General features: G+C 35.7%; 2 protein-coding genes, 1 non-coding gene and 1 pseudogene across 3 annotated transcripts; 1 reads left to right on the top strand and 3 right to left on the bottom strand.

Annotated features, from left to right (window-relative positions):
• Positions 1 to 776: 776 nt before the first annotated feature.
• On the bottom strand, positions 777 to 884 carry LOC123810247. Its single transcript, XR_006784211.1, has one exon. It is a non-coding gene; the product is annotated as a U6 spliceosomal RNA (small nuclear RNA).
• Positions 885 to 7,338: 6,454 nt separating this feature from the next.
• On the bottom strand, positions 7,339 to 18,944 carry LOC123809924 (annotated as a pseudogene).
• A 24,788-nt stretch (positions 18,945 to 43,732) lies between these two features.
• CCDC73 (coiled-coil domain containing 73) lies at positions 43,733 to 121,907 on the top strand. The gene is made up of 17 exons (XM_045825542.1): positions 43,733 to 43,870; positions 59,137 to 59,208; positions 60,569 to 60,640; positions 62,663 to 62,698; positions 64,226 to 64,300; positions 74,076 to 74,114; positions 81,624 to 81,759; positions 82,007 to 82,086; positions 96,150 to 96,278; positions 96,741 to 96,800; positions 98,605 to 98,709; positions 105,866 to 105,976; positions 110,463 to 110,594; positions 112,437 to 112,620; positions 113,496 to 114,974; positions 116,871 to 117,004; positions 121,435 to 121,907. Exons 1-17 carry the CDS (start codon positions 43,733 to 43,735, stop codon positions 121,648 to 121,650), a joined length of 3,198 nt encoding a protein of 1,065 aa, XP_045681498.1. The 3' UTR covers positions 121,651 to 121,907.
• A 137-nt stretch (positions 121,908 to 122,044) lies between these two features.
• Positions 122,045 to 143,360, bottom strand: EIF3M (eukaryotic translation initiation factor 3 subunit M). The gene is made up of 11 exons (XM_045825543.1): positions 143,204 to 143,360; positions 140,678 to 140,810; positions 139,615 to 139,753; positions 139,207 to 139,330; positions 138,764 to 138,858; positions 130,459 to 130,542; positions 129,505 to 129,604; positions 128,298 to 128,379; positions 123,895 to 124,038; positions 122,695 to 122,755; positions 122,045 to 122,237 (listed from the first exon to the last, which is right to left on the bottom strand). The coding sequence occupies exons 1-11, from the start codon at positions 143,243 to 143,245 to the stop codon at positions 122,117 to 122,119; spliced, it is 1,125 nt and encodes a 374-aa protein (XP_045681499.1). The 5' UTR covers positions 143,246 to 143,360; the 3' UTR covers positions 122,045 to 122,116.
• Positions 143,361 to 144,179: the final 819 nt, after the last annotated feature.

Below are 144,179 nucleotides of genomic sequence, written 5' to 3'. Positions count from 1 at the left end.
TCTACTGAAGGCACCATATTTTAATTACTGAATTGTCCTTGCATACTTATGATGTTTAAGTTTTGCATTATTTTAAAAGGTTCTCCAACAAATTAATTGAAGCGTAGCTTCGAAATCATAATAAGCCTGTGTGTGTGGACTGAGGATGATTTTAATACCTGTTTTTTTAGTGGACTTAAGTGAAAATGGAATTAGAGAGTAAAAACATTTCCATTTTATCAAGTGAGGAAAGCAAGATAAAAAGCAGTATGTGTAAAATAATCTCAATTTGGTAAACACATATATGGTTAGGGAAGAAGTACGAGAAGCCTAAGGGATGAAAACATTGACGGGGTAATGTCTGGGTCGTGGGATGATAGGTTTTCGATTTCTTCTATCGATGTCTAAACCTATAGAGAATTTTTATGAATTTATTTTAGCCAAACTGATGACAATTGCTAGGAAGCAAAATCTCAATGGATGGAGAAAAGGCTCCAGAGAATGGCAGTTTTGCAGCTCATTTTATACATTAGAATGAGAGGGGGAGACTTAAGGGGGGTTATATAAAATTCACTAGTGGTAGATTATGGAGGTGAGAGAAAAAGTGGTTAAGTCTCTGAGCTTGGATAAAGAGTAAAATGGAGAGACACATACTTTTTCTACATTGGTGCAGGATAGTTAACATGCAACATTTACAACACATAGAGATGGTGTTTGGGTAGCTTGTCAGATTTAGTGTGTGGCCCTTTTTTTGTCCACGCTCCTTTGTGCTTAAAATTTTTTAAGTATTATTTTTTAAAAAATATAAATGCTTCACAAATTTGTGTGTCATCTTTGTGCAGGGGGCATGCTAACCTTCTCTGGATCATTACAATTTTAGTCTGTGTGTTAGTGGACAGTAACCCGGCCTGGAGCGCGTCTGCCTCAGGTCGGCTTGTGGTGTATGGGTTCTTGACTTTGTGCAGGAGAAATTTCACAATATGAGTCCAGGTGATTTTGAGAGTACGTTTATTAAAGCTGGGGACAGTGAAACAAAAGCCTAGGACGCAAGAAGCAACAGGAGAGAGCCTAGGTGGGGCCGCTTTGGCTTACTGGAGAATCAGAGAAAAGGGGGTCCTGGGGACAGGTTCAGGGGGGTCTCCTGGGATGAGCTGCCTCTTCCCATTTTTCCTCTGCTTGTGAGTCTCACAGGGTCCGTTAGAGTTTTTGTGATGCATGCGTGTTGGGGAAGGAGAGGGGGAAAGGAAAAGGGGTGGATGTGATCTCAAGAGGGAGAGTGAGCGCTGGGTGCTTCCGTCTTGAGAGTATTAAAGGCTGGGATTTTGGAGAGGCCTTAGGGGAGGATCTCAATAGAATATTCATCAGCCTTTCCGGTGTATCATTTCAGGGTCTTGATCTCCACTGATTAGTTGGCTCCGGGATAGGGGGTCATTAGTGCAGCCGGTCTTGGCATCACCCGCCTGGTTTTGCCGCTTTTCTGGGCCTGGAGCTAAAATACAACTGAGGCCTAGATGTTATCTGTAGAGAGGAAAGGTAAGGGACTCTAAAGCGCATGACCAGCAATATCCCAGCGGAGGAAAGGCCACTCCGGGGCAGCGGGGAGTTGTGGGGGCGGGGGGGGGGCGGGGGCGGTGGTGGTGGTGAGGTCTGGCGCCAGTTTTGCCTGTTGCTGGGCTCCCCAGGGCTTTCTGCCTTGGCGATCCTCTGCATCAGGCTGTGAATTGCTCAGCCAGTTTGTTCAGTTCTGGCTCAGTTTCCCCATTCCACGCGCCAAGGAATTTTCCTAGCTTCTTACTATCCTGCCTCATATGTACTGCTGAAGTGATCACTGTACTTTATTTTGATAATAAAAAATTAACATGTATTATGTCATTATTATGAAAAATCCATAACTTAAAATTCTGTTTCTTATGGAAATATACAAAAATACAACAAATAGTTCCCATCTTAGAAATGTAGAAAGAATAGTAATCCTTCAGCTTCAACAGTTATCAACACATGGCCTACTTTCTTTCATCTGGTATGTGCTCTCTTCCCCACCCACACTAAATTATCAGTTCGGAGAGGTTTTTTTTTCCATTTAATTGATTATTCCTTCTTTTCCATAAGTTACTTTTCCTTTTAGAAATTCTTATCAACATCACTTTCTTTTATGCATCTATTCCTTATTCTCATATTTTTTTCCCTTGTATCTTTTATCGCTTTATTTTGGTTAAATTGCTAAGTTTGCTTCTAATCTACCAATTCTGCTTCCAACTTTGTTGTGTACTGCCTTCAGTGCAATTTTAAATTTGGTAATCATATTTTAAATCCAATCTTTTTTTTAAAGATTTTATTTATTTTTAGAGAGGGAAGGGAGGGAGAAAGAGAGAGACATCAATGTGTGGTTGCTGGGGGCTGTGGCTTGCAACCTAGGCATGTGCCCTGACTGGGAATCGAACCTGCGATGCTTTGGTTCGCAGCCTGCGCTCAGTCCACTGAGCTACGCCAGCCAGGGCCCAATCTTTTTTTTTTTTTAAGACTTTATTTATTTATTTTTAGAAAGAGGGGAAGGGAGGGAGAATGAGAGGGAGAGAAACATCAATATGTGGTGGCCTCTGAAGCGCCCCCTACTGGGGACCTGGCCTGCAACCCAGGCATGTGCTCTGACTGGGTACTGAACTAGCAACCCTTTGGTTTGCAGCCCCACACTCAATCCACTGAGCTATACCAGCCAGGGCTAAATCCAATCTTATGTTCCCAAATTGTTTGATTTTTATGAATGTTTATTTTGTTCTCCTAAATGCTATATATTCTTGGATCTTCTTGTGAATAAGAATCAGAAAATTTTCTAAACTTTGGTTTCTATAGTGAATTTATTTTAGAGGGACCAATTCCTCTGATTATTCCAGGTCAGGGATAGGCAAATTGCAGCTCTTCAGCTGCCTGTTTTTGTAAATAAAGTTGTATTGTAATGCAACTATGGCCTTTCATTTGCATATTGTGGGTGGCTGTTTTTGCACTATAAAGGCTGTGCATGATTGCTGTTTTCCTGTTACAACGGAACTCTGTCTCGTGGCCACAGACTACATGGCCTGCAAACCCCAAGATATTTACCATCTGCCCCTCTACAAGGAAGTTTCTTGAGCTTTCCTTTCTAGGTGGTTTCTTACTTTTGATTTTTGCAATGTTTTTAGAGACAGAGATTTCTCTTTATTTGGATGTCAAAGGGTTATGAACAAGGGGTTAATACCAGAATCAAACGAAGCCCTTTTCAAATTTCGCCTGCCTGGGGCCCCACATTAGGCCTACCAAATTAGAGTTCTTTGTTGAAGTAAACTTCTTACTCATACTATCCAGGATCCGCTGTTTGTACTGTCCAGAAGTTGCCCCCACCGTTCTACCTTGATGGGTAGCTCTGCGAGTTGTACCTGGAGAGGGTAACAGCCTGGCAAAAGTCTACTTGGAAGACTAGTTTCTTGTTTTTTAAATTTTAATTTTGTATTTTTTAATTACAGTTTATATGTAGTCAATATTATTTTGTATTAGTTTGAGGTACACAGCATAGTGGTTAGACAATCATATACTTTACAAAATGTTCCCCCTGATATTTCCATATGTAGTTATTACAATATTATTGACTAGCTCCCCTGTGCTGTACTTTATTTACATCCCCATGACTGTCATGCAACCAATTTGTATTTCTTAATCCCTTCACCTTTTTCACCCAGTTCCCCAACTCCCACCCCTCTGGCAACCATCAGTTTGCTCTCTGTATCTATGAGTCTGTTTTGGTTTTGTTTGTTTGTTTATATTTTTCTTTATATTCCACATACAGGTGAAATGATATGGTACTTGTCTTTCTCTTGCTGTCTTATTTCACATAGCTTAATACTCTCTAAGTCCATCCATGCTGTCTCAAATGGTAAGATTTTATTTTTTTGTGGCCAAGTAATATTCCATTGTGTATATATAACACGGCTTTTTTATCCACTGGTCTATTGATGGGCACTTGGGTGGCTTCTGTATCTTGGATATTGTAAATAATACTGCAATGAACATGGGTCTGCACATATTCTTTCAAATTAGTATTTTTGGTTTCTTTCCATGTATATATCAAAATATATGTGTGTATATATATATATATATTTCTCTGTATCTCAGTGTCTATGAGTCTGAAATTATATATATATTGAAATATATATATACACACACATCAAAAGAAACAAAAATACTAACATATATATATATATACACACAATATATACATAGAAAGAAACCAAAAATTTTAATGATCTGTATGCTAGATCATAAGGCAGTTCCATTTTAAATTTTTTGAGGACCCTCCGAACTGTTTTCCACAGTGGCTGCACCAGTCTATATTCCCACCAACAGTGCACGAGGGTCCCCTTTTCTCCACATCCTTCACAACGACTGTTGTTTGTGGATTTATTGATGACAGTCATTCTGATGGGTATGAGGTGATATCTCATTGTGGCTTTCATTTGCATTTTTCTGATGATTGGTGGTATTGAGCATTTTTCATATGTCTATTTGCCATCTGTATGTCTTTTTTGGATAAGTGTCTGTTCAGGTCTTTTTCCCATTTTTTAGTTAGTTTTTTTTTGGTTTTGAGTTGTATGAGTTCTTTATAAATTTTGAATATCAACCCCTTATCAGATGTATCACTGGTTAATATCTTATCCCATTCAGCATGTTATCTTTTCATTTTGTTGGTAGTGCAACAAAACTTTGCTGTACAAAAAACTTTTAGTCTGATGTAGTCCCCTTCATTTATTTTTTCTTTTGTTTCCCTTGCCTGAAGACATGTATCAGGAAAAATATTGCTATGAGATATGTTTGAGATTTTTACTGCCTATGTTTTCTTCTAGGATTTTTATGGTTTTGAGTCTAACACTTAAGTCTTTAATCCATTTTTAGTTTAATCTTGTATACAGTATAAGAAGATGGTCTAGGTTCTTTTTTTTTAACGTGTCTAATTTTCCCAACACCATTTATTTTATAAACTGTCTTTATCCCATGGTATGTTCTTGCTTCCTTTGTCAAATATTAATTAGCATAAAGGTATATGTTTATTTCTGGGCTCTCTATTCTGTTTCATTGATTTATATGTCTGTTTTTATGTCAGTACCATGTTATTTTGATTACTATGGCCTTGTAGTATAATTTGAGATCAGGTAGTGTGATACCTCCAACGTTTTGTTCTTCTGTCTCAGGATTGCTGTGGCTATTGTTTTTTGGGTTTTTTTTTGTAGTCCCATATACATTTTTAAATTATTTATTGTAGTTCTGTGAAAAACACCATTGGTATTTTGGTAGGAATTGCATTGAATCTACAGATTGCTTTGAGTAGTACGCATGTTTTAGTGATGTAATTCTTTCTATCCATGAGCACAATATATGTTTCCATTTATTTGTATCTTCACTTTCTTTCTTCAGTGTCTTATAATTTTTCAAGTACAAGTCTTATCTTCTTGGTTAAATTTATTCCCAGTTAGTTTTTTTTGGATGCAATTTTAAGTGTGACTGTTTTCTTAGTTTCCCTTCCTGATATTTCCTTATTGGTGTATAAAAATGTAACTGATTTCTGAATATTTATTTTGTGTCCTGCTAGTTTACTGAATCATTGATCATTTCTAGTTTTTGTGGGTTTTTTTGGTGGAATATTTGAGTTCTGTATATATAGCATTATGTCATTTGCAAATAATGACAGTTTTACTTCTTCCTTTCCAATTTGGATGCCTTTTATTTTTTCTTCTTGTCTGATTGCCATAGCTAGGTCTTCCAGTACTATATTGAATAAGATTGGTGAAAGTAGACATCTTTTGTCTTGTTCCTGATCTTAAGTGAAATGCTTTAATTTTTCCCCCATTGAGTATGATGTTAGCTGTGGGTTTGCCATATATGGTCTTTATTAATTTGAGATGTGGTTCCTCTATTCCCACTTTGCTGAGAGTTTTTATCATAAATGGGTGTTGGATTTTGTCATATGCTTTTTCTGCATATATTGGTATGATCGTATGATTTTTATCCTTCATTTTGTTTATGTGATATATTATGTTAACTGATTTGCAGATATTTTATCAACCTTGCATCCCAGAAATAAATCCCACTTGATCTTTTTTTTTTTAATTAGAAAGATGGGAGGGAAGGGGGAGGGAGAGGGAGAGGAAGAGGGAGAGAAACCCAAAGTGAGAGAGAAACATCAGTTGGCTGCCTCTCACATGCTTCCAACCAGGGACCTGGCCCACAACCCAGATATGTGCGTTGACCAGAAATAAACCTGCAACCCTTCAGTTTACAGGATGATGCTCCAAGCAACTGAGCTGCACTGGGCTTTATCTTTTAAGGGCTTTATCTTTTTAATGTATTAATGAATTTGGTTTGCTAATATTTTGTGGAGGATTTTTGCATCTATGTTCCTCAGGTAAATTGGCCTATAATTTCCTTTCTTTGTAGTTTAGAAGACTAGTTTTTTTTCTCTACGCTTTTTCCTGATTCTCCTCTATGTTAACAGAAACTGATAGGAATCAAAGTGTTATTTTGAGCTGTTTTGGTTTGACATAAATAGCTACAATCAGCAACTGAAATAAACTTGCGTTTTAACCTCCTGTAGTTGGTTTCTTGCTCTTAGCATAGATTCTACACATACTAGAAAGTTCACATACAGAGATATTAAACACCATCCTTATCTGGGGTGAAATTAGTTTGCTACCTCATAACAAAAAAGGACTTTCCAAAAATGAGTCCTAGACTCAGTAGGCCAAAAAATGAACCACAGTTTTGGAATCAGTGTTAGTTTATTTAACTTTGGGAAAAGTATTTGAATTTTCTGGCCTTCTGATTCTTCAACCTTCAGAACTGTAGTTGGAGTTGAAAATTTTATTTCCTTCTGGCTCTAAAATTCTTAATGTCATGCCTGAGTATAGTCCTACAGCCTGTCATAGTGGTCGGCTCCAGGGAGTCTCTACAGAGGAGCCCTTGATGATTCAGAAGGCTGGTTTGGAGCAGGAAGAAAGGCATAAAGATATAGAAATTAACCGAGAAATAATAACATAGTTTTTCCCAAGACTGTCCAGGACTTACTAGGTCTTGTGAAATAGTTTTCTTTTTTCATTGTCTGCCAGGTTTTATCTGTAGATTCTAGTGAACTTGAACAAGAGAAAGCTGCAAAACGTGGTTTGGAGAGTAACAGGGAAGGGATGCTAGAAGCATGTCCCTTCACCAGACACTGAGGGACTCCTTCTGGTGGAGGACAAATGACACTAGAGGCAGAGGTGGCTGGGGGCAAGTCCAGACAGGCTCTGACAAGGCTGCAACTGGGCAAGCTGAGACTTGAAAGGTAGGGCCCTGCAAGTCTCAGGCCCTGGGGTCATACACCCACCCCAGGAAGATAGGGGATCTGTACTGATGGTCCCAGAGCAGGAAGAGGAAGGGCTGCTGCACTTCAGAGATCAGCAAAGTGCTGGCCACAGAGGTAGCCATAGACTGCAGCCAGCTCCTCCTAGTTCTCTGTCAGCTCCAGTACTGTCTGGCAGCCGCACTGCACAAGTCTGAAGATCCAGGTCCTCTGTCAGCCTGCACAGGTTGAGTTGGTAAGAAAAGACCAAAAAAATTCTAGTTTGTCTATGACTGCTAGCATGTCCTGGTTGCACCTGACTTTGATGTAAGGCCTCATTGGGAGAGTGGGCTGGAATTTGGCCATCTCTGTCTTCCTCATGGTGGCCTCAAAGACAGAAGGGCTGAGAGCCTGCTCCACATCTTCAAGACTTTATTTCGTGTTTGGGGGTACCAGGATCACCATACTCAGATTACGAGACTGCTACAGCTACCCTATCTTGGCCTTTAATGCTGGATCAGTGAAATGGGCCACCAGGCACTTCTTGCTGATCACCAAGGACACGTTTATCACAGAGAATTTGAAATGGAAGTGCTCCCTCTTGGTTTTTGTGTGATCAAATGTGGTCTTCCACTTGGCACTCAGGTTGATTGTGTTGAGGAGGACAAGGTGAGAGTCAGAGGGCAGGCTGTCTAGCAGCTGCTGATCTTATGGTTGATCTCTACCACCCTGATGTTTATGAACTCCAAGTTAACATTACTGTCATTTCCCAGGACTCTGGGGCTGCCATACAGGTTCTGACAGGAATTCACAAAGGGGTCCCATATGGCCAGGTCTGGGTTGTGGAAGATCTGAGAGGCTGTGGTGAAGCCTTTGGATATGAAGGCCCTCAGGGCCTGGTGGGTATGGGCAGAGTCCTTGGAGGAGAGGAAGACAGTCTCTAGGTTTTTCTTGGTGCTGTCCTTGGCCCCAAGCAAGGACCCGAGTGAGCAGACTGGTGATGCCGAAAGGAGAGAAAGCCATGTTGGTCTTGGTGATCTTCACTGCAGACAAGATGTGGGAGAGCTTTGTGGAGAAATCTTTCAAAGCCTCCTGCAACGTGGTCTTTGCTGAAGGACTCTAAAGTCAAGGCAGTAAGTGACAAGCCCTGGGCTGAGGGGCCCAGCAGTGGACTGGGGAGTTGGTTGCGTGAGTTGAGTAATTTAGTGGATGCAGGGCTGGGAGGTAGGTTATAAAATGCTATTGGCTCTTAGGATGCTTTAGTTGGTTGTCATCATGGTGGAAGAGCCCACCACGATGACAAAGAGGTGGTATGTTGAATGGATTGATTTCAGGGATCTCTTTTTCTTAGATGTTTCCTTCACTTTTCCCAGGCAGTTGACTCTGGATTGGTGAGGCTATGGCTGATGCCATTTGGATTTGAGGAGACTCTATCTCCAGCTAGCAGCAGCAGCAAGAGAGTCAGCAGGGTCAGCCTAGAGGCCTTCTGGGCAGCAGTGTCAGCCTGGACCTGTGGAGCCAGCCAGCCTTGGGGCCAGCTTTGGAGCCAGCTTTGAGCCCTGGGGCCCAGGAGGGCCCCACCCGCAGGGTCCACGCCTATCCCGTTGTGAATTTTTTTAAAACTGACTTAATAAAGATGTTTCAAACCACATTTGGCCAGAATATGAATTTGTTGGATAAATCTGATTTTAAGAATTTTCCTCAGAAAATTGCCTCAAGTTGGCCTTGTGTTTTATATTTTTATTTAACTTAGATTTACATTTTGGATAGTCTCTTACACTTGATTTGACTTACTGAACTCTGTGAATAAAGGGGCCCAATGAGCATTGGAGTATATTTTACAGCAGTATAAGTTTTAAGAGCTCTTTCATCCTTTTCCTACTCATGCAAAAGTCCTATTAATGTCAGAGGGATTTACTGTGATTGAAATGAAGGGAGTCTGCGTACTTGAAAAGTTTGTAAGCAGGCTTTAGGTTCGTAAGTGGTATTACATATTTATGAACATCATATAAAAGTTTCAATAGCACGAACATGAACAGAATAAAATAAGATGTTGAAGATAAGTCTATGTTAACAATTGAAGAGCGTCAGAGGGAAAATTGAACCAATTTCCTGAGTAGCTGTCTCGTTTTCTAACTTTAAAGTTGGGACGGAGTTTTGGAGAAGCTCACCACTCTGGTTGAATAACGGAAGTGCCTTCTCTCAGATCTAGGGTTCTGTACGTTTGAGTTAGTATGTCAAGGATTACAAGGATAGACTATTTTCTTCCTGATTAATTTTTTCTTCTGTTCTCTTAAGTGTTTTTTTTCTGCATCCACTCCTTTATCCTTTAATTTGAGTCAGGGAACAATGGGTAAGTGCTGTATCTCTATTGTACAACTGATAAAAATTTAAAAAAAGTAAACTGTATTTGGCGTATGATAGTATATTAGTTGCAGGTGTATGACATAGTGATTCAACACTTACACACTTTACAAGGTAATCACCACGACAAGCCTACTAACTATCACCATGCAAAGTCATCACAATGTAAGTGACTGTGTTCATTGTGTTGCACACCACATCCTTATGGCTTACTTATTTTAAAACTAGAAGTTTGTATGTCTTCTACCCCTTCACCGTTTTCCCCCTTCCCCACCCCCTCTACATCTAATTTTGGAGGACGAAGGATATAAAACACAGTGATGAACATTCCATTACACACTTTAGCATTATAAGTGGGGTCTCTTTTTTTTATCTCAATGTAAATACTTGGTGAGGAATATGCCTGCTTCATTCTTCAAAGGTATTTAATACAGATAAGTCTTAAGCAAATCTTTCTTTTGAGGTTACTACTAAATCTTTAACCATAGTGTGGCAGGAATAAGAGGGAAGAGAATGGAAGGTTCAGGGCGGCCCGTCCCATGTACCCATCCAAGTATCTGGGAAAATGCTTGGTCTATTGAACAGAGGAATAAATAGTTCAGTATCTGAGGCCCAAGACAAAACGTAACTCCAACATGAGGCAATTGGCTGTTCATGTGAAAATAGAGTTAATCCTAATCCCCTGATCCTTTCTGGTGTTTTAAGCAGTTCTAGTTATAAAAGAAAACTCATAACCATGAAGAGAAGAGATACTAGAAATGATATCTTCAATTTGATAAGATAGGGTATTACCTGCAAAATGGTCACATACTGGACTTTAATGTTATACTTGAAGAGAGTCAGTCATAATTGGAAGTCTAATCTTCCTATGTAAAAAAAAATCTGTGGCATTATGTCACAATATAATATCTAGGATAACCCATTAATGGACAGCATTTCTTGCATGACAACATGCTCTATGCAATTTGATGGCAATGTACAAAGTTTGATATTTAGTTTTAAGTTAAGCATGTAAAAATTCAATACTATCTATGCCCTTAAGAAATTGATTTGAAAAATAATTTCTTCATATGGTTTAAAATGTTTGAGAACTGGTTGTGCATATGATGTTAGATATGATTGATAATGTGCATTAATTAGACATTCCATATAACCATTATATCAGAGAAAGAACAATAAATGTTATCATAGTAGGCAATCATCCATGGATTTGGGAGGCCTGCATTGTGGAAAATAATCTTTTCTATTGTGATGTTAATGTGACTGAAATTTGGCCATCAGAGATATTGGTTAACATATGACTAATAGACAACGTGTATTTACTGTGTATCCAGTGCTTTATACCCATTACCTCAATCGACTCTCATAATAACCCACAAAGATAGGTAATGCTATTATCTCTGCTTTAAAGATGATCATTTTAAGGACTTGTTCTCTACAGTCTCATCCTACATGATCTAACCTATCCCCAAGGATTAAACACTTTCTTTATGCTGTTAATTCCCAAATTTATATCTCCAGCTAGGAGCCTTCTCTGAACTTTAAAAAAATTCATTTATTATTTTTATTTTTAAAAGGTTTTATCTATTTATTTTTAGAGAGAGGAAGGGAGGGAGAAAGAGAGGGAGAGAAATATCTGTGTGAGAAAGATGTGGATTGCTTGCCCCTCATATGTGCCTCAACCAGGAGCTCAAGGGGCAGCCCAGGCATATGCCCTGAACCGGAATCAAACCAGTGACCCTTCACTTTGTGGGATAACAACCAATCAACTGAGCTAAACCAGTCAGGGCCTGTCCTGAACTCTAACTCATATTTCTAGTCTCCTTCTTGACCTTTCACAATGGTCTCACAAATATCTTAAACTTAACCTTTGCAAAAACAGAACCATTGATTTTTGTTAGCGGGTGCTGTGTGTTGATTGCCTATTCAACTTCATTTTCTCCTTCTTAAGGGCAGGGCCTTGATTTGTTAGGTCTTCCACATCCCCCATCACCATATGGCTCAGGAGAAGATGACCCTGTCCCTAGCTCCAGGAGTAGATCTTGATTGATCTAAGCTAATCATGATCATCTAGTTCCTCTCATCAGTGATTGGTTAAAGATACATATATGAATGAATTTGAGGCAATGAAAGCTGTCTGCTGGGAGGCTTCTAGAAAATATTTTCCTCTCTTCTAAGTAGTTGCTAGGCAATATGGCCCATTTCTTCCTCTTTATGTTGTTGTGTCTGGATGTGATGCTCAGATCTGAAAGCTATCTTGCTATCAATGGGAAGACCCAACACCAGAGGAGGCCAAGACAAAGAGAATCACTGAAGGTAGAGCAGAAGACTCAATAAACCACATCTGGAATTTTCCATCTCTTGACCTCCTGTTATACGAAGTAATATTTTTCCTTGTTAACTCAATCTGAGTTCAAGTTTCTGTTATTTGCAGCCAAAGTGATCCTGATAACAATTTGCACCCCGAGAGTATTGGCCCTTCTCTTTTCTCTTTGCCATTTACCCAGCTGCTCGAGTAGGAACCTCAGGATTTGTTATTTCACTTTCCTTCACCTACTTTATGTGAAATGCCTACGTCCTTCAACTTGGAGCAGAGTAACAGAGAAGGAAAGAGAAAAGCACTGTTACTTTTTCTATCCTGAAATTGAGAGAAAAATATAATAATAGCATAAAATAAGTAAAGGGGTCAGGAAGAGGATCTGACTGAGGAGGCAAAGAAGGTAAATTTCATGAACCTGCTGAATTTGTCTTCTTGTTTTTCATTAAGATTTGAATTGAAAGTTAAAAGAAAAATCCCATGTATTAGAGAAAAAGAAATCTTAGAAAGAATATGCTTACTGCAAATTTTCTAATATGAGTAAGTTTTTATTTTTCTCCTATATAGTGTATATGAAACAACATTAAATAAAATCAACAAATCATAAGTTCACAATAAAACCTCTTGCACAGAGTATGTACTAAATGTAGTATAAATCCTAGATAATGTTTGGCAGTTGATTAGTCCATCATCCTGATACTGCCACCTAAAATTCATAGTTAATTGACATGTTACATTCTTATATGTCAAACTGAAAAGCCACAGTGAAAACCAAACATACCCAGTAAATTTTAGAGAGATTCCCACAGTAATTTTTGGCAGTATCAACTATTATATGAAGTTCTTTGTTATATGCAACTTTGACTTTAAATTTAAGTATATATCTATAAATATTTAGTTAATATATATCATGTGCCAAGCCCTGTGCTGAGACTGCAGATACAAAGATGAATAAGATCCAATGCCTCCTCAGAAGCATGGAAACAAATAACTGTAGTGAAATGGGATAAGCGCTGTGACCGTAACAAGTTTTAAGTGCTTGTTTTCACCATAGCATTTACGTAGGCTGTGGAAACCTGTTCATTTACTTTATACATAAAACATTACTCTTCGATGTAGATATTATCTCCTGTTATTCTCCTAGGGAGTCACTGTGCTTATTCATGACAAACTCTAAGTAGCTCCAGGCCTGTTAATATAGGATGTGAGAACTGTGATTACAGGGAACCTAGTTTAGGAGACATGTAAATAATAAGCTCACTCCCTTAACCACAGCAAGTAAAAATGACATAGTTTCACTCTCTGACAATTATGGCTAGAGTTGGATTAAGACATCCTAAGAATTTAAGCTACATCAAATGTAAAAATGATTCCACTCTATAATAAAGATTTACAATCTATTCATAAAAAAGAATACACACTTCATAGTGAGGAAAGCCTGTACTTTGCATATAGTTACACCAGATTAGCTAAGAGGAGGCAATGAGGACAGAGCTAACGGGAAAAAGGGAGAGTGCAGAGAAAGAGGAAGAACTTCCCATCAACTGGGTGTGGACTTAGATGCCTGATAGCCACGTAACATATAGATCATTCATTCAATTAATTAATACTTAATTGAGTTCTTAAAAATTACAGTCACAGTAACAACAATAATAATAATTAGCCCTGGCTGGTGTGGCACAGTAGATTGAGTGTTGGCCTGCGACCCAAAGAGTTGCTGGTTCGATTCCCAGTCAGGGCGCATGCCTAGGTTGTGGGCGAGGCTCCCAGTTGGGGGTCATGTGAGAATCAATAGATCAATGTTTCTCTCGCACATCGATGTTTCTCTTGTTCTCTTTCTCCTTCTCTTCCCCTCTGTCTAAAAATAAATAAATAAAACATTTAAAAAACTAATAATAATTAGTAATAACAGCCATCACACATTGAATGCTTACTACCTGTCAGGCACAGTACTATGTACTTCATGCACCTTATATATCCTATTTATATCTTAGAGGTAGGTACTATCATTATCCCTGTTTTACTGATGTGGATTTTGAGGCACAGAGAAATCAAATGTCTTGTCCAAAACCATCAGCTAGTGGATGGTAGAGTCAGGATTTGTATCAAGCCATTTGCTCTCAACCACTATGTGTGCGTCACCCACTGTACTAGCCTTTGGGAATTTAAATAAACCAGAGTCCTTGTCCTGAAGTCCGTAATTTGTGAGGAGAAAGAAAATGCAAGTAATTACAGCAGAGTGTGATAAATACTATAATAAAGATGTGTAGAATACAGTGATTGTCCCAAGGAGGAATGATGATTTCTGCTTAGAGTGGAGGGTTGGTGACATTTCAAAGAGGAGACATGTGAGCAGGAATTTAAAGAAGGAGAGGTGTTTTTAGGCAGGCAGAGTGACAGTAAAGGTCAAGGAAGCATCATGGACCAAAGCTGAGGGTACTTTTGGTTGGGGTGAGGTACTTGGGAGGGACAGCCTGGAAGGAGAACTACAAGGATTTATCAGGCAAGTGAAAGAAATGTACAGAATTCTAAACAGTTGTATTGTGTTCATTAATTTTTAGATAAGATATGTCTCTATTAACAATTTATTCCAAGACAAAATAAGCCAATCTTTCAGAGAATTTACTATACAATGTAACAACTGTTAATAAAATTGAAGGACTTAACCATTGTCTTCACTTTGAGGATGTCACTTTTAGGTCATTGCACATATGGATGTTTAAAAAAACCATAATTTCCATCTTATTATGCTGCATTAAAATATCTTTTAAGTATTTTGACATAGATATGTGGATCCAGCTACTGGAATCAAAATTCTGGTGTTCAGAGAGGAAAAAACAAGTGAGGCAACACACCTTACAGAAGGAAGTCTTGAGGCTTTTCTGTCTGTGAGGTATTTGGGAGAAAAATCTCTGCTTGGGGAAAGGTATCTAGCTAAAAATGAATCCTCATTTAGGTCCTCGGGGTTTTATAGGTGCTTCCATAAAGAATCCTGGGCTGGGGTCAGCTGGGTAGAGTAAAGCCCTCTTGAGAATCTTCCCCTTTTAGTCTTCAGGCTTTCTTTCACCTTTTACCCACATCATTGACTAATACCGTGAATTAGATCACTGACAGGTACAGATGCGTAGGTAGCATTGTTTCCAGTATGAGTCCATTAAGTAATCATATGATAATTATGTAACTAAGTAGTTATGACAATCATATGATAAATACAAATCATATACAATAGCAATGTGATGATTACAACATAAAGAGGTGTGCTCCCTCACAATAAGTTTTTAATAATTTTTGTGCACATCAAAATGCCATTTTAGTGCATTGCAATTTATTCAGTCTTCTTTTAATTTAATATTTAGGTTATTTCCAATATCATTCCATTATAGATAGTAGTGTGGTAAATATCTTAACACACATAATTTTTTCCTCACGTTATTTCCTTTGCACAAATCCCCTGGAGTGAGAGAAAAAAATGATATTTTCATAGTTTTTCTTGTATGTTACCATATGACTTTCCAAAAAGGTTGTAGTAATTATAAAGGCACCAGAAGTATCAGTGACCAGTTTAATCACATACTTCACTGACATTGGGTATCATAATTCAACAACAACAAAAAATAGTACTTATATAATTGGAGTAGAATAGTACTTCAAGTTTATTTTGATTTGCAATTCTTTGAGGAACTACAAGGATGGTCATTTTATGGATGCTCTCATTGAATGTACAAGAACATTTCAACTGTGACTTAAGGCAAGTCTACATAGTTATAACTTAAAAGAATAAGACATTAGAATTTATAACAGTTTATTAAATAGTTTCACAATCAGAAAAGAATCCCATGAATTTAAATGAAGTTATATCATCATAAAGTTTTCCCTGGTCCTTGTCAGAATTTGAAGATATAGTTATACAGCAGTTTCAGTCAACCAGTGTACCCATTGTTGGACCCTGTCTTTTTCATTTGAGATTACATTTTTTATGCATTAAAACAGTATACTTATTTTTAAAAGTTTATAAAGGGTTTGACTTTATTAATACACTATGTGATTTTTCATATATCCAGCTTCAGGATTATTTTAAAATTTCCATTACTATAACTAGTACTATAGAAATGATTATTCTTCCTTTTGTTTCCATTTGATTATTCCCCTTGAAATGTTACCTCAGAAGTAGAATTATGGGGTCAAAGGATATGTTTAATTTTATTGTACTTGTTAACATAATGATGAGGTTATTGGGATGAACTAAACTCCTATTTTAAAACTTTCACTTCAATTGAAACCAAGGTGTTTTCCATTGAACTACAAATGTCTATAGTGAATATTTTAGAAAAGGAGAAATGTAAAAAAGATTCTGGAAATTATTTTAAATAACTGTTCTAGAAATAAATTTATTTTATATTTACCAATCATTGAAAAATTTGCATAGAATTAGAAGGGGATTAGAAGTCATTAAGTTCAACTTTTTAACCTCTCTACACCTTAGTTTGCTAGTTTGCAAAAAGCATGTAATAATAGGGTTGTTGTGAGACCAAAACAAGAAAATACGTATAAAACACTTAGCTCATGGTCTGACACAAGTAAATTATCCATAAATCTGTCATTATTACAGTATAGCTGTTACAGTTAGCAGATACCAAATTGAAAGGTCATATTCCTTCATTCATTTATTGGTCATTTAAATGGTAGGCCCTGTGCTAGATTTTGGTATGCAAAAGTCAATAAAATTTGTCCCTGACTTCATGGGGCTTATGTTCTAGGGAGACGGGTGTCCAACCTTTTGGCATATCTGTGCCACACTGGAAGAAGAAGACTTGTTTTGGGCCACACGTTAAATACATTGCGACATGTAATCACAAAAAATTCTCATAATGTTTTAAGTAAAATTACAATTTTGTGTTGGACCTCATTCACAGCCATCCTGGGCTGCATGAGGCCTGTGGGCCACAGGTTGAACACCTATGTAGGATATGGATAAGAAATATATCATGCTAGATGGCGATTGTGTTATGGAGAATAAAGCAAAATTGGAAAAGTAGAGTATGTTATGTGGGAATTACTATTGTATATATGTTAGTTAGGGAAGGTCTCCCTAACTTGATGGCATTTAGGCAAAGACCAGAAAGAAGACAGGGGGTTAAAAGAGAGTTCCGGACAGACTTTTACTTGGAAATATGGTTAAACTTTTGAATATAGGGACCAGTTCTTTCAGATTTTGGTAGCACAACCTAAACTATGTAGGAGATCTGAAATATATTGCATTCCATATTATGTGTTGGAAAAGGTGAGATCATCACTATGATTACAGCTACAGTTTATTATTTGACTTAGAAAAATCAACATTTTATTCTTTTGCATGGATAACACCTTCACACGATTCAAATATGAAAAAGTATGCATAGGTAGAGAAGTCTCTCAGTCCTGTACTCATCCATACAGTTCTCATGGTTACCAACAAACAACGCATTGGATTTTTTTTATCTTGCCAAAGACTTTATTTTAAAAAACATGGGTATATAAGCCAGTTAAAGGTTTGCTTAAACAGTGAAAACCATCAAAACAGCTTTCCAGGAGCCTCTATCTTTAAAAAAAGTCAATTACATTTTGCTGCAGGTGCCCAAGATTCTCCACCTACTCCCAGCTAAGGATCTTAAGGCCCGGACCGGAAACGCCCTGGGGTGGGTTAAAGTGAACCGGAAGTACTTCCAGGAAAGAGCTTGAGGCGCTCGGCTGAGGTAAGTGAGCCTCAGCTCGAGGGTGGACTGTTTAGAAGCAGTCCTAATCTTTTCAAAAGTTCAGGGTTCATGTAAGGATTTAACCCGCTTCTGTGGCTGCCTGATCCTCTCCTTTCTCGCTGTGGCTGCTGAGTGGTTTGCTTGCCCAGGAGCCTCCCAACTGGGGCATTGGTGGTGTCTAGAACCTTCCACCTGTAGGTCGAGGGAGAAGGGATTACCCTCAGACGTCTCGCTTTGCTGGTGGGTCTTGTGGTTTTTCCGGAATCTCTGTCACGGCTGCTGGTTAGTACAGTGGGTCTGATCTTTTCATCGTAGAGAAGCTCCGATGTAGTCTCTATACTGCTTTTTATGGGTTTTGTTTGTTTTGCTTTGAAACTTCACGTTTGCGTTACGAATGCAAGGCAGTCATGTTGGCCATTCCTGTGAAAATTTTCAAACAAGTCTGGCGCTCCAGGTTTGCGACCTTTTGAATCGTGACAGGTGAATGTGGATCTTCTTTGGCGGTTGCTGCTTCGCAGCGTGTTTGGAATGTAATGCAGAAATTCTAGGGCAATGAGCGGCTGGCCGGAAGTGAGTGAATCCCCAAGGAAAGTGTTTAGAGTGTTCTTGATTCTTGTGGCAGCTTTATTCCCGCGGAAGCGCCTCGCACAAGCCGACTGGAATGGAATTTCCTGCCAATTCTGGTAATGCCGAAGTGTAGGTGTAAATGATTCTTGTCATTGTTTTAATCTGGCACTTGGCTTTTGGACACAACCAGCGATAACTCTTAAGGCATTTATTTATAGGAGCCTCTGTACAGGCATACCTCAGAGATGTCGTGGGTGTGGTTTTAGACCACTGCAATAAAGCCAGTACTAATCTTTTTTGCATGAGGAGGGTCTTGCCGTGAAATTGTAAAAATAAATAAATAAACAAACAAATAAATATAATAAAAAAGCCCCCATAACTTTTGTGAGGTGCAGTAAAGGAAAGGTCACTGTAATCGGTACACTCCGTTTAGAAAGAAAATGTGAAGATTCCATTAAGAATTTTCCACTTAGATTAACGAAATCCTTTACCTTTTGATTATTTGCTATTTTGCCTTAGTTGTGATAAATGTCTATGGCTGTTTGTTTTGTGCCTTGAAGGAAAAACTCTTTCTGAAACCTGAAAGTAGTCCAACCTGAAAATCAGTCCATTCTATGAGGGTGGAATTTTTTCCGCAGTCCTTCATAGTTCTCTTCTCATTTTTTTAGTCAATTTGAGTGTTTGTGATAACCTGGTCTGGTTTCTGGGTTGGATTAAAGTAGCTATTGAATTTTTAAACATCGTATTCCCCGTCTTGATGACTTATAAATTGTGCTAATGTAACTTGGGAGAATATTTTAATTTTTATACTGCTTCATATCATAATACCAGGAAGGAACCTACTATCAATTTTTTGATCATAGTGCCCACTGGGTGGCAGCATAGTGTTTTTAGTTTCTTCAGCTTTGACTGGATTTCATAAGTACTGATGCTGTAATAGTGTTAAATTCTGATAATAATAGATATCTACCATAGGTTGAATGTTTATTACATGCCAGATGCTGGGCTAACTCCTTTATGTGCATTTTCTCATTTAATCCTAAATAACAAATCTCAAAACCTGTAACTTAAGTATTTCTAGTATTCTTTAAAAATTTTTTTATTATTTTTATTTTTCCCTACTCCTCCTGCCTAGTGTTCTTTTTAGATCCTTTGAGGAAGCTGTGGGAAAGAGAATAAATAATAATGCAATGCCAATAACTACACAGCCAATAAATGGCAGAGCCAGAATTGAAACACAGGTGCTTATGATTTCATAGTAATCGTATTAAAGCCATTGTAAGCTTGACCAAATAGTGAAGAACCAGCAGTTAATATGAGAAACCTGTGGATATTTTGAAAGAGGTGAAAATTGAATATTGGTTTTATATAATGTGCTTCAAAACAGCTGAGGGTGCATGGTTTCCAAAAGGCGGTATTTCCTAAGTTGTGGTCCAAGAAATGCTAGTTCTGTGAGAGGATTCAATAATAAAAAAAAAAGGTTCCTGTGGTCACAAATGCTCTTGGAGATTCATTAAAGGGTGGAAAAAGTCCTGCAGTAAAGAAACCTGTTTAACCCAACTTTTTTTAACTTATAACATTCTTAAGTTTTTATGATTATAGCCCATGTTAAGAAAATGCATTATACATGCAGGCTAGTATACACACACACACACACACACACACAACTTAAATAAAATTCACATGAGGCAATATTTACCTTTACTACTCTTATGTTTTCTAGCTTAGCCTTTCATTACAAAAAAAAAATCTGGTTCAAGACCTTTTACACTGATACCTTGACCAAGTTTTACTGCAGTAGACCTTGGGCTCTATTTTTTATTTGAAGCACGTATTGATGGAACACACTGAGGGAAACATGTAGAAGACTGTGGTTGAAGGGAGGGATTGATGTAATGGTAAATATCTTTGATGATGGTAATATTTTTCTGTCAGTCCTGGTAATAGTTGAATGAAGACAGTATTTCTTATTGTGAAATTATTTTTCATAAATCAGGCATCTAGCAAAAGTGAGACCATAGAACAGTTTTATAGATTAGACTTTCCAGAATACATTCTTTGGAACATACATTGCTGAAAATATTAGTTTGCTTTATGAATTATAAAAAAGAGTGTCCCATGGTTAAGATAAACTTGGAAGTTTCAGGTTAAAGTTAAACAGCTTTTAACTGTGCTGATGGTAGTATTAGTCCCTAAGATGGGGAGTTAGTACACAGCATTTTCCAGATTTATTTGACCAGGGAATCTGTTTTTAGAGATGTACCTTGTGGGCCTTGTGCCTTTTAGAATGCACTTTGGGAAATGATTATGAAGATAATAAAGGCAAAAGTGTTTTTGTTGTAATATACATATTTTAGGTAAAAACTTTTTATTGTAAACTTTTCATGTAATTTTTATAGCTCAATTAACTCTTTGTTAATGGAGACATGATAGAGAATGTCAGGAAGCCCTTTAGCATTCTTAGTTTTCTTATGACCCATGGAAACTTTCTGTTAATAAAAAAGTCTTTATGAAATTCTCTGGCACTGATTAATTTCATATAAAACTAAAACTCTTAGTTTTAATTTAAGTTTGACAAGCAATAAATTTCCAGCTGTGTTAGAATCAGCCTTTATTAAGATATTTTGGCAATTTATTTTTGTTTCATATTTGGAAAAATTTGGAGTTTAATTTAGTTAAAGGTTATTAGTATTTAAGAAATTTTTAAAGGATTTTCCTATATTTTATTTATAAGGTGGCCAAAGTTAGTGTTTATGTACTTGATCCAAAGATCTCTGTTGTGTTGCTTTAGATTAGTTAAATTTATAATACCTTTAATAGTTTATTTCATGTTCCATAATGATCTTTATGTAAAGAATTCCCAATTCTTTAATTTCCTTCTTACATTTCAGGCCATTCATTTCTAGAATTATTTCTAAATTTGAACATTTATATATAAAATTCCTACTTCTTTTAAAAAAGATTTATTTATTTATCTTTAGACAGAGGGGAAAGGAGGGAGAAAGAGAGGGAAAAATACCTCAATGTGTAGTTGCTTCTTGCATGCCCCCAACTGGGAACCTGGACCGCAAGCCAGTCATGTGCCCTGACTGGGTATGGAACCTGCAACCCTTTGGTTTGCAGGCTGGCACTCAATCCACTGAGCCACACCAGCCAGGGCTGTACTTCTTTTTTTTTTAAACAAGGAGAAGTTTGGGCCCTGGCTGGCGTAGCTCAGTGGATTGAGCATGGGCTGCGAACCAAAGTGTCGCAGGTTCAATTCCCAGTCAAGGTACATGCCTGGGTTGCAGGCCATGATCCTCAGCAATCGCACATTGATGTTTCGCTCTCTCTCTCTTTCTCCCTCCCTTCCCTCTCTAAATAATAAATAAAAATAAAATCTTAAAAAAAAAGGAGAAATTTGGCAAAGGTTTTATTGTGAATAGAGAATATTTTACTTATAATAGTATCTAATATTTTCTTTCAAGAAACTTATTGTTTTAATAATTTTACATAATGTATAGTAATTTAATAAAATATTTATCAAGTGTTCCCAAAGCATGTTTCCCACTACAGCTTAATAAACCTTCAAACATGAGTTAATGAAAAAATAACATTAGTTATGGATGCATTATCAATTGATGTAAAAAGTACAAAATTATGCATAATAGACTGTAAGAGAATGGGGCAATATATGTAATAAAATGCTGATCATATGGTACAGGCAACAAGTACAGTTCAGAAAAGGAGAGATTGGTGTGAGCTAGATTCATAAGAAAAACTTCACGGAGGAAATGGAATTTGTCATGATTTTTAAGTATGTTTAGCCCTGACCAGTGTGACTCTGTTGAGTGTCATCCCTCAGAGTGAAAGGTCACCGGTTTGATCTGTCAGGGCACATGCATGGGTTGCAGGTTCAGTCCTCAAGTCAGGGAGGGCACTTACGGGAGGCAGAAATGGATGTTTCTTACATCAATGTTTCTCTCCCCCTTCTTTCTCCCCCATCTTCTCTCTCTAAAAATAAATAAACTCTTTAAAAAATATGTTTGAACAGAGAAGATACTGGAAGGCATTCTATATGAGAGAACAGAATGTATAGGTGTTGATTAGTCAAGCTCCTTAATGTGGCAGTAAAGACCCCCAAGACCTACCTGTGTCTCAAGTGTCATCTGATCCCCTCCTAACCTTTTATGTTAGACTTGAATCTCAAACTGTTTTTAGTTACTCATTTAAAATGATGTCTCTCCCACCTGTGCCCTTGCTTATGCTGTTTTTCTCCTCTAAAATAACCTTACCTAATTTTTCAGTTTGCTGTCTTCTTAACTTTTAAGATTTTTAGCCCAGAAGTCACTTTCTCCTTGTAGTTGCTGACCTTCCTAAGCTGTCTGGGATTTTCCCTTTCTGGATTAGAAGCCCCCCTTTTCTCCTGCCATAATACTCTCTAGGGATCTCTACCATTGCACGTTGTATTAGAATTATGTTTATGTATCTGTATCTCCCTCTACCAGAGTTCCTTGAGGACAGGGTCTCTGTATTTTTTCTAATCATTATTATATTTTGACTATAGAAGTGTTCAACAAATGTTTGTTGAATGAATGAAAACTTTTGTTTCCTTTATTTCTTTATATTAATATTTTCAGACTTTAAGGTTCTCCTTAGTGGTAGTATTTTGAAATTTATTGAACAAATCAGGTTCACACCTGATTTTATAATGCTATTCTATTCATTTCTGGGACTTCAACATCTTTGTAACTGTACTTTCTAAGAAGGGAGAGTATTCTTTACTTTCCCTAAGAGTGTTCTCTTTTTTCCTAAGGTCAATCATTCATTAGTGTATTTCCCTTCTACCTAGCTCCCAGACCTCACTTCTTCAGTTATTCCCTCTTCATATTTAATCCCTCCATCTTTACTGGCTTCTTTCTGTAAGGTGTAAAATGTTTCAGTTTCTCTCCTATTCCCTATTCATTGATTATTTATAACCTTAAACTACTACCTGTATCTCATTTCATAGCTCATTTTTTGAAAACTGCTCATCAGTGACCTTCTACTTTTCAAATCAATTTGTGTCAGTAAGAACTATCATGTTATCCTTCTATCGCCAAAGGTGATTTTCCCTTTAACTATTTCTTTAATTCCTCAATAGCCTAAGATTTCTTCTTCATAGGTTAATTATATCAGAACTATACTGCTACAAGTAGCACTGATACCATTTACTCCAGTTTGCTATTGCACTTATTATTATAGTTAATGAGGTTATTTATAAATTGACAAATAAAAATTTAAGCTTGGTTTAACATTCTTACAGATAGCATAAATGAGGCTCTGGTGTTGTGTACTTTGAACCCTTTGAACATTTAGAGCACCCTTTTTTTTTAATCTGTGGTGCTTTTTTTTATAGTGGTTTTTTATATCATACTTAGTGTTATCATGTCTGGGGTTACACTTATTTGAATAAATACTTTATTCACCTTTCCAAACCTTGAAGGTAGAGATAATTGATTCAAATCTGTATCACCTGCAGTTTTTTGAATAGAGCAATTTATTGAATTATGTCATTCTTGTTCTTTATTGTCTCTGTATAAGAAGTCTAATTTTAAAAATTCATATGTGGATGTTTTTGCATTTTTCTTCATTACATAATTAATTGTTCTTTAGGTATTTTTTAGCATTGAACACTTAAAGTATATCACAGTTACAGGAAACACTCAGATTGCACGTGCTACTTTATTTGACTCATTATTTCCTAGTGTCCTACTCTCCACTTTTCCAAAGCATATGAGTGATCTGTTAAATTCAGTGCAACGTGCACTGCAACAAATATTGAGTGCTTGACTTTTGTAAATTATTGTATTAGGCAGTGTGAGGATATAAAAATGAGTAAGATTTGACCACCAGTCAAAGAACTTAAAATATAATGATTAACACAACTGTTGCTAATACAAGATAGTATATGAGTCATGTTCTGGTAATTTTTCTCAATCTTTTTCTATATATATACATATATATGCACACACACACTAGCTTGCATATAATTAATACAGTTTTCACACAGGAATTCACTTTTTGTGGCAGATATCCGTATTTTACATCTAAATATTATATTTCTAATTACTTATGAAGGAGATATGCTTATAAGACTGATTTAGCATTTAGTTCAAGTCATAAGAGTATTTCTGAGAATAAAGGCAATATAATGATACCAACTTATGGACTATTTAAGAAAAGGAAACTTGGAAGTTATAACTCTTTAACAAAAATTGTTTAGGGAAAAAGTTTAGTTACTGAAAAATCAAATTGTTTTTTGTATTTATAAAGCTGTTGTTAATGATTTTGTTTATACTCTTTGAATGTTTTAGCTAATATCAAGGCCCACCAATCGTTATGCTGTGAAACGATAGTGTGAAATTGATGCTGTTATAGTATAACAATAAGGACGTGACTCATGTATTTTATGTACACATGCATTCAACTGTAGTGACAAATGGCTTCATGCTGTGTGATTAAATGCATATTAGCGTTTGCCCTAGGCATTTGATTATTACCATCTTTACTTCATTACATTACCACACTGTATGGCCATATAATTTATAAGATAATACACACATCACTTTGTTGCTGATAGGAATTATTCTGTTTTATGGATGGTGTCCTTTAATTTTGCCTTTCATGGATTATAAAATTGGTTAATATCTGCTGAAGTGAATCACTGGAGAAGCAAATAAAGATGTTGGCCTCAGGTCACAGTGTCATTTGTGATACTGGCAAAATCTTACAGGCTCATTTATCCCTGTACATGATTGATAACAGCATGGGTTAAATGGAGAAAGCTTTGCTTCTATTAAAGGATCATCATGAATGAAGGCCTCCCACTTAATAGTCAGGCATGATGAGAAGACAAGGGACTATCTACAGGTCAAATTAAATAACTTAAATAATTTAAGTAGAATGACAGTGTAATTTGTCCATTTTGTGTTATTACTCTGACCCCTATCAGGATTATAGACTAACTTTCCACTGTAGAGTATTTAAGATGTAATTTTTAATAAATACTTTCAAAGATTTAAAAGCCTTTATAGCTTTTAATTGTAGTAAAATATAGATTTTTATAACATGCTTTAAAGAACACTAAAAAGAAAAGCAGCAATATTGTAAAATATAGGATCAGTAATATGGTGAATGCTGAGGTACTGCTTTAAGCCTTTTATAATATATTTATAATATGTAAAATATATTATAAAATATTAAATATTTTAGCATACATTTCCAATGCATATTTACAATGAAATATTTATTATACAATATGAATAGTTTTAAATATATTTATTATAACTATATTTGTTATAAATATTTGTATTATAAATGATAAAGTTATTATAAATTACTAAACAAACTACAAGAGTTTTTTAGTTATGCTTTGAAGCCAAATGCTAAAAATAAAGATATGGTCAGTATTTTTTAATGACTACTTTCATATATGGAATCACTGTTTGAGTTTAACTATTCAAGTTGTGATTTAAAATATGGAAAGATTTAAATTTTTGGAGATTACATGTTTCTTTTAAATGACCAAAAAAGCACGTTTTGTGCATATAAGTATCCTCATTTCTTGTCCACTGGCTTTTGGATCCCTGTTATAAGCCAAGACTTTAATATATGACCTCATACCATATGAAACAACTGTCATTGTCCCTGTTATACAGATGAGGAAACTGAAACCCAGAGAGGTCACATAGCTAGTAACAGGAAACAGAATGCGAATCCACATCTGTTTTGGATTCTGTTACAGGAATCTACAAACATGCACATATCTTTTTCAAAAGCACATATTAAAAATCTGTATTTACCATGCAACTTCAAAATTGGTGCATTTCTCACTTTATCAAGCTGTCTTATAACAGCATTGTAAAAACTTTTTTTGCACTGTGACCCACAGTAGGAAATACATTTAACATTGTCATCTAGTATACATACATGTATTTACATTTATATATAATTAAAACAAAAGTTTTATGAAGTTTACTACATGTGAAGATTGCTATTCTAATCTGTTCTCTTTCATGGTAAGTGATGCTTGGAACTAAACTGATTTCATGCCTCTCTAATGGTTTTCAACTGAAAGAATTCTGTACCAACTTAAAATATATGCAGTAAAGTGTTTACCTCCACTGTATAATTTATATGTACTCTTTATAGAAAAGAACAATGGCCCTGGCCCATGTGGCTCATTGGATTGAATGCTGGCCTGCAAACCAAAGGGTGGCCAGTTCGATTCCTAGTCAGGGCACATGCCTGGGTTGCGGGTCAGGTCCCCTGTAGGGGCAGCGCTAGAAGCAACCACACATTGATGTTTCTCTTCCTCTCTTTCTCCTTCCCCTCTCTCTAAAAATAAATAAATAAAGTCTTTTAAAAAATTTTTAAAAAGAACAGTGAAGGGTAACATCACTCTGCTTTTGGTCACTGAAAGACAACAGTTTACAGTTTGATGTATTTACTTTTTTGTTGTTATTCTACACAGTTGTCTCAAGTTTTCCCCCTTTGCCTTTTTCCACTCCCATAGTCACTTTCCACACTGTTGTCCATGTCTCTGGGTTATTCATGCATGTTCTTTGTCTAGTCCCTTCCCCTTCTTTCCACCATTCTCTCCCTCCTCTCTCCTTTGTTCACTTTTAGTCTGTTCCATGTTTCCATGCCTGTGGTTCTATTAGGGTCATTAGTTTATTGCTCATTATATTCCTCTTATTGATGAAATCATATGGTATTTGGCTTTCACTGACTAGCTTATTTCACTTGGCGTAATAGTCTCCAGTTCCATTTATGCTGTTGCAAAAGGTAGGAGTTCCTTCTTTTTGCTGTGTAGTATTCCATTGTGTAAATGTACCACAATTTTTTGATCTTCTCATTTACTGTTGGGTGCTTAAGCTGTTTCCAGAACTTGGCTATTGTAAATAGTATTACTGTGTACATAGGGGTGCATAAGTTCTTTTGAATTGGTGACTTGAGATTCTTAGAGTATATTCCCAGCAGTGGAATTGTTGGGTCAAAAGGGAGTTCCATTTTTAGTTTTTTGAAGAAGTACCATATTCTTTTCCACAGTGGGTGCACCAGTCTGCATTTCCACTAACAGTGCACTCAGGTTCCCCTTTCTCTTTATCAATGCCAGCATTTGTTTGTTGATTTATTAACAATGGCCATTCTGACAGGTGTGAGGTGATATGTCGATGTGGTTTTAATTTGTATCTCTCTGCTGGTTAGTGATGTTGAGCATTTTTCATATGTCTGTGGGCCATCTGTATGTCCTCCTTGGGGAAGTGTCTATTCAGGTCCTTTGCCCATTTTTTAATTGGATTGTTAGGCTTCCTGGTGTTGAGTCGTATGAGTTCTTTATATATTTTGAAGATCAAACCCTTGTCTGATGTATCATTGGCAAATATGATCTCCCATACAGCCGGTTCCCTTTTTATTTTGATCGTGGTTTCTTTAGCTGTGCAGAAGCTTTTTGGTTTGGGGTAGTTCCATTTGTTTACTTTTTCCTTTATTTCCCTTGCCCTGGGAGACATATTAACAAAAATATTGCTACGTGGGATATCTGAAATTTTCCTATGTTTTCTTCTAGGACTTTTATAATGTCATGACTTATATTTAAATTTTTTATCTATTTTGAGTTTATTTTCATTTGTGGTATAAGTTGGTGGTTTAGTTTCATTTTTTTGTATATACCAATCCAGTTCTCCCAACACCATTTAGTGAAGAGGCTGTCTTTACTCCATTGTATGCTCATGCCCCTTTGTCGAATATTAATTGATCTTAGAGACTTTTCTGGGGTCTTTATTCTGTTACATTGGTCTGTGTATCTGTTGTTATGCTAGTACCAGACTGTTTTGATTACAGTGGCCTTGTAGTGTAGTTTGGTATCAGGTATTGTAATCTCCCCTGCTTTGTTCTTTTTTCTTAAGATTGATGAGGCTATTTAGAGTCTTCTTTGGTTCCATATAAATTTGTTCTGGATCTGTGAAATATGCCTTTGGTATTTTCATAGGAATTGTGTTGAATTGCTGGATTGCTTTGGGTAGTATGGACAATTTAATGGTGTTAGTTCTTCTAATCTAGAATACAGTATGTTTTCATTTATTTGTATTTTCCTTAATTTCTTTCTTTAGTGTTCTATAGTTTTCAGAGTATAGGTCTTTTACTTCCTTGGTTAAATTTATTCCTAGGTGCTTTACTTTTCTTGTTGCTATAGTAAATGAGACTTTTTCCTGGTTTCTCTTTCTGATATTTCATTGTTGGTGTACAAAAATGCCATTGATTTCTGAAAATTGGCTTTGATCCCACTATTTTGCCAAAGTCACTTACTAGGTTGAGTAGTTTTTTGGTAGAGACTATAGGGTTTTCTATGTATGCTATCATGTTCTCTGTGTATAATGACAGTTTTACTTCCTCTTTTCCAGCTTGGATGCCTTTTATTTCTTTTTCTTGTCTGGTTGTTGAGGCTAGATCTTCCAGTTGAATGAGAACTTCCAGTTGAATGTTGAATAAGAGTGGTGAGAGTGGACTGATCTTAAGGTGAAAGATTTTGGTTTTTGCCCATTGAGTACGATGTTGCCTATAGGTTTCTCATATATGATTTTTATTATGTTGAGGCATGCCCTCTGTTTTTCTACTTTGCTGAATGATTTTATCATAAATGGGTGCTGGATTTTATCAAATGCTTTTTCAGCATCTATTGATATGGTCATGTGACTTTGTCCTTCATTTTGTTTACGTGGTATATCATGTTTATTAATTTGTGAATATTGTACCAACCTTGTATTCCTGGGATGAATCTCACTTGATCATGGTGTATGATCTTTTTAATGTATTTTTGAATCAGGATTGCTGTTGGGAACCGCCCTGACTGGTATCAGAAGCTGAAACCCCCACCTAGGCTAAGGCTAAGGGAACGCCCTTGGAACTGGAAGCCAGCAAGGAGACAAAAGCTTATCTCCCTGGCAGGAGCGCTGCTTCATTCATAACTGAACCCCAAAGCTTGGTCGGTTAGCCAAAGATGGGTAAGATTCCCCAAGGGGGGAACGACCTCAGACAGGCACGATCACTTGGGAGGCTCCCCAAAAGAAGGACTTTGGGGGCTGCAGCAAAAGGGGGTGATGGACCCTCGCTCCTCAGCTTTGACATAGCCTGAGTTCTCATCGTCTGGGAGAAAATCTCCTTACCTCTTGGTTGCCTTAGTTCCCATGCTCCACCTAAGCCTGAAACAATGACAGGGTGGTGCAGCTCTGTGCTGAAAAGGGCAGATTCCCTGGGTGATCAGGCCTAAGAAAGAATATGTAAATTACTGTGAAGCCTGCTTTGTTTAGAATGCTCTCAGTTGAATGAGAGGGGTCCAAGGAGGAAGTTAGTTTGTTCCTCAAAATCTTACAGCTCTTTGACCCCAACTCAAAATAGACCGGCAGAGTTCCTTGTTTTCTATGGTTCCTTACTTCCTCGTAATGAGTACTGTACTTGAATTATTATGCAAAATGAGCCCAATAAAAGCAGGTTTAGATGGTAAATTGGCATGCTCCCCACTAGAGGGGGTGGCCATTCCGTCCCTACTTCTTCACAGAAACTAGTCTGTCTCTGTGCATGTTTTTTCTCGCGTGTTTTTGTCGAGCCATCCGCAGCGTTCCTGATCACTCCTGGCCGGTGACCCATGCATCAGATTGCCAGTATTTTGTTGAGGATTTTAGCATCTATGTTCATCAGAGACATTAGCCTGTAGTTTTCTTCCTTTGTTGTGTCTTTACCTGGTTTTGGAATTAGGGTAATACTGGCCTTGTAAAAAGAGTTTGGCAATCTTCCCTCTTTTTGATTTTTTTTGGAATAGCTTGAGAAGGATAGGAGTTAGTTGCTCTTTAAATGTATGGTAAAATTCATCTGTGAAGCCATTGGTCCAGGACTTTTGTTCTGGGAGTTTTTTGATTACTGCTTCAATTTCACTCATTGTTATTGGTCTTTTCAGGCGTTCTGCATCTTCTTGATCCAGTTTTGGCAGATTGTATGTTTCTAGAAATTTGTCCACTTCATCCAGGCTGTCCAATTTCTTGGCATATAGTCATTCATAGTAATTTCCTATAATCCTTTATATTTCTGTGGTATTAGTTAACTTCTCTTTCATTTCTGATTTTATTTGTTCGGGTCCTGTTTCTTTTTTTCCTGATGAGTCTGGTTAAATAAAAGTTTGTCAATTTTCTTTATCTTTTCAAAGAACCAGTTCCTGGATTTATTGATCCTTTGAATTGTTCCTTTAGTCTCTATGTCATTTAATTCTGCCCTGATCTTGATTATTTCCTTTTTTTTTACTTGCTCTGGGCATTGTTTGTTGTTGTTCCTCCAGTTCTTTTAGATGAAGGGTTAGGTTGTTTATTTGAGATTTTTCTTCTTTCAGTAGGCCTGTGTTGCTGTGAACTTCCCTTTCAGTACTGCCTTTGCTGTGTCCCATAGGTTTTGGGTTGTTGTATGTTCATTTTCATTTGTTTCCAGATGCTTTTTGATTTCTTCCTTGATCTCATTGTCTACCCTTCCATTAATAACATGTTATTCAGTCTCCATGTATTTGAATGTTTTTGAGTTTTTTCCTTGAGGTTGGTTTCTAGTTTGAATCCTTTGTGATCTGAGCACATGTTTGATATGATTTCAGTACTCTTGAATTTGTTAAGGTTTGTTTTGTGTCCTACCATGTGGCCTATTTTTGAAAATGTTCTTGATGTATTCTGATATTTTTTCTGATAGTATTTATATAGGAATAGTTTTAACCATGATGCTTACATAAATTTGAATCCTAAGTTTTTGAGTTTAGTATTTTTATTGAAGTTATGTGTGCAAATAATTAAAACATTTTTTACAAAGTTATCCTGACCACTGTGGCTAAGTTGGTTGGATGTAGTCCAGCAAAGTAAAAGGTCACTGGTTTGATTCCCGGTCAGGGTACATGCCTGGGTTGCAGGTTTGGCTCTCAGAAGGGATGTGTACCAGAGGTAGTTGATCGATGTTTCTGTCTCACATTGATGTTTCTCTCCCTGTCTTTTTTCCTCCCCTCACCTCTCTCTACAAATAAATAAAAATTAAATATTAAAAACTTTTTTACCAAGTTTATTCAGAAAAACAGTAATATCTCCTGCAGTTTACTCTTGTCCAGAGCAGCTACTTCAAACTATTTTAGCTGATTCTTTTAAACATTTACTTCTACATCTCTAAATAATGTGCTTATTATCATTGCTACATCTTGATTTTCTAGTGTTCGGCATTACCTAATGACTTTCTTTAATGGCAAATGAAGATTTAGCTTTTTTTTTTTTGCCTTAACTCTTCCCCTTTCACATAATCTTGATTCTATAAGTACAGTTATATTATTGTGACTGCATAAATGCTGTTCACAGCCAAACCATTGGAATATGCTATGATTATTTCTGCTTACCTATACAGCACTGCCCCCCTCCATTTGTCTTGTTTTTCCCTATTGATATCTTTGTAATGTATTCATTCATTACTAACTCAACCCCAGACTTTTCTCAGATACATGAAACTTATTACTGATGTAAAACCAGTGGGAATCTGCTAATCTCATCTCTGAACTCTTTCCAGAGGTTACTAAGCCATTAGCATTTGAACTGGTTCTCTAGGTTTGCTGTGCAAGTGTCATCTTGGTATCTCCCTTCACAGTTTCAGGAGTCCTTTCCCTCTTGTGTGGGGTCTCCTTTGTCCCATACCTTTCTCTTTCTCGCAGAAATCCTGAAGTAGCTTCCTGAGAAAGGATACATGGAAGGTAAATTGGTTTGGATATTGCATGTTTGAAAATTCCATTTACCTTCACACTTGGCATGGCTGGTAAAAGTCCAATTTGGTAATTATTTTCCCTTATTTTGAAAGTGTAGCCTCTTTATTCTAGCTTTCATTGTATATGCACTTCTGCAGCAAGCACTAGCTTTCATTGCAGATATTAAAAACTGTAATATAATTCTTAGTCCTTTGTATGGAAAAAGTTCTTTCCTTTCTTGAAGTTTACAGAATCCTTTCCCTTTTCTCCATTGTTATATTATTTCACTATGTGTCTTGGTGCTGACACTTAATGAGTTCTTTGCAGACTCATATTTTTTGTTATTCTGGAAAAATTGATTTTGAAAAATTTCTCATGATTTATTCTCCAATTTCTTTACTTTTTTCCCCTTCTAGGGTATAGTTATTGGATCTCCAGAATTAATCCACTAGTTGTCTAGCCCTTTTTTTTCATCATTTCTATTTCTTTGGGGTTTTGCTCTTTTTGTAAGATTTCCTTAATTTTGTCTTCCAACTTTTCCATTGAATTGTTTATTTCTACTATCTTAATTTTTAAAAGAACTTTCTGTGAATCTTCATTTTATGGTAACATCTTTCTTTTTTTCATAAATGCAACAGTATATATATACTCTTATGATAAGAATATTAATGATGTCTCTTGAGAGAATTCCCTCTGCTTAATCTTTGCTTCCTCTGAATTGCTTTCTAAATTTGATTTTCATTTATTTTGGTTTCTGCTTTGAAATTAGACACTTTGTCTCAAAAATATATTGGTCTGCATTTCTCTGCTCCTTATTTAAGAATGGAGCACCAAAAATGTGGATTGAAAGCTCTGGGTGGGGCTTATTGACAGTGGTCTTCCTATCAGGTTAATAGAACATTTTGTGAGGCAACTCTTGGTGTCATATTACTTATGTCTTTTCTCTGGGCCCAGTTGAACTCCCTTGAGAACTTATTTTGAGTGCTGGCTGGCTGTCAGCAGCCGTGGGAAACCTTTGAGGAAGAAAGCTGGCGGGACAGGGTATTTCAACATTTCTTATGTAAACTTTTCAATATAGTAGACCTGACTCCTCAGCTGTTCCTTTAATCCACCATTCTAGAGACTTATTATCTTGAGAATGGCTTTGAATCTCTCCAGGTAAGGGAAGAGTATTCATCTGGATAACCAGAGAGCAGGAGTCTAGGTTTAGCCTCTTTTAAAATGACTCAGGCAGTCATCCTCTTTTTGGCCTTGTCTTTGCCTTCACTGTTACAGGTCCCTGGTATCACCAGACCCTTTGTTTTGCTTTGGGGAACAGGGAGGGAAGGGGAAGCGACCAGGGAAGTGGTTTGGGGAAGGGGGGCAAGGGATTTAAATCAAATTGCTTTTCAGTTTTCCCTACTACTGGCTTTGCTTTCTTGGGTCTTACCAACATTACTACTCATCTGTCTGCTTGACAAAAAGCCCCAAATTTTTGTTGTTTTATCTTGTCTTTTATTCTTATTGCCCAGGTTTATGCCTTACATTGCCCACAGTAATTTTAGTGGGGCTGAGCTAAATACCTGTGTTCAATCCACTGTCTTTAACTGAAAGACTCTGAGTCCTGTTTTTGTTGTTGTCTGTCTGTTTTTAATAAAACATTGTAACAAATATTTTTTATTGCTGTAAACTACACAAGAGAGCAAGTTAGGAGTGGAAACTTGGAACCAGATTACTGGGTTCATATCTGGTTCTATCCCTTACTGGATAACGTTGGATAAATTACCAGATCTCTTTGTGCCTCAGATTTTTCATTTGTGAAATGAAAATATTGATAGTAAATATCTCATTAAGTTTTTTTGAGAATGAAATACAGTGTTAAGGGAGTATCTTGTTAAGATAAGTATATTAGTTAAGGGAGTGCTCAACTAATATTAACTATTTTTATTTGAGTAAGGCTGCATATATCTCATCAGGTAGTGATAACTATTTTCTCACTACTGGGCATTTAAGTTGTTTGCAATTTTTCTTTCAAGATTTTTTTATTTTTTATTTTTTAGAGGTGAGAGTTTAGAGTGAGGGAGTTTTTTAGCAAAAGCAAGACTCAGATTGGCCTAGGTACATTGCAGGCCTGATTCCTCAAGGGAGAACCTATCTGTGGGCGTGGGTCCTGTGCATCTCTGAATGGGAGCTGGGCCCACGACACACACAACGGTCTCCTACAGCAGGTCACTAAGTAAGTGCACTTTAAAGTGTATTTCTGATAAGTGAATGACATTTTGACATTGACTTGCCATATAAAATAGGAGCATTCTGATGGAACTATATTAGCTTTCTTTAGTAATAAAAATCACAAATAAAAATATAGCAATCCTCTTAAAGAAATCACTGCCTTAAATCTCTTTTGGGATATGTTGGGGTATAAAAGTAATGGATAAGCTCTATTTAAAGAAATACAGCTTTATGATAAAATACCAATACTTAAAGCATTACCATTATTATGTGTAGTATTTTAAAAAGTCTCAGTAGTATAAAAAGTGGGAGCATTTCGGAGAGACTTCCGGCAAGATGGAGGAATAGGTGGACGCACCGTACCTCCTTGCACAACCAAGATTAGAACAACAATAATTTACAGACAGAATATCACTCAGAACTGATAGAGGATTTATCTGAATGGAAGTCGGGCAGCCAAGAAGTTGAAGTAGACCCGTACATCCAGACTGGGAGGAGATGATGAGCCGGGTGAGCGCGGGGCTGGTGCGGGTTGGCGGCGCGCAGAGGTCGGGGAAAATTTGGCGTGAAATTGGCGCGACAGCCATCTGGGGCGCAAGAACGCAGCAGTGACCCCTGGGTACGCAAGCTGCGGCTGGCGGACCCAGTGAGGCAGCGATTGTGGACCAGGGCAGAGCTTGCAGCCCAGGATCCCAAAGAAGGGTCTGAGCCCAGGAGAACGGAACTACCGCCATTGTTCCCTCCTGCCCCCGCCCCCACATTATAACGTCACAATCTAGCGACTGGGGTGCCCAGCCCCGGTGAACACCTAAGGCTCTGCCCCCCACTGTAACAAGAGCGACCAGACCGGAAAAAAAAAAAGGAGAGACAGGGAAAGACATAAGACATGTTTCCAACAGAACAGATCAGTCCCCCAGGACTCATCCTTTTGAGCAACCAAGAAATGGCCAATCTATCAGATGCACAGTTCAAAACACTGGTGATCAGAAAGCTCATGGAATTGGTTGATTTTGGGCGCAATTTAGATGAAAGGATGCAGGTTACCATAAAAAAGATGCAGGAAGATAGGCGGAGGAGAGCCAATAGTGAAAGGAAGGAATCTGAGTCTCAAAACAATACAGTGGACCAGAAGGAAGATAGAATCAACCAAGCAGGAAAGCATGATGAAATAAGAATTCAAAAAAATCGAGGAAAAGCTTAAGAGCATCCAGGACACCTTTAAATGTTCCAACATCTGAATTATAGGGGGTACCAGAATGGGAAGGAGAAAAGCAACAGATTGAGCACGTATTTGAACAAATAATAAAGGAGAACTTCCCCAATCTGGCAAAGGGAACAGTCTTCCAAGAAATCCAAGAAGCTCAGAGAGCCCCAAAGAAGTTGGACCCAAGAAGAAACACACCAAGGCACATCATCATTACATTAGCCAAGGTAAAAATGAAGGAGAGAATCCTAGAAGCAGCAAGAGATAAGGGGACAGTAACCTACAAAGGAGTTCTCATCAGACTGTCAGCTGATTTCTCCAAAGAGACCTTACAGGCAAGAAGGGGCTGGAAAGAAATATTCCAAGTCATGAAAGACAAGGACCTACATCCCAGATTGCTCTATCCAGCAAAGCTCTCATTTAGAATGGAAGGGCAGATAAAGTGCTTTTCAGATAAGATCAAGTTAAAGGAGTTCATCATCACCAAGCCCTTATTTTATGAAATGCTAAAGGGACTTATCTAAGAAAAGAAGATAAAGAAAAGACATGTATAGTAAAAGGACAGCAAACTCACAATTATTAACAACCACACCTAAAGCAAAACCAAAAAGAAACTAAGTAAACAACTAGAACAGGAACAGAACCACAGAAATGGAGGGCACATGGAGGGCTAGCAGCAGCGGGGTGGGAGAAGGAGAGGGGGGAAAAGGTACAGAGAATAAGTAGCATAGAATGTAGGTTGATAATAGATAGGGGGAGGGCAAGAATAATACGGGAAATGTAGAAGCTAAAGAACTCATAAGAATGACACATGGACATGAACTAAAGGAGGGGAACGTGGGTGGGAGAGGGGGTACAGGGTGGAGGGGAGAGAATGGGGGAAATGGGACAACTGTAATAGCATAATCAATAAAATACATTAAAAAAAAGAAAAGTGGAACAGACATAGTTATAGATTTTTCCTATATTCTATTCACAATTATATATTAATTTAACTGATTGGGGTTCTTAATCCACTTAAAAATATTTCAAGCCTTCAACAGTGCTGATCTTTTAAAACATGACCCTGGTTTCTTTGGTGTGTGTGATTTTTTTAGTTTAAACTTGGAATTTATTGGCAGGTTAGGATACCGAGTCTCAGAAAAACTAGTCCTTCTCCCCAAGGTTACACAGTTGACAAAGCAGTCAAGTTTTTATTCAAAGCTAGGCCTCTAAGTTCAACTGTCTTGTCTGCCATACCATGTGGGAAACAATACCCTATAAACCTCAGAGAAGCAATTTAAGGATTAAAGGAAAAATATAGGTGAAATTGCCTTGTAATATGTATGAAGTTGAATAAAAAGAAGCTTTTCCAATTGCTACTTAATTCAGTGAGTACTTATTTTGTGCCTAAAACTGTATTAAATGCTGTGGGAGAGTAAATAAAACAAGTGTCAAACAGTGCTTGCCTTTAAGAAACATCCCATTTGGAGAGGCAGATTGAACACACATAAAACTACTAGTAAATTATTGTTAAACTTTGTAGTATTGAGTTTAAACATGCAGTAGGGATTTGAAGAATGGAGGGGCCAAAGTGGTTTAGAGTGGTCAGGGAAATGTTCCTGGAGGAAAAGGGCCTTGAATTGGGCACAAAAAAACAATAGAATTTAGGTAAGAGGGGAAGCTGAAAACTTATTTGAGGCACAGAAGTGACAATTAGCATGAGTTAGGTAGGAGACAGTGAGGAAACTATAATAGAGGATATTCTGGTCTTTTCTCGGAACCTCTGTTGGGTGCAGAAGAAGGTTAAAGTTGAGAAAGAGGATGAAACTATGGGGAACCCTTAAAAATCAGAGAAATGCATTTGGACTTGGTTTGTAGAAAGAGAAGCCCTCTTATATTTGGAGATTGCTGACCTTTAATTTTAAGTAGTGTTTTGAAAAGTAGTTCTGGAGCAAACATGCAGGAAAGATTGAAGTGGGGGAGAAGATTTAAGTAAAGGGATAAGAAGAAAAGGTGACTATAATTCATGTTTGAGGTAATGAGGGTCTGACTAGATTGATAGCAGTAGTAGTAGTGATGCAGGATAAATCTAGGGCCAATTAGAAGGAAGAGCAAACAGGTCTACTTAAAGATTAGTTTTAGGGTCTGAAGGGGAGTGAAAGAGAGAAAAAGGCAGAGATCAGAGATTGTGAATGTTCATTGGAAATTTAAATCAAATGTGTCATATTACTGATAGAAATGAAGTTTAAAAGATTTGGGGAAAAGAAAGTACAAATTTTAATTTGTTAAATATCAGGTGAAAAAATGCAAATGAGTGTTGTCGAGATGACTAAAGATGCATTGGAACCATTCTCATGGTAGTCACTAAATAGAAGTTTGGATCTGGAAGTAAATTTAGAGATAAAGTAAGAAAGTAGATCTAGAAAGGACAAGCAGTTTGTCTGCAATCACATGACTACCTTTTAACAGATGTGTTAATATCAACTAATTCCCAGTTTGTTGCTCTTTGAATGATTATTTATGTGCCTAAAGGAGGGGTCACTAAATACTTTCAAGGACTAGGGACAGGAGACAAATTAATTTAATATTCAATAAATATTTATTTAATCTCTGGTATTCCTGTAGTATATCAGCTCTGTCCCAGGTGCTGAAGTCATAGCATGGTCAGGACAGGTGAGATGGTGCTCTCGCAAAGCTTACATTTCAAAGGAGGGAGGAGAAGTAATAAGGTTAACAGGTAATTCACAGAAATATTTGGGGTAATGGTGAAGAAGGTAAAGAAGGATGATGTGCTGAAGAGTGATGGAGTATGGTGCATATTGAAGAGGTCATTTGAGCTGAGTGAGGCCTGAAAAACATGAAGGAAATTCTGTGTAAATGTGAAAATAGAACATTCTGGAGAGAAGGAACAGAAAATATGTAGGAATAAATTTGGTATGTTTTTGAACTGAAAGAAGATTTATTCAGTGCCTTTCATGTGCCAGGTATCATGCTAGGCTCTGGGGTATACAAAAGTGTGGAAAACAGCAACATTGGCTCCCAAAGCTGAGTGGCAAATCATCTAGATTTGTACTATCTGGTAGACATTTCTTTGGTAAATGGGTGTATTTTGTATAAATGACAAATAATATAATCATTTTGGCACAAATAATTTTGCTTATTTTATTTTTTCACCATAGTCTTTGCCAGACAATATTTAAGGCTAGCACAGATATCTTTTCTGTAGTGCCCTCCTGAAGCCCTGCAGATAGAATTAATTGCTTTCTTATCTATATTTTCTTTAGGTACTTTGTATATGTTTCTATTTTAGTGTTTATCACACTGTTGGTTTCTATATCTTTTTCTCCAAACAGGTTGTGAGCTCATCTCCTGAAAAATTTGTGCAGTGCTCTGTATATGCTAAGAACCTGATTATAGTCTCTTTGATCAACTGCTCTGTACAGTTCATTATGAATTTTTTTTAGGGCTGACTTATTCAAAGTGTGGTCTACACACAGCAGAGTATCTGTTCATCAGTCGATGGACATTTGTATCATTTCCACTTCTTGGCTATTATGAACAATGTTCCTATGTACATTCATGTACAGTGTTCTTTTGAGTACCTACGAGTGGAATTACTGGCTCATATGGGAACTCTGTGTTTAATATTTTAAGGAACTGCTTGACTGTTTTCCAAAGTGGCTGCATCATTATATATCTCCCTCAGGAATTTTTGAGGATTCCAATTTCTTGTTTTTTCACTCATTCCTCAGGATGTTTTTCTGCTGGTCTTGCCTAGGCTTATATTTGCAACTCCGTTCAAATGGAAGCATGTAGATTTGGTGGAAGACTGGGCTCATCTAGGTCACGTGGGATGGCTGTCCTCTTCCTCTCCATGCAGTTCTTTATTCTGTGCTTGATGGCATGGCAGGTTCAGAGCAGGATTGTAAGAGAGCAAAGTCTTCAAGGCCCATTGGTCAAAGAAAATCCTATGGAATCTAAGTTGCAAGAGGGTAGAGAAATAGATTCCACCTTTATAAGGAAGAAGTGACCATATCACATTTCATGAAGAGTGGGAAGAATTTGTGACCATTTATGCAATTTATCACAGTTTATATTTCACACACCAGCAAAATATGCTCATTTCACTTCTAAGAGCTGGAAAAATCTCACCCCCAAACAGTATCAAGCTCAAAGTCCAGCATTGCTTGACCCATACCAGGTGTTAATGTGTTTGAGGTGCTTTGGCTGCAGCTTTAGTATCTCAGATATAGCTGCTTTTAATCCAGAGACCTATGAGTTAAAAACCAAATTATTTGCCTCCCAATCCAATATTCAGTGGTGGTACATGGACAGGGTAACCACAATAGACACTTCCATTTTAAAAGAGGAGGAAGAATGACATTTAGTAGCCACTTCCATAGCATTTTGAAAGAGGTGGGCCCATACTATCATGGGCATGGAATGTTCCCTGATTAGTTCTCTGTGATGTTGTGATTTATAATTAGTATATATTTGGTTTTCATCCTGTTTGAGGCACAGAGCTCCTAAAACCTTTGGTAATTTCCAAGCAGTAAGAGCAATGGGAACATCTTCTGTTGTGGTGTTTGGTCTTTTGTCCTCCATTCCTGATAATAGCTCTAGAGCCACACAGGTGAAAGTTGTCTTGTTATTCATAACATGCTCCTTTTAACCACACCTGAGTTTTTTTTGTTAATGAGGTGGCTTTTGGAAAGCCCCTAAGGAAAGCCATGTGATTAGAGGGTTGAAATTTTCAGGTGCCCCCTCCCACCAGACCTTCTAGGAGGGGAGAGGGGTTAGAGATTGCCTTTATTACTAATTTCCAATGATATAATCAATCATGTCTGCACAATGAAGCCTCCATAAAAGCCCCAAACTACAGAGGTTCAGAGAGCCTCTGGGTTGGTGAACAAGAATGATCTATGTGCTGAGAAGCTGACACACTCCAAACTCTATAGGGACAGAAGTTCCTGTGCTCAGGACCCTTCTGGATCTTTCTTTATGTGTCTCTTCATCTGGGATGGCTGTGCATTCATATCTTTTAATATTCTTTGTAATAAATTGGTATTCCAGTAAGTTAACTGTTTTCCTGAGTTCTGTGAGCTGCTCTAACAAATTTATTGAATATGAAGAGGTGGTCAAGGAAACCAGTAACCAGTTGGTCAAAAGTACAGATGACAACCTGGACTTGCAATTGGCATCTGAAGTGGTGGCAGGGGCAGTCTTGTAAGATTGAATCCATAACCTGTGGGATTTGACGTTATCTCCAGATGGATAGTGTCAGAATGGAAGTGAGTCGTGGGACATCTAGCTGGTGTTGCAGAAACTCTTGGTGAGGGGAACAGTCCCATGACTCTGGTGACCAGAGGTGTTGGAAGTGGAGTATTGTGTGTAGTGTAAAGGAACACAGTAGAGTTTTTCTTGCAGGGGCGCCCAACCTTTTGGCATCTCTGGGCCACACTGGAAGAAGAGTTGTCTTGGGACACACATTCCATGTATTAAATACACCAACACTAATGAAAACTGATGAGCAAAAAAAAAAATGGTTTAAAGTAAATGTAAGATTTTGTGTTGGGCTGCATTCATAGCCATTGTGGGTGGCCGGTTGGACACTCCTGCTACAGTCCCCATTCTGCTCCCTTGAGGTGTTCTCTAGTCTATTGTTTATCTCTTGGTTCTACCCCTGGATTCTTGGCTCAGCTCTTGGAAAGGCTCTTATTTTCCATAAGAAGTTTTCTCTTTGCAACCAAGTCACTGTTTCAGTTTTGCTTCCTACCTGTAAAACTCTGTTGGCTCAGAGGCCTCTTCATTTTGAACTGTCTTGGTCCTTCTTGGTCTAAGATGGCAGTGCTTCTACTAGTATTACCATTAAAGAAGAAAAACCAACCCAAACAAAGAACACAAAACTCCCTGGTTTCCCATGAGTTTTTTTCTCCACAGCCACATCCATAATTCTTTTTAAGACGGACTTCTGTCTACCTTGGACGTATCAGGTTGCTCTGACTTAATGCCCTTGAGCTTCTTATATAGTAAGATTGCTTTTTTCTGAGCAAAACTGAGGTGTTCAAGGGTCTTTACACCCATACTAATTTGATATTTGGTTTGATTATTGATTATTGAGTTATTTCTTACTGTGAGAATTGTTGTTGATTAGGGAGACTAGAAATGTGAAACATTTTATTTTCTTACCCAGCCCATCTTAGCTCCTTCATATTTCCTTCAAAGTTGGCTTAATGAACTTGAACAGTTTGTTTTCTGTCTCTTCCTATCCTTGTCATATTCAGCTAAAAATGTAAAAAAGCCACTTGACATGTCCAACTTTATGAATGGATATTTCCTTAGATCCACATTTTAATTATGTACACTTTTTGTCCCCCAAGTTACTGCAGACAGTGCTTCGGTCAGTTATTTTGTGCCATCTTCCCAGACTCAGTAACAGTTTTCTGTCTTCCAATTCATAGTCTTCCTGCCACTCTTCCAGCCCTTGCTTACCATACAGTTCCAAAGCCAGTGCCACATGTTTTAGATGTTTGTATTACATCATTTCGTTTTCATTATTGATTTCTCTGTTAATTATTTATTGCTAAGTAACAAACCACCGAAAACTTAGTGGCTAGAAACAATAATAATTTATTATTCCATTTTGTGGATTGACTGGAATATTTATCTTATGATTTCATGTAAACTCTTTCATATAAGCTTGTTCATTTGGTAGGTTTGATTGAGGCTAGCTCAGCTGGAAAAGCTGGAACTCCTGGGTCTCTTTCTTCACATGGAATTTCATCTCAGACTTTTTCACAGCATGGTGATCTCTGGGGAGCAAACTAAGAGTTCAAAAGCAGAAAATACTAGACTTACTAAAGCCTCAAACAAGTCTGGAACTCATACCAGGTCAATTCTGCCACATTCTGTTGGTCAAATCAAGTTGTAAAGCTAAACTAGATTCAAAAGTTGAAAACTGTACAGGTATTTATTGAAAAAAAAATCCGAGTGTAAGTGGGCCTATGCAGTTCAACTGTGTCATTCAAGGGTCATCTGTAATGTAATTCTGTTTCTTGATGTATACACTTTTACTGTAGTTTTTTATATCCTATTATAATAGTTACTTTACTTATATCACCCACAATCACTACCGCTTTCCTCCCTTCCATTTTTCTGGTATACTGATAACTGTTGGATGACTCAATGGTCAGTTTACACCACTGGTTCTCAAAGTGTGGGAGGATCCTTCCAGGGGGACTGCAAGGTTAAAAATATTTTCATAATAATACAACAGTGTTATCGCCATTCTTCATTTTCTCATTAGACTACAATGGAGTTTTTAATGGATTGAATAATATGATATTTCAACATACTGAGTCCAGTTTCTTCTTTTAAGCCATATATGAAGGAGGTTTGCAAGTACAAAACAGTGCCATTTTTATTTCATTTTTTTTGTTTAGGAAAATGTTATCTTTAATTACAAAGTTATTTAATGTTAGGATTTCATGAACTTCTTATTTTTATTTGAATTAATAAGTATTTAAAATTTTTTCAACTTCAATTTTCTAAGCTCTTTGGATTGTACCAGTGTCAGATACACAGTTTTTATGTTGTACTATTTTATACAAGATCTTAAGATTGGGAGAGGGTAAGTGAATGGTGTGTAGGACTCTCTGTATATTTCTTTGCAAGTACCTGTGAATTGATAATTATTAAAATGCAAGTTGAAAAGAAAAGTTTTTGCCACCTAACTCATGCATTTTCTGAGTTGAAAAAGATAGATAAGTGTCTTGGTTTTAAATAAAGGGCAGTTACCCCAGTCTTTGTTTTCTGACTTTGTTGGGTTTAAAGAGTGCATTGTTTTTAAATTAGTACTCACACCATCCTTACAAAGTGCTATATCAAGGTGAAGTTTAGGAAGCGCAATGTTTCTCCCAGCCTTGGCAAAAACAGTTAGTGAAGGGCCACGCCTTGCCTACAGCATTAGGAACCCAGCCTTTAGGAGACAGGTGTCAGGGGCAGAAAATTTAGCCCTTGAGGGTACCAGGGTGACAGACAAAGCCTCAGTCACAAAGAAATGAAATTCAATCATATTTTTGCTAAATGCTTTGTGTATCAAAATCAGAATAGGAGTAATGACAAAACTCACTGTTAAACCTGGAGGATTATGGGATACAAGTGGTCACATTTTTATCCTAACTGTACTTTTACTTGAAAAACCGAGATAAGTATTTTTTTTTTTTACAGTCAAACCCTTTTTGTATTACAGGAAATAAATGTTAATATGGATAATGATTTTAAGACTGACTCATCATTATCTACCTTTGCTCTTCAAAGTTCTTCAGAGACATTGTTTTCCATTCAGCTGTTAGATTTCAAAACAAGTTTACTGGAAGCATTAGAAGAATTACGTATGAGACGGGTAAGTACCTTTTTAAAATGCTTTTTTAATCAGAGAACTTGATTTGTCCAGTTTTTTTTTTGTTGTTTAATGAAAAAAAAAGAGACTTAACAAAATAACTTATTATTTAGAAAGAAAAAATACAGTTCAAATAATGAAGCAAAAGAGAAAAGGGTAGATTTAGTTGACATCAGGGGATGGGAAAGGAGAATTTAGAAACTAAAGCAAAAAATATAACAGATTTTCAGATTGTTAAACACTGGATAAATCAGCTAATATTTATTGAGTGCTTTGGAATGCATAGATAGCACTATAGTTAGACACTATGGCTGTTTAAAAAAACTCTTCTTTAGGAGATTGTATTTTTGTTGTGGTTATGAGTTGGGTGTGCGTATGAAATGATTCATGATGAAATAAGGCAATACATGATTAAGTGACAAAATAAATGTATGTAGTAAGTATTCAGAATTCAAAGAATAAAATATTAGTTTTGGAGCGATAACCCTGAGATTTTTAGAAAGAAGTGATTCATATAAAATTGTAAAAGATGTTTTGTTTTGGCAGGAGATCTGTATTGTTTAAAACTCCTTAAAAACATTTCATTTCTGAGACTCTCTGGATATAAATTTAAAGAGTATATTGTTAACTCCCTAAGACAGTTTGGACTTGGTAAATTTTAAAGAAAAGAAAATAAAGTCAAACTATTGTAATGATCTAGGGATGAGGTCACTAGGACTTTTGTATGAAGATAGAACAGTAGAGACAGAAAGAAGAGTCGAGAGAACTTGGTGACTTCCTGAAAATTACCTGTAAGTCAGGGAAAAAAAGATTTGAAACATTTTCATTATATGAACCTTGTTCTAGGATTTAAAAGTATTGAAATTTGTTGTCATAATAAGAAAACTTAACTACAATGTTCATCCTGTCTAAAGCTATTTATTAGCAAAATAACAAAAGTCTATTTAACAAAGAAGAAATCCTGCTAAAAAAATATCTGGATAATGGTATATCTTTTCTAAGTAAAGCAAGTTTAGATAACTATTTAAAACTTTATATTTTGTTTTATTATGTTTCAAACATTATCTTTTGGTATGTTTATATTTCCAACTTGAAAAATAAGCTTCCTTTAAAAATCTTTTGAAAAATTTCAAGGTAGCAACAGGTACGGTATTTTAAATAACCAAAATGCAGGTGCATACACTACTTGTAATAACATTCATCATTTAAAGGAGAACTTTATTCTTAAAAAGGGGGGTAAATTTTCTCTTTTATTGGAAAAAGATAATCATTGATTTTCACATTTACATAATGACAACACTTTGTCCATATTGTTGTATTTTAATTCCTCCCCCATATTTTATTAGGAAAATTCTAAAAATACATAATAGTTCAAAGAATTTCACAGTGAACATCTATATACTCACTATGGTAAGCAGAATAATGGCATCCCAGTGAAGTCTACATCTTAATCTTCAGAACCTCTGAATATGTTACCTTACTCAGCAACAGGGACTTTGCAGATGTCATAAAGTTATGAGTTTTGAGGTAGATTATGCTGAATTATTCAGGTGGACCCAGTGTATTCACAGCGTTCTTACAAGAAGAAGGGATTATCAGAATCAGAGAAAAAGATGTGATGATAAAAGTAGGGAACATGGTCACAGAGAGACTTGAGATGTTACGCTGATGGCTTTGAAGATGGAGGAAGGAAGCTGTGAGTAAAAGAATGCAGCTGGAAGCTAGAGGAGGTGAGGAATTATCCCTTAGAGACTTCAGAAAGTATGTGGCCCAGCTAACACCTTGATTTTAGCTCAGTAAGAACATTTAGCCCTGGCCAGTGTGGCTCAGTTGTTTGGAGTGTCATCCTGTACACTGAAAGGTTGTGAGTATGATTTCCAGTCAGGGCACATACCTACGTTGCAGGTTTGATCCTCAGTTGGGGTGTGGATGGGAGGTAACTGATCAATGTTTCTCTGTCTTTCTCTGTCTCAAAGCAATGAAAAACTGTCCTTGGGTGAGGATTAAAAAAAAAATTTAGACTTTTGACTCCAGAATTGTAACTGAATTAAATTTGAGTTGTTTTAAGACAATAAATTTTTTATAGTTTGTTACAGCAGCAGTTGGGGATCTAATACATCCACCACCCAGATTCTATGCTCAATCTGTATATATCCTTCTATATTTGATGTTTTTTTTGATGCAGTTCCATGTAAGTTTAAAATTAGTGTGCTTCAGTGTGCATATCATTAACTGTTGTTCAATATTTCTTTATGTATTTTTCTCTTAATATAAAATACAGTGAAATGTATAGTTCTTAAGTGCACCATTTCATGAGTTTTAATAAATGTGTACAGCCTTGTAACCCAAACCCTTGTCAAGATATGGATCATTACTATTGCCCACAGAAAGTTTCTTCATGTCTATTCTCACTTATTCCTCAGTGTTATCCATCCAGAGGTAACCATTATTGTTACTTTTTCACCATGGATTAGTTTACTTCTGTTCTAGAAATGCATATAAATGGAATTGTGTAATATTTTTCTTTTGTGTAAGTTTTTTTTATCCAGCATATTTTTTGAGATTCATTCATGTTGTTGAACACATCAGTAGTTTGTCCTTTTTTTATTGTTGAGTAGTATTCTATTGTATCAATGTAACACAGTTTGTTCTTTTCATTAACCTATTGATGGACTCCTGTATGATTTCCAGTTGGCTATTATGAATGAAGCTACTGTGCACATTTTTGTACAAAATATTGTGCAGGCATGTATGACACAGCGATGTAAGAACAAATCTTTTTTTTTTTTTTAAATCAATCAATCTATCTATCTGTTTATTTTTAGACAGAGGGGAAGGGAAGGAGAAAGAGAGGGAGAGAAACATCAATATGTGGTTGCCTCTAGCGCTGCCCCTACAGGGGACCTGACCCGCAACCCAGGCATGTGCCCTGACTAGGAATCAAACTGGCCACCCTTTGGTTCGCAGGCTGGCATTCAATCCAATGAGCCACATGGATGGGCCAGGGCAATTAAAAAACAAAGATTTCATATATATATATATATTTTAGAGAGAGGGTAAGGGAGGGAGAAAAAGGGAGAGAATCATTGATGTGTGAGAGAAACATCAGTTGGTTGCCTCTTGTACACACCCCATCTGGGGATTGGGCCTGCAACCCAAGCATGTGCCCTGACTAGGAACTGAACCAGCAGCCTTCCACTTTGCCAGAGGTTGCTCAACTAACTGAGCCAATGGTCAGGGCAAGAACAGATCCTATTTGGGAACTGTGTATGAGATATTCATTACCTTGCATGCCCTCCCTGATTTCACAGTGTTCATTGAAAATTTTTAATATTTCCCATTACTAGTTATGAAGAGATACTTTTATTTAGCACTCAGAAAGGAAAGTGAAAAATTTTAAGATCCAGTCAATACTAATAATAATTATATTTAATTTGTTAAGCTAAAAAAGGCAGAAATTAAAGTATTGAAACACAACTGTTGATGAGCTTGGATGGGCTTGATTGTTAGGTCCTTGCATGTTTAGGAGGTAAAGATGTTGATCAACTAAAGACTTTTTTTAGTTATGTAGGCATATTAAATTTCTCAAGGATTCAGCAAATGAATAATATTAGGATTTATAATCTTCCCAAATACAGAGAAAGTATGCAATTGTTTAAATTATCTTGGGCTTGATGGTTCAGATAGCCTTAAAAAAGAGTAATTTTAGGTCTCAGCTGTCTTCTGAGTTTTATTTATCTTGGTAAAAAATGTTGAAGCCATCTTCTATGTGTTCCAGAAACTGGCCTGGATAGTCTACATTTTTGTAATTAGTTTTAATACTGAAAGGTCTGTTAATGGAGAACTCAGGGCTTTCTTACTTTTTTCTTTTGTGTTGTCAGATGTCTTTATTTTTCTATGGATTTGTAAATTGACATTTATGTTCTGTCAGTACTTTATTTTTATTTATTTTTAAAAATATATTTCATTGATTATATTATTACAGTTCTTCCATTTTTTTCTCCCCTTTATTTCCTTCTGCTCTGTACCACCCCTCCCACCATCATTCCCCTAACTTAGTTCATGTCCATGGGTCATATATATAAGTTCTTTGGCTTCTCCATTTCCCATACTGTTCTTAACCTCCTCCTGTCTATTTTGCAGTTACCATTTATGCTGCTTATTCTTATACCATTTCCCCGATTCTCCCCCTTCCTCCTCTCCGCTGATAACCCTCCATGTGATCTCTATTTCTGTGACTCTGTACCTGTTCTGGTGGTTTGCTTAGTTTGTTTTGTTTCAGGTGTTGATAGTTGTGAGTGTGTTGTCATTTTACTGTTCATATTTTTTATCTTCTTTTTCTTAGATAAGTCCCTTTAACATCACATATAAGGGCTTGGTGATGATGAACTCCTTTAACTAGCACTCTATCTGCCCTTCTATTCTAAATGATAGCTTTGCTGGATAGAGTAATCTTGGATGCAGGTCCTTGCTTTTCATGAATTTCAACACTTCGTTCCAGCCCCTTCTTGCCTGCAAGGTTTCTTTTGTGAAATCAGCTGGCAGTCTTATGGGAACTCCTTTGTAGGTGACTGTCTCCTTTTCTCTTGCTGCTTTTAAAATTCTCTCCTTATCTTTAATCTTGGGTAATGTAATGATAATGTGCTGTGGTATGTGCTTCCTTGTGTCCATCTTTGGGACTGTCTGAGCTTCCTGAAAGTCTATTTCCTTTGCCATCTTGGGGAAGTTCTCCTTCATTATTTGTTCAAATAAGTTTTCAATTTCTTGCTCTTCCTGTTCTCCTTCTGGCACCCCTATGATTTGGATGTAGGAATGTTTAAAGTTGTTCCAAGAGATTCCTAAGCCTCTCCTCATTTTTTGAATTCTTGTTTCTTTTGTTCTGGTTGAATGTTTATTTCTTCCTTCTGTTCCAAACTGTTGCTTTGAGTCCCAGTTTCCTTCCCTTCACTGTTGGTTCTCTGTACTTTTTTTTTCATTTCACTTTTCATAGCCTTCACTTTTTCCTTTATTTTGCTACCCTGCTTAACCAATTCTGTGAGCATCCTGATTACCAGTGTTTTGAACTGTGCATCTGACAGGTTGGCTCTCTCTTTGTTGCTTAATTGTAATTTTTCTGGAGCTTTGATCTGTTCTTTCATTTGGGCCATATTTTTTTGTTTCAGCTGTATGTGGGGGAGTGGTCCAAGAGGGAACAAGCTGTTTGCTCAGCTCTCCGCTGGGTTTCAGTCACTTCCTGTGCTACCCAGAAGCAAATTGGGCCCTTCTGGTGCTGATTCCAGGTGGCGGATTTATGTACACTCTAGGACCCCGTGGGTCTCTCCAACGAACTCTCCTGTGAGGTTGCAACTTTCTCCTGCAGCCTCAACCCTCACAGGTATTTTAGTCAGAGGTTTTGAGGCTTTATTTCCCCTCACTGGAACCCTGGGTTGCATGGTCTGTCTTGCTCCCCAGTTGTTCCTTCTGGTTTATCAGCACGCAAATGTGTGACAGTCTGGTTGGCCAGCTGCTGCCTCGCCTGCCCTGGTCCTGCAACCACCACCTTGCTGCATGTCCTCTCTACCCAGGCTGTTTGTCTCTGTCCTTCCTACTGGTCTAGATCAATATTTCTCTTTAACTCCTTGTTAAACTGTTGTTGGACTTCAATACAGTTCAATTTTCTGGCTGTTCTGGTTATTTTATTTTATTTTTTTAAAGATTTTATTTATTTTTAGAGAGGGAAGGGAGGGAGAAAGAGAGAGGAGAAACATCAATGTGCGGTTGCTGGGAGTCATGACCTGCAACCCAGGCATGTACCCTGACTGGGAATCGAACCTGCGACACTTTGGTTCGCAGCCCGCGCTCAATCCACTGAGCTACGCCAGCCAGGCTGTTCTGGTTATTTTTTGTTTTTAAATTTATTGTCCTTCTTTTGGTTGTTCAAGGAGGCAAAGTGTATCTACCTAAGCCTCCCTCTTGGCTTGAAGTTCTGCATACTCCCTTTTAAATAGGAAGGAAAATGAAAAATAATTATTTAGGACACTGTAATTTAAAACATTAGGCAATTGAGAATTAGTGTTTTATTTCATTGTAAAAAACATATCAAAATAGTTTGGACAGTGGTTGCCTTATTCTTGTGTAACTTGCAATACTGATGAGCATGATTTCTCTGCCTTTGCAAGGGATAACACACATGTTTAAGTTTGGATTATCTTCCTACATTTTATCTTTTGCATTTTCAGTTTTATCAGATATCCTTGAGAGCTCCTTTAATTTCACTTCCAATTTTATTCTCTCCATCCTCCTTTTTCTTTTTTCTGCTTTTTCATCTTTCTTGGCCAATTTCCTTTTTTCGATTATCTGTTTTTGTAAAATGTTACGTGGTTTTACCTCTGTGAGACAAGAAAGGAACACACCTTTACATGCTTACTGTCTTTGTATAGACTGAATAACAAGTACATAGTGACCAGTCATTGATAGACTGTCAAAGAAATGACATGATTGATTACTGGTCATGAAGCACATATGTTATTTATGTAGTAGTTTGTGGTTTGGGGAGTTAACAGTGGCATTTGTGCAATTCTAAATAATGCACCATGGTAATTGAAATTTGAACCATGTTTTTGGGGAACTAGTGGTGTTTAAGTAAATCAAAGTAACTGAAATTAGTGTGTTTTGGAACTGTGTGATATGAGTACTACCTAAATACTGTCAAATGAAAAATGCAAGTTGTTAAAGTCAAAATAAAAAAAAACGTGTAGCCATATAAAATAGTTCTGGGGGGAAATATGTCAAATCATTGTCTGTGGTTACTACAAGAGATGTTTCTTTGTAGTGTTCTTACCTTTTCTATACATTTGAGGTTGTTTTATAATAAAAATGAAAAATAACAAAGTATTAGGCATTCCAGGAAATACTATATGATCAGCACCAATATAAAAACCAGAGAGTGGCCCTGACTGGTATGACTCATGACTCAGTGGGTTGGGCGTTGTCCCACAAAGTGAAAGGTCACCAGTTTGATTCCTGGTCAGGCACATGTCTGGGTAGCGGGCCAGCTCCCTGGTTGGGGGCATGTGAGAGGTAACTGGCTGATGTTTCTCCCCCAGATCAATGTCTGTCCCTCCCTCCCTCCTTTCTCCCACCCTTTCTTTCTCTCTAAAAATAAATGAATCTTAAAAAAACACAATAAAAATAAAACAATACATGATTTGGAATAACTCATGCAGAGATGTTATTAATGAATAGGAATTTTGGGTCATGGGGGTTTATCAACTGTGTTAGTATTATCAAGAAATTAAATTTTGGCTTTCTGATTCTATTATGTATTTGTTTCATTGATTTTTTTAATCTGTGTTAATTATTTTCTGTTTTTTTTTTAATTTTGAACTTTTGGAGATGGATATTTAGTTAATCACTTTTAACTTTTTTCTTTTCCAATATAAAACACTTAAGGCTGTAACCCTCTCAGCATGGCTTTAGCTGGATCCCATTAATTTTTCTGTTTTCAATGGTAATGATAATCTTCATTATCATTTATTTTGAATTATTTTCTAATTTTCATCGTAATTTCTTTTTTTACCCATGAATTATTTAGAAGTGTACTACTACTTGTACACATATTTTGGAATTTTATTTTTTATTAACTTGTAAAAAAATGATTTCTAGCATAATTCTACTACATCAGATAATATACTCTATATTATTTTAGTTACTTAGTATTTGTGGAGCTTTGCTTTCTAGCCAAGCATATAATCAATTTTAGTCAATGTTCCAATGTAGGTGAACTTGAAAATAATATGGGTTCTGTATTTCTTGGGTATAATGATCTATGAATATGAATTTGGTTAACTTTGTTAATCCTGTTTAAATCTCCTATATTATTGCTGATTTTCTATCTGTGTTTTTCTTCTTATGTTTTAGTTTGGTTATTTCTTCTGTACTTTTAGTTCACTAATATTCTCTTCAGTTTATCTAATCTGCTGATGAAGTCAATCTAGTGAGTTCTTAATTTTATTTCTTTTCAGTTAGAAAATTTCTATTTGGTTCTTTTTTCATTTTCAATTCTTTGCTGAAATTCATTCTGTTATATATATATATTTTAGCATATTAGTTTCATGTATCTTACAGTCTATACCTACAAACTCTAATATCTGGTCTTGCAGATCTACTTCTAGTATCTGTTTTTTTCTCTTTTTTTTTATTTGACCTTATCTTTTGGGGTGGAGGATGAATTTTGATTTAATGACTGACTTTGTGCATGAAAAATTGCAACGAGAATTTTGAGGCTTTGATGCTCTCTTCCTCTAGAGAGATTTACTTTTGCTTCTGGAAGTTAAGGTGGGCAGATCATCTTACCTATCAGAGTTTGAGGCACCCAGACGCTCAGTTTCCATCTCTGTGAGGGCTAGTTGATTTCTACCCTCTACTCCAAAAGTATAGCTCTTTTGGCTTCCAACTAAACTCCTGGGATATTTCCTAAATCCCTCCTCTTTCGTGAGTCCTGAACACTAAGTCAATCCTCACAAGACTGCCTCACTTTCTTAGCACGTGGTGAATTGGCAATTGGTGATTATCAGAATCATCTCTCATTGCTTTCCTTCTCTATATGATCTTAGAGATGTATTCTACATGATCAGTCTTTTTGCAGGATCATGAAATTGTGAAATTTTAGAGGTGGAAGTGTGTCCTGAGATAACTTTAGTCCAACCTAAGACCCAGAGATTTTGAGACTAGTATTCTGATATCTCTGTTTGTTGTCTAATGTTCTTCTAGTACTATATTAATAAATAACTGGAATGAATAATACAGTCAACATAAATTGGGTCATACTGAAATGGTTAGATAGTGAAGTTTATTAAAGAAGCAAACACAGTAGGCAATAAAATAAAGTCAATAAAGAGGCTTTATTACATAACCTATATTTCACTACTTAACTATGCTGGAACTAACAAAATAGAGAGGCACATTACTCATTTTTTTCCCTTATGGACCTAAATTGATAATCATAATATTTGAAAAAAAAAGAATGTTTTAAATTAATAATAATCTACAGATAATCTGAATCAATAAAGAAGTTTAATTCATCGTCCTTGTGATGTGAATAGGATAGGAAATTGTGTTGAACTGGAGAGCCTATGTTTTCAGTACAATCTATCTTTGTCTTTCAGAAAATTGTTGCTATATAGAAAAATTGAACCTGTTCTATCAGCTCTTCCAATTATTGAAGAGAAACTAGAAATTAAGACTTTAATGTAAAATCTGTTAGATTCTAAATACTGGACGTGGATTGAAAGTTTTTAAACAAAATGTATTTCTAAGCCAGGTCATCTATATACAGTGGGAATGAAAGACTTCTAGCACAGAACTTTCAGACTTTAAAATGTGCATTTATTTGATAACCTTTGAAAAACTACTCAGTCTTGCCCTAAGAGAGTTTAAATTTTAATAGTCACAGTATACCATACAAATTAATTACAATACTCTCACATAGTATATATTATGGATCATAATAGAATTATGAAGAAAGTATTATGGGAGTTCAGAGAAAGGACACTTTAAATTGATAAAATATCTAAACAGAAGTAAATCTTGAATTTTTAATTAGCAATAAATAAAAGCCATGGAAATTTGGGTATTCTACTATACCAATGATTTACTGAGGAAATTATGAAAGAAAACTGGATAACTAATGGTATAATATGCAGTGAAGCAGCATTTCAGTGCCCCATAAAATTAATTATGCCATGAGTGGAATCATCCTTTTGTAATTACAATGATTTGTAGAATGTGTGTATTTATACTGCATGGAAGGCTGATAAAATGGGTGTTATCCACATTACTGAAAGGTAACATCATAGACTTCTATATTAGGGTTTTAATTTAACTTCATGCTTTCTGTTAAAAATTATTTACTTCTTGAGGAAACTTTTCATTCTAATCTTCCATGCATTCCTCAAGCAGCTTTCAAAAGTTATTAATACTTATTAAATTGTCAATGTTAAAAATATATTAAATTTGATAAGAAAATCCCATCTGTAAGTTCAATAAAGTATCCAAGAATATCAAACCTTAAAAGTGTTTATTTTTTATTAGCTGCCTTAGGACTACAAGGATTTAAGTGTTTTACAAAAACAATAAAAGAGGAGTAATTTGATGGTTTATTTACTCTTTATAACCTTTAGAAAGTGTCATGCTTTTTTTAAAGTGCTTGCTTCAGGCTGTAGTTTTACAAGATGGGCTTTGTATTGGTCAGGCCTCTTCAATTCTTGACCCTGAATAGATTTAGGGACACAGTTCATACAGCAGGCACATGTCTAAGCAGCCAAAACTGTAACTGGGTACTTTATTCTCTTTCATACTCATAATGCACCTCCTATGAAATTATCCAATTCAGTGTCTCAGTTGTATAATACAATACTAATCACTATTTCAGATAGCTTTTTGGTTTGATTAGTTACAAAGTATTGTAGATAAATATTTCTAATATGCATGGGATAACCTAAAAGTTCATACTTTAAAACATCTCTTTTCTAGTTAGTATTTAAATTACTGTTTTCATATTAGTCAAGTTAATCTATTACGATGATTTCTGAAATATTATTAGGACATTCATAGCAATTCTTAAAATTATATTTCCCCATCTTAACAAATATTTTATATTTTTTGAAATGTTCTACCAAATACTCAGAATATTTGTGTATTTAAAATAGGTAATATGATTTTGGGTGGCTTTCTAACTTTGGTGGGATAGGAAGATAAAATTCTAAAGTTTTGAATGAAAGGAGTATATATCATACATAATTCATACAGTCCCACAGAACCTACAACCTTTTTTTTTAAATCCTCACCCAAGGATACTTTCACTGACTCAAGAAAGAGGGAGGGAGAGAGAAAGGGGTGGAGGGAGGGAAAGAGAGAGAGACTTGACACAGAGAAACATCTTTAATTTATTCCCATTATTATTGTATTTTCCATATGAGCAACTGTAAACCTACTTTTGCCCCACCCCTATATGTACCTACCCTTAAACTTGTATATACTTATTTCCATTTTCAATACGTTTTGACTACAGATATTTATTACTGTTGGCATACATTCCCTTCCTATTCCATGTTGGAAGAGTCCTGATTGTGTCTTAGGGTCCACCTCTCATCAAAGTGAGTCAGGTAAATCCTGACAGGTGTTAACCACTCCTAAAGGTCTAGTGACTTGCCCTGCCAATGATTGGTGTAGGAGTCAGTGTGTTATGGCCATGAGATAATGTCCTTTCTATCCTTAATGCCTCCATTTAAAGTAGCCAATGGGTGTAAAACCTAAGGAAAATCACTTGGATAATGGCAAAATGTAAAGATGGGAAGAATCATAGTCCTTGATGACATTGTTGAGTCATTGAAAATTAATTTAGAATCAAGCGCTCTGCCTTTAGACAAGTCGTGTGAGATAAATCCCATTAGTCATTGTGAGTTGGGTTTTGTTCTTATTGCTACTTGCTGCTGAAAGCATTTTAAGTGAGACAGCTTTCATGAGGGTTTACGTTGGAATAGCATAGCATAAGTTTGTGTGTATGTGTGTGTAATCAGGCAAGGAACATGTAAGAGAGTCATAAAGAAAATATTTCATAACAAAAACATATTTTTGTCCGCCAGTATCCACTCTGATATCTCCCAAACATTTTGTTATGAAAATTGTCAAACATGCAGCAGAACTTGAAGAATTTTACAGTGAATGCTCATACACCATTAACATTTTGCTATATTTGTGTTATCACATAGCTTCTCATGTATCTATTCCTCCTTCCCTTCCATTTTTGATAATTTTAGAGTAAATTGCAGACATCAGTGCATTTCCTCCTAAATACTTCAGAATCCATGTCATTAAGTCAAGTTCAATATTCGTTTACAGCTTTTTTTTCAATATAGTTCATTGATTATGCTATTATAGTTGTCCCATTTACTCCCCTTCATTCCCCTCCCTTCACACTCTCTCCCCACACTCCCCCCCTTTAGTGCAAGTCCATGGGTCATAAGTTCTTTAGCTTCTATATTTCCCATACTGTTCTTGCCTTCCCCCTGTCTATTTTCTACCTACCATTTATGCTACTTATTCTCTGTACCTTTTCTCCCTCTCCTCCTCCTCCCACTCCCTTGTTGTTAACCCTCCTTGTGATCTCCATTTCTGTGGTTCTGTTCCTGTTCTGGTTGTTTGCTTAGTTTGTTTTTGTTTTTGTTTTAGATGTGGTTGTTAATAATTGTGAGTTTGCTGTCATTTTACTATACATGTTTTTTAGCTTCTTTTTCTAGCTTTTTTCTTTGTAGTAAAATTTGCATATAATAAAACGCATAAACCTTAACTGTACATTCAATGAGTTTTCATAGATGTGTACACTTGTATAATACAAACCTTATCAAGATATAAAATGTTTCTATCAACCCAGAAAGTTCCCTCATGCCACTTTGAGGCAACCGCTCTTTTGACTTTTTTCCATACTGAATAAGTTTTGTTTTTTCTAACATTTCATGTAAAGGGAATCATATAGTATGTACTTTTTTAGGTAAGGCTTCTTTCACTCATCATAATGTTTTTAATTCATCCATGTTGTGTGTATCAGTATATAGATCTGGTACATGTTTTTAAGCATACACCTATTTTTTTTTCCTCTGGAGTGATTATAAGTTGTGTTATATTTTTTAATTACAGTTAGTACATTTTATTGTTAGTGTATAAAAATATGATTGATTTTTTGGGGGTATTCATTTTGTCCCATGACATTGTTGAGCAATTTTATTAGTTATGGGAGATTTTAAAAAAATAGATTCGTAGGGATTTCCTATATACACAATCATGTCATCTACAAATAGAGACAGCTTACTTCTTAGGTCATATCTGTTTTTTTCTTTCTCTCTCTCCCTCCCCACCCTCTCTTGCTCTCGCACTTCCTGTCTGTCTATTATATATCCGTCTATGCCTTATTGCAGTAGTTGGAACTTCCAGTAGTATGTTGAATAAGGACAGCGAGAGTAGATATTCCGATCTTGTTCTTGAGCTTAGAGGAGAAGCATTTAACCTTGCACCATTAAATGTGTTAAATGTAGTATTTTTATAAATGCTCTTTATCAAATTGAGGTAATTCCTTCTTTTCCTACTTGGCTGAGAGTTTCATGAATGAGTCTTGGATTTTTGTTAAATGCATTTTCTGTGTCAGTTGATATATGATTTTTTTTTCTTTTTTTTATGATTTTTTTTTTTAGCATATTGATATGGTGAATTCAATCAACTGTTGATCCAGTCTTGCATACCTGGAATAAATTCTGGTCATGGTGTATAATTTTTTATACATTGGTGGATTCCATTTTCTAATATGGTATTGAGGATTTTTTCGTCAAAACTTGTCAGAGATATTGGTCTTAGTTTTCTTGTGTTGTACCATCTTTGTTTGGTTTTGGCGCCACAGTAAATGGGCCTTAAAAACTGAGTTGCAATGTGTTCCTTCCTCTTGTGTTTTTCTGGAAGAGGCTGTGTCAAAGTAGTGTTAATTTAACCTGAAATTAAATTGGTAGAGTTGTTCTTTGGTAGAATTGTTCAGTGAAACCATCTGGCCTAGAAATTTATTTTTTAGGAGCTTTTAAGTTAAAGATTACAGGTCTCTATCATCTTGGTTGAAGTTTGGTAGTTTTTGAAGAATTGGTCTGTTTCTGTAAGTTGTCAAATTTATGAGCATATGCTTGTTCGTAGTATTCCTTATGAACTTTTTAATGGCTGCAGTATATTTGTACATGGTTTCTTTTAGCTCTTTGAGCATATTTAAAATTACTGATTTAAAGTCTGCCTAGCAAATCCATTGTCTGCCCTTGCTCAGGGACATTCCCTGTTAATTGTTTTCCCTGTGTATGGATCACACTTTGCTGTTTCTTTGCATGCTTTGCAATATTTTGTTTAAAATTAGACATGGCCATTTTGAATATGTGGCAACCCTGGAAATCAGGTTCCTACCCCTCGTTGAGGTTGCTGGTTATTGTCATTGTTTGTTTTTTACTTTTCTGAAATAATTTGGTAAAGTCTGCAGTTTTTTGTCCTATGTGGCCACTGAAGTTATTGTGTTCTTAGCTTCATTATCAGCTAGTGCTTTGTTTGAAAGAGATTTCTCTAAATTCATGGAACCAAAAGAAAAAAAAAACATCTCCCTGTCTTCGCAGAAGGCTTCTCTGTATGTGTGCTTGGGTGCACCTTCAACTCTCAGCCAGGGGGTTTGCAAGTCTGACTGTTCAAGTTTTCAGCAGAAGCTTTAGATCTCTCTAGTGATACCTTGTGTTGATGACTTGGGCCAATTCTGGAGTAATACATTATTTTAAATAAAAGCACAGGGGTTTTCTACATTTTCTGCCTGACTTTGGGCCTTTCCCCTTGACTTTGGGTCTTATGAAGCCTAAGTGTCAGGGTGGGGTCTTCATAAGAGTTCTGATCCCTCCTTTGTACTCATGGTGGGCCTAGCCTGTATTCCTGCTCCTCCTAGAACTGTTTCATTTTCCTAGCTTTCTCCTCCTAGTTCCATGGGTTTCCACAGGTTCTGTCTTGGCTGTAGTTTTTTATTGTCCTTCTTCCTGTAGATTAGGCTTTTGTTCCATAGGGGAGATAAGGAAGACAGGTCTAATCTGTGTAGAGTTTTCAGTGGTGGCTATTGGTTCTCTTACCTTGCTGTAGAGGGGTTCCACTAGTGTCCTTAGCTATAGTTTTTTTGTTGTCCTTTCCCCTGCAGATTAAGGTTTTGGGGGTACAGGAGGAATAGGGAATATGGCTTATAATTGCTTTTCTCCTCCTGAGCCAGTGCCACCAGAGAAAGCTTGCTGAAGAATTTTCTCATCCTTCCTTATAAGTACCTGGTGGGTTTCCTGGGGGAAAAAAACTCCTGATAGAAGGTATAAATCTCCTTATTTCTGGGGCTCCCAGGGGATTCATGTTCTTATACTAGCCCATATTCTGCCTTTAGCAATTTATTACATTCTTTTAATTGAGGTTTCTTATCAGTACTCAGTGGCTTAAGTCTTAGGTAAGCAAATGCAACGGTTTGTTCTCCAAGCAGGCACCTGAGTCTAGATTTTGCTTGACTTGGTTGGTCTGAGACTTCTTTTCTCTTATGGGTTTGTCTGTTTAATTTGCAATTTATCTGGCTTTTGTCTTGTTGTAAGGGTGGGAAGATGTTCTTTTTTTTTTTTTTTTAATCTCTATAGAAAAGAGTTAAACCTGGAAGACTTAAAGTCCTAATTTTCCTATCATCTTTCTTCTTTTTGACCTAGGAAGCAGAAATTCAATATGAAGAGCAGATTGGTAAAATTATTGTGGAGACACAAGAACTGAAATGGCAAAATGTGAGTGTTTTTTCTCAGATTAGCATTTTTAGCAGCTATTTAGAAATACATTCTAATCTTTAATTGCCAAGTTAATTTTTAAATTTCCAAAACGTGTATCATTTTAAACAAATTCTCAAGAAAATTCCAACTAAAACTATTAACATTTGGGTTCCTGAAAACTGAGAATAATTTTTATTCAGGCTTTCTGATAAGAAAATAGCTAAGAGTAACACTGAGTGTAATGCTATTTCGTACTGGAGAAATATATTGTGTTATAGAGGAGTCAAAATATTTAAGTGAAACCTCAGAACTGTGCCACATTTCATCACATTCAAAATTATTGAGCTAATAGAACAACAAATCTGCATCATATTTTGTGTGTAGTTCAAACATTCCTCTGCGGAAACTATTCGGTTGACTTAGAAGGCTGCAGCTGTGGGCCAGTGGTGATTGGCAGCTTCATCATGACAACATGCCTGCTCATGCATCACATCTTGCTCATGCATTGCATCTTGTGCAGAGCTTTCTGGTGAGACATCAAATCACCCAGGTGACTCAGCCCCACTATAGCCCAGATTTGTCACGCTGTGACTTCAGGCTTTTCCAAAACTAAAATCACCTTTGAAAGGAAAGAGATTTCAATCGGCAGTGAGATTCAGGAAAATAGGACAGGGCAGCTGACGGCGATTGGGAGAACTGTGTGAGGTCCCAAGGTGACTACTTAGAAGGGGACTGAGGCACCATTGTCCTTTGTACAATGTTTCTTGTATCTTCTTCAAGAAATGTCTCTGTTTTCCATAGTACTTGGCTGGATACTTTCTGGACAGACCTAATATATGATTGTCTAACCACTATGCTGTACACCTGAAACTAATAAAAATAACATTGACTGTAAACTGTAATTGAAAAATTAAAAAAATTTAAAATGGCCTGTGGTCATTTTGTTTTTTCTAAGAACTTATTTCTATGAGTTTAAAGAATTGTATGTTGCTATGTGGACATTCGTGCTTAGATAATAAAATTGGTTCCTTTGGAAACTCTGAGGCTATAGTCTGTTTGTATATGAATGATGTTAATTTTAATAACTTTTCATGAAAGATATTTTCTTGCAAAAAGCTTTGGAGCAAGCTATGTTTAGAGTTTAAAATTTAAACAGCAACACATTTATCATGAAGAGCCAACCGGAAGCACAATTACTGTATGCCGATTCCATGACAGTTAAAAAATCATAAATTGGTTTAAAGTTATATTTCAAGAACATGAAGTTATATATGCAATAAATATGTTTAACTTTTATTTAAGTAGTGAATCCAATTACAATTTAAAACGGAAAGAGTTGCTAGAATTTATTTTAATTTTTCATCATTTTTTAAAATAGGAAACTCTTCAGAATCAAAAGGAAGTGTTAACAAAGCAGCACAAAGAAGCAATGGCAGTTTTTAAAAAGCAGGTAATTTCGTAAGGGTAGACAAACACTATGGTTTTAAATATTGCACTTGACATGAATACTGTGTGTTGTTCCCCACTCACGAATACTGTAAGTTGTTCTCCATGTTCAGTGAAGGAAAAAAGGTATTACTGAAAGCAGGAAATGAATAAAGTTATTTTGAATCATAATTGATAATAAAAAGTATAATGTGGTAGAATGAATTATAGAGAGAAATTGGGAAAACTTTTTTTTTTATTTTATTTTTATTTTTTTATTTTATTTATTTTTTAATTTTATTTATTTATTTTTAGAGAGGGAAGGGAGGGAGATAGAGAGAGAGAGAGAAACATCAATGTGCGGTTGCTGGGGGTTATGGCCTGCAACCCAGGCATGTACCCTGGCTGGGAATCGAACCTGTGACACTTTGGTTCCCAGCCCGCGCTCAATCCACTGAGCTATGCCAGCCAGGCTGGGAAAACTATTTTTGTTGGAGGTGTGTTGTCATCTGTCCCAAATAAGTTAGGATAGTGGTGTGTATGCTCTCTCTCTTTTCTCCTTTCTCTGTTTAATTCCAGTATCCTGGGACCTTTCCACATTACTCTTTACCCAAGCCAGATGCAAGTAGGGACAAGTAAAAGATGAGGGGATATGATTATCATGCACCGAAGCCCTCCATAAATACCATAAGCAACTAAAAAAGACTAGTAGAAAAGTAGAAAAAAAGGAAAAGAAAAATATTTTTAAACAATTGAATAGCAACTTCTTTGTTATTTTGAATTCTTTAGCTCTTCTTTACAACCTCAAATTTTTCTTCAGTCCCTAATTAGAAAATATATGTGTAAGAAATGTGCTTATGGAAAATATCCTTTGGAAGTGTTTTTTCTTACAGCCTTTCCAACATCACTGTTCTTTTTTTTTTTTTTAATTCCTTTTTTTTTGTCTTCATCTCCATATGGGTATATATATTTAGAAAAGCAAATGTATAAAAAGAAATAAATCTATACAATGTAAATCACTAGTGGGTTAAGGTTATTGGTAGTTCACACTGTAGCGTAGATTTATCTAAACAAATGATAAACTTTCTTTTAGTCTGAAATTGGCCTCTTCAGAGGAGTTTTTTTTTTTTAAGATTTTTAATTTATTTTTAGAGAGAGGGGGAGGGAAGAGAGAAAGAGAGGGAGAGAAACATCAATGTGTGGTTGCCACTCACGTGTCCCCCACTGGGGACCTGGCCTGCAACCCAGGCATGTGCCCTGACTGGGAATGAGTTATGGGAGTTTTAATCAATGGTCAGGAAGCAGAAGCCTCTTTACAGCATGGTCTTCTCTAGGAGAGAGCAAGTCTTGGTTACCACAGGGACTTTGAGCAAAGATAAGAATATCCAGCTGTAGAAGAAAAGAGGAGAACATGCTCTTGGGCTCTTCTTATTTGTTTTCTGCCCTTTTAAAAAAAAAAAAAAGAAAAAGAAAGAATTATTGAATGTAATGAGAAATTTGGAAAATTCCAAAGAAAAATTTTATTTCTTGACAATCTTGCCTAGTATCCTTGTGTTGCTTGGATATTTAATTTTTCTTTGGGATGTTCACTTGAGTTTTCCTTATATAAAATGTCACTATATATTAGACTGCCAGATGTATTTTTAAATTTTTCGCAAAATATTGTCAACGCAAATACAAGTGGTATTGATTTCATAAAAGAGTGTCCTTAGAAAACATTATGTTATTATGAGTAGATGGCAAAGTACTGAAATATTTAAGAAGAAAGCTTCTGGAGAGCAAAACTAAACTTTCAAGGATGATTGTTGCCTCCTAATCAGTGTGATTTAATTGTTCATTTCCTATGGTGACAGGTTGTTTTCTCAGTTTCATATCTTTTATTATTTTGTTTTCTCAATGTAAAAACATATTCATATTATGTTAAGTTCAAATATAAAGTATATCTGTAAAATATACATATAAAATACATCTGTAGTCTCACTGACCAGGGTAAATCACTGTTAACAGTTTACTTAACCTGTATTTTAATTTTTAAAATTGTTTATAGTTTCAGATGAAGATGTATGCTCTGGAGGAAGAAAAGGTATAAATTTTTAAATAATTTAAAGTATAGTTAAATATATTTAAGTATCAATTGTTCCCCATAATGGGAAGGAGCATTAGTTATAAATTAATGGACACTATTAATTGCTTAAAATCTAAGAAATAGAAAGGACTCAGGAATCACGTTACTTTACCATTGTCCATTGTTATTTACATTTGAGAATCCTGAGACCTAGCAAGATTACCGAATTTTTCGGACTGTAAGACGCACCAGACCATAAGATGCACCTAGGTTTGAGAGGAAAATAGGAAAAAAAATTCTGAAGCAAAAAATGTGGTAAAATATTTAATAACATAAATAACACAGCCCCCCCCCCACTCCCCCCCCACCTCCCACGAACCAGGCAAACTACATTCAGACTATAAGATGCATCCCGATTTTCCTCCCAAATTTGGGAGGGGAAAAGTGTGTCTTATGGTCTGAAAAATCCGGTAAATGGCTTGCTGAAGTTGAAACTTCCATTTTTAAGTGGCAAAGTTGGGACTAGAACCTAGATCTTCAGCCCCCAAACTAAGGATCTTTTATGTTTCTGTTGAGTATATTTTTAGTGCTGTTTCAATGTAATTACCTTCTGTAAGAAATATTAAAATGATATGGCACCTGGATGCTGATTAACTGGAAAAAAGGACATAACTCCAAACAATCCTAGAAATCCATCTGGCATTAAATATTTTCTCTAGCTAACTAATAGTACATGTTTTGAGTATTTCAATGAACATTTTATTTATTATATTAATAATGTATAGTTTGTTATTTTTAGCAGAAGACCTTTTAAGAATTCTCCCATTTATAAGGATATATATGAGGATTTATATATATTTATATATAAATATATATTTATACCTGTATCTTATTAATTAGCATATATTCTAGTTATATGAATTAAATACTTACCATATTTTACCATGTATAATGTGCTTCCTATGTATAATGTGCACCCATCTTTTTGGCCCAAACTTTCAGGGAAAAAAAATTTTCATTTTTATTTTTAAATCCAATTATTTATTTATTTATATTTAGATACATGTTTTTTTGTATTATAAAGGAATTTTAGCTCTTTTTTTAACATATTATGGTACAAGAAATTTTATATAACAAATAATTACAAAACAGAAGAACAGATATAAGGTATTTCAGGTACTACCCATGTATAATGTGCACCCTTATTTTTCCCTAAAACTTTGGACAAAAAAGTACTCATTATACATTGCAAAATATGGTAATTATATAGCAATCATAAGTTCTTAGGAATGCTCTACTGATAAAATGATTTATTGTTATCATAAGGTTTTCCATTTCATGATATATATACAATCTTTTAAAGGACTTACTGTAATTTTATAGTATTTTGAATTCATTAGAAATTTAAGTTGTAGTACAGATAGAAGTGTAAAGCCTGTGAAATATTACATTTAAAGTAGAGATTTTGGTTCTTGAGCTCTTATGTTTCCCCTTAATAATATCATTTACATTGGGAAGTACTGAAATATAGTTTTTTACTTACAGGGAAAATATCAGCTTGCTACAGAAATAAAAGAAAAAGAAATAGAAGGATTAAAGGAAACATTAAAAACATTACAGGTAGAGTAATAAGTATTGTTTAAAAAGTAATTTGGTATTTTAGCATTGTGTCAGTAAAATATCACTAAACATGTAAGCTAGCGAAGCAAAGCTAACAAAAAACATGTATGATATAATATATTAGTACTTTTGTCCCTTAGAGTTTTGAATTTCAAATGGATGGATTTTTATTTTTTATTTTAAAAAGAAACATTAAAATAACTTTCATTATTTTTATAGTCATATTAATAGATACATACTGTTTTTAATACTTTATAGATGAGGAAAATAAGTCAGGCCTGTATATTATGGTAGATTCACCCACAGTCCTTAAAATTTAAAATAACATTAATTGAGTCATTATTATTTGCTAAGTAATGTGCTGCTTATTTTCTGTAAATACAAAGATGAAGAAAACACATTTTGCCTTTAAGTTGTTCACAGTGTCATAGAGAATACAGAGGTGTACAACTAATAACCAACTAATGGTTATTAACTTGATATATCTGTTGAAGGTCTACTATATGCTAGCCACTGACCTCAGTACTGGGGATACAGAAATGAATAAAAAGGTCAACAGTCTCTACCCTTATGGAGCTTACATTCCTTAGGGAAGACATGAAACATTAAAATGAGATAAAAAAGTAAAATAAAGATTATTGGGGGAGAAGGTGCTCACATGATTTCAAAGTATCGTCGTATAGATAACATTAACTACAGAGAGCAAAATATATTTTTACAACAGGAGGATTCTGATGGTCACTGCCTAATCAGGAAATTCACACTGTAGTGTGGACTTGTTTAAGCAGATGATAAACTTTTTCCCTTTAATCTGATTAAGGTAGTACAAGGGTTCCCATTTCTCTACATCTTCATGAACAACATACCTATCTTTTTTTATCACAGCCATTCTAATAGCTGCAGGGTGATACCTCATTGTGCGCTTGATTTCCAGTTCCCTGTTGATGAACGATGTCTAGCACATTTTCATAATGTTGACCATCCATGTGTCTTCTTTTGAGAAATGCCTTTTTAGGTCCTCAGCCTATTTTTGAATTGGGTTGAGGTTTTTTGTGGATTTTTTTTTTTTTTTTGCTATTGAGTATATGAATTCTCTCTATATTTTGGATATTAACCCCTAATCAAATACATGGTTTGCAGATGTTTCTCTCATTGTGTAGGTTGTCTTTTCACTCTTTTGATTATTTCCTTTGCTGTACAGCTTTTTAGTTTTATACAATCCCACTTGTCTGTTTTTGCTTTTGTTGCCTGTGCTTTTAGTGTTATATCAAAAAAACAAAAAATCATTGCTTAGGCTAATGTCAAGAAGCTCTTTTCCCATTTTTTTTTTCTTCTGGTAGTTTTACTGTTTCAAGTCCTATATTTAAGTCTTTAATCCATTTGAGTTGATTTTTGTAATGGTGTAAAAAGTTATATATGGTGTGAGGTAATGGTTCAGTTTCAGTCTTCTGAAAGTGGCTATCCAACACCATTTATTGAAGACTGCTCTTCCCTAGTTGTGTATTCTTGGTAGTCTTATAGAAGATCAGTTGGCCATAGATTTGTTTCTGTGCTCTCTATCCTGTTCCATTGGCCAATATGTGTATTTTTTATGCCAGTATCATACTGTTTTGATTACTATAGTTTTGAAATATATTTTGAAATCAGCAACTATGATATCTACAGTTGTATTCATCTTGCTGAAGATTGCTTTGGCTATACAGGGTCTTTTGTGATTCTATGTAAATTATTGGGTAGTTTTTTCTATTTCTCTAGAGGTTAACATTGTGATTTTGATAGGGATTGCATTGAATCTGCAGATCATTTTGGGTAATACGGATATTTTAGCAATATTAATTCTTGTATCCGTGAACACAGGATTATCTGTCTTTTCAAATTTCCTTCATCAGTGTTTCATAATATTCTGTGTACAATTCTTTTACCACATTGGTTAAATTTATTTTTAAATATGTTCTTTTTATTGCTATTGTGAACTCAATTATTTCTTTTTTAAAAATTTCCTTTTTGGTTATTTTTTTGTTTGTATATAGAATCATTTGTCTAAAGATACTTCTTTCTTTTTTAAAGATATGTAGGGTTTTTTTTTAGATTTTATTTATTTATTTTTAGAGAGGGAAGGGAGGGAGATAGAGAGAGAGAGAAACATCAATGTGCGGTTGCTGGGGATCATGGCCTGCAACCCAGGCATGTACCCTGACTGGGAATCGAACCTGTGACACTTTGGTTCGCAGCCCGCACTCAATCCACTGAGCTATGCCAGCCAGGGCAAAGATACTTTTTAAATCCCCCCCTTTTGACATAATTATTATTCAAGAGTATTAATTTACTTTCTGTGTATTTGTGAATTTTGTTACTGCTTTCTTACTGTTATTGACTTTCTTGTCTTATTGTTACTAGTTGCTAGTTTTATTCTACTATGGTCAGAAAAGATACTTGGAATGATTTAGTCTTCATAAATTTGTTAAGACTATTTTTGAGTTCTAACATTTGACTTATCCTGGGGAATGTTACATGTGCTCTTGAGAAGAATGCATGTTGTTTTGCTGTTGCGTGGAAAGTTCTGTATATGTCTGTTGGGTCCATTTGATTTACAGTGATGTTCAAGTCAGATGTTTATTGATTTTCTGCCTGGACAGAAAATGGACAGATATGCTGTCCATTTTGGAAAGTGAGGTATTGAAGTATTATATTATTGCTGTATACTATCAACATCTCTCTTATGATCTGTTTCTATTTGCTTTATACAGGGTCCAACACAAATAACACCCCCTTTTTATTACAAAATCTTTTATTACAAAACCATAAGCATGTAATTTTGTAACATAACAATATCACACTTATGCACACCATATGACATTTTAGATGAAATGTTCAAATTAAAACTATAAATTATTACATCATATTATTACCCCACCAACCACACTCAAGCAGGTGTTACTTTTCCTGGATCCTGTATTTTTAGTCACTCTAATGTTGGGTGCATATATACTTATAAGTATTATAATATGTTCCTGTTGAATTGACTCTTCAGCTTTATGTAATGACCTTTGTCTCTAAAGACAGTTTTTGATTTAGTCTATTTTGTCTGATGCCCTGGCTGACGTGGCTCAGTTGGAGCATTGTCCTATTACCAAGAAGTCACAGTTTTGATTCCCAGTCAGGTCACATACCCAGGTTGCATGTTTGATACCTGGTTGGGCTGTGTACAAGAAGGCAACCAATTGATGTTTCTTTCATCATATCGATGTTTCTCTTTCATATTCTCTCTCCCCCCTCTCTCCTCCTCTCTCCCTCTGTTTAAAGGCAATGAAAAAAATGTCAGCGAGCAAGGATTAAAAAAACATCTATTTTGTCTAATTTAAGTATAGCTGCCCCAACTTTCTTTTGGTTATTATTTGACATATCTTTTTCATGCTTTTACTTTCAACCTATGTATGTTCTTAAACATGAAGTGAGTCTCTTGTAGATAGTATGTCACTGGCTCTTGATTTTTTTTTTAAATCCATTTGACCACTATTTGTCTTTTGATTGAAGAGTTTAATACATTTAAAGTAATTACGGATGTGTGGAATTATTCTTTTCATTTTATTCATTATCTTCTGTTTGTTTTGCAGTTTTATACATCTCTTCCCACCTTTTGTTATTTGATGTTTTTTTGTAATGATTTTCTGATTTTTTTCTCTTTACCTTTTGAATATCTGTTATAGGTTTTTATCTTTATGGTTATCTTTTGCATAAAGCATCTTGTAATTACAGCTGTCTTGTTTTAAATTGTTACTAACTTAACCTCAGTTGCATACAAAATGGTACACTTTACTGCCCACCACTTTGTCTTCTTCCAGTCAGTTTGCTTCTTTTTATATTGTGTATTCATTAACAAATTTTTGTCATTTAACTTTTATATTAGGGTTAAAGTAGTTGATGTACTACTGTTATATTTATATTTTTCTGTATTTTATCTTTACCAATGAGAATTATGCTTTCATATGCTTTTGAATTGTTGTTTGGCATGTTTTCATTTCAATTTTAAGAACTTTCTTAAGTATTTTTTATAAGCAAGTCAGGTGGTGACTGACTCCCTCAGTTCTTGTTTGTCTGGGAAAGCCTATCACTGCTTCACGGTTTAAATGGTAGCTTTGCTGGATGTAGTATTCTTGGTTGGCAGTTTTTTCTTGAAGTACTTTGAATATATCATCCCATTTTTTCCTGGCCTGCAAAGTTTCTGCTGAGAAATCCTCTGATAATCTTATGGGGGTTCCCTTAAATGTGACAAGTTGCTTTCTCTGACTGTTGTCAGAATTCTCTGTCCTTGAGTTGTAACAATTTAATTTTAATGCATCTCAGTGGAGTCTTGTTTTGATTCACTGTTTGGGGTTCTCTGAACCTCATGAATCTGGGTGTACATTTTCCTCCCAATGACTAAAAGCTTTGGGAAGATTTTAGTCATTAGTTCTTTTAGTTAGCTTTTGCTCTTTTCTCTTGATTTCTCTTTGTGATCTCCATGAATCTCATAAGTTTTCTTAACCTTCTTTCATTCTTTTGTCTTCTCTGACTGGATAATTTCAAATGATTTGTGTTTGAATTCATTGTTTATTTCTTCTATCTGATAGAGTGTGCCTTTGTAGTTCTTTATTGCCTTTCAATTTCACTTATTATATTTTTCAACTCTCAATAATTTCTTTTAGTGTTTGTCTCTGATTTCCAATTCTTTATTGAACTCATTTTATTCATGTATTGTTTTCCTGATTTCTTTGAGTTTTCTATCTGTGTTCTCTTGTAGTTTGCTGCTCCTTTAAAAGTTATTTTGAATTCTTTGCCTGGTAGTTCACAGATCTCCTTTTTTTTGGTGGGGCAGTAACTGGAAATTAAAAATGTTGCTTTTTGGTGTCATGTTTTCTTGATTTTTTTCATGTTCCTTGTAGCCTTGTGTTGGTGCTTGTGCATTTGAAGAATCAGATCTCTTCCAGAGTTTTCTGAGTAGCTCTGGTTGGTCTAGACCTTCATCTACTGGTGGGTATGAGGGTGCTGGCTGGGTGGGATGTGTTTCAGCATCAGATGTGGTTCTGGGTCCATCAGCTCTGGCTTAGTGTAGAAAGCAGTGGTGCCTCTGGCTCCAGGGAGGGGAATAGTGGCATGAGCTCCAGGCATCTCTGTCACCCGGGGCCAGTGTAGTCCTTTTCCTTGACATGGAAGTCTGCTGATGTCCTAGGTAGTGGTGAGTTCTGGTAGGGTCCTCAGTGGCAAAAGCTATTGGTGTCTTTCTGCTCTCTTTTTCCCCTACTGGGGGGAGTTGTGGCTGAGGTCATCCCTTTTGGAGCTGAACTGCCTGAGCCTATAAAATGGAATGACATGGGTAAAATGCTTTTCTTTTAAGATTTTATTTAGTTTTAGAGAGAAGGGGAGGGAGGGAGAAAGAGAGGGAGAGAAACATTGATGTGAGAGAGAAACATCCACCAGTTGCTTCTTGTATAAGCCCCAACTGGGGACCAAACCTGCAACCCAGGCACGTGCCCAGACCAGGAATTGAACTAGCGACTTTTCACTTTGTGGAACAAAGTCCAAACAACTGAGCCACCATACTCAGTGTTTCCTATGCTTTTTATTTGGCCATTCTTGTTTTTTGTGCTCTACTGGGTTGCTGTAGCTTCTTAATTACACTCCAGAGCTCTTTCAGAGCTATAGTTTCATTTATAGGTAGTTGTTAAAGAGTGTGTGTGTGTGTGTGTGTGTGTGTGTGTGTAAGAGCTGAGACCTCCTAGTCTCACTGTCACTACCGTTAATTCTTTTTTTCAAATTTGTTTTCTTTCTTTTTTTTAAATTGATTCTTGAGAGAGGGAAGAGGAAAGAGAGAGGGAGGGAGAGAAATAGCAATGTGAAAGAGAAACATCAGTTGATGGCGTCTTGCACACATCCTGACCAGAAACTGAACCCACAGCCCAGGCCTGTGCCCTGACTTGCAGTCAAACCAGTGACCTTTTGGTTTGTGGGGTGATGCCCAGTCCACTGAGCACACTGGTCAGGGCACTCCCATGAATTCTTTATATTTCTCAGAAATAAGTCCTAGCTGTCTGTATCCTGAGCTTCAGATAGTTTCTTCAGTTTGTCATTTGTGTTTTGATTTTGTTTCTTTTGGATTTTTGTTCAATTTTTGCTACAAATTATTTATTTTTTTAATTGCTTTTAGAGTTTGTCATGGTTAGAAAGGCTTTCACTACTCCAGAGTAATTAAGGGATTTGCCCATGTTTTCTTTTATTACTTCCTGTGCACTAAACTTTTATATTACATCTTTGATGATTTGAAGTTTATTTTTGTAACAGAGTATGAAATGTGGATCTAAGTCTGTATTTTTCTAGATTGTTATCTGGTTTTCTTAACGTTGTTTAGATACTCCTCATTTGAGATGTTAGGCAGCTTTTATTTTGGATTACTTTGTTACTTTGATGTAATAAAGTGAATAAAAATCAAGTACAACAAAATGTCAATGAGTTCCAAGATGAATGTTTTCAATAAAATTAAGGAAATGGATTTTATGCCTCAGATTGGATGAATAAGAAGCTGGAAGATATTATTGATAAAGAATCCTCGTATCTTGTTTCAACAGCAAGAACAAGAAGTGGAAAGTGATTAAAAACTCCAGGGAAAATAGATGGCTGTATAATTAAGGCATAAAGCAAACTAAAATTTCAGATGGTTTTGAGCAGTTGGTGGAGTATGAGAAGAGAGAAGGCATTTAGGTCCTTATCTTAGTAAAACCCTCCTTTATGTAGTATGTTGGATCCATAGAGAAGGAAATACAGTATTAGCATCTTGTTGGGTTCTGCATTAAACAATATTTATATTGATTGAAATAATCTAAACACAGTTGGCTTGCGTTTTTTATAGTTAACCTAAAAATAAATCATGGAAGACTTAATTGTGGCTACAGAACAAAACTTAAATGTTACTAGCCTTGTTGATGAACAAGTCAAGGTATGGTAAGATGAAGTTGAATCCAATGTACAGAAATATGCCTTAAAGTGGGTGGAACAAGAAATAGAGGTTTAAGTTTCCTATTTAAAGTTTATGTAGTTATTTAGTTTAGTGATTTTTATCATACCTCAGATATGCAGTTTAAAATGATCCCAGAAGGTAAACTTTTTTTCTTATGATTTATAGAAATTATGCCCTAGCCAGTGTGGCTCAGTGGATTGAGAGCTGGCCTGCAAACCAAAAGGCTGCTGATTCAAGTTCCAGTCAAGGCACATGCCTGGGTTGTGGGCTAGGTGTTTTTTTCTCCATTTCCTTCCCCCTCCCCTCCCCTCCCCTCCCCTCCCCCTCCCCCCTCCCCTCCCCTCCCCTCCCCTCCCCCTAAATAAAGAAATAAATAAAATATCTATATTTTTAAAGAGATAGAAATATAAATAAGATTTTGGCCCAGTCAAGTTGGCACACATAAAATTAACCATCGTGGTAACTGACAATAAAGTCAGGATTAGAGTGAACATCTTCTGAATTTTTTCTTTTTAAAAATTTTTTTCTAGATGACCTCTACCCTTTTACTTTTCTTTGTATGCCTTAAAAAATTATTCTGATCTTATCCAGTCTGATGTTTTTAAAATGGGATCTTCCTGCAGAGGACTTCCAAAGTTAGCTCCAAAGCCAGACTGGATTGACTGATATTGGATGTGTAGAAGACATTTCAAACATGACATGCTCAAGACTAAGTTCCTAAAATCTCTCTCTCCTGAAAACTAACTTATTTGTCTTTCTTCATTAATTACAACTCCCTTTTTTTTCTGTTGCAGATTTTTTCACTTCATTCTCATACTATATCCAGAATCTGACCACTCTCACTGTACCTATTGCTAACATCCTAGTTCTCTTTCATCCTCTTTCATGGGGATTATTTCAGTAGTTTATGGTGGTTTCCCTGCTTCCACTTCTGTCTTCCTTTAGCATTAAGATAAAAATGTGATCCTTTAAAAAAGTAAATCAGGCTTAGAACTCTTTAGTGCCTTCCTTTCTTACTCAGGATACAAACCTAAATCTGTATCACGCATTACAAAGACCTACAATGGTATGGCTCTCCTACTTCTCCCTCTCCTACTCTTTGAACTCATCTTTTGCTTTTCCTCCCATTGCTTACTCTTTTACAGCCAAATTGGCTTCCTTGCTGTTCTTTGAACACACCAGACATTTCCCCCACCTTATGGTCTTTGCACTTGCTGGAATGCTCTTACTTTTCTTAAGCCTTTACTCAGAAGTTGCCCTCTCAGAAAGGATTTTCTCAGCCACCTATGTAATTCCTTTTATTTTTCTTTAGCACTTATCAATATTTAATAGACAATATATTTTATTTATATTGCTTATATCTACCTTCCCCAGAATTTAAGCTGGACAGATATTTTTGGCCCAATATTGTACCCCCAATGTCTCTATCAGTGTTTACAGTAAGCATTCAATATTTGTTAAATCAATCACACATAATCCATTTCACCAAAATGAAATAAAATTATCAACTTGTTCAAAGCAGTGTGCTAAAAATTTTGTTTTATGGGAAACATGAAGTGATTATTGTGTTTTTTTGTCTAAAATTTAATAAATACAAGCAGGATTTCTGAAGATGTGCACTCATACATGGCTGGTTGGGGTTTAACTTGGTTAACTACCCTGGAGGACTATGTAAAATTGTTAAAAGTGTATAAAAATGAACAAATCTTGGGTATTCTTGGAATTTATCCTGCTAAAATGAATAACTACAGAGTTCATGGTACAAGTATATTTATTTTGGAATAGTTTCATAAAACTGGGTAAATGTAAAAAAATGACAGTGATTTGGTAGACAATGGTATAAATAGTGGAATACTATGTAGCCATTAAAAAGTTATGTTGTAGGTTAATTTGTCATAGAAAGGGGTTTGTTATATATTAGGTGAGTAGGGTACAGCATATACATATATTACTATTCCTCTCCCCACTGGCTCTCTTTTAAAGTATAAATGCATAGAAAAATACCTATTAGAACCAAAATATTAATGATTGCTATCTCTGGGTTGTGAGATGATTTGTTTAAAACAACTTGAATCCCCTATGCTTTTTCCCTATCCTTAATTTGTTTTCATCACATTTCCTTCAATGATGAGCCGATAATAAATATCAGACTCATCTAGACTGCTTTTGTAGTCCTTCTTGCTTTATTTTTCTTCTTGTTAGTTAATTTCTGTATTTTTAACTTGTATTTTATTGTCGTCTATCACTATCCCCTCTGGACATAAAGCTAAGGGGAGGAACTTTGTTTTGTTCACTGCTGTAATCTAGGATCCTAGGAAAGTGGCTAGCATATAGTAGGTACTCCATAAATATGTACTGAATAAATAAATGAATGTGTTGTTTTTGTTATAAGAAAGAAAGTTATGGTGAATAATATTTTGAAAAAATGTTACTAGAGCCCTGGCTGGTGTAGCTCAGTGGATTGAGAGTGGGCCTCTGAACCAAAGGATGTCTGGTTTGATTCCCAGTCAGGGCACATGCTTAGGTTGTAGGCCAGGTCCCCAGTAGGGGGCACATGAGAGGCAGCTGCACATTGATGTTTCTCTCCTTCTCCTTCCCTTCCCCTCTCTCTAAAAATAAATAAACAAAATCCTTAAGAACAAAAAAGAAAAGAAAAAAGTCACTAGAAATAAATAGTGCATGGAAGATAAATTCCACATTTTATAGCATACAGTTTTATTAGCAGGGGCAGTTTGTAACTAAATAAAGAGTATTAATGAGATTTTCTTGTTTTTTTTTTCCAAGGTTTCTAAATATTCTTTACAGAAGAAAGTGAGTGAAATGGTAAGGATATTACAAAATATATACCCACCCCCAGACTAAGTTACAGTTTCAAATGTAGCTTAAATTAATTTATTTTACAAATTTATTTCCAGATTATATAATGTTTACATGTTACAAAATTAATTTAACACAATTTCCATGTTATTGGTAGAGGTCTTATATTAAAATAAAACAACAAAGAAATAAAACAGCAAAACCTCTTAATGATATCTTTTCTAGCTATTTATGCAAATGTGGAGTTATTAATTATAGCCTGAAAAATTAAAATAATACAAAGTAGCATTTCAGTACAGCACTTGGGGTATGGTACCCACCCTTTATCATTCAACAAGTGTTTATTTGTGTATTCCTTTTCTATAGTATATTAAAAGTTAATATTTACATTTTTAGAGAATAACATTTTAGGCAATATTTACTTTGATATTCTCTTTTTAGCCCTATTTGATTCAGAAGGATTTATTTTTGTATTTTTGAGTAAGCAAGATTCTCCCATATCCACTTAAACCTTCAGAGGGCTTCTTGGCTGGGTTTACCCTATTTTAATCATCCTTTTTTGGAGCATACTGTAAAGCAAGTAAAATTAGTTTTTGAGTAAGTCTTATATATTATATACATGAGGAGCAAGAAATGAGAGATTATCCTTCAGACATTTAATAAAAAAAACAAAGTAAATATGTTTTTTGAAATTATTTTGGTGTGTTAGAAAATAAAAGAGCCTTAGAAAGATTGCTAAGCTTGATTGAATAAAAGAGTAAAAATTCTGTCAGTGTTCAACTGGAAAGAATAAAGATAATATTGTCAGACTGTTTTAAGCTATGATTTTAATTAAAAAGCTGAAAAACTAGATTCCAGTTTAGCTTTAAGTACCATGACATTTGTACTGAAAGTCATCTTCAACGCTACAGTGGTTTTACACAAAATATAGTGAAATTGAATAATGTGCCCTCTGACCTGGGAGATAAGGCTACAAGTTAAAGATCAAAAGCAACATAAAATGTGTTTTATTTATTCCACTTTAAAATTTCATCAGATATTTATAATCCTAAAAAAAAACATGGAAACATGCAGTATGCTTATGGTAGTTTTTCGTCACTTTTGAGCATTTTGTTAATATGAATTACAGCCTTTTAAGAACCTACTAAAATATATTTGAGTTATACTTACAATACGTTTTCCTGACAGTTCAATGTCTTATATACTGAGATGTACATTTATTATGCCCACTCTGGCAGAATATTATATGTTTTTCCATAATTGATCTTAAAGTTAAAAATAATCTTTTTTTTCTGAAGATTCTTACACTCTTCGTTTTACATTATTTTTATATCATTCAGATCTTTTTCTCTATTCAAAGTGCTAGGTAATATTCAGTAATTCAGTTAATTGTATTTTATTTGAATCAGCACATTATTCTTTATAGTATTTGGCTCTGTGGGTGAGTCAGGAAGCAAGCTGGTCACTGTGTCAAGGCAGGACCTTGGGGAGCAATTGGTAAGATTCAAAGTGCTGAAAGAAATAATTTAAAAAATAGTTTTAAGAAACTTTTGAAGAAGTTAATAATCTGTTGGCAAGCCCTTCACTACTAGTAAGTTTCTGTCTTTTGTGAATTCAGTAAACTTGTTTTTGTGTAGAGGTGGTGATATGTCTCTAAATTAACAGAATTATGAATCAAGAGATTCCTCTATCTGTAAAGATTCCACATCTTTTCTTGAACAAATGATCATATTGATTATTACCAATAAAAACAATGCATCAAAACATGATAAAAACATACCAGAGAACATCAAAGTAACTGTCTTTGTGATTTGGTCACTGATGAAAATCTTTTTGGTGTGTTCCTGTGATTACTGTGTTAAGTGACCATGTTGTGTAACTGAATAGCTAATGCAGCTTAATGAATGAATTAGAAACACCCAACTATCTGGTGGTATTTTATTTGTATATCCCTTTCCTCTAAAGAAAAGACTTAAAGATTTCTTTTTCTTTTTTTCCTTTTTATTGAATTTATTGGGGTGACACTGGGTTAACAAAGTCATACAGGTTTTAGGTATACAACCAACCCTACAGCACATCATCTGTACACTGTACTGTGCATTCACCACACCAAGTCAGTCTATGTCCATCACCATTTATCCCTCCTATACCCTTCTTTGCCTCCCTCTATCCCTTTCCCTGGCAGTCACCACACTGTTGTTCATGTCCCGGAGTTTTCTCTTTTTTTTTTTGTTCCACCCTTTCACCCTCCTTTACACTCCCCACCAACAGCTTTCTATGAGTCTGTTTCTATTTTTGCTTATTCATTTTGTTCATTAGATTCCACATATGAGTGAAATAAAATGGTACTTGTCTTTTACTGACTGGCTTATTTCACTTAGCATAATGCTGACCGTGTCCATCCATGCTGTCACAAAGGGTAAGATTTCCTTCCTTTTTTATGGTGGAGTAATATTCCATTGTATAAACGTACCATAGCTTTTTTTGTCCACTCTACTGATGGACACTTGGGCTGCTTCCAGATCTTGGCTATTGTAAGTAATGCTGCAATGAATGTAGCACATAGTCTTTCGAATTAGTGTTTCAGGTTTCTTTAGATAAACTCTGAGAAGTGGAATTGTTGGTTCATAAGACAGATTCATTTTTAACTTTCTGAGGTAACTCCATACTGCTTTCCACAGTGGCTGTACCAGTCTGCATTCCCACCAGCAGGGCACAAGGGTTCTCTTTTCTCCACATGCTTGTCAACATTTGTTTATTTTATTTTATTTTTTTTTAAAGATTTTATTTATTTTTAGAGAGAGGGGAAGGGAAAGAGAAAGAGAGGGAGAGAAATATCAATGTGTGGTTGTCTCTCACGTGCCCCCTACGGGAACCCAGCCCACAACCCAGGCATGTATCCTGGCTGAGAATCGAAATGGTGACCCTTTGGTTTGCAGCCTGAGCTCAATCCACTGAGCTACACCAGCTAGGGCAACATTTGTTTATTGATTTATTGATGATAACCATTCTATTCTGACAGGTGTGTGGTGATAGCTCATTGTCTCAATTTGCATTTCTCTGATGATTAGTGCCATTGGGTATCTTTTCATATGCCTATTGGCCATCTTTATGTCCAATAAAGGACATAAAGGACTTAGGAGAAGTGACTATTCAGGTCCTTTGCTGATTTTTTAATTGAGTTATTTGGTTTTTTGGTGGTGTTTTGTAAGTTCTTCATAAAGTTTGGATATTAACCCCTTATTAGATGTATTGGCAAATATGTTCCCCTATTCAGTGCATTGTCTTTCCTTTTTGTTGATGGTTTCCTTTGCTGTGCAAATACTTTTTACTTTGATGTAAAATTTAGTTTTCTTTATTAAAGTAACCCAAAATTTCAGCATTGAAAATTTTCATGTGATTTTGAATTACAACATTTTTTTTCACAGTAGAATATTTTTAGACTGAAGACTTGTCTGGAAAGAATCTTCGTGATTACATGTATTATGTATATCTGTACACTCATACAGAGTATGTGTAACTTCAAATTTTTTAAGTAGTGTGTATTTATATCTGTGACTGAAAAGGTAAAACATTTTTAAAGATGCTATAAGTTTTTAAAAAGTCTATTGTATAAGCCCATTGCTTTATTTTGGATTTAATAAAAGAAAATGAAGGTAAGTTACAAAATTAGAAATGAAGAATATATAAAATTTATTTTTTTATTTTTATTTTATTTTTTTTTTTTTACATCAGTGTGTGGTTGCTGGGGGTCATGGCCTGCAACCCAGGCATGTACCCTGACTGGGAATTGAACCTGCGACACTTATAAAGTTTATTTTTGTTTTTTTTTTCTTTAAAGTTTACTTATATACGTTATTTGTTTTAAAGGAAATTAATTTGATTTCAAAAGGTTTACAAATCGATCTCCATAAGGAAATGAGGAAAGGGGGAAATGAACAGCTATACTAATGTAGTTCTAAAAAGATGCATGTAAATATTATTTTTAAGTAATTCCTATTTTAAATACCCTGAGGCTTTTAAGTGATCTATACACATACACACATACACCTACTTGTTAATTATGTACATGCTATCTTTTTTTCTCTGATTTTGATTTTCATAGTGTAAGTTTGTTTGAAATGAGGTACAATGTATTTAGAAAGCAGTGAATCTTGGCATTATTTTCCTGTGGTCAAATTTTTTTGCATTTAGAGTTAAAATTGTGTAAGAGAGTATATAATGTTAATGAATTCACAGAGGCAAAAAGAAAGAAAAACAATATGAACTTAGCTATTTCTTAATCATCTCAATAAAGTAATTTTTATTCTGTTGTAGTATTTTGATATTAACATTAATAACACTAACTTATTTTTTTAACTTGATTCATTTTCTTTTTTCTAAGTTGAAATACATTCTAGTCATTATTGCGACTATATACTGGTAGCCTTTTTAAAAAGATTTTATGTATTTATATTTAGAGAGAGGGGAAGGGAAGGAGAAAGAAGGAGAGAAACATCAATGTGTGGTTGCCTCCTGTGCGTCCCCCACTGGGGACCTAGCCCACAACCCAGGCATGTACCCTGACTGGGAATTGAACTGTTGACCCTTTGGTTTGCAGCCTGCGCTCAATCCACTGAGCTACATCAGTCAGGGAAATTTATTTGTATTTTTAAAAATGTTGTTAGGTTTCTCAGACAGGTGTTACCAATATACTTTTTGTTGCTGTTTCCCAAAAGTTTAAACTATTTGCTGACAGTCATGCAGTTAGTGGCCAACTTGATAACTGACCTCTTCATCTCCCTGTCAGGCAGCCAACAAGATACATATATGAACAATCCCATAAAAGCCTGTCTGGCTAATAAGGCACATAAGCTGTAGGTGCTTATGTGATTTGAAAGTCTATAGTTTTTATTGTGGCCATAGACTAATGTGTTTGAAAATCAGAATTATGTCATGCAAACAAATGAAACTGCATTTAAATTGAATTTAAGTTTGGCCTCAAGCAAAGGGTGTCAGAATAGAGTGTATCACAAATTACTTTAATGTGATAGAACTCTGTGTATGTAGAGGAATGCCTATGAAATCCCTTGATCTTTGCTATATTTTTAGGTACCAGAATTGTTAATGTTTGCAGGTGTTGGCAGCCTATTTGATCCACCACTTTTAAACTGAAAGTTAAGGAAGCTTGTATGTAGGGGACAGTATTCTCATAGAGGCTATATAAAAATTGATTTGCCTGGCTGGCGTAGCCCAGTGGATTGAGCTCGGGCTGCGAACCAAAGTGTCGCAGTTCGATTCCCAGTCAGGGTACATGCCTGGGTTGCAGGCCATGACTCCCAGCAACTGCACATTGATGTTTCTGTCTCTCTCTCTCTATCTCCCTCCCTTCCCTCTCTAAAAAAATAAATAAATAAAATCTTTAAAAAAATGATTTGAATTGAAAATTTGAAAGATTTCTTGAATTGGAAAAGATGCCTTTAGACCAGTTTCTAGTGAAATTGTATGAGATTTGTACACATCTGATGAAAAAGTGAATATAAGTCTCTGGATTAGAGAATTAAGTGGTATTAGAGGAATGAAATTTGGCTCATTATTGTTCATTGTTTAGTTACAGCAGTAACTAAGGTAGTAACTCAGGTAGGCATACAAGCTCATGTGGTAAGTACACATGTCATCTTGTTTGCCTTATAACTGCTACACCATTAATTCAAATGATTAAGTAGTGAATTTGAAGAGCCATATGCATGAGAAACTTTCAAATGATGTATCATAATCATTACCAATGATATTATCACCTAAAAGTATCTTTGAAAAAGTTAGTTACCAGATTTTCCAAGATAATATAGTCAGATAAAATTTAAACCTTTATTAATATTAGAGAGGGCTGTTCTTATTTCAAATAAAAATTAAAACTATAAAGGTACTTTTATCAGTTAAGGAACAATAATAACAAAACATTGTATGTACTTATTATGTGACTGGCTCTGTTTTTAGTGCTTTGTGTTAATTCATTTTATCCTCACAACAATCCTATGAGGGAGATACTATCATAGTCTTTGTTTTAAAGACAAGATATATGATTTTCCTAAGGTCACACAGCAACTAAATTACAGAGGTAGGACTTAAACATAGGTACACTATCTTTTGACCATTCTATAGCTGCCTGCACTTTGGTTTTTAGCTCTGTGAAGGAGCACTGGTTAACTTATGCAAATGCAGATTTAGTAGAGGTTCTCATAATAAATCAGAGAGTGAAGAATGGGTTTGAGAATGAACAGGGACCAAGGTAATTCCCGAGTTTGTGAAACAGGATGTAGGAACCCAGGACAGAGGTCTCACATCAGTTTGGATAGGATCAGTCATCACTGAACTTCTTCAGTGTTAATGCTCTTTTTGCTCAAGATTTAAATTCCCAAAAGGAAGAAATCAATTGGTTTATTTTGAGTAATATACCCTTCACTTGACTGGGGAAGAATAGGACTCTTGAATTTTAGTCTTACTAGATCGTAATGAGGAAAAAATATTTCACGTAAATACTTGAAGTTGTGGTACTGTTGGGTGAAGGGGACAGATAGCCAGGCAAATCTAACAAATTTCTACTATTGGAACTCTGCAGGACAACGGAATTCATTCAGAAAGCAATTACCAAGTGCAGGTTGATGGGTCTTACACTGTTCTCTATCACCTCTCATCATAGAAGCTGAAGTGTGTGGCAAAAATGAATGAAAGTTGTGAAACCAGTCAGTGAGCCTGCTAATGCCAAGTCAAGATCAAGACCTTTAAAAATGTCAATGATTCGATTAAAATACTATCTCTTTAAAATTTAAAGTCATATTTCTAAGTATGGTGAAAAACAAGCTCCTTTAGCTGAAAGCAGTGAAGGCCCATATTATATGTGGAGTCCAATTTTTACCAGTTGTCTCACTCAGCTTAAATAGACTTTTTACTGTACTATATTACCTCCCTGTGACTTACAGGTATTGTCCTCATCATTCCATTTTTAATACATTGAGAAGGTGCTATATTCATTAAAGTTAATCTTAGAAAAATTACCTGAATTTTTATAATGAAATAATAATTAGGCCAGCAAATTTAGAGAAGAAAAATTCTTTTCCTAAATTACGAAAAGTATTGCTTTAATATTCTCCCCATATTGCTTATGTTAGACTGGACTAATCAACTTTTCAATAAATAAAACAGTTGATTTTGAAAAAGAAACTGTAAACAAAGGAAATATAATTATGTGACTATTTTGTTATGGGGAAAAATGTGCTTTAATTTTACATAAATTTATAAATATCTCTTAACATTTCCTCCCTGTGGTATACTCATACTTTTTAATGACATATTTATGTTAATAACACGTTATTTAAAATGATAGCTTTTTATGTTTAATATGTATGTGTGCATGTATGTATATATATATGGGTGTTATGAGAGCCAATAGTCATTTTTTTTAAGCCAGTTTGCATAGGGCCAGTGTAGTTTTCCTGTATTTGTAACTGTAACATTTAAAACAACTCTTTAAAATAGGAACAAAAAGTCCAGTTACATCTTTTGGCTAAAGAAGATCATCAGAAGCAACTGAATGAAATTGAGAAGTACTATGCCACAGTAACAGGCCAGTTTGGAATGGTAAAAGAGAATCATGAAAAGTTAGAACAAAATGGTAGGTACTGTCTTATTCAAACTTACTGATATATTTAATAGGAAATGTTTAAATGAACTTAATATTTATAATGAATCAATTAAAGTTAACTGAGACTAGTATAGTACATGGCAGTTTAGTGAATTTTATTTAAATGTAGTGACAACTGTATACATTGTGTTGAGGCTGTTCCTTGTCTGTGTTAGTGATACTTTCCTTAAAATGTAAATTGAATATAATATTTTCCTCAATGTCTTTCATGTTGCAGTACAGGAAGCAATACAGTTAAACAAAAGACTTTCAGCTTTAAATAGAAAACAAGAATCTGAAATATGCAGTTTAAAAAAGGTATGATTGATATAGCATTATACTATTGAATTAAAACTACAGTCTAAAATAATTCACTTTATGAAATATTACTAGAAAAGGTTGGGTAGATTTTTGTTATAAATAAAATGTTTTAAATACAGATTCATGAACTTTTGTTTTGATTCCAATAAATGTAATGAATTTGTTCTAACCTATTCGAAATATTGTTTGACTTGTCACCGGTGGCATGCATTTTTCTGGTGACATCAGTAGCCTATAGGCGTTCATTATATGTCAGTCTTACTATATTCATTCATTCATTCAGTTGAATATTTGAGTGACTCTTTGTGCCAAATATTATGTGGCACTGAGGATACAGATATGGAGAAAATAAAACATGTCCCTGCTTTTTTGAAGTTTATAGTCCAGTGGAGGAGTTAGACATAAAACAATCAAATAGATTAAATAATTTAAAACTGTTACAAGTTATATGAAGAAAAAGTAAAGGATGTAATGACATTATAATAGGTGGCATTATTGCATTGGAGGTAAAGGGGTAGAGAAGGGAAGAAAATAGTGTTTAAGGCAAGGAAAATAGCACATGCAAAAGCCTTGAGGCAGGAAAGAGTTTAGTATAGTATCTGAGGAACTAGAAAGAGTATGATATGGTTGGAGCATCATGAGGGAAGGAATGCATTGGACATTTACTGGGTGCTAACTGAACATCAATAGCCCTTTTCTCTCTCCTAAACTCATCCAGATTTTTATTTTGTTGCCTCCAGCTTAGAGATGAGCCCTAAATTGGCAGAAGGCCATAACCATACTTCCTTCCTCTGTCCACAGCCATTGGTTCAGGAGTGGACAAATGGCCTTAGGTAGTGGTTATAAACCAGACAGAATGTAAGCCCACTGTGGCTCTCAGTCATCCTCCAACCATAAGAAGCCAAAAAGTGTGGATGCCGGATTGGTGTTGTATAAAGAACCTTGTTCTTGGAAGACATTTTTGAGTCCTTGAATTGACTGACCTTACCCTTTTCTTACCTCTAGACTTTTCAGTTATGGGAGCCAGTAAATCCTCCGTTTTATTTAAGCCAGTTTGGATATGGTCAGTGTAATTTTCCTGTATTTGCAACTAAAAGTATCCCTGCTGATACGAGGGGAGAGTGGTATGAGAGAAAGAAGTAGGCAAGGCCTTGTTCTTTCTACAGAGAATGGCTTCCTGTTTCCTCTTCCCTCCTCCCTTCACTGCTCCATCTGAAATACCACTTTGAACCACCTTTCTGTCCCGTAGAGAATTAAGTACCTGTTCTTACTGATCCTCAGTAAATGCTTTAAAACAACATTTACTGAGTATCACTTAAATGTTTATTTAAACATTACAGTTACTTTGTAGTTATTTAATTTATTGGTGTGCAAAATATCCATTTCTCTCTCCAGATCCAGACTTACCCATCCTTCTTTCCTTGTAAGGCTTACCTATATAGATTGCATCAGGTCCCATCTCTTCTGGCTTTTTGTTGAGTTGGGCCAGGGGCAAGAGATGGGAGGAAGGAGAATGAATAAATACAGGGTAGGGCAAAAGTGGATTTATGGTTGTTTGTATGGAAAACAATACAATAATTGATAAATAATATAAGAATAAACTCTGTTTCATGTACTCACACCTGTAAACCTGCTTTTGCCCCACCCTGTGTATTTATTCTCCCTCTTCCCTCCCTGTGACATGAGTGCAGGGTGGCCCTGCCCCTCAACACATCACTGCTTCTTTCAGGTTGGCCTACTCTAAGTGATGCTCTCTTTCTGAGTTTCAGTAACCTCCTGTTGTCCTTTTGGGTCCAGGGGTGGTGACAGCTCCATTGCTGCTAGTCCCTCGAATTTGCCTCATTTCTTATGGTTTCTTTATATTGTATCCACACCTTTGCAAATAAAACATCTGCAAATTACCCTAATTTTTGTCTACCGTCTGTTCCCTGTTGGGATTCTGGGTATATACTTGATTAGAGTATAACATTAGTAAGGCCAAAGATATGGATTCAGTTTCCTATTAGGCTAGTTGATTCAGTACAGAGAATTTTTTTATTTTTATTTTTTTTTAATCCTCACCCAAGAATATGTTTACTGATCTTAGAGAGGGATGGAGAGAGAAACATCAATGTGAAAGAGAAATATTGATCAGTTGCCTTCCATATGCATCCCAGCCAGGGATAGAACATGCAACGTTATACAAGACAATGCTCCAACCAATGAAATGATGCTGCTTGTGCCACCCGGCTAGGGCAAGAGAAATTACATTTTTAGTCAAAGATTACACTTTGCAGTGTAACCTCAACTAGCCATTTATAAAATACATACTTGGGAGTCAAAAGATAAATGAATATGAATGATGTTCAGATACATCATTCATTTGAGGAAAATTTAAATTTTGGGTCAGTGTTTTCATTTTGATTCTAAATGATTCTGTTTTTTAAGGGGGAAAAAACTCACCCCAAGCATTTACAGCTTTATGCATACATCAGATTTCACTATTTTTACTTATTTTATTTATTTAAATTAATAAACTACTTTTTAGAGCAGTTTTAGCTTCACAGCAAAATTGAATGGAAAATACAGAGTTCTCATATACTCCCTGTCCCCACACATGTTGTCTCTCCCATTGTCAGCATCCCATATCAGAAGGGTGCATTGGTTACAGCTGATGAACCTGCTCTACGGATCGTTGTCATCCACGTCCCATACTTTACATTGGGGTTCATTCTTGGTGCTACATTCTCTGGGTTTGGACAATGTTTAATGCCCTGTATCTATCATTATAGTATCATACAGAACAGTTGCACTGTCCTGAAGGTCATCTGTGCTCTGCTTTTTCATCCCTTCCTCCCCACTAACCCGTGGCAACACTAATCTCTCTATTGTTTCCATAGCTCTACCTTTTCCAGAATGTCTCATAGTTGGGATAGAATGTAGCCCCTTCAGACTGTCCTTTTTTTCACTTGGTAATATGCATTTAAGGCTCCTCTATGGTTTTTTTTTTTTATGGCTTGATAGCTCATTTCTTTTTATTATTAAATAGTATTCCATTTTTTGTATGTACCATAGTTTGTTTATCCATTCACCTACTAAAGGACTTCTTGGTTGCTTGCAAATTTTGACAATTATCAGTAAAACTGCTATAAATATCTGTGTGCAGTTTTTGTGTGGACATGTTTTTGACTCCTTTGTATAAATACTAAGGAGTATGATTGCTTGGAAATTGTATTAGACTATGTTTAGTTTTTGTAGACCTACCAAACTGTCTTCCAAAGTGGCTAGACATTTTGCGGTCCCACCAGCAATGAATGAAAATTCCTTTTGCTCTACATCTTTGCCAGCAGTTGGCGTTGTCAATATTTTGGATTTTGCCCATTCTAATAGGTGTATAGTGGTATCTCTTCGTTGTTTTGATCGATTTGTAATTCCTTAGTGGCATATAATATTGAGTATCTTTTCATATGCTTACTTGACATTTGTGTTTCTTCTTTGGTGAGGTGTATGTTCAGATCTTTTCTCCACTTTTAATTGGACTTTTCGTTTTCTTATTGTTGAATTTAAAAGTTCTATCCATAATTTGGGTAGTTGTTCTTTATCAGTATCAGATGTGTCTTTTATAAATATTTTATCCCACTCTGGTTTCTTTTCTTCTTCTTCTCCTGACATTGTCTTTTGCAGATCAGAAGTTTTTAATTTAATGAAGTCTATCTTATCAATTATTTCTTTTGTGGATTATGCATTTGGCATTGTACCTAAAAAGTTATTGTCATGTATAAAGTCATCTAGATTCTCTCCTATGCTATCTTCTGGGAGTTTTATAGTTTTATTATTACATTTAGATGATCCATTTTAATTCATTTTTGTGAAGGGTGTAAGATTATCTAGATTCATTTTTTTTTTTTGCATGTGAATATCCAATGGTTTCATCACCATTTGTTAAAAGATTATCTTGGCTCCATTGTGTTGTCTTTGCTCCTTTGTCAAGGATCAGTTGACTTTATTTATGTGGGTTCATTTCTGTGCTTTCATTTCTGTTCCATTAATCTAATTGTCTTTTCTTTCATCGATACCATGATGTCTTCATTACTATAGCCTTATAGTAGGTCTTTAAGTTGGGTAGTGTCAGTTCTCCTGTACTGTTGAACTAGCTATTCTGGGTTTGCCCCCATATAAGCTTTAGAATCAGTTTACTGGTGCCCACAATGATTTGCTGGGATTTCGACTGGGATTGTATTGAATTGATAGATTAAGGTGGAAAGAACTGACATCTTGAAAATACTGGGTTTTTCTATCCATAAATATTTTATTTTTTGATCTCTTTCATCAGGGTTTTGTAGTTTTTCTTGTATAAATCTTATAAGTATTTTATTACATTAGTATGTAAGTATTTTATTTTGTGGGTTGCTAATGTAAATGGTAATGTGTTTTTATTTTCAAATTAGACTTGTCTATTGTTGGTATATAGAAAAGTATGAGGTAATAGAAAAAAAAAAGATATGTATTGGCCTCCATCCCCAATTCCTGGCACAGAGCTCTTAAAAAAACCCTTGTAATTTTCTATGTGATAAGAACATTAGGAGCCCCTTTTATTCTAATGAGGTGACTCTGGGCGGGCTCCTGGGTGGGGCTGATCAATAGAAAGACCAAGCCATGATCAGAAGCTTGAAATTTTCAGCCTTGCTCCTCTGCACTACCCACTTCTCCAGAGAGGGGAGAGGGGCTAGAAATCAAGTTAGTAATTGATCATGCCTGTGTGAGGAAGCCTTCATAAAACCCCAATAGTATGGGTTCTGGAGAGCTGCCAGGTTGGTGAACACATCCATTTACTGGGGTTGACACACCCAAACTCCATTGGTACCGAAGCTCCTATGCTTGGTACCCTTCCTGATCTCACCCTGTGTATCTCTTCATCTGGCTGTTCATCTGTATCCTTCATATATCCTTTAACAAACTGGTAAACGTAAGTGTTTTCCTGAGTTCTGTGAGCCACTGTAATAAATTAATCAAATGCAAGGAGTGGGTCCTGGAATTTACTGTTCATAGCCGATCAGTCAGAAGCACTTGAACTTGTGATTGCCATCTTAACATTTCTTTTTGTTCACATCCTTGAATATTAATGATAACTCTTTTAAATAAAAAAGGAAAAGCTGTAATTTGAAAAATTTGTCTCTAGTCTCAAATCAGAACAGTTAGGACCACTTATTTTTACCAATATAAACTTGAAATGCTAAATAAATACTGAGTAGCAGTGAAAAAGCATGTTTTGGTGATATCTCTTTAGTTCACTTATTTTTTTATTTAATAGGTCTATCAATAACCTAAATGATTAAGTAACCATGCATTTTGGTGACTATATGAAAATATACAGTTAGTTTTTACATTATGAAAAGATTATATCTCATAAATTTCTATACTAAATTATGTATTTTTATTTTTACTGAATAAAGGCAAGTCTTTCACTGTAACATAATAGACTATTGTATTTCAAATGTATAGTTTGAGACTGACTTGTACATGGAGATGAGGCTCATGGATACCCTTAGTGGATTTGTGAAAAAGGATGAAGGATGTCTATGAACTTTTAAAAGTTCCAAATCCAAGCAGCTAAAAGGGTGAGAAATATACACACACACACACACACACACACACACACACACACATATATTTACAGCCAATTTTTAATATTTTAGACATTCTAGGTATAATAATTTTATATTTTGTATTTTTATTTATTTTTCAGAAGTAAAATTTAGCTCTTTTAATATTAAGAAGATATGGTTTACCCAATTAATCAAAGATGTGATGATGTAAAGTACAGGAAAAAATTTTAATAAAATATAAAACTTTAATTTCTATTTACAGTTTTTTATTTTTAAATTTATTTTTTTCATGTTATATTTTGTACTTTTAAATGTAATCTTTATTTTTAACTTTAGAAAACATTCTTTTCTGTTTTGATTCTTTTCTAGAAGCAAATTAAGTTTAGTAACATTGGTTATAGCACTAATTTAAAACTTTTAATCATTAATTGTCCCAGAGATAATTTTTATTTTTCTTTTGTACTGTTTTATGATTTTGTCCAGAGCAGTTAAGTTACTGGTTTGTGATAAGATGGAATTCTATTTTTTTGTGGAGCAGATTTAAGCAGACCAAACTTAGTTGTTACATTAAATGAGGTATTACAGTTCTGAATGCTGGGTTCACTATTATGGCCATCATGAAGAATTCCTGATACTATCTGTGAGCAGCATTCATAAACTCTGCTATTTGTCTGAGTAAACGTCAGAGCACTCAAGGAGATAGTGATATTTAACAGACTACCCCATACCAGAAAAGGAGGGGTAAAGGAGAAAAGGGCACAGTATTTATGACTCCAGGAACTATAAGTTGTAATTTAATAAGATCAAAGCCTGTGCTGTTTATTTGCTGCACTAACAGCTCTGAATAAAATGGTTAGAAAACAGACAATACTAAAAGTTCAGGATATTTAAAAGCTATTAGGGCTATAAAATCACAAGCATATTTTTAGCAGAGAATCATTTCATGGAGGTCTCAGATTTTAATTTATTATGCTCTTAAGATTAAGTAATTAATATATAAGAGAAAAAGAAAGACTTAAGAAATGATTAGCTTCTACTTTTGTCAGTCATATAGTGGGTTTTCACCCCTAACTGCCCCTCCCACTTCCCTGTTGTTTCATAACAATTATTGTAACAGGAATTTATGTATTTTAGAGAATCTCCTATAAGACTTGGGTGATCACCTCCATGTTTTTAGTAGTTGAAAAATGTAGTAAGACATAGAAGTTCATATTTTGTAACCTTGACAGAAGAAAAAACTTTCAGAAAACCTATCCTCCCTTACTAATTCAGAGAATTGTGAGCCATTTTATATGAACGTAAGTTTTAGCCATATACCTCAGCTTAATTGTATTTTATCAATAGGATATTGTATCTTAGGACTGGACCTAGAAAAGATCACTATTATAAAACAATGTAATAATTTACCTTCCAAGTTGTTTAAATGTTTATTTACTTCATATTGGTGTATCTTTAGGAAAACCCAATGTAAACATTTAAAGGAAAAAACTGGTGCAAGTTTTCTCTTTAAAAGTTATTTTAGTGCACAGAGAGCAGCTGGAAAACTAGTGTTTAGAAACACTGTTGAGTGAGGAAAGGTGTACATGATATTAAACCAAATATCAGTGTCTTACTTAAAAAATAGAATCAGCCCTGGCTGGTGAAGCTCAGTGGATGGAGTGTCAGCCTGCCATGTGAAAGGTCACTGGTTTGATTCCTAGTCAGGGCACGTGCCTGGGTTGTGGCTGGGTCCCCAAGTTGGGGGCATGTGAGAGGCAAATCGATCGATGTGTTTTTCACACATCGATGTTTTTCTCCCTCTCTTTCTCCCTCCCTTCCCCTCTCTAAAAATAAATAAATAAAATCTTTTAAAAAATAAAAAATAGAATCACTTGAACATAAAAAATTTCTTTTTATTGCTCAGAGGATGTTTGTCTAAATAATGAATAATGATATAAATATTAGTTAAACATCCTTAAAATTGGGTTGAGATCAGAGCTTTGAGATCCTTTAACAGGTATTTTTCCTTGAATTAAAAGTTAAAATTTTCAAAAGTTAACCTAATTGTTGAAATTACTAGATTTATTTTTATATTCTTTTGTATCCATAGTTCATTTAACTATCATCCTCTATTTTTGAATTTTTATTCAGGGTAAAAATAATAAGACCCATAATTTTTTTTGTTCCATAGTGTATTAAATCAAAGACCCATGTGGCTTATTAACTAGAGTAATGTTTTATTATACTGCTTTATTTCTGTAATTGTTTTCTAGCATATTCTTGGAACTGCACTTACAATGCAGAATTAACCTATTTTAAGTTCACAAATTTAGGGCTCTTAATTACAACAGTTTATTACAACAAAAAGTATGCTTTTCTTTTAAAGTTAACATAATGCTAGTAATTCATCACTTACTAAACTTTATTTTTCCATTATCAGTGAGAAAACTGCACTGGTCTGTTCATGTTTAAACCAGAAACACCTATCTGTTACAAGATGGTCTGCAGGGCGGTGGTTGTTACTTTGAACAAAGTGAAGCCAGCTGGTTCAATCAGTGATGAAACCCTCAGAACTATACTATGTAATTCTGCAAATGAACTCTGAATATTTATGTCGTTAACAGTAGTCTGTTGGCGGTCAGTGACTGCTCTTACCAAGTATTTTTATTGCCATTTGCTTTATGATGAATAAATGTATCTTTGGTTTTATCTACTGTTATGTTAGGTAAAGATAAGTTACATGGTTTTTCATATCATGTTTGTCACTCTTGCGTTCTTAGTGCTCATCATAATTTTTAGTTCCTCTACATCCCTGAGTGTATTATAGTGCTGTGGAATATGAAACATGGTACCTTTCCTTGAGGAACTCACTGTCCCTAGGAAAACTCTTATTGCTATCAGCTATGAAAGACTCAGTCGTAATTCTTTAAATAAATAAAAGATGTTTACACCATTATTAAGAATTCAGGCATTTTACAAGTAGAGAAAATAACAAGTAGTAATATTAGGTAACAATGCCTGGCATATGGTAGATGCTCAATAAATCTTGTTGCATGAAATGTTACATGACAGGCATTTTGTTTTTGAAAAAAATTATATGCTGGCCCTGGCCGGGTAGCTCAGTTGGTTGGAGTGTTTACCCAATATGCCAAGGTTGTGAGTTCAATCTTCAGACAAGAAACAACCAATGAATGCATAAATGAGTGGTACAACAAAGTGATGTTTCTCTGTCTCTTGCTTATCAATAAATAAAAGAAAATTATACATTAATTTCACAAATCAGGAACTTGAGGTAGAATGAAGTTAAATAAATTACCCGAGGTTACACAAAAGGAAAATAGAGCCAGGATTAAACCCAGACAAATTTGGCTCTCGAGCCTGTGACCTTAACCATTCTACCGATAATAGTAGCAGCATGAGCAGTTTAGTCAATGTAAGTTTCTTCTCTCCTTCATTCCCCATTTGAAGGCGTATATTTGTTAAGGGGAAATGGTTAACTGTTTATATTGCTGAACTAACAGCTCTTGGTATGCCTTCACTCTGCAGATCTATAGCCTAGCATATCCCTACTTTAAAACTCATCATTAAACACCGCTTCCTTTGGGCTCCGTCTCTCAGCCCTCCTCTTTCTCCAACCAGAGAATTTTTTTTCCTATCTTACATAACATTACACTCCCAAATCTATTTTCTTTACCTCTTGTCCTTCAGTCACCACAACTTCACCCAATCCATTGGCTCATTCCTGCACATAATTCCTGCGTGGTATTTCTCATTTATTCTGCTTATCTTAACTCATCACTTTACTGTTTCTTTAAAACTGAACCTTTCAGCTGTAGTCATCTCAAGGACGTGCATGACCCAGGCCAACACTAGTGTTGCTTTTCTTTTTTTCCCCTTTGTATTCTCTTTCGCAATATGAGTGTAATGATATCTGCCTTTCCTGTTCGTATATGTGTAATACATATAAAATAAATGCATAGAAAAGTACTTCAGAAAGTTTAACATGCTATAGAAATTTATGGGATCTTGCTTGTAGGTGTAATTAGGTTAAAATTAAGGCAGTGAAGGATTTGGCTTTCCTGTAGGTGGGTTTTTTATTTGTATAGGCTTTCAAGACAACTGAATGATAGCCTCATTTGTGTCTGAATTCCTTATCAGATAGGCTGAGTCTGAAATTCTGTCTTGACTTGTCAACAATTGCTTTCTCCCTTCATGCTTGAACTGTATTCTATTTCTACAATGACTAGCTTGCTCCAAACTATTTTCTTCAGATCATCTCATTGTAACTCATACTGATACTTTGTTTTTCATTACAGAATGTTGTGTTTTGTACATAACGATAAATATTTAAAATATAAAATGTATTAATTTTATAACACCTATGTGATAGTTCACGTAGATGTTATAAAAGGGTCTTTTGGTACAAATAAATTCTTCTGGCTTTCTGATTATCTTTTTTTTTCCCCCATTCCTCTAAAGCTCTATTCTAAGATCTCTGTTGTTCTCTTTTCATATTTTTTTGTCTTTCAGTTAGCTCACACTCGTTAATTCAGTCATTCACTTCATGTGGATGACTTCATATTTATATTTCCAGTCTCAGATTTGTCTTAGTCTCCAGTTCTATATTTTCAACTGCCTGTAGGTCGTCATCTTTCATGACTTATTATGGCTTTAGGGTCAACACGGCACATATTGGATTGATTCTTTATTTTCCCCATCCCTAACCTCCCTTTTCAAATTTGTACAACTCTCCTTTCAAAGGAAGCCATCCTGCTGCCTGTGAAGGTGAACGAACCATCTCTGGTACATTGAAACTACATTCGGAGGAATGAATCACAGGTACCCTTTTATAATTTGAAAAAGCATGAATGAAGGACCTTCTTTCTGAGAACAGTAACAGTTTATATGTCTCAAGTTAATGATTTATGCTTTTTGGCTTTCTTAAGAGTTGGTATCAGAACATTGTTCTCTTGTTACTTATTGTCTTAAATACATTTTTTTATCAATTTCCTTAGTGAAGCAGACTTTCCATTTCCTTTCCACTTTTATGCTTCTCTCTTTCACATTTTATGGTCCCTTGTTTCATTTTTTCTAGCTTCAATAGACACTCTGGAATCATCTTTCTCCTTCATTCCTTTTGTCTAGTAGATAATATCTTCCTTTAGAATATCTCATGTTTTTTCATTCTCCATTTCTCAATAGTAGAGACATTCATCATCTCATGCCTGGATTAAAAAAATAGCCTCTTAGCCAGTGCTCTTTTCCTAGTTTTTACTCACTCTTTTTGCCAGACTAACTTTACTAGGTTACTAGTTTAATGTGCTGCTTCTGTGCACCTGACATATGCTAGATACTTACTGTGTGTAGAAGGAATGATAGATTGAACGGTTCTTCTTTGCCTATCAAATCAAGTCCCAAAATGTTTCAGCTTTATTGAGGTATAATTGACATATAACATTGTGTGAGTTTAAGGTGTGCAATGTGTTGATTTAGTCCCAGCCTTCTTTAATTGGCTTTCCAGAGCTTTCGTGGCCTGGCCTCATTCTACATTTTCTCGAATTGTTTCTTACTACTTTCTAACAAGCTTCTTCGAATCTATTTAACTCCACATTTTTGTTGCCATTATAATTCTTAATTCTCTTGGCCTTTTTGCCTTTGTTTTTAGCCATATCCCCTATCCCTACTTGAAATGCCTTTCCTCAGTTCATTTGTATTAAATAGGATTGAGGCAGGTAACAGCATACTGGAATGGGTCATTGAAAAAAGTTTGACAAAAAAGCTATTTACAAAGTTGTGGGCAGAGTTAAGAGAAACCAAAAAGGGGTGTGGTAGTAAAACACTCAGGGACAGAAGCAGTGAGGGAATGACACGCCATCTAGCCCTGAAAGGGCAGGGGAAGGAAGCAGACACTGGAAGCTAGAGAGAGCTGTAGGCACAGCTGTAGAAGTGCAATTCAGAAGCTGTGACCTTTGGTAAAGGTGTTCCTAATTTGTAGTCCTGTTGGGGAAATATTTCAGTCTCTCTCTCTCTTCAGTATATTGATTTACTGGTGCCTCCCACAGATTGAACCCAACCAGGAGCCACACAGGGCACAGAGCAGTGTGGAGAAAGGGTGGAAAGAATCAGGAGGGACAAATGGAGAAGAAATGGAACAAATATTCTTCTAATTCTTCAAGGCCTACCTCCTTCATTCAAACTTCTTTCATTACTCAGTTTGTGCTGATTGTTCCCTTTGTACCGGACATTAATTTGTCTGCCTGCTTTTCTGAGAATAGAGCCCTACTTCTTGACCTATGTGGCTACTTCAGCAGTTACTTTATGTAGTGTTCATTTCTAAAGGGGATATGTGAACTAAGACCAATGATTCCTTTCTCCTAGATTTTGAAATAGGGGTTAGAGATAATCAGGTGAGCTTCCCTCTGGGAGGCTGAGGCTGTAACATGTAGAACTCCCGCTTTCTGCTGCTCCTTTCTCAGCTTCCGTGATACCCCACTCTCTTGGTTTTTCTCCTGCCTCAGCTGATGGTACTTCTCAGCCTTCTATACTAGCTGTTTTTCTAATCCATGACTGTTGGAGTTCTTTGGGACTCATTTGCCACCTTCTCTTTTTAAGGGTTTATTTTTAATTTTCATTTAAAAAATTTTATTGAGTTTATTAGGGCAACATTGGTTAGTAAAATTAATAGGTTTCAAGTGTACACTTCTGTAATAGTCACCTGTATGTTGTGTGTTCATCTTTTCTTTTTAACTAATAACTCTAAGTGATTGCACCTGTTTCCACAGCTTTAAGTACCATTTTAAAAACTGATACAAGAGGAATGTGCATATTTTAGAAAAAAAATACTAATCAGCACAAGGAAGAAAATAAAAATTCCCTATAATTTCACTAAACCACCTGCTAAACCACCTTTTTTTCCTACAAGAGTTGTTTATCATTATTCAGTTCTTAAATACAGCCTTTTAAAATGTTATGTATATTAGTCAAGTCCCTTAACTGTAAAATAATTTTGTCAGAAAAGGAATTTGGATGTTAGTCACCACAGTCTTGGACAGTGGTCAGAAACAAGGGAAGGTATGCAGTGTCCAAGCCCACAGCACGAAAGCAGCTTCCACTGCTGGGTGCTATGCACCGCAGCCTGTGCACTGCTGCTGGCCGCAGCAGGTGCTGTTACCCCTGCAGTGGTACCACTCCTGCCCATGGAAGTTTGAAGTTCCTAGCACTGTGCTCGCTGTCTACCAACAGATGGATTTGCAGCAGTTCTTGTTCTTTTGTGTTATAATTCCTGATTTAGCATCCAAGACAGATGCATCTGATTAGCAGAGCCTGGTCTCCTGCTTATAAAGCTGGCATTTCCAGCTTCTGTAGTGGACAGTGACCCCTTATATTATAGAGCTCCTAAAATTCAAAGGGAATTCAGATGCCATGTAGTCAAGAATGTGAAAATCAGATCCTTGAGTATTTTATATAGTCAGTATTTAGAGAACAGCAGTACAGCAATACACACCAATTCACAAGGTTTTTAACAGTTTATTTCAGGATTTTAATGTGTTTGGATGGTATCTGTTAAACTCAGTGGACATGTAACTTCACAAATTAAGACTTCTTTTATATTCCCTTCAATTTTATCCTCTACTATAATGCCAGAGTTATTTTTCTAAAATGCAAATCTTTTTACATGGTTCTAAATCCTTCAATTGTTTCTTCCTTGTTGCCTATGGTATAAAATTAGAACTCTAGTTCGGCCTACAAATCCCTTTCAGTATCTGAATCCTGCATTATTTCTAACCAGAATTACCAATATTCGACTCTTCCCCCTTACCCATGACATAATGTATTCTAGTCATATTAACTTTGTTTTCCTGAAAAAATACCATGCTCTTTCATGTTTCTGTACCTTTGTGCTCGTAGAATGTTTTTGCTTGAAATGTCTACTCCTTTCTTGTCTTCTTTGCAAATTATCTTTTAAAAACTCAATTCAGATATCACTTTTCTGTGTAATGCCTTCTTGATGTCCTCAGCCAACTGTGTTCTTCTTCATGCTTCTATGCATTCCCATAATATAGCACTAATCACATTATGTAGTAATTATTTCTTAGGCAAATCTTTTATTATTAGATGCTAATGAACTTGGGAATTTATCACCTCTTTATCTCCGGAGATTTTCGTTGGATAAGTAATGAAGGAAAATATCCTACTTCTGGTTGGTTAGTGTGTTTAGTCAGTGCACTCTTTTTAAGAGCAAATATCATGCATTGTATCCCTGTGTCGTTGTGTTTGCCTGTTCCATAGTCACATGTAATGTTCTCACCTTGTCTCTTATCTTGCAATGGAACTAGGGGAAATACACCTTGATGGACTGGTGGTGTTATCTTGATATACGGAATATAGTAAATTATACTGATAGGTTTAAAAATGGACTTTAAAACTGTCAGAATAGTACTTTGCTTTCATGAAATGTGTATATTGAGTTTTCTCTTTCATGTTTCTTTTGTGAAGGAACTAGAAAAAGTAACCTCAGACTTGATAAAGTCCAAAGTCACATGGCAACATAAGATGGGGGAAGAAAACATCAGTTTAACAATTAAAGAACAAAAATTTCAGGAACTTCAAGAAAGACTCAATATGGTATTTAATGAATTAATCTGTGTTTATAAAATGTATTATTTTTGTAAAATTTGTGAGAATTTCAGGAAAATACAAAAACATTCTGTCTTTATAAAGTTAATGTACATAGGGAAGTGGGTATTATGGATCTTTTTAATTATTAGCAAGACTTTAAGATAATAAAATTTGGCCACAATAACTTTATTTCCACTTTAACATGGTGTCAGATTATCTTATGGTGCAATGGTGTCTCCAGAAAAGCTTTTGGAGATGAGAAATTCTGTTAATTTAACATTAACACATACAAGTCTGCACCAACCTATACTGGGTCTCTCATACCATCTTTAGTTCACCAGAGTCACTGCTTCAACAGCAAACAAATGTTGGTACTCATGACCTGTCCAAGCTTGTTGAGCACTGAATGAAATGTAGAATTTGCAGAACTTTATATCATAACCTAAAATTATTCACTTTTTTTTTAAGGAATTGGAATTCAGTAAGAAGATGAAAGAAGAGATTACCCATATTCAAGAAGAAAAACAGGCAAGCAATCATAAGATATTTTGGAAGCCAGTAGATATTTTAAAAACCAGATACAATGTGGGGAAATAAAGTTAAGTAACCGATGGTACCCTGGCCAGATAGCCCAGTTGCTTAGGGCGTCGTCCTGCTATGCCAAGGTTGTGGGTTGGATCCCCAGTCAGGGCACAGACAAGAAGCAACCAATGAATGCATAAATAAGTGGAACAGTGAATCAATGTCTCCCTCTTTCCCCCCGTTCTCCTTTCCACCCTTCCTCTATCTAAAATCAATTAAAAAATAAAATAACAGCCCTGGCTGGCGTAGCTCAGTGGATTGAGCACGGGCTGCAAACCAAAGTGTCGCAGGTTCGATTCCCAGACAGGGTGCATGCCTGGGTTGCAGGCCATAACCCCCAGCAACCGTACATTGATGTTTCTCTCTCTTTCTCTCCCTCCTTTCCCTCTCTAAAAATAAATAAATAAAATATTTTTAAAAATTCTGCGTTTGTTTAAAAAATAAATAAAATAAAATAACAGACGGAATCATGCTTATGTCAATTCCTAGCACATAGTAAGCACTCAGGTGTATTGAATGGATACATGTGTACATTTTAGACCAGGTCTCTCACATATGCCCATTGAAAAATAAATCAGGGGAGATAGGGAGAAATGTTTGTCAAAGGATACAGACTTCTGTTATAAGATGAGTAACTTCTGGGGATTTAGTGTACAGCATGACTTCAGTAACATACTGTATTATTTACTTGAAACTTGCTAGGAGAGTAGATCATACATGTTCTCACAAGACACAGAAAAATAGTAATTCTGTGAGGTGATAGAGATGTTAATTAACCTTATTGTAATCATTTCACAATATATACTGTATCACCTCATTAACTTGTACACCGTAGACGTACACAATGTTATATGTCACTTATATCTCAGTAAAGCTGGAGAAAATGTTACATTAAAATATTTTACAAATATGTAAGATAAAGAATAAAAATAAATCAGTTTTTTCTTTGAGATTTTAGACTAGTGTTACCCTGGCAGATAATTATTGAAAAAAAAATATATATGCTAAGAACATATGTTTACAGGACATTATACTCATTTGAATCTATCTGTGCTTATAATTCTATTTAAGGAAAAAAAAGGTACATGAAAGAAAACTTCTGTTTCTTTTTTCTCTTCTGCTTTTCCTCCATTTGGTTCTGAGTGCATACCATGGCATCCTAGGCCATGAGCAATGTGACATTTTAGTAGGGACACATTTACGAGTTTGAGGGCGAGCCAAAAGAAGTTTTAGTTTTGAATTCTTCACATTTTTCAATAGTGTCTCAGAATCCATGGTTTATTTCAAATAATTTCAATTATTTGAGGAACTCTTAGAAATAGTACTTTGTAGAAATCATGCAGTATAAATTCTTTTAGATATTAAATTAGTAAAATGTGTCATTAACTTTTTTCCGTATACTCTCTATTATGATGTTGAAATTAAACTATAAAGTTAAGAAACTAGAAAGTATATTTTAAGAATGAATTTAGAAACATCCATACTATCTTAAACTTTTTTTAAATTGATATATCAGCCCTGGCTGTTGTGGCTCAGTGGATTGAGTGCCAGCCTGTGAACCAAAGGGTCATAGGTTCAATTCCCAGTCAGGGCACATGCCTGGGTTGTGGACCAGATCCCCAGTGTGCGGGAGGTATGTAGGAGGCAAACACACATTGATGTTTCTCTCCCTCTTTCTCCCTCCCTTCTCTCTAAAAATTAAATAAATAAAATCTTTTAAAAATTGATAAATATTTATACTTTTTTAAAGGATATCATCATTTCATTTCAACATATGCAGCAGTTACTTCAGCAACAGACTCAAGCTAATACTGAAATGGAAGCAGAATTGAAGATGCAAAGAGAAAATAATCAGGTTATATTTATATTATATTTTAAAGTATATTTTCCTTTGCACTCATCTGTCTCACTTTATCTGAGATCATTTTGAATTTTAAGGACAAGATATGGACTCCTTCATCAACTTGTTATCAGTGTCTTACGTACTGAGCAGATTTTTAAACATTTAAGTCACTAGTTAAATATTCAGTTATATCAAGCATCTGATTTAATTTTGTAACAGATTGAGTGGGATTTTTTTCTTTGTCTTAGAATTGTGGCCAAGATCATAACTGAAAACAAAAGAGTACAAGTATCACCATATTCTAAGGAAGTAAAGAGCAAGCTCCCAGAAATTGGGACAGATCCCTCTTTACAGAAATGTGATACGACTGGCCCTGTTACCTCAACATTCACCATCTTCTTTCCAGTATGCATAAGAAAACGGTTGAGGAGGAACAAGTTATGGTCGCTGATGTTTGGGAGTGAGGGTTCAATAAGATAGGCTTTTTTCTTGCATTCCTAGCAGAGGGGGCTGTGTATTACCCCTCACAAAAATAAGTAGAGCCTATAGGAAAATCACTGGTAAAGACTGGGGTATAAGAAGGAGAGGGGGGACTGCCATCTTGTTTCTTAGATGGATGCTTGAGATGCTATGGAAACCTAAATGTTCACTCCGATGTTGCCAATAAAGTAGAATGTGTTAAGTTTATTTGGAAGAACTTGACATATGTTTCTTGAGGTTTGAAAGTGTACCAAGAACTTACGGAATAATGCTCAGTTATGGTCTAGAAATTTCAAAAAGGGAAGTTTTTGGAGTAATTACTGCCATTTGGGCTTGAATTGCATTGTGCTTGTTCCAATACCATATGCACCTGGAAGGATGCAGAAGAGAGAACTTGAGTGGTGCTTGGCTTCTCAGGAAGGCTCATAGAGATTAGTGGAAGGGCAGGAACTTCCTTGTGTGCTACAGGGCCAAGTGATGGGATGTCCACTCAAGAGAAGGAGCTGGGGACATGTTCCACAGGGGTGGCCAGTAGAAGGTATTCATGTCCCTCCAAAAGGATTCTTGGTAATAAAGGGTGATGCTGAACATTTCCTGAGAAAAGTACAGTCATCTCCTGTGTAAAAACCACCATCAGCAGAGGCCAGGAGCAGCTTCTTGGGTACATAACCAGTACAGTTGCACAGGGGCCTATTCTCACAAGGGCTTTGTGCTTCGGGCTTAATGTTCTGTGGTTACTGTCTTGAAATTTTTATACATTTTAATCTTTGAATTTATGTTTGTAAAGTAAGTGTGATGATGCACTGGGGGCTTGGAGCCTCAGCTCAGGTTTTCTCCTGTCTCCCACTGCCTCCCAGGACCAGTTCCTGGCTGCTGACTCTTTCACCCTTTGGTGCCCTGGGCCCTGCCTGCTCTCATCCTCCCTTCTCCTGTCTCACGACTGCTGTGGCGCCTGGCTCACATTGGTGAGGCCTGTAATCTACTGTTACCCTTTACCCCTGGCGGAGGCCCAGGTGCAGCAGGGAGTGTCTGAGTGGAGTGCATGTTCCCTGCAGCACCCTCCGTCCTGAGTTGGCAGTGCCCTGGCACATTGGGTGGGTGTTTTGACAGGTACATCTCTACTTGGCAGTTGTAGTCTCTCGGGGTTACCCATCTGCCATGGGTTGGGGCAGAGGGCCCATGGGATGGGGAGACTGACTTCCCCATACCCAGTCAGGACATAGGACATGGGTCTAGCCACTTGCAGGAGGTAGAACCGAGTACGTGGTGGATCATATGCGTGGCCTTAGGCATCTGTGAGGATCTGCATTTCCCCTGTGAGTATCTTCCTGCCTGGAGGACCGTGACATTAAATAGGAAATTAAAAGCCCTGTGACAGGTTGACAGGGAAAGAGAGAAAGAGAGGAACAAAGAGTGAGGGACCATAAAGAAGGAAAAAAGTTTTATAGTTTAGTATCTTTAATAGCACTTTTTCCTGCCCTTTTTTATTTTGTTTTGCACTGAGCCTTACAAATTATGCTGAGTCCACCATCACTGAATGGGACCAAACCTAACCTGAACAATGCAAGACTTATCTCTTCACCATTGATGTTCTATGACTGGTCATGCAAAGAGAATTTTGCCTTATTTCTCTTGCCTACACCCAATTCTATAGGAGTTAGACCTAGAAGAGGGAGAGGGAAGAGGTGTACTTGAGTCAAACCTCTTTCTCCTCTTAACCTCTTCACCTACTCCAATAAAAAAGACTAGTAAAAATCACTTCCCTGAAGGTCCAGTTATAAGTAAGTATCCCCCCCATTCCCACCTCCTGTGCCTACCCTACAGATGGATAACTGGAACTATCTGTCTGACATGTTGAACCTTCTCCCAAGAAACATATGATATAACACACCCACATTCTTGGTGAGTAGCAGTTATCAGGATTGTTTCCTAATCCATTTAAAGCAATTGAAACATTGATTTATAGGATGAATTAAATACTAGAGATTAGTTAGTGCAGTTATCATTTCATGATGAACTAGAGATCCAGAAAGTATAAGCCATGTAGTTCAAGGCCTCATAATTAGTGGTAAAACTAGGAGTAAATATTTGTCCTGATTCTATTCCAGCACTGTTTCTATATTACATCATTATTTTTCATAGATGTATGAGAGCTGCCACTTTGGTTAGATCAGTTATATGAAAACCACAACTTTTACATTGCCTTTCACAAGCTCTAAATCCAATGTTTATGCATCATTGGACTCTACTGAGCCTATTGTAGTCATAGACATATACATAGTCCTATGTTTCCGTGTTAATGACGACTGTAACTATGGTTCCTAGGTCTTTTAATTATACTACTAGTGTAATCTTAGATCCAAATGCCTCTCTCTTTAATTAGCACCATTATTACTGAGCCTTGATAGTACATAGAGAAACTAGGTTTCATATAGTAAAATTTCAAACAAAGTATTGGCAAGAACAGGATAGAATTGTAAGCTTGTTTATAAGTAAGGAAAGAAAAAAAATACCATCTATCATCACTTTCATTTTATAAAAGAGAACATTTTAACACTAACACTATACTAAGGATATAATCTCAGGAAAAAAGAGTCTGTTACAAGAAAGGACACTTGATGACCTTATTTTGACATGTTTTGCCATGGACTAGAGAAATTCTGTCATGGATCAGTGCTTGTTTGCAGACTAGTGTTGGAGAACCATTGATATATAGTGTAACAAAATACTAATGTAGAACTGTTGTTGAGGATTAAGCTGCATGGATATCGCAAGTGTTTTCTCGAGCAGTCTAATTCCACCTGTACTAAAGGGATCATTACTCTTTGTAATGGTCAACTGTTTTTCAAGGCTCTGCAGTCATGCTATCATCTGTCTTATTTTTATAGTACAGTTTGGAGCACAGAGAACTACATTCTCATGATGGAGAATATTTTCTATAATTTAATTATAGTCTAGTTCAGGTATAAGTATAACTATGCTTTTATAGTATTAACAAGAATAATTTAGTTTGCTCCTATAGTCATAGTATTAACCAGGATAATTTACTCAGTTTTTGGTATATTAAAATATTAACAGTTTTATTTTGACTTTCTGCAATATCCATTTTTTTTTCAGCTAGGGTTTTTAGATTCACCCAGGTGCAAATAATACCAAATAATTTCTTGATGGAGCATACATTCCATGAGAACAGTAAATTTTCACTAACATAGTCTGAAAGAGTATCTGCCACATAGTAGGAGCTCATTAAATTTTATTAAACTAACAAATGATTAACAATAAGTAAATTCAGACTGTTTGCAAGTTCAGATTTTGCCAGGTTAGGGCTTTTAGTTAAACATTGAATTGAACCCATACGTTCACTTCTGTTTTCTTCTGCAACTGCAATAAAATGACAATAGTAAATCCACAAGGACAAGAAAAGAGGGAGCAGAAACAATCAAGTTTTATAAAAATAAAGTTTTAAAAGTGAAACCCAGATGGAAAATTAGTAATTTACTTAGTAAATGAGGGAAAGTAGAAATCCAAGTGAAAGATGCAGAGATGGGCAGGAGCTGCACGTGCCTCTAGAAGTGGGGTGCCCAACTGAAGCCAAAAACGGGGTCTTTTCAAGAAGCGATTACACCTCCATTTCTCTTCCCTATCCTGCATGAGTAAGCACTGCCTCTCTCCTGCTTGGGAGACCGGAGATTTATACTGGTGTTGGAGAGACGAGATGGGGAGATCCAGTGGTGTGCTGGAGTCCGCTTCACCAGGGAGAGCCCGTTTGCTAGAGCTGTTGTCATTTTGTGAGCTGGCAGTTACATAAGAGTGAACTTCCAGTCGACCATCATGGGAATGTTTAACATTAATGAAGTTAGCAAATGTGGCAAACCAGGTTTGTTTGTTTTTTTTTTGGAGTGCCAGTTTACTACCAATCTATGGATAGTATCGTATTGAAAACAGGGTGGAAAGACTAGATTCTGAATTTGTGACCTCCTGGCCCAGTTTCCCCACTTAGAGGGCAGCGAGCCTTATAACTTCAGTGAAGAGCATTGAAGATTCCATTCTGGGTGAACTAACCTGCTCACAAAAAAAGACTATTGCTGCAGCCCTTAAGCTTTCCCAGTGAAATAGCTCTGCCAGATGAACCTGTAGTCAAGCCCACCATTTTCCACAACTTTGAACCAGGTTTTTAACACTTCATTCTTAAATATGAACAGGCAGTTAAGGATCATTGGACATTTGAAGAAAGTCTTTGATGTGAAAGAGAGACAAAACAAACAGGATAATGAAAAACACTTGGAGAAACTAAGAAAATATATTCATGTAAGAGAAATATATTTTTTAAACCACAAAACAAGAAGTAGGTGTCTATAAAAAGAAACATTCATAGAGGAAAAGAGAACCCTTAAATATATTAGCAGACATAAAATATATGGTGGAAAGGTTGAAAGGTAAAATTGACATAGTCTTTTAGAAAGTAGAACCAAAAGACAAAAAGATGGAAAATAGCAGAGAAAGGAAATTAGGGGCTAAGTCTAAGGTCTGGTGATTTTAGAGATAACAGAGAAAATAGAAGAAGAGGAAATGACCAAAGTGATAATACAAGAAAGTAACCCAGAACTGAACAATTAGAGTTAGTTTTGTCCAACACCAATGAATATCATTATGAAATTTCTTACTACACTTAAAGAGAAAATTCTAAAACTGTGGGGAAGAAAGCGGGTCACATACTAAGGATTCAGAATGAGAGTGGCAACATGATGGCTTCAGCCCTCTCACTGGCAAGACTTCGAGGTGGAAGATAATAGGACCAGGCCTTCAGAGGTCGGGACGCTGATTTCCAAAGCAGAGTTGAACCATATTCAGCAAAGTGAAAGTATTGGTTGAATAAATATATTTTCAGACATGCAGGGCCTCAAAAATGCACTATTTATGACTCCTTTATCAGGAAGTAGTAGAAAATTTGCTTTACCAAGGCTGTGGAGTAAACCAGGAAAGAGGAAACTATGCGATATAGGAAACAGGCGACTCGCCACAGGGGATAGAAAGGAATCCTCAGAAATAACCTGATCAGCATAGCAGACAGAAAGAACAATAGGTCCAAATTGTAATGGAAGGTTGGAATGTCTCCAGAAAATGGAAACTGAGAGAATACTTGATACACACAGGGTTTTTTTAGGTGGGCTCTGGGTAGGGACAGGAAGTGATTGACATGTCTAATATACTGTTTTAGGACTATAATGCTCTTGATCATTTATTGTTACTAAGAGACTGTGGTCTATTCTCTTATATCTCCTTTAAACTTTGATTTGTGTATTCTAAAATAGTGTTAGCAATATAGATAGTATAAAATAGTATTTATTTGAATGTTAAAGTACTAAGTACCTATTAAATATACATTATTGTAAATATTTAGAAATTACCCTATTATGATGTGTACTTATAAATTAAGAGGAAAATATGACTTCTATAAATATATTTACATTATGCTAAAGTAGAGGTGACCAAAATAGGTATTCATTGAGTGCTCTGAAAGTGCATAGCTCTTTATGAACTAGAGGAGAATCTTCATGTTAAAATTGTAAAATGCTTTTTATTAGATGTTTCCATAATTTTGCATAATTATGTTTGCATGTTGACATTTTAGATTAAATTGAAAACTATATAGATGGAACACTGAAGCCTTTAAAGTGAGATAGCTCTATATAGAATGACATGGAAAGTAAGAAAGATACTTATTCATTTTTAAAAAACAGATTGCAGAATAACACAATATATATGGTATTGTCTTATCTGTATTTAAATATATTCTGTATGCTTATGGACAGTTTCTGGAATGATACACAAGAAACTGCTGGAGTGGTTACCTCTGGGGAGGAAAACTGGAAAATCAATAGAGGAAAACTTTACCTTTTCTTTCCTTTGTGTGGCTTGAAATGGGTTATCCTGAATGTACATAGCTTTAATAATGATGAACAAATGAAAACTTAAGAATTCCAGGTGTATTAGACAGGTTGCTAGAGTTCTATTTTTTTTACAGAAGTTCACATGGATTATCAGCAAACATTAGAGAATCCTAATAATGTTGGTGACAGTGATGTTAACAGCTGTAAAATCTGTCTCAGAGCACATTGAGTAGTGATTTTACTCTCTAAAGGTTGTTTTGGAGGAGAGAGGGTGGTGTGATGGTGTTTATATGATGCTAATTTATACATAATAAGTTAATATAGTAAATACTGAAGCTCTACCAAAAAGTGTTCATTTGAAATTAAAAAGTAAAATTGTATTTAAGGATTTTCTAGCCAGTTGATTTCTAAAATAAACAGATACGGAAAAAATGTTCTGTGGCAGTTAAAAATTTTTAGTAGGGTTATGCTGGATTATGCTACATTTCATATTTTTCGGTGCTGTACTTTATATTACTTTTTCAGTACACTAAAACTTAGGCAGTGAAACTGAATAATGGCAATGTTTTTATACCCTTTTATAGCCATTTCTTTTTCATAACCTCCCCCTATTTCCTGTTAACTAAACTATAAGTACCTTTCTGTTAATTTATGAAAATTATTGTTGAGATAGCACATTATCACTGATCTGTATGGCACATTCAGTATGTTAGAAGCAAAGGTCCAAGCAACATAAAACACATCAAAATTCATTAATGTGGTATTGATTATTTTTTGGATAATTAATTTTATTGCAGACCCTTGAAAGAGATAATGAGCTGCAAAGGGAGAAGGTAAAAGAAAATGAAGAAAAGTTCCTTAATCTTCAGAATGAGCACGAGAAAGCACTAAGAACTTGGAAAAAGCACGTAGGTTTATTAAATATTAAAATATTAAAATGTTTGGAATAGTTGTAGACATTTAAAATAACTCTTAAATGCAAAGGAAATACTGTAGAAGTAATCTAGGAATAAAGTCAGAACATTTTCTATTGCACTTATATTTCCAAGAAGTGAATGCTTCTTTAAAAGCTAAATTGAATAACATTTTCTGTACTGTTTTTATGTATGAAAAACTGTATGCATGTGTGTATAATTTGAATGGCTTCCCATATGTGACAAAGAAAAATTAATTTACATTTTCATAAAATCATTGATAGTAGCAGTAAGTGATTAAAGAATTATATAGGTATTATTGTTAGCTGATCTATTTAGCGTTCCTCAGTTTTTTTTGAGATGTATTAAAGCCATGTTTAGAACATATGTACAGTAGTTGAGTTCTATAGTATTGACATTTTATCATAAAAGTTGGTGTTATAAACATGGTTATTTTCTTAAACCACATCTTTGATACTAAATTTTAATTTTAGTGAAGTAGTTAATGCAAGTGTAAAGTGATGTAAACTAATGTGAAATATGAAGGTTCACTTTAAAAATTGGTAAAGCCCAAAATCGATTATTTCATTTTAATATCTATTTTCATTGCTTTTCAATTCTTTTATAAGAATTAACACAATAGGAAGTCAGTATGAGTTTATGATATCTATATTTTGGGAATGTAAGATTATAGTAATATAAAATTTAGACTACTATAATAATTATTATATACTTAATAATTCTAATACTATACTAATATATTTTATACTAATATACTATATATCTAAATATCAACTTGATAAAAATTTTTCTGTAGATGATTTTAGTATAAATTATTATATAAGTAACTCTTGATTTTTCAATTTCTTGCAGCTAACATGTTCTCTTGTATTTGAGAAATGAAGTTTTCACTGATTAATTTGATAAGTTTTCCCTAAATCTCAAAAAATATTTTGTAATTAATTATATCAGAATACTAAAAAATCCTTAATAATCTCTGTACTAGTAAAGTTTATTATTAGGCACCAAGCATAGTAATATTTATTTTAGCTTCTGCTAATCCACATTGCATCCCAGCACTTGGGAAAATTCCTGATGTTTAAAAGACTATGGAATTGGTACTCTCAGGATAAAGAAAAACTATCATGTGAAAAGGAAATATTAAAAAAATGCTAACCATGCATGCCAAGAAAATATTAGCTAAGAAAATTAAACATACATTTTTTCCGATGAGACCACAACCATGCCTCTTCCTCAAGAAAAAGTCAATTAAATTAAGAAAAATCAATTTTTCAGATTCACTGGTGAGGCCTCAGTCTTTAAATTTGGATAAAATTGGTTTTGTTTTAGGATTTTTAGCTTCTACAATCATTTCACTTCCATATGCTTTAGTACAAAAGAGCAAATACATTTTTATTATTTTTTAAGATTTTTATTTACTTTTAGACAGAGGGGATGGGAGGGAGAAAAAGAGGGAGAGAAACATTAATGTGTGGTTGTCTCTCATGTGCTCCCTACTGGGGGACCTGGCCTGCAACCCAGGCATGTGCCGTGACTAGGAATCAAACCAGTGATCCTTCGGTTTGCAGGCCGGCGCTCAATCCACTGAGCCACACCAGCCAGGGCAAATAGATAAATTTTTAAGAGCTGCTTTGGTTCTATTAAAAGTCTTCTTGAATGGAAGGTCAGCTCTGTTCTTTCACTATGTTTCTATGTAAGTTTTTTCACTATTCTTGAGTGTATTGCTACTGAGATTGGATCAAGGTGGGTTAAAAAAACAGATACAAAAAGAAGATGGAATCATATAAACTGCTGCTATTTAAAAATACTATGCAAATAAAACTTAGTGATATTGTTAGGTATATATTTAAATTTCATTGAAATATAAAGAACAGTGTTAATGTGTATCTGTTTTCATTTGACTAGTTTTATACAGAGTGGGTATGTACAGACAAAAATAATAAATTAGGATGTTCACAAATTATTAAGGGAAGCAGGGCAGGTCACAAAAGGAATTGATTTCACAGTGTTTGTTGAGCACCTGTCATGTGTTAGGCACTATTCTAACTAGGTACTGGATTTTCAAAGATGCCTAAAATACAAAGAATAATAAAGAGCTTATACTCTCAAAGGGTCTGATAGTATGAAATGAACTACAATAATGTGGAGCACTTATAGTTGTATTAACAAATCACTATGAAAGCACAAACTAATCATGTCACTTAGGTAGGTTGGAGAAAGTTTTAGTGAAAAGATAGCAGTAGAGTTTGGCCTGAGAGATGAATAGGGTTTCACCAGGCCATAGGTGCTCATTTCCTACACTTCCTATTCCATTGAAGGGAGGGAAGGATGGAGGCATGAAACTGCATTTTCAAGGGCGAGAGTCTGATCTGGAATGTGATAATTGAGTATAGATAGATTGAAAGTGCCTTCTGAAAGGTTCCTTTCTAAGGAAGTCGAATTTATTTTATAAATAATGGGAAAAAACATTGAGAATTTTAAAGCAGAGAAGTTACATAGACCTGCATTTTAGAAAAATAACTCCTGTAACAGTATGGTATATGGCTTTATGGAGAGAGACCAACGAGAATATTGCAAATAATGTAACCATGAGCCGATTGATGAGGCTGCGATTAGGGCAGTAGTAGTGGGGAGAGAGAGAGGGAGCATTTTGGAAGTAGAACCGGTAGGGTTAATGACATTTTACATGTAATGAGTTTTAGAAGGGGAAAGGAGTCAAATATGTCTCCGAGGTTAGTAAAACTAGTAGAATAATAATGTCACTAACGGATAATACAGGGAGTGTGACAGAAGCAGTTTGGTGGGTGAGAAGAATGAATTTGGTGCCTTCAGGACATGTAGCTTGAAATACATGCCATGCATTTGAAAATGTGAACTCAGTCATAGGAGAGAGGTTGGGAGATAAGATACAGATTGAAGAGTTATCACCATAAAGATGAAATTTGAAGGCATAGGTGTTATCATTTGTGGAAGGAGGAGAGGTCTAGAAGGCTAAACAAGAAAGCACCTTGGGGAATGTCAACATTTTTTGAGTAGGGCGGGGTGTGTGCAGGTGCGAGGGAGGAGGCGGTCTGATCAATGAGAAAGAGGGGAGGATGGAGAGAGGGTGGTACCTGAATGTGAAGAAAAGAGGCCATTTGAAGGACAAGTAGTTAACATGTCATGCTACAGAGCTGTTAAAAGGATAAAAAATGGTTAAAAATCTTTTTTGCTAACTTGCAGGTGATAACTGACAAAATCAGTATAACAATGAGGGTAGAAGTCAGGTTGTTGAGGAGTGATGGGAGGTTAGAATTTGACAGTAGCAAGTGTGGACTTCAAGAATTGGGAGACAGAATTGGGTCAAGAAAAAACTTAGTGTGAGAAGAGCCTATTCGTGGGCTGAGGAGAACACACTGGTGTAGCAGGAAAGATAAGAGGCTGGGCAGGATAGATCACTGCTAGAGCTAAGCACTAAGGGAGATGGGGGGGATAAAGGACAGGTGGAGAGTTGAGCCTCTCACCTTGCAGAGGTAGACTGAAAGATGTTTAAAAATAGATAAAATGAAGGGAAAGTAATAGATGACCTCATGTCTGTTGGGCTCTATAACAAGTATTATATACATTTATGGAATTTTTGGTAGTTTGAAACTTTATCCTACATTTGAGGTCCCCATGAAAGAATGAATACTCACCCCAAGAAAAAGATGATGAAGTTTTATATCCAGTGAAAGCCCTGTCTACAGATGTAAATATAGACTGAAGAGTCAGTTTCTACTGTATTACTTAGTGCTCAGTACTATTCATCTAGTTGAATTAAAATCTATGTATCAAATATGCAACAAGAAAATCAAATTTAAAAAAGCAATGAAGGTATAACAGAATTTTTTAAATTTAAATTTAAATTTTAGATAGAGGGAAGGGAGGGAGAAAGGGAGAGAAACACTAACCATGTGTGGTTGCCTCTCTCGTGTGCCCTACTGGGACCTGGCCTGCAATGCAGGCATGTGCCCTGACTGGGAATTGAACCAGTGACCCTATGGTTCGCAGGCCAGTGCACAATCCACTAAGCCACACCAGCCAGGGCAACATTAATAGAATTTTTATGATTAAAGATAAGTTTTCATTTGTAACAAGAGGTGGCTTTTAATGTAATAGTTAAGAGCACAACTAGATTTAGCTTTGGATTTGAGTCTTGACTTCCACTTTAAAGCCACCTGATCTTGGGCAAGTTACTTTATGCCTGGGAGCCTCACATTTCTCACATGTAAATTGAGGATTGACAATACCTCATAGGGTTTTTATGAGTATGAAATTGTTAATATTGAGGGCTCAGCACAGTTCAAAAAATGGTAGCTCTTAATATTAGTACTTTGGAATTATTTTCACTTTTTACTATTTCCCAAAACTTGTGTTAATAAAGTATTTTCACACAGAACCCTTTTATGTATCTGCTCATTTTGATTACATTTTATATTAGGTTGAAGAACTTAATGGAGAAGTTAATGAGATTAAAAATGAGTTATCTTCACTTAAAGAAACTCATGTGAAGTTACAAGAACACTACAATGAATCGTGCAATCAGAAGTTTGAGGAAGACAGTAAGTTTCAGGTAAAATCCAAATATATTGGGGGTACAAAGAAATTAGGACAAGGGTTCATTTTTCTCCACATCCTTGTCAACATGTTGTTTGTTGACTTTTGGGTAGTAACCATTCTGACTAGTTCGTATTGATCTGCATTTTCCCGGTGGTCAGCGATGTCAAGCATTCTTTTCTGCCTGTTGGCCTCCTGCCTGCCTTCTCCCGAGGGACACCTCGTGTCCTCTGCCTGCTTTTTGATCAGGTCTTTTTATTACTGAGTTTCATGAGTTCCTCATATATTTTGGACACCAACCCCTTATTACATGCATCATTTGTGAATATACTCTTTGGTTCAGTAGGTGGGTTTTTTTTTGGGGGGTAGGTTTCCTTTACTATACAGCTTTTTGGTTTGGTGACGTCCCACTGGTTTGTTTTTGCTTTTGTTTCCTTTGCTCCAGGGGACATCCAGAAAGTATTACTGATTTAGATAGGTTATGACCATTCTTCTTGTTCTGTGGTTCTCTAAACATCAGCTCATGTTAATCAATCACCTTGCCTAAAACCCTTGAATGACTTTTCATTGTCTTCCTGGTAGTTGGAATTCTTTAGCAAGCTGTTTAGGCCCTTAATGACATAGGCCTAGCTTGCCTCAAACCTTAATTTCTTTCTGTTCTTCAGCATCTAAGCTCTAGCTGAGGAAAGCCACAAGCAGTTCTTTGGACTGTATAGTCTTGCTTGCTTTTATGTAGCTGTATATGCCATTTGTTCTCCCTAAGAATAAGGAGTGTCTCCTTATTCCTGTCTCTCAAAGTTGCCTATTATTATTTTATACTGTTTTCCCCATTGGACTGATAAGTTTTTGAGGAGACAGACTATATTTTTGGTCATCATTGTATCTTAAAGCCTCATGCAATGCTTCCATGTATCATGTGCTCAGTAGATGGGGGAATAAAAGGATGTTGAACTGATTCATTATTTTAAAGACACATAAATATGCCAAACACTCAAAACAATTTGCCAGCCATGACTGCCTTGCTTTTAATAAAGGAGTGGTTCTATTATTACATATAATGTGTAGTATAACAATGTGGAGTGCATGTTTGAAAATATCTAAAGGTTTCTATTTTGTTTACATATGATAGATTATTTATTGGGTTGGTCAAAAAGTTTTTTTTTTTTTTCATAAAAGACACATTTTTCATTTTCACCAATAACTTGATTGATGTAGTATTTGGGTATGTTGGCTGTCTCCCGCCTGGTATAACGTTGCTTGTTCTCAATGAATGTCAATTTGATCGCTGTCAACTTTAACTGGTCCACCTGACTATGGAGCGAGAAATTTCCAGCATGAAACTTCACAAACTACTTTGTCGTGTTCAATCAGTTACAGCACCATCTCCATACACTGTACAAATCTTTTTGCATTTCACTTGCATTTTTATGATTCTTGAAATAATAAAACATAATATGCCAAAAATGTTGCTTATTTTATCTTCAGTATTAAAGGGCTACACAAAATTCACCGATTTTGATTTTTTTTAAATGCACGTTGATATGACAGCCATCACAATATAATCTAACAAAATTGTTCTGAATGAAGTTAAAGACAACTAAGTGCTACTAAAGCCGTCTTAACAAAAAAAGCCAAATGAACTTTTTGGCTAACCCAATATACAGAATGAACTGCAAGTGATCTTATTACAAATAATATATTAAATTTAGTTAAAAATTCATTTGGCTTTCAAATAGAAACTTCTGAATGGTTGAACTGAAATACACATGCCACTTTTATTGGTGTGATTTGTTTAAATGTTTTATACTTTTTAATAATTTGTTTTTATATTTAAGGAATCTTTTCTATTTTACACTAGACTCTTCCAGAAGTAAATACCCAAGAGAGTAAAATGACAATGGGGACATCACAAAACATCATACAGAAATATAATTCTGGGCAAGAAATAAGGGAAGAAAATATTGGGAATTTTTGTTTTGATACTGAATATAGAGAAAAGGAGGAAAAGAAAGAAGGGCCACTTACAGAAGAAATTGTAGAAGGTAATCTAAGATTATATTGATATTTTCTAATTTGTATATTGAGCTTTGTTAGGGAATATCAGTTACAGTCTTTGCTTTCAAGATAGCTATATAGTAAGTGTAGTTGGAGAAATACTTTATTTATATATGTCTTAACAAAACAGGCTTTCTTTGAGTCAGCATTTTTTGGGGAAAAATACATTTCTGCTTTCCCTTCTTATCACCCCTTTGCCTTTTGCATTCTGGTTTCTGTCTTCACTCCTTTGCTGAGAATGTCCCATGGGCTAACAGTAACCTTTTGATGACCAGACCTAGAATATGTTTCTTCATTCAAATGACCTTTCTGTAACCATTGAATAATTTACTAATTCATCCAGCTTGAAAAAGAGTTGTTTACTGATTGTTTGAAGGTGTTCAGACTAGGCTGAACTACCACTTGGTGGAGATGTTGTAGAGAGAATTGAACTAAAAAAGCCCTACAAGTGCTCTGGACTTTATATTCTAGATTATTGTGACCAGACTGAAATTTTGAAATCTCGGGAACCCAGATGAAACAAATTAAATAGATATTCTATACACTTGGCCAGAAGTGTTCTAAAACTTAAAAATATTTACAAGGTGAATAAAAAATGTGATGAAAGTGTTGAAGAAAGCAGCTAGCAATTTCTGGATCTAAGTAGTAATATAAATTAGAGTACAACCTGTTAGGATAATTTGATTTTTATCTCATCAGCAATGTGTTTATGTGGACATGCACTATATGCCCAAAGGGAAATAAGAGACTAGAGAACTAAAAACCATTTTGTAATACCTTCAACTTGTCCCATTTTACGCCAAAAGTATTTTTGCTTTTTTAGCGTGTAATATAAAAATTTACTGTGTTCTCATCATGACAGATTCACAGCATATTGACAAAATCTCCCAGAATGAAATTGACATGACTGTACCTCAAGACAAAAATCAGAGTGAAATCTCCCTAAGCAAAACCCTCTGCAAAGAAAAAGAGTTGATTAGTCAAGGGCAAACTTTGAGTGTTACTGACTTTAGAAAGTCAGTTAATACAGAAATTAAAGACAAGGTAGACTTGGAAAAAGACAATGGGTGTACAGAATTTAAATCACCAAATAATTCCTTTTTAGTGGCAGATATATCCATAGAAACAGAGAACATTCACCTAGAAAGAACGGAAGTAGATGTTCACCATGCAGATTTACATCTGGAGGTTGGAAATCACAGAACATCATTTAACAGCATCTTAAATGTTGTGGCTCACAGTACGAATCATAAAAAAGATGTTTCTGAACAACATTTTAGATTGCTTCCAGGAACTCAACAAAATGCCGCAGACAAGGAAATTACAAATAGTGACCAAACCAAAACAGATTTGGATTCATCTCTGGATGTAAAAAAGAAATACAGTTTACATGATTCAAGTAGTGTTATCTTAGTTGATAAACAGTGTAAAACAGAGCAAATACAATTGTTAAATAAAAAAAGTGAGTGCAGCACATTACCATTTAAACAAACTTCAGATGTTCAGCAAGGCTGTACTGATACTTCAGAGAAATCCGAACTGACTATTCCCTGTGACACTGCAATCAACCACCCCACTCCATCTGCTGTTTCCAGTGATAACGTGAAAGTACTTCTTAAGGATTCAGATAAAAATGGTACTATTATGCCTATATCGGTGAAATCCAACTCAAGCCCCGGGGGAAGAGCTGTATGTAAACCTCTGACTGATCCACAAAACAGTCAGTTTAAGAACTGCGTGGGATATTTAGAAAACAGTGCGAACATTTCCCATCTTCAGGTTAACAATGAGAATATACATGCTTCACGAGCCAAAGACAGGGAAACTGCCGTTCATGCAAAAACTTCCACAGAAATACAGTTTTCCAATAAAAAGAGTCACGTTGATGGGAATCAGATAACTGAAGCCACAAAAAATGACCTTTCCCTGTTTGTGGATGTTATTGAAAGACAGCATACTCTGCCAAATAATACTGAGAAAACAGAGTCATTAAATGACATCGTTTCAAGAACAATTTACAGTGAAGGACAGCTGGAAGAATCATGTTCATTTCACATGCAGCCATCTGGAGATTTAGTAAACAGAAGTGGCAGGTCAGCCTTTGATCTTTTAACTTCGGATAAAAAAACTGAGAAAACTCCAGTATATGTGAATTTTTTAGACCACGGTTCTTGGTCAAAAGTAAATCAAACTGAAAGTCAAACAGTGAGCACTTCAACTTCTAGCATTCCTTTGTTGCTGCCGGAGAGACCAATAGGTCCACCAGAAAACGAAAAGATGGTTTCAATGACACTTTGTGAAAATGTGGCTGTGGATGGTGTCAGCAAGGATATTGGACCAGGTATGGAAATGTTTTCTTTTAAAAGTTATTTCTACTTAGTATTTTTGTTAAAATTTCTCCAGATTGTGTTTAAAATGAAAACATATATATTAGTGTTTATTTCTTGCCTAAACTTAAAATACTGCTACACACACACACACACACGTAGCAAAGGTTTTATTTAAATGAAAGTGGATTTCTTTTCACTTAAATCTGAACCAGTATTATCAACATGTACTGAGGCACAATTGCACTGTGGAAATTAAAAAAAGAATTAATCAAGGAACTGAAAAGAACAGAAACCACAGATTCAGCCGACTGATTTTAAATTGGAAACAGCTACCTAATCTGAGGTCTTTACTTTTTAGAGCAAATGCAGTGTTGGTATGTTTCTCTCTTTAAACACACACATACCCTCCTTCTGTCCCTTAGAACATTTTGTCACTTTCTTCCTCCAATTTTCTACCGTCCCTTCATTTTCCTATTTTTATCTGTCCCTTCACAGTATCACACATCCAGCTCTTCTGTTTTATGATATTGAGGTATGGCACGAGTACATTTCATATCATTGTTCTTTCTCACTTGAAACACGTTAACTTGAACCCCTAATAATTATGTACCTATATTAATACACTCAAATGCTATTTCATAGATTGTTCTATTCTTTAAAACCACTACATGAGATAACAATGTTGAAGTTTTGCTTTAAAAATGCACCAAAATAAAAAAAAATAGGGGAAAAGGTAAATGGCTGGAAGACATATGATTTGATATTGATGGATACTGAAGCTGGGTAATGGGTACGTTGAGATTCATACTCTCTACGTTGGTGTACTTGAAATTTTTCATATTAAATATATACTACATATTATGTATAGGTGCTGTATAAATATAACTTGGAAATAACAATAAACAATAGTTTAAGTATGATCATGAGGAAAATGTTTACTTTGCCAATAGCAGCCTCATATTCACAGTTGTTCAGGTTAAGACAGTCTTAAATTTTGAGGGACTGTTTAATAACATGCATGTAGACCCAATGAAAGAAATGCAGACTACAAGAAAAACTTTGTATGGTCCTCAGACTAACAGGCTTCTTTTCAAAGAGAAAATTTTAAATTAAAAAATCCAACAATTAGAAACGAAAAGCATAAGTACTTCTTGCTTTCTTCATGAATGGAAAAGTAATGTAGAAAAAAGTAGAAAACACCAAAAACAGTGTAAAACCTCATTTCACAAACTCTTTATTTTCCTAATAAAATGCATTCAGGTTCCATTAATTTTGTCTGTCAAATGTTGTGCTCGGTCAGGTACTATTAATTAGTTCAGGGTCTGGTCTGATGCTTACCATTTTCCCACAGGCCCTTTCTTCTAAATTAAATCTCAGTAACGTAAATAGTAAGAATGGGAGGTATCTAAACTTCCATAAAAATTCAACTTATAAAGTACTCAGACTCATAAAACATTCTCATAAATATCTTGTAACCTTCAAAGTAGACATGTTTCTCCAAGTTACTTTTATCTATTTATTAAATACTAGACAGCCCTTGTTGCACAGCCTACTTGTGGCCAATTCCTTTTACTCTGAGTTGTAAGATGTTCACTGTATAAATGTTTACATGTACAGGCAGTGTAGTTACTGGGGAATAAGGACAGCATTTTGTTTTATAAGAAATACCATTTCACTTGTTTTATTGTGAAATCAGGTTTTAGAAAGTAGCAATAAAACTCTGAAATGAAATGCCTAATGTAAGAGGCAAAGTCTGTGAAAACTATAAAAAGTTCAGAGTAAAAAAGAAAATAGAAATTGTTACTTTAAAAATACAATAGCATAGAATCAGAGAAAAACAAGCTCAGCCATTAAAATGAGTACCTAGAGAATAAAATTCAGTCGTTGCCATTTTCTTTGTCAAGCAGATACTGCCAGCGTTAACAGAGTTGCTGACACTTTGAATAACTCCACTATCCATGCAGATCCCGAGGGAGGGGCCAGTGAAGACAGGAATGCAACTGCAGAGACTTTTTATGATTCCTCTTTTCCCACAGAACATGTAAGTCAATTAAAAATATTGCCAAGCAGACCTTAGTGAGCTAATTCTACAGATATGTGTAGAACTGTATGCATCTGGATGCTTTAAGACCTAACTGATCTCCAAAATAATATCAAGAGGGCAGCATGGCACCATTTTTCACAATTAAGGTTGATGGGAAACAGCAGGAAAAAGTCACAGTGTATAAATCAAATAGATATAATCCAGCCTGTTTGGGGAAGGAAAGTGTGAGGTAGTGTATTATGTATTTCTCCATTTTAGTCACCTCAGTTTAGGAATAGTGGCATTTGTACATTTATTTAAAGTTCACTAGTTTGAGTATTTAAAATTTTATTCTAATTTAAGATGCTTTAACAATCAGTTAATAAATTCAAATGTTTAATAGTGCTAATACAATTTACATTTTAGGAAAACTGTTGTAAAGGAAAAAGTTTAAATTATTTCAATTAGAACACAGGAGAAAGGACCAAATATCTATAAATACATGGTATCAAGTATGGATATAAATATTAAGCAAAGTATTTGTAGAGATTATATGGCTCTGGAGTCTCTCAGTCATACAAAAAGCAACTAACTACAGCCGACTGTTTTTTGTAATATTTATTAAGTTTTTAATCTCAGTGTGCAAAACTTCAGTGCAAAAAAGGCTATGTTGTTCAGGGTACAAAAAATAGACAATTATAGGTATAACTGCTAAAAGATAACCTAAAAAGTTTAGGAAAGGTTTTAAAAAATTGTATCGTGAAATTTTTAAGTTGCTATGTCTTAAATTGTAGAAATGCACATTAAACAACTTTCTCCTTAGCACATATAAGATGAACATTATTGCACTAAGAATGCCTTAACAAAAAAGTTCTAAAGAAATTTTTACTTTTATTTAAGAGGGAAAAGGAAGGAGAAAAGGAGGGAGAGAAACATTGATTGGTTGCTTCTTATATGAGCTCCAATGGGCACTGAACCTGCAACCCAGGCATGTGCCCTGACCACATTCGAACTGGTGACCTTTTGCTTTGCAGGATGGTGCCCAACAAACAGCCACACTGGTCAGGGCAACATATAACAGCTTTTAACAGTATATTTCCTTCTTCTTTTTAAATATGACACGCCCACTGAACTAGCATGATTCTCCTTCTGGGAGGGTTGAAACTAAAATCAGATCCACCTTTTTTCATTACTGCATTTAAAAGTACTTTTTTTCCAACTTGGTGTGTACAGGTGTGTATTTTTAAAATATGGTAACTAGAGCCCGGTAAATCTGGCATTGGAAAATCTTTGGCCAACTGGCTGAGTGGCCAATGCAGACCTGCCTCATTTTGGTAAGAACGGTTTTATTAGAGCACAACCACACCCATTCCTTCACCTGTTCTCAGTGGCTACTTTTGTGTTACAATGAAGCTGTCGTGAGGAAGGCCACTTGGCCCACAAATCCAATAATATTTACTTGGGGCTCTTGACAGAAAAACTTTGCCAGCCTTTGTTCTAAATGAAGACAAATGAATTTTATGAAGACTTACAGCCAGAAAGGGAGTAAAAGTTCTTTATATTTTTCAACATTTTTATGTACACTAGCCACTAAACCTGTATAATTTTAGGTAGCTCTCATGAGCTAATTCACCTTTTTGTTCTTGGGAGGGGGTTACATTGGTAGCCTGCTGCAGTCTTAGTCTTGATCATACCTAGGAATGAGGATGGGAAAAGGGGGCCAAAGGAAGCCAAGAAAGCCACTCAGTTTATACATCCAATGAATTTGGTTCATTTAAGTTTTAAAATTTTTAAATGCAACCTGAGGACTAGTACCAGATCTTCTGAGTCAGGCAGAGAAAGGTTAGGAGGTGATTTTAGAAGATAAGGAAACAAAGGAGCAAAAATATGTGGCAGCATGTTTAGAATTAGAATTACTGCTTATAAGCCACAAAACTCCAGTTTAAATAGGACAAGTTTTGTTAAATATAAAACTTTAATTTACATTAATTACATCATTCCTCCCTACAGCCAGTCTCTGCTTCTGCCCCTCCCACCAAGCAGGTAGTTCAGGGGAAGAAACTCAAGCAGTTATGTGTAAATGTCTCCTTCCTTTTCATCGAGATAGAAAGTCAAAAAGTTGGGATTTTCGAAAATGGGGTAGTTTGTACTTGATGTCAAATGTACCAAAATGCATCAAGCATTTTGGTGGCAAAACAGGACCATTAAATCATAGGTCAGTCATTTAACTTCAAAATCAGTAGCAACCTAGATTTGGATTTGATACATTTCTACATGTCAATATTGCATGTATGACTTGTAATTCATTTTGGCTCTATAAGCTAAATGAAGTGTGCTGAACACACTTATACACCAGACATTACCAGAAAAATACATTTATGCAATTTTTATCCACTGCCAGTTATTCTTTACAACAGCATTTGTAACTAAAAGGGGCTGATGAGAAAATTGAGGCCCACAACTTAAATGACTTGCCAAGTCTCTTGGCAGTCCTTCCTAATACTTTGTTTTTCTCTGTTTAATATTACAGGCAATAGACTAATATGAATACAGCATCATCCTAGGACTTGGAGGGGACAAGACGATAGAATTCTCAGGAAACAAAAAGAGCAATTCTTAGGGAACTGAGATTAAATATAAACATGTAAGGTCATATAAAAAATGATTACTGAATCTCATTTTGAAAATGACATTGTTGCCCTGATTGGTGTGGTTCATTTGATTGGGTGCTGTCCCACAAAGCAGGTCGCTGGTTCAATTCCCAGTTAGAGCACATGCCTGGGTTGCAGGTTAGGTGCCCAGTTGGGGGTAAGAGGCAACAATCAATGTCTCATACGTTGTTTTTTCTCCCCTCTTCCCATGTCTTTAAAAATTAAATAAAATCTTTTAAAAAACAGTATTACGAACATGCCACTTTTATCAGTGAATTGGAAAAGATTTAAAGCAATATTCAAAGATCTTCAAAGATTTATGAACAAACGATTTTCATCATAGCCTAATTTATACCAATAAGTGTTTTCCAACAACTTAAATGCCCAACAATATATTAAATTATGGAACATGCAATGTAATGGAGCCATGATCTTCCTTTTTTTAAAGATATTATTTGAGAGGGGAATGGTGGAAGAAAGGGAGAGAAACATCTGTCCAGGTGCTTCTTGTACAGGCTTCAAATGGAACCGGACCCATAGCCCTTGCATGTGCCCCAACCAGGAATCAAACCAGCAGCCCGCTTTGTGGGACCATGACCAGCCAGTTGAGCCATTCCCGCCAGGGCAGAGCCATGCCCTTGACAGACTTTTAATACACAGAAATGCTATAAGTATTTTTTGACACAAGAGAAAATATATGATTCAGATTTTTAAAAAGTCTATATATGCAGAAATGACCAAAATATATCAAAATGTTTAATGGTGGTTGGAATCTTGGGTAATTTTAATGTAATTCTTATCCTGTTCCCTATTTCTAAAATCTAACTCCCTTTTAACAGGGGGTTTTATCTGTTAATGTAAGAACACCATCAAAGATTTTTTTAAAGAAATTACCTCAAATTTATTTGGTAAGGATAACTTAGAACAAATATCAGGAGATAGTTCAATTACCACACATCCATAAAAGGGAATATTTTGCAGCCACTTACAATAGTTTGTGAGAAATTTTAATCACCTAGGAGACGACAGCTCAGAGGGAAAAACAAAGATATAAAATTCTAGAGAGAATGATCAATGATACTAAAAATAGAAAAAAAAAAAAAAAGACTAGCAACAAACAGTACCAAAATGTTGACAGGTCTCTCTGGATAGTGAATTACTAATGCTTTTAGTTACTTTATACTTTCCTCTATTTTCTAAATTTTCAATATTATCAGAAAAAAAAACTTAAAATGAAACATTTTTAGCACAGTATTGTAAATAAGTATGATCCAATAAGGTGCTCTGGAAACATACCAACTTCCAAACACTGCATTGCTCCATTTCTCCAAAAATGGTGCTGTGAAGCATGAGAAGAAACATGAAGTAAAAGTCAGTTTTTATGTGGTAGTTTACTTGTTAGCATTTTCAATTTTCCTCTTGTTTTGATAGAAGATACAAAACATAGACATGTTTGGGAAGGGAAGGGAGTTGAAGACAAAACAGATTTTTATCTGCCTGTTTTAGATATCTTTTCTTTCAATATAAGCTCAAGACCTTTTAGGGAACGTTTGTGGTATTCCTAGAATATATTAAAAGATCTTGAAAAGCTACTATGTAAGCCTACAGATTCATATTTAACAGTTTTTTGGAGACAAAATTACTAAGGTAGTAGTTGGAAATTAGCCAAGAAAATAGTGACTTTATCACTTGCTCATAATTGCAAAAGTTTAAGGATGTTCTTGAAACTCTTTTGTTGATGAGTGTTTAGAAAATGAGTAATAATTTCAGTGGTAAAACAAGTCTGGTCTTTCCTAGGTGAAAACAAAGCCTCTGAACTCGAATCTACAAAGCCATTTTCAGGCTGTCAGGATCAAAGACACGACTGATTTAACCGTGTCTTCTACCGGGGACGATGACTGGCAGAGCCTGCTAACAAATCAAATAAACGAAATTGAAAAGTACCTAGCCTTAGAAAATGACAACCGGACTAAAAAGAGAAAAGCAGAAGAGATGTTGGAAAAAGCAGATTAAAATAATGATTTCAGTGGTGAAATAGTATATTGATGTGATTTTAAGCAAAATGACTGACATTTACAGCTTTTTACAGATGTACTGCTCACTTTTCCAACTTTTTCTGAGGGGATGAAGTCACTACTGTTGTGTTTTTGCTCAGCAGATGCTTTATTTAAGATAGCGGAGACTGCCAAGTTTGCTGTTAGCATCTAATTCCCCTTCAAGTTCTCCAGATATCCTTTCATCAAAGCTCTTGCTGCACCTTCAAAACCCTTCCTCCTAGAACACAACTTCGGTATTGTACACGACAGACACAGTGACTCCCTTTGTAACTTACTACTGTGTGTCCCCTGAGGAATGCGATTTCTTTTACCTTCCTTTGAATTTGAGACAATAAATATTCAGACTGTAGTCAGATTTCAGCTTATAATGTTTTACTATCATTTAGATATTTTTCCGCAAAAGAAAATTATAGCATAAAAGTTCAGGTGTCAGAAAGACTCAGGAGGCTGTTTTTCACTTTGTTCAAGTTTTGTTTCCAGGCATTGAGTGTGTCATACAGTTGTTGCCACTGCTGCTTTCCAAAAGTCCGATGTGTGCTATGACTAAAAATTGAAAAATTAAAAAGTCATTAGTCAACCTTTTTATCCTCTGGTATTCTTCTACAATACTACACACTTGCATCTAGTCAAAAGCAAGGTTAAATATACATAAAAGACAATTTAGGACTGTAACAGAAAAATCAGAAGCTTACATGGAAAAAAAATCTTTACCATAGTAATCCTGAACCTTCCATTTTCCTGAACTACATAAACCAGACACAAAAGTCATTAGTATTCTAGCCAATGCTGAGCCATTAAATGAAATGTGCTGGAAAATAGGACTCTTTCATTAAATAAGCTAATCACATTCAGTCTGAACTTTAATAAAATTATGATAAATAGCAACTATTTAACTATAGTCAACTGATAAGAACACTACCTTGGTTCTCTAAACATGTAAGTGAATAACCAGAACAAACTAATTGTTCTACAAAATGCTGTAGAGTATTAAATGTCTTACCTGACAATTACTTTTCTCTGGGTTTGATCGATTTTGCAGTAGACCATTTTTGTTTTCACTGCTGCAAAAAGATATTTTACATGGTATGTTACATGGAAAATTCAAAAAACAAACAAAAAAAAAACCCAACAAAACCCAGCTTAAAGTATGAAACTGTGACCAAGTATGCCATAATAAAACTTTACAGTTTTCCAACATTATTTTAGAAACTGACTCTTTGATTCCAGTAATAAGCACAGCAATATGATACAACCAAGAGGAAGGTCATCCATTTATTTATCCCATGGTTGCTGGGCCGATCTCTATTAAGTATCACAAACAGTTTTCATTACACATGGGGAAGAGCGAACAATTTCCTAATAAGATACTTAAAAAGAAGATTTTACTTATTTTTAGAGAGGGGGAAGAAGGGAGAAAGAGAGGAGGCAAAACATCAAAATGTGGTTGCCTCTCCCGTGCCCCACAATGGGGACCTGGACTACAACCCAGGCATGTGCCCCGACTGGGAATCAGCAACCCTTTGGTTTGCAGGGTGGCACTCAACCCACTAAGCCACACCAGTCAGGGCAAGATACTCCTTTACAGGTATGTTTAAGATTTAAGCACTAGAAACCATGTCAACAGTTACTTTATTTATTTATCTGTTCATTTTATTCATCTTAATTGTACAACCAGCCCAACTTTCAAACTTAAAAGGATCAGAAAAAAATCTCAATTAACAGTTAATAACACATTAACTTTGTGTGTTCTTCGGGAAGATCCTGTTTTTAGGCCAATCATAAAAAACTGGTAACGGTTAACATTTGCCAGGCACTGGGCTAAGTGCTTTACCAGTATTAATTCATTTAACCCTCGCAACCTCAAATTACTTCTATATTGATGTTTCCTGAAGGAAGATCCGGTCTCAAACCCAGGTCTGATGAAAAATCTAGGCTTTTAACCACTATTGGTACACTGCCTAAAGGCCTTTGTTCTAGAAGACTTCAAGGGATACAACGAACACCAAAAACCACACAGCAGTTAATATTTCCACTGAATTTTCACTCTACTACAATTATAATCTGCTAATCTACTAAACATACACATTAGCTACACACAATCTAGTTTTGTTAGCACAAGGCTCAGTTTCAAGATTAAAAATCTTATATTCAATGGGGTGAAAAACAAGAGGAAAAAATGAAAATGTTCTCATCACCTTACCATCAATAACAAATGCTTCAACATCATCAGCTCCAATTTGAAGTTCCTGTTGCATTGTATCAAAAGAAATTTCTTTATTTTCCACTGCCATTCCCATAAAAGTAAGTAGTCTCATTTTTGCCATATTTTGTTCATGTAATAGTCCTGAGTAACAACATAGGAGCGAAGTCTAATTAAAGTGTCAACTTAATAAAAGAGTTATGCAATTACAACTCTTTGTTAAACTGTGAAAGTCACTGTGTTTGAGCACTTTACGTAGAGTAATTTCAACAAAGCTTGTTGTATTTTTCAAACCATAAACAGACCCTATAATTAAATTATAGAGCTTTAAAATTATTTTTCTAGAACTACATTTATTTTAATTTCTATTTATTGATTTTAGGGAGGGAGGGAAGGAAGCGGGGAGAGAGAGAGAGAAACACTGATTTGTTGTTCCACTTAACTTATGCATTCATTGATTGATTCTTGTATGTGCCTTGACTTGGGATTGAACCCAAAACCTTGGCACATTGGGACAATGCTGTAATAAGCTGAGCTACCTGGCCAGCGCAAAACTACATTTCTTTATTATTATAGTGCCATAGGTAACAGATCCAAAGTTAAGAATGGGTTATAAAATATTATTTTTAGGACCTAAAAATTTTTATATCTTAACTTTTAAAATATTTATATATTTTAGGAATTAAAATATACAAAATACATTGCATAAGAAAAGTTTTTATTTAACTGAATTATTAAAGCTTATTTTTACTAATAGATCTCTTTAAACAAAGGATTCCTTATCTACTTATAACTTGTTCTGTGTTTTACTGGTAAACATGGAGTTTTAAAATATTTTCAAATACATTCAGTCAAAGAATAGCCCAAACTGTTAAGATGTGTTTATCACCCAATATCTATAGGTTAAATGATAAGTAGTAGAAAAAATTAAACACTAATTAACAGGGATACTTGTTCTTTAAAAGGCATAAGTAGAAAACGATTGATAATCCAAATTTCTGCCATACAATTTCTAATACAATCTAATGCAACATGCTATTACAGTTATTCATTAAAAAAACGATTATTAGACCTAAATGGAAACTTACATTACTTGGCCCTGATACTTTCACTTTCAGGAACAATAAAATTGAGGAGTAAAGAAATTAAATGACTTATAGTTACAAAGTGGCAGTCGCAGACCTCGAAAAGAGGTTCATTTATGAAATAAATGACCAGTGCGCTCTCCCTACTGGGAACACACCTGCACCTTTCCCTTCCCCTTCTCCCACAGGCAGGCGTCTCTTGAACTCTAGGGGACCCCAAGAGACTTGCAACCAAGGGAGCAATGGGCAGTGCCTGCTTATTCCAGGCTAACCCCCTGAGCCTGTCTCCAAGGTCCCCCTTTCTCTGGCTTCCCAGTGAGCTAAGGCAACCCAGCCTGGGCTCTCCTGTTGCTCCTGCTTTCCTAGGCCCTTCCTTGTTTCACCGTCCCCAGCTTTAATAAATGTACTCTCAAAATCAAAATAAATAAGTGACTAGAATTACAAATATTTATAAATCTTGAATATTCAAGTGTTTCTCTGTTCCTAAGTAGAAGCTAAACTATAACGTGCTAACTTATTAATTGTAAAAACAGGTTCCTAAAATTAAAGTAGAATTTCATATCCCACTTTTCTGAACTTTTAAATTAGGTAAACTCAGCAAATGATCAATTACCCTGTAATAATTAAGAGTCTCAAGTTTGTATTGTTAAAAAGTTCTCCCTAAACACTCCATAAATTTGAAATATGCAACATTCATATATTTTCAGATGACTGGGGAAGTCCATTAATATAGCACATAATAGTGTGTTAATTAGCTATAATTATGATGCAGTCTTTCTATTTGGCACAGATTCAACAAAAACACCATCATCATAACTCAAATGAATGAGTTACCCAAGTAAGTACTGCTAACCAGGTTTAATGGAAATGTACAAGCATCAAGAAATTAATTAGTGCACATTAATGCTTAATTAACAAATGAAAATTAGATGCTGATTAACTTTCTGAAGCAAGAAGGTAGCAACTGGATAACACTGAATTGTATGTTGGACATGTTAGGGCAATTCAGATGACAGAGGATAATGCTACTGTTGGCCCTATTTGTCAGTGCTAATAAAACAAAGTGTTCCGATAAACCATTGCCACCTGTGGAATCCTGACATTTGTGACCAGACTTTAAGCCTTAATAAATGAAGGTCTAATAATATATCTACAACTAAATATATACACATTCAGTAGGATGTTTTCCTCAAAGCATCTTTTACAAACAGATTTCTCATAAAAGATAGCTGCACAGATGTTCAAGAAACAAAAGGCACAACAGAATTTGATTTCCAGATAGCACAATAAATTAAAAATGTTTTTCCTGTCACAGAGAACAAATACTAAGATTTTCTCAATATGTGCAAATACAAGCAAATTCCTTAATATTCCCAGTTCTGTGGGCATATCTAATTCCCTTTTAATGTGTTAAAGTGGTATAAACTTCTCAAATTTCTAAGATATAATTAAAATACTCTTGAAATAAAATTGATTTTACTGCTTTGTGCAGTTACAAGCTTAAAATTATTTCTACAATAAATTCTGTAAAACCATCATTTATCATACACAGGGGAACCTGTGTTTAAAAACATTTCAAACTGGTTTAAAGTCACTACTTCAAAACAAATCACAAACTTAAAGCCTTTAGGACTCTTGCTCTCAAATCAAACTATTAAGCCAGTGAAGTATGAGTTAAAGACGTTAAGAAGCTGTGCTTTATTTCAGGAAAGTAGAACATTACCTTCAAAGAGGAAGTCACAGTGTTCTGAGCCATATTTCAATTTTAAAGTTATAAAAAAATCTAATTTTATGGAAACATTTATTCATTACTAATATGTCAAAACCTTAATGCAGTAATAAAAAAATGTGCATCATTGAGCAATTTCTGCATTGTCACTGACCCCTGCCTTAAAATGCTGCAATATAGGAAACGTAATTTTAATGCATGCAATAGCTTATGAACCAGTGCTCCTTTGAAACAGTCAATTACACATCAATGGGGGAGTGTCAAAGTGTTAATTACTACTCCTTTTTCCTTGGTGAGTAAATAAAGAGGTTGCTGACATTAACATTCCATCACATAGCTTCACGCCACAAAACAAATTAACTGGGACAGAATGTGGTTTTCTGGGTCTAGTGCACCTGGCAAAGCATTCTACACAAACACTTGCATCTACTTTATCTTGGTGTATTCCAAATGCCTTATTATGTTAAGAATAATTCAATCTCACTCAATTCCAATGGCTGCACAAAGTTTACAGGTGACAGGAATTAATGATTACTACACATTGAGAACAGTACAATCAAAGTAAATTATAAATGTATTCTTTAACTATGTTTCAAACAACCAGGAAGACTAAAGATTCAATTTTAATATGAAAAATATATAATGTATTTTGATTATTGCCTAGTAGGAAAACAAAGCACCTTAGTTTCAGAGTTGCCTCCATTCTCAAATGTTAAAGACATGCTCCAGGAGGAAAATACTGAATACATATGGAGTTTGCTCAATGAGAATAAGATTCAATTGGCAAGCATTTACTGAGCTCTGATGTTCTAGAAAGAAACTCAAAGGTAAAATCACAAAGCTAAGACTTACTTTGCTGTCTTCAACAAACTAGTTAGAAAAGTTTCTCCTATCATGTAAAATCACTACAACTCCATTTTTATTCCATCTACAGCTTCACTTCGATCTACTAAGCAATACCGTATTTTCTATAAGTTGTTAATTTGGGGTTTGGGGTATGCACCAAACAAAATACTATATTAGAGGGGGAAACAACTATTTGTTACAATTATGTGACTAGCTTTTTAAAAAAAGCACCAAAATCATAAATCCCCATGCATATGAATAAGAAGTAAGGTCTTTTACAAAGAAACAATTTTATTTTAAACAATAATAAAGTTCCTTTAATTCTATTTTGTCAGCTCTTAAAATGAGTATTTCTAAAATTATGATCAAAGTTAATGGTGGTCCTTTAAGTACACCTGCTCTTCCCAGACCTTTACCTCAGAGAATCATGGGATAGCAGCGGTGGAAGGGCCTAAAATCCAACAAGTTCTTATGGAGAAGAAAAAAATGCCTGGGTTTTCTGACTCCTAGTTTCATGCTCTTTCTGTCACAAATATGACCGCCTATCCCTTTTTGGTTTCTGATTGCCAATTAATTCTGAGTAACCTTTTAAACTGCCAACCCATGTTTGTTGCTCTTCCTCCTACACCACTGGTTAGGGTCATCTACACATTAGGCCACGGCCATACTTGCAGGATCACACAGTACAAAACTAAAATTCCCATCTCCCTCCATCCCTCCAAAGAATAAACCCCAAAACTTACCAAGTGAATCTATGAAGTCTTTATTATTCTGATAAAACTTGACATATGATGCCAATTTAGCACTCACAAATATGGTTAAAAGCTAAACAGATAGAGACAAAAAGTAAAGATACAATATTCAATACAGAATTATGGTTTATAATTCAAGGTATTTTTAAGACACTGACCCCCAGCAATAACACTATTTCAGTGCTGAAATTTCAATCTGATCAAATTACCATCTAACCATTTGCTTAGTAACACTCATATGAAAGATTCAGTAAATATGAAGGGGGACCCAAACCACCCTCCACCCCCTAATTATCTTCTGGAGGGCGGGCCCCCTGTAGTACAGGCCTCCTCTGCTAGGGGAGCATCCTAGGATCCCATCTATATCAGTGTACCAACTGGCATTGTTGTGAGAGGTTGTGTTCACCTTCAGTGAATTTTTTTAAGACTCAATACATGTGTCCACACAGCACTGAGTGTTAAGCAGTTTTTTGGTGAAAAACGGCAGGACCCCCACGCCCCACCCTCCTATTCACCCAATCTCGCTCTGAGAGACTGTTTTTTGTTCCCCAGATTAAAAAAAAAAACCAATGTGGAAGAGGTGAAACAAAAAATGGCAGAAGCACTAAAAGGCATCACAATTGACAAGTTCAAAAACTGTTTTTGATCAGTGGGAAAAACATCTCAATAAGTGTATTGCATCAAATGAAGAATGCTTTGAAGGTGACTGAAGTTTAAACACAAGAATATACAATTTTCTATAAATAAATTCCACTTTTTTTGGGTCCCCCCTCATACAGTAAGCTCTAAAGATAGTGGTGATGGCATAGCACAAATGGGAAAAATAACCCAAAACATGTTTATACTTGCACTTGAAAAGGGTGTTAATGTGTTTTTAAATACCAGATTTATCTTCTTAACTGGGGACATTATATGCTAAAAAGAAATCTGTATTATCTAAGTTCATAATGGCCAGGCAAGTGAGGACATGAAGGAAAAGAAGAAAGAACAGAATAGTGTTCAGTGGTTAGAGAAAAGCTGGTCCTAAATTTCAGTCTGTTCCTCATATAAAAAGAATAAATAGTTCTCTTTCCACATCTAATAGTTATGTTCATTAATATAAAGTAAAAGAGTTCATTCATCCAAAGAAAGAGTTCTACTTCAGTATGTTAAATTCAGGAAAAGAGAACATTTTTCACATTAAAGATAAACTACTTACATCATGAATAAGCTCTCCTTCCAAAAACTTGACTGGTTTTAAAGTAAGAAGATGGTCAAAAAGAAATGCATTTGGATCTTTCAATGCTCGTACAATACACCTTAATTAGAAAACAAAAATCCAAGCTCAAGAGTCTTGAAATTCAGGTATGTTTCACTGAATTTGCAGGATGCAATACATTTATTTCAGTAAAATATTTAAGAGTTCAATATACACAGTGTAAGAAAAGCTGGAAGACTGGGGTTAAAACAGGCCAATAAATCTATCAAGTATATCTGATATAACAAAACAATAAAATAGTTGTAGACAAAAACATAGCTGGAGAGAAAGTACCATAAAGTAATCAAAGAATAAATAAAACACCTTATCATATGCCAGACAGTAAGGTAGGTGCTTTATATGCATTAACTCATTTAATCCTCACAATATCCTGTGAGACATATAGTCCTCACGCCCATTTTATGAATGACCAAACTGGCTCAGAGAACTTGCCCAGTAAGGGCTAATTAAGTGTTAGATTATTTGAATGCAGGCAGTCTGACCTCGAAGATCTTTTCTATTAACTATCCTTTCAGCCAACACCTATCATGTATAGGTCCTTGTGAAGCAAAACCCTGTAAGATACCATGGTTTGTTTTTAGCAAGCCAACAACTTTTCCTCATCTACACACCTTAATTGACCTAAAATTAGATTGTTTTTTCAGGTTGGGATTTTCAGCCTATATCAGCAATACCCAAACAGCAAACACCATGTGGCTATTCACATATAATATATGGTTCTTTCAACAGCAAATCCTGAATTTTAGTACTGCCATTAGAATCACCAACGTGCACAAAGTATCAAAGGCTTTGGCTCACGGCTGGATGCAGACATGATTTCAGTTAAATGACTGAATACTGTAGCCAGCTCTAAGCTGCTGATAACTATCATTAGAACAATATGTTAAACAGTACCTGTGGGCATCAACTCGAGCCTGGGAAGCATTGTCCTCCGTGTAACTTCCTAGCAATTCGACCATGACTTTTGAAGCAGCATCACTAAAAAGAAACACTGCTTTAAAAATTTCTATCATCACTGTCACCCATTCATTCAAAAATATTTACTGTGCCAAGTACTGTGCTAATGGTACACACAATGGTCACCAAGAGAGATAAGGTCACTCTCTATGGGAAAGTCATGGAACTTTCCTTCTAGTAGGAAAGACAAACAACTAAGGATGCCACGAAGGAAGTAAATGGGATGTAATAGAGTAACAAAAGCAGAGACAGAAAAGAACGGGCTACTTTATGTAAAATGAGCAGGTCAAGTGTCTCTCTTTCTGAAGAAAAACACATAAACTTAAATTTAAAGGATATAAAATAACTGAAATTGTTAGGACAGTATGGCCAAAGTTGAACTACATACACTAACTGTTTAACTCTACTAAATATATTCTTCTAATCAACATCCTCAAAATTATGCAGATGATCAATTTTGACTTAGAAAATGTTTATCTTCACCCTTCATTTCTTCTCATGGACTGATGAATCTTCAGCCAGTTATATAAAGCTTTGCTAAGTAGAATAGGGTTTTTTCTTTTTTCATTTTGTGAAACACTTTTCCTTGCCCACATCTGGATTCAACCTAGATAAAAATCATAAACACCATTTGATTTATTTAACTTATTCCAGAGAGAATGGGGGAGGGGGCAGGAGAGAAACACTGATTGGCTGCCTCTTGCAGGTGCTTCAGCCGGGAACTGTACCCACAACCCAGGCATGTGCCCTGACCTGGAATCTAACCTACCACCTTTTGGTCTATGATATGACACTTCAACCAACTGAGCCACGCCAGGTAGGGCCATGATTTATTTTTAAAAGTTAAATGATATTCTAAAACCTCCCACAAAACTAAGGTTTATTAAAATACATAATTGTAGGAGTGGCTAGGTGGTAACCAGCATCTTAAATGTAGTTATATAACTGGTAGAATTCAAAGAAAAAAATTTAAGAAAAACTGTGTTTTACTCAGGAGTCCTTATTGTGCCACACTGTATGTGCAGGCACACTCTTCAGTTTTAGCAGCCACAGTATAACCAGGTACAGTTTATCAGCTTAAGTCTGAATTCACAAAGATGAGATAAAATAGTCCATTAAAAGGGTTCAAGAAATACATGTTTACATGTACACAATACATGTATAGGGTTCAAGAAAATGTTATACAGTTTGTACTCATTAACCACCAGTATGTATAAAAATTATAAAGCAGCACCTGTAAATGTAAGCATTCTTACTAAAAGGGCAAGGCAAATTTCAGGATTCTATTTAGAAGCAGGAATAAAACCCATTTTTTGTGTACTTAAGCAAAAACTGTCTTAAATTTACTTTAGCATGACAGTAATACAGCATTTAAATAACCAACCTCTTCTAGTTCCCTAAGCGTGGGCACACTCATCCATTTAGGCCATGATATGCCAGACACCTTGGGAACACAGGGGTTGACAGACAAGGCTCCTAGTTTCCAACTTGCCTTTTAACAAAGGGTGTTAGGTGCCGTGATAAAGGGAGAGGGCACTGTACAAAGAGGGCACCTAACCTAAACGTGGGAGTTTTCCAGATGGAGAAACCAAGTTGAGTGGAAGTCTAGGCCACCGGCAGGCAAACTTTCTGGGAAGGGCACAACACACAGTAAATAGTTTAGACTTTGCTGGCCTTATGGTCTTTGCTGCAACTACTCAAGTCTCCAGGAACTTGCAGGCCTGGAACCCCATTGCCCACCACACCCACCACAAGGGTGGTACCCTGAGACTGAGGTGACTTGGACATAAAGGGACATTTTCCACAGCCAAGGGAACACCTCCTCACCCCGATCCTAGAGGTGCCAGTAGGGCAAGAGAAAACAAAAACTGGTGCTATAGCACCATCTACTGGAAAACAAATGAAAGGCCACTACTTATCAACCTGCTGAATTGTTAGGAGCAAAACATAACTTGAAGAGTTCAGCACCTCAAATGCCCAAGCAGAGAAATAATCCATCAAATGCCATGAATAACCAAGGAAACAAGGTAGCTCAAAAAGAAAATGAAGTCTCCAGAAACCAAACTCAAACACTTGAAAGACTATAATTTAAATGACAGAGAATTCAAGATTGCAGTTATGAAAAAACTCAACAAGATGCAAGAAAATTCAGCAAAGCAGTTCAGTGCAATCAGTAATAACATCGACAAGCAAAAGTGGTATTTTGCCAAAGAGACTGAAACTATAAAAGGAAATTCTGGAACTGAATAACTCAATAAATAATATTAAGAATGAACAGAGAATACTGGAAACAGAGCAGAACAGATGGAAGAGAGAACTGGTGAGCTCGAAGACAGAAATCTAGAAAGGACTCAGATGGAAGAAGAACAAGAACTAAGAGTTTTAAAAAATGAAAAAAACTCTACAAGAACTGTATGACTCCATTACAAAAAGCAACATAAGAATAATGAGTAATATCAGAAGGAGAGAGGGAGAAGGAAACAGAGAGCCTATTCAAACAAATAATAAGACCTGCATTATAAGAACGTTGAAAGGAGCTCTTCTACCTGAAATGAAATGACAAAAGTATACGAACTTTGAGTAAGATGACAGAGCAGGATATTGCATCCCTATTTCTGGATAGGGGATCAACCAATTATAACATAAAGGTAAAGGGGAAAAAACACCTAAAAGATATAACTATTGCGACTTGGAAATGAACAGCATAAGGGATAATTTGTGACAACAAAAATATAGAAGGTGAATGAAGATAAAATGCAATCAGAAGTAGACTACTGTATGCGTGAAACATTTTATTACACAAATCTAGTGGTAGTAACACACACACACACACACACACACACACACACACACAAAACAAAGAATAGAGCTAAGACATGTAACATTTTTGAAAAAAGGAGGAAAATGAGAAAATAAACTAAAATAGCAGAGTGAAACACAAGGGAAAAGAAGTAAGACAGAGCGCTATCAGAAAAGATAAAATGGCTGTAATAAGTCCTCATGTATCAATAATCACCCGAAACGTAAATGGACTGAACTCACCAATCAAAGGCAGAGTGGTGGGATGCATTAAGAAATAGGCCCAAACTATTATGTTGCCTTCGGGGAGCCTAGCTCAGCTACAAAGGCAAAAACAAAGTGAACGGGTGGAAGATGATACTCCAACCAAATGCCAACCAAGAGAAAAGCGGATGTAGCCTTACTTGTATCAACAAAATACAGGTTTCAAGATAAAAAAGGTAGCAGGAGACAAAGATGGACATTTTATCATTGCAAAGGGGATGATTCATCAAGAAGACACAATGTTATTAATATGCGTGCCCCCAACCTGGGAGCACCAAAATATATAAAACCTTAGAAATCTAAAGGGGAAAGTGAGAAAAATATGATTATTGTAGAGGACCTGAATAACCCACTGATAGCAATCATCCAAACAGAAAGTCACTAAGCCCTTAAATGGCACACTGCATCAAATGGACATTAATATTTACAGACCTTCCATTCCATAATGACAGACTATACTTTCTTCTCGAGTGCACAAAAAACGTTCTCAAGGATTTGTTATATGTTGGAGCACAAAACTAATCTCAATAAACTTAAAAAGACAAATCAAATCAAGAAGTTTCACACCACGTCATGAAACTGGAATTAACTACAAGAGAGCTAGAAAAACCACTAATATGTGAAGATTAAACATGCTACTGAACAACTACTGGGTTAAAGAACAAATAAACAAAGACATCAAAAGATACATCGTGATAAATGAAAATACCACATATCAAAATTCTAGGATGCAGCAAAAGTGGTACCGAGAGGAAAGTTTACATGCTTAACTCAAGAAACAAGAAAAAAAATCTCAATCTAACATTATACCTTAAAGAAATAGAAAATAAGGACAAACAAAGCCCAATATTAGCAGAAGGAAGGAAATAAAAATTAGAGTGGAAATAAATGAAACAGAGAACAAAAAGACAACAGGAAAAAACTAATAAAACAAAGAGCTAGTTCTCTGAAAAGATAAATAACATGACAAACCTGTGGTTAGATTTACTAAGAAAAAAGAGAAAAGATCAAAATCAGAAATGAAAGAACCTTACAATGGACACCACGGGATTATACAACAATATATACTATGAAGGGCTATACGTCACCAAATTTGATAACCTAGAAGAAATGGACAAATTCTTAGAAATATGTAACCTTCCAAAACAGAATGATGAAGAACTGGAAAACCTCAATAGATTGATCACTAGTAAGGAAATTGAAACAGTAATCAAAAACCTCCTAAAAATCAAAAGTCCAGGACCAAATGGCTTCATTGACGAATCTACCTAACAATCTAAGATGACTTAGTATGTATCCTTCCCAAATGTTTCCAAAAAAAAATCGAACAGGAGGAAATACTCCCTAACTCATTTTATGAGGCCAACACTACCCCGACACCAAAACCAAACAAGGACAATCCAACAACAGCAATAACGACAATTACAGGCCAATATCTCTGATGGACACAGGTGCAAAAATCCTAAACAAAATGTTAGCAAACTGAACACAATACATGAAAAGGATCATACATCATGATCAAGTGGGGTTCATTCCAAGAATGCAGAGGATGGTTGAACATATATGCAAATCAACCAATGTGTCACACCACATCAACAACAAAGATAAAAATCATATGATCATAGCAATAGATACAGAAAAAGCATCTGACAAGACATAACATATATTTATGATTACAATAATCAAATGGATACAGAAGTAAAGTACCTCAACTAATAAAGGCCATATATGACAAACCCTCAACTAATGTATCAATGGCAAAACACTAAAACCTTTTCCTCTAAATTAGGTACTAGACAAGGATGCCCATTCTCACCATTGTTATTCAATATATTGATAGCACAGGAGAAGTCCTAGTCAGAACATTCAGGCAAGAGGAAGAAATAAAAGGCATCCCAGTTGGGGGTGAAGTAAAACTGTCACTGTTTGCAGACAACATGATCTATGTACAGAAATGAATCCAACAAAAGACTATCAGAAACAACAAGCAAAAATAGTAAAGTTGCAGGATAGAAAATCAGTATACAAAAATCCATTGTATTGAAGTATACTAACAGTGAAATACCAGAAAAAGGAATAAAACAATCCCATTTACAATTTCAACACAAAGGATAAAATACCTAAGAATAAACTTAACAAAGAAAGTGAAGGATCTGTAAGATGAAACCTGTAAGACATTTTTGAAAGAAATCGAAGAATATACAAAAAATGGAAAGATTATCTGTATTTATGGATTGGAAAGATTAACACCCTCAAAATTGCCATATTAACTAATGCAATACACAAATTTAATGCACAATCCCATCAAAATCCCAATGGCATTTATCACAGAAACAGAACCAAAGAAATCCTCAAATTTGTCTGGAACCATCAAAGACCCTGAATAGCCAAAGCAACTCAGACAAAAGAAAAAGTCAGGTTTCAAACTATACTACAAAACTCTAATAATCAAAACAATAAGGTACTGGCACAAAAACGGACACACAGACTAATGGAACAGAATTCAGAGTCCACAAATAAACACATATCTAAGTTCTGACAGAGGAGCCAAAAACACTCAATGGAGAAAGAAAAGTCTCGTCAGTAAATGGTGTTGAGAAAACTGAAAAGCCACATGCAAAAGAAAGAAACCAGACTGCTGACACCCAATAACTCAATAAATTAAAGTGTTGAATGTAATCACTAGTTAAAAGGAAACATCTAAACCACATGAGATAACACCTCACACCTGTGAGAACGGCTATTACCAATGAGACAAGACGTAAGTGCCCTGACCAGTGTGGCTCAGTTACTTGGGCGTCATCCAGCAAAGCCAAAGGCTGCCTGTTTGATGCCTGGTCAGAGCACAGGCCTGGGCTGTGGGCTCAGTCCCTGGTCGGGGCATGTACAAGAGGCAACCAATTGGTGTTTCTGTCACGTTAATGTTTCTCTTCCTTGCTTCTTCCCTTCCCTTCCTCTCTCTCTAAAAATAAGTAAAATCTCAAAAAAGAAAAGAAGTGATGGAGAGGATATAAAGAGGGAAATCTCCCCTACTGCTGGTAGGAATGAGAACTGGTGCAGCTACTTTGGAAACAGTATGGAGGTTCCTCAGATTAACAATAGAACTACCATAGGACCCAGCAATCCCTCTTCTGGTTATTTACCTGAAAAATTTGAAAACATTTATCTATACCCTTATGTTTACTGCAGCATTATTCACAATAGCCAAGACATGGAAATAACCTAAGTGTCCTTTGACAGATGACTGAATAAAGACATGGTACATACACACAAAGGAATACTACTCAGCCATAAAAAAGAAATATTGTCATTTTCAACATAGGTGGCACTTAAAGAGTATTATGCTAAGTGAAATAAACAGAAAAAGACAAGAACCATATTTTCACTTTTATGTGGGATATAAAAGAACAAGCGACAAATGAACAAGTAATGCAAATAAGCAAAAAACCCCACAAAAACAACAAACCCCCCCCCCCCCAAAACCCCATAGATACAGACAACAAAGTGGTGATTACCAAAGGGCAAAGGGGCTGGGGAGGGAGAAGAGGGCAAAGGAAGTCAAATATGTAGTGCTGGAAAGAGACTAGACTTTGAGTGGTGAGCAGTAATAAAGAATACAGATACTGTATTATAAATTGTATATCTGAAACTATATAATGTTATTAACTAACCAATGTTACCCCAATAAATCTGTTAACATATTTTTTTAAATAAGGGATAAGTGATCATCTGTGACAAATGCAGCAGATAAATTTCTGATGTTAACATTAGGATATGTCCAGTAGAGCAAAGATGGGTATTCATGTCCTATCTCAGTTTCTCTGAGAATTGGCTTTGGAATTCTTTAGAACATTACTTCCCTAGGACATGTAACAGACTGAGGACCTAGTAGACGGCAGTAAGAGAAATCATCCACAATGAGTAGTAATCATCTGTGGTGAGTGCCACGGAAGAGGGAAACAATACTCATCTTTTTAATTTACTGTACCAGAAAATAGGCCAACTTCTTAAAGTGAAAAAAATGAAAAGGATAGTGATAGAAATAATATCCAACATTTACTAGTGCTTTCTCAATAATTCAGCCACTGTTTTATGTATAATATCTTTAATCTTTTTGACAACCCTTTGAGCTAAGTACTAGTGTTTCTACTTCAAAGTTGAAAACAGAGGTACACACATGGTAAATAACTTATCTAAGGCCATACAAGTAGAAAAACCAACATTTGAATGCCAGTAGTCTGATACTATAGCCTGTATATTTGAAGTGTGGATTAAAATATGGATTATTTCTCCCAACTGTTTTTATGCTCCCTGCATGCCATCCCCCACCCCATTTGAAATGGTCTGTTATTAACTACCAAGTCTTATCACTTTACTGCCAACTGGCTGGAATGCTGCCACAGTGTGCCAGCATATGATAGATAGTAAGTACTGCTTTGGAAAGAAATAGGCTATTAATGCAAGATCCCCTGCTTATCTTTTAAAATAAATGCTCCAAATTTCAAAATAAAAATTTAATTTCCTTGCTGCATTGTTGAATTTAAAGTCTGAAAAAAAAAATTTACATTCTTTTAACATAATAGAAACACAGTAGTCTTGTCGATCCTCTCGAACATATTCAACACCCTAGCACTGAAAACCAGTATAAAAACTGTGCAGTGAAACTACACTGAACAGTGATTACTTTCTGTGTACATAGAAGAATATTTTGGAAATGAAGTTTGCTGGGCTGGACACAAGCCCTAGAAATCCAATAGATACTCATTTTGTACAGTCTATTGCAAAGTTTCAACTGGGGGGCATTGTTCATATAAGAGACTTTGTGGAAACTGTTAGGCCGACCCTCACCTCTATTAAACAAAAGCAACAACACTGTTCTGTACTAAGACATTAAAGCACCATTAAATAAACTTATCTGGTATTATAGACAGCTCTGGGATTAATAGATGTACTATTTTTATAGCAAAAGTTTTGCTTTTTAAGAAGTTAAAAGATGGGGAAAAACTATTTTAAAATCTGAAGTTACCTTTGATAGGTGAAATTTACAGAAACAGATTTATAGCAACTCATGGAGAACCAAGTAGAGCAAAAATCACTTTCCCTACCTATCTTTAAAAATCAGCCATCAACTACTCATTTTGCCTGTTCATTTTTAACTTAGGACATTAATTCTGAATACCTTTTCTTACAATCCACAAGTGCTTCATAAAGTAGTCTTAAAAGGGTATGTTTTTTTTCAGTGGTGAGGTTCCAGTCAGAAATCCACTTTCTAACCTATGATGAGATTGACAAAAGGAGAAAATTTAGTGATCCAGCTTAACATATTTGCTACTTATTTTAGTTATAATATAAAACTACATTTCTTAAAAGCAGAACAAGTGCCCTGGCTGGTGTGGCTCAGTGGACTGATAGCCAGCCTGCAAACCAGTGTTGGTGGTTTGATTCCCAGCACATGCCTGGGTTGCAGGCCAGGTCCCCAGTAGGGGCGCTCAAAAGGCAACACATTGATGTTCCTCTTTCTCCCCCCTTCCCCTCTCTAAAAATAAAATGAATAAAATCTTTAAAAAAGAAAAAAAAAACAAACAAAAAACAAAAAACCAGAAGTTATTCCATATAACTCACTTGATCCAGCTCAGTTGGAATATATTGGATGGCCCCACAGGACGCTGCCACTTTAATGAGGCTGCAATATACTGTGTATCTTACTGGAGTATTCTTATCCATTCCATGGAAAAGGTTGCTTAGCCTGGTTAACAAGTAATTTAAAAAGTTTGAGATCAGTAACTTTGGTGATTCAGTTGCGATTATCTGGCTAACAAACCCAAGACAGATACTATTAATAACGTCACATTACAAGGAGGGAAGGGATGAGGGCAGGGAGGGTGTCATGCAGAAAGGTTAAATGACTTGTCCCAAGTCACGCAGCTTAATAAAAGCCATAGCTGATAGTCAAATTCCAGAATTCTTGCTTTTAACCAATCAAATGAAGAGTCCCTAGAAAAACGGAGCCTCTTTCATTTCTCAACTTACAACTGCAGTCTCAGAGATGGGCGTTCACCTTCCCGAAATTTGACCAGCTTTTCACAGAGGTTTTCAATCAGAGCTTCCTGCTTTTCTGGCTCCAAGATCAATAGGAGGGATACCACACTATTCATCACACTTTCAACATCTACACATGAATGGGTAACACAACAGCAATACTTTAATACTTACTGTATCTAGTTAAATATGTATTTCTAGCATTCAAAGACCATTAAACATTAGTTTAAAAAGATGTAATCTAGCTACCGTAAAACAGTTCTAAAGGCCACTTCCTTCAATGGTGTGCACTATACCAAAAATATACATGAATACAAACTAAACTAGCTCTGTTGTAGAGCTAACATTCAAAAAACAATTTGTACGTTTTATTAAAGAAATTATTACCTAACATTTGGTTTTTATTCAGTAAAACAAAAAACTGATTTACATGTATATATGGTTTCAGTTTTTACTGGCAAGATATAATTCAATCATGTGGAAGTTACTAGTTAGGTCTTAGGCTAGGATGTTTTCCCAATGGAAGAAAACTTTGTACATACAAACAGAAAAATTATTAAGAAATGAAAGCTGTCTACTTTCTGGTTAGGTCACCTAATTTTCAAGTGTAAGCTGCTAGTCATATATCAAGTTTGATCTCAAACCTTAACTAGAGATTTCAGGACTCCCAATTTTCAAAATTTCCCACTTCATTTCAATAAGTGGGGCATCAGCCAAATAATTAAATGGCTTTTAGATTAGTTATTATATTCCACTTGCTATTAATCTAAACCTTATGAAAAAGAAGTGCTTCATTTTTTTTCTTCAGTGCAGTCTATAATTATCAGTATTTAGTGTGTGTAGTGACACTCAAAAGTCATTCCTGATGTAAAAAAGTTGTTTTCTCAAAATGGGCTTACTTCATAGTTATAACAGATTAGAATAAACTGAAAGTATGTGCAAAGATTAGAAACAGCACCTAAAAGTTCTAAGGTCTAAAACAAATATAATTCACAAGAAAATTAAAAGGTAGGTTCTTCATTATTAGAAATATTATAAAAAATTAAAAACAAACCTTTATCATCTTCCTTCAGACACACATCACAGGCTTCAATAATCTGAGCTAAATCTACATGAAGTCCCCCTTCTGAGTTCTCTTCTGAAATTTCAGCTCCTTTAGACTTCAGATAAGCTCGAAGCTCTGCAGCCTGGTGAATCAAACAGGGTTGCTGAGTTATCCATAAAACTGACCACAAAATGACAAAATATATGATCTCGAACCATTCTGTCCTCCTTCTGAAAAAATTAAATACAGATGCTGCACTGAACACTGACTTTACCTCACTCATCATCACAGCCCCACAGTGTGCCCTCTACAAACCCGAGACTACACAGCCCCACTAGGGTCACCTTCAGAATCTCTCTCATATCGCCTATATCCTGCCCTAACTCCAGTATACAACACGCATCTTTCTACTGTAACTCAAAGCCCTGGGGGGCGGGGGGCGGCGGGCAAGGGGCATGGGATCTGACTTGGTAAATTCAATTTTTAAAGAAATGAAACTTCATTGCTCTCAGGTGTACACAACACAGCTATTTTAAAGTCACACACACTACCTTGGCAAAAGGTAAATTAAATGTTTGAGAACCTATCTGAGATGAGCATTTTGGGAAACAAAGAAAAAGATGATGCCTTGCCTTTGAATGTTTCCTTGAATAAACTATTTGTATCAAATTGGATCTATTATGTAAATAGCCTTTTAAAATGCAAAATGCCTATCTGGATCAAAAAGCACCTTTGGACCTATAAAAGTATATCTACAGGACTGCATCCTGTATTTAGACATTTTCTACTGTAAGGTGTATATGTGGCATTTAATAACTTGCTCCTTTTAGAGATTCCTATGTATGGTAACCAAACACCAATGTAAATGCTATTTAAGATAATAAAATGAGGAACTAAAACAGGGAGAGGTGAGGATACCATTGGTAAATGCCTGGATATTACATTTTCTAAACCCACAAACATGTTCTGGCTACTTAAGAAAAGCATATTAAGCCTGTAGATCTGATGGTACTATCCTTTCAGCTAAGCACATAGTAACTTCACATGAGCTGGTAGTAAAACAAGACTTCATAAAACAACTGTCACCCTACCAGAGAGCATAAAAATACCACTGGGAAGTATACTTCTCTATTAAAAAACCCCATAACACTGTCAAAAAAGAGGGCACTTGTTCAGTTTCTGCTTTATAGATACAAAGTGAACTTTCTCTAATAACTATTCAACAGTTTATTGTTTTTAATCTGTTGTTGTCACTGATCATGGGTAGTAGCTGTGGAGGGGTACAAACAAAGGAAGAAACAAGGATTCTCAACTCCATTTCCCAACTTTAATTAAGCAGGGAATTTGATCAAAGATAAACTCCTGAAAGCAATCACCTTTTACCTGAAAGGAATGTGTAGTGTGGAAATGATATATTACAACAACAGTAGCATAACCTAACTAGAAATGGCACTTTAAAACTCAAATATGATTAGTAATTTCCTGCATTTACAAATATTTTTCCATGTTAAAAAATACTTTTTTCAGTAACCTCATAGTCAACTGTTGACAACATGGTTCCATGACGAAGAAGACATGCTTTTTTCTTTCTTGTTGTTCACATCTTTCTAACTGTGCTCAACTCCTTCTCCAGACTGAATTTTAAATTTTTTTTTTTCATTTCAGTTCTTTACTTTGCTCTTCAGGGCTGAGGGTCTGCCTTTCTTCTGGAAGGGGTGGGTGGTGAATGACATCTGCAATTCTGAAACCACGTCAGAACAGTAATGCTGTCTTTTATGGAAACCAAAGTTTCCACGTTAGTACTCCAGTAATGAAATAAAAAATGACAACACGAGTTCACAGAACAGCTTTCAGTCTGCAAAATTACCTTAGAGATCATTTCATGTTTAGTTTAACTCCCACCAACTACAGTTTAGCTTTTGTTATGGGGAAAAGTGCAAAAGTTCCCTATCCAAATGGAACATTTAAAAATGCTAGGACGGCTCACCAGGTGTATGCCTCAGAGTATGAAGGCGGAATTGACGTTTCATTTTCAGGTTACAGACCTCTCACGCTTGCACAGTAGGAATATAAAATATGGTCTGTGTACAAAATAGGCCACCTGTGCCTTTGTGGTCCCATTAACACCACTTTGATTTTTAGTACAAAATTATTTTTCCTTACTTACGCTGTCTAAATATTTGCCACCTCCTACTCCGGATGTGGCTGAGTCGTGGAGACGGAAACAGATACCAATGAGTCAAACAGTAAAGTGACTCTGGGCTGAAAAAGTACTGACGCCGACCAGGAAACTGGAGTGAAGCCTGGAGCCCACGCTGGGACAGTCGTCCAGTGGGCTGCTGCAGCTCCAGGCCACGAACGCTCGCCCCAGCCTCCCGGCTCTCCATTCCCACGTGCGAAGTGAGTCGTGGCTCTCAGCTCCGGAGCCGGCTCCGCGGAGGCGTTCCTCCCTTCAGGCCCAGCCTATACTTGGCCCTTCACACCCCAAGGCTCGCCCAACCCCACCCTGGCGTCCCCTCCGGCCCCGGAGCATACCTGATCTTCCTCACTGATGTCGATGAAGGCCGGGACACTCATGGTGAAGGCCCGAACGCGGCAGACACTCCACTCGCCAACACGCCGGCCGGAAAAGGGAGCTGATACGCACGGTGGCGCCTGACAACCGCTTCCGGGTCACCTCGCGCGAGTCCAGAGGGACAGAGTCACTAGTTCGGGAGGGGGCCACGGGGGCCAATCAGACCGCGCGCTTTAGCCGCGTCTGGAGGGGGGCGGGCGTGCCCTCAGGGGCCGCCTCCCTACGTAGAGGCTCCGGCTTTAACGTCTAAGACGGTGTAGCTTGCAGTTTACTTACCCCGTCTCCTGCTTGAAGTTTTAAGACTGTCGAGTGAACGAAAATTACTTGTGATCAGAACAGCCTTTCTGTTCCATGCCTCGTCCCCTCGCACTTCCTGGCGCTTCCTCGTACGTTGCTCCCAGCAGCCACTTGGCCCTGCCTCCCTTTGCACGCAACCGAATCTAACTCCCTCTTAGCAATCCCGAAAGAGCCTTTGGAGTATGCATTTGTTGCTGAGTCTGTTAAATTTTTTTTTTTTGAGTTATAATTTAACCAATTTTTCAGACTTTATTTAGGCACGACCTGGTAGGCAGTGTTCTGTGCGCTGGGGAGAACAGTAGCTTTTAAAGGACGTTCTCACGTGCCATTTACATTCCAGTGGGGACACACAGAACAGAAACATTGCGAAGTTATTAGGTGGCCCTCGATGGCATCATGTTTTACAGCATAGACTCCAGGGTTGAATTCCTTGGAATGGGATCCTTGCTGACTTGGGACAATTGCTTAATCTTTAGCTTCAGCTTCCTCTGGAGAAAATGGGAGTAAATACTTTTTAAGTGTTGTTGTGAGGGTTAAGTAAATTAATATATAAAGCACAGGGTGAGCACTGAATGTGTTAGCTATTATTAAATAATTGCCGTAGGTAACATGTTAGCTAACACTAAGAAAACAAACACT

This window comes from Phyllostomus hastatus, unplaced genomic scaffold (genome assembly GCF_019186645.2).
Source record: "Phyllostomus hastatus isolate PE091 unplaced genomic scaffold, TTU_PhHast_1.1 phas_scaffold_585, whole genome shotgun sequence".
NCBI lineage: Eukaryota > Metazoa > Chordata > Mammalia > Chiroptera > Phyllostomidae > Phyllostomus > Phyllostomus hastatus.
Note: the sequence above shows the minus strand (reverse complement) of the source record. Positions and strands in the feature narration are given on the sequence as shown.

Coding starts and splice junctions, on each gene's coding strand:
- CCDC73 (XM_045825542.1), top strand. CDS start 43,733: ATGGATAATGATTTTAAGACTGACTCATCATTATCTACCTTTGCTCTT. Junction 62,699..64,225: donor ATGCTCTGGAGGAAGAAAAG/GTATAAATTTTT, acceptor TTTTACTTACAG/GGAAAATATCAGCTTGCTAC. Junction 96,279..96,740: donor TTCAAGAAAGACTCAATATG/GTATTTAATGAA, acceptor TTTTTTTTTAAG/GAATTGGAATTCAGTAAGAA.
- EIF3M (XM_045825543.1), bottom strand. CDS start 143,245: ATGAGTGTCCCGGCCTTCATCGACATCAGTGAGGAAGATCAG. Junction 140,811..143,203: donor ACATCAGTGAGGAAGATCAG/GTATGCTCCGGG, acceptor TTGATTCACCAG/GCTGCAGAGCTTCGAGCTTA. Junction 128,380..129,504: donor AAGGAGAGCTTATTCATGAT/GTAAGTAGTTTA, acceptor CTATCTGTTTAG/CTTTTAACCATATTTGTGAG.